This window comes from Anguilla anguilla, chromosome 8 (genome assembly GCF_013347855.1).
Source record: "Anguilla anguilla isolate fAngAng1 chromosome 8, fAngAng1.pri, whole genome shotgun sequence".
Lineage (NCBI taxonomy): Eukaryota > Metazoa > Chordata > Actinopteri > Anguilliformes > Anguillidae > Anguilla > Anguilla anguilla.
In genome coordinates this window covers 8,371,789-8,515,967 of record NC_049208.1, presented here as the reverse complement: position 1 = coordinate 8,515,967, position 144,179 = coordinate 8,371,789, and the positions used below count along the sequence as shown (strand labels likewise).

Below are 144,179 nucleotides of genomic sequence, written 5' to 3'. Positions count from 1 at the left end.
CCCAATTCCAAAATAGCAGCCACAACCTTCTCTGTACACAAACAAATGATGTGCCAATTCTGAGATTTTGACTGTCATTTAGCGCCATGGTCTCGTGTGTGTGTGTGTGTGTGTGTGTGTGTGTGTGTGTGTGTGTGTGTGGATTAACATCATACAGCAACCACTATACAGTAATTCCATGTTGGCACATGAAGCTTATCGGGAAGCTTGCAGTGAACAGCGAAATGTCTGTTTATGTAAGTTTTTCCCCCCTCTTTCACCAAGTTCCCCGCAAAAGGATTCTTGGTAATTCCTTCTGAAATTCACAGATGCAGGCTGTCTCTCTTGCGGGATTTTCTCTTTGTGAATTCCAGTGTGAGCGTAGCGCAGCCTTTTCCAGTGCGCTAATATAAGTACCATTACTGGATTAGAGGGCAAATTCGTGGTCCGTTGGGAAGATGAGATTATCCAAATCAGGGAGCCTGGCACATTGGATGAGTTATTTTCATTAGTGATAGCTGAGAGCTTTTTAATAATATGCTCAATTTCGCCCTCCGTTCAGTCATATTAATATTACCCCCCGCCCCACCCCACCCCACCCCACCCCACATGGAAACCTTCATAGGAGCAGCTCTAAGTGGAGCACACACATCAAGCAGCAAATCAAATCTACAAGCAAAATTACTGCTGATGCTACTGCTGTCTGGTTTAGAATCATGTGAACCGGAATAGCAATCGAACCAAACAAACAAAGACAGGCAGAACAGAGAGAGAGAGAGAGAGAGAGAGTAAGTCATTATCGTGTCAGGCGGACTACATAAATAAAAACAACCCAGGGGTCGGGCTTTGTAGTTCCGGTAGCGTGCATCAATCCCTACCGGCAGTTTTCATACAAAAAAACAAAAAAAAACAAAAACAACAACAACAAAAAAAAAAACCCAAACAGAAACACTAAATCAATCTGAGAGAGTGAAGGCTCGCACCGTATTGAGGGCACCAGAAGCCCAGATTCAATTGCACCTATTATAGGGGGGAGATGCTGGATAGCTCTTCAAACATCCCCAAAGGATTATTGAATTTGCTCCGTATACCCACAAAGGGGATCTGTCAGCTTCCATAAGTCACGACGGCCTTTGGAGTGGACCCCAGGGGAGGCTAATTTCGTTATGCATTTTGCATGGGTAGTTTCTTCACGACCGCATTCATTTCCCATTGATTTCCAATTGTTAAAGAGAGATATCTAGACTAATTTTAATGCGAAGCTACGGCTAGAGGTCCGACAGAGAAAGCCATCAGCTACTGGCAGGCACCAGGAGCAGGAGATTTAGTATCCATCCATATGCCGTACGTGCAGAATACATTATAATATCGGCTCTTTAAATTGATGACAAAAGTAAAATGCTATTGTACCTATTGGGGGGGAAAAAAAGGAAAGGAAAAATTTTTCTTCATTATGATCTTGGCAAGCAGTGTCCCAGTAAGGGAGATAGAAATAATCAGACCAAACTAATTGAAATCTGGCTTAACGCAGTTTCCCTAGGCAGTGCAGGTTTGTTGATGTTGTGCTTTGAAAGCAGCAAATGCACCACCAAATCACTTCAGGTGTGAAGCACAGAGCATGTCCGAGACTTAAGCTGCGTGGCGTTGGAATGAGCAAACAGCTCCGTGTATTCACACAGGGAAAACACGTTTTTTTTTTGCTTTGTGAACCGGTGAGCCAGTTTGTTCGGATTCTGCGGTTAAAATAAAAGATGGCCGAGAAGATGAGACGGCGACCCTGCAGCAGTGCAGCGTGGGATGTGAGGAGCCTGTTGGTCCTGGACCGCGCGTCCACCTGTGCGGCTACACCTGGGCTTCACGCGTGGTGCACGCCTGCCGGTTACCAGGCACCGTTTTGTGTGGGGTGTGTGACAGGGTTACCATGGGAATCAGGCCTTTGCTATGTTCTAAAAGACGTCATGGCAACCGTGAATTAAAACAACATATTTGAGAAGGGGGGGGGGGAATGAATAAATATATTAAATATATTAATAAATAAATAGAAAGGCTGTACGCCGGAAATGAGCTGTTGCCAACGGTTACATCAGAACTGTCTGTGAGATCGCGGGCTGTAAAATCTCCAGCTGTCATATTCCATGAAGGGGGGGGGGGGGATGGGGGGGGGGGGGGGCGAAGGGAAAAGAAAAAGAGCTGGAGGTGAGGAACGGAGGCAGGAACGGAGGACGGAATGCGCGGGCTGTAATGGCGTTTGACGCAGGATATTTAAATCCGTCAGGTGGCCCGTAAACTCAGTGCCGGGGGGGCCGGGGGGGCGGGGGGAGGGGGGGGGGTATGGGGGAGGGGAACATTGCTCTTAATGGCTGAGGGCTGATGAAGCGTGAGGGGCCAGGGAGAGAGGGAGAGAGAGAGAGGGAGGGAGGGAGAGAGAGAGAGAGGGAAAGAGGGAGGGAAGGAGAGAGAGAGAGAGAGAGAGACTGCGCAGCGCCCCAGGTGTTCTCTCTGCACCTCTCCACCGTGTGCTTCATGGGGTGCGATGCGTGACCGTCCGAGGGGCCTACCGTGCCTCCCGCCACACTGCTGCGATCAGACGCGACAGGCTGGGTTTATCAAAATAAATCGATAAAATAAAAAATTACTGGATACAGACTCGCGTACATAAACCCACCACACACACACACTAGTCCACTTGAGCAAAATATTTCTATTTTTAAACATCTAATTGTATTACAGCATCCAAATGTATAGTCTCGTATTAACATTTACCCCTTTTTACCTGTGGGCCGGCTTATAGAACTCCGTCGCTTTCAATTACCGGCAGTGATTGTTACATCAGCGTTAGAATGTTCGGCTAAGAGCATTCTAACATATTCATGATCTTACGCCTAAAAGCGCTAAAGGGCTGGCTAAAGCGCATGAATCTGCCGCTTCAGAATCCCACCAATCACTACAAAGGGAAAATACAATTAGCTACGCCTTTAAGGCCTGAGAATTGGGATTCCGTTGGAACAGCAGTGAGCCGATGAAGCCACACCACAAAAGGGCCCAAGCACTGCAGCGGAGAGCGCTGACTGCTTCACACAGCGCAGACAGGGGACGTGCAAATTATACCGAAAGGAAGTAAGCCCTGCGCGAGAATCCCACATAAAGAACTAACCATGAAAAATCAACACACCGGTCGCACTCTCAATATGAATATTTAACGCTTTTTAAAGCTTTCCAAGCGTCCCTCGCGAGTCTAATCCAATTACTGCATGCGTTTTTCTGTCTTTTCACGTCCAGAGATATCAAACGCCTTCGGAATCCACATTTCCGCGAGGCTCCATTGATTTCAGGTAAATACTCTCCCTGGACGGAATAAACTGATCACAGGAAGAGGCTCTTATTTACCTCTAATGAAAAGCATTTCATTTGGAACCCACTGGATATGAATGTTTTCAAATAATGCACACATGCCATGTAGAAGGCGCATTATCAAAGTAGAACAACGATATGCATAAGATATATTTTTTTAAGCCATGCTAGTGAAAAGGATACGTGAGTCGATTAACGGGACAGCGAACACGGGATTTACAAGCTCAGGTGCGTCCTGTAAACACCGAGGAACCTGTATCTCGCTAATCTTCCGGAATCTACTTTAGATGGCCCGCTTTGCGCAGCGCGGAACCCGTTAGAACCCGTTTCCGTGGGGACCGCTTCCATCCTTTTCCTTATGGGTTCTTCCGAGCGTACGCTGCAGACACACCACACCAAGGAAAGAGGGTGCAAATCACAACTGCAGAAAAGCTCGTGTTTCCAGACTCTCTCACACACGCACATACTGTACACACACACACACACACACACACACACAGACTTCACTCTAAATGGCAAACCTGCTCTAGACAGCCGGATTGTTGACAATAACTGCTCTGCTCTCAGCTGTACAGGTGAATGTCAAACGCAGACTGGCCCAGTGTTTACCTACCCTTCAGTGTGGCAGCCTCCACCCCTCTTATCCCCAGGGCCTGTCCTTGCCCACCCCTCTTATCCCCAGGGCCTGTCCTTGCCCACCCCTCTTACCCCCCAGGGCCTGTCCTTTCCCACCCCTCTTACCCCCAGGGCCTGTCCTCTCCTGCCTGGGCTCTGTGTCATTGTGCCAGGGGCACCTGAAGCCACACCACCCTCTGTTCCCTGCGTGCCTTGTGGTTGGACGTCTTCTGCTCGAAACTGTCTTCTGTTTGAAACTCCCCCCACCCCCACCCCTGACAACATCAAACACACATACCCATCCCACTCTAGCTCAGCTTGCATTTCCCAACAGTGTGAGTCTTACCACGGAACAGTTTGTGTATTTCAAGGGAGCAAAGCGGTGTTTCAAGCCCTTTTAACAGGTGCAACGTCACAAATGTGTGATTAGAATGCTCTTAACTGAACATTCTGACGCTGATGTCACAATCGCTACTGGTAACGAAAAGTAACGGAGCTCTAGAACCCAGACTTGGAAAATTAATCAAATTCTGTAATGTTTTATCTGTGGTGATAATTCAATAAATCTAAAAAAAATAAAATAAATATAATGCAAGCTATAAAAAGATAGTGTATATTAATAGCAGGGTACTGTTCAGACATTTATCAATAAACAACTCAAAATAACAAAGCCGTGGAAGCACAATGTAGTCTAGGTGACACGGTCGTGCCGTTATCACAATGATAGCATGGAACTGCATGTCTGGGAAATCAAGTCATGATTTATTTAAATCAAATAGTATTACGAGTGGGGGATTCAGCGTTCACAGAGTGTGACCGAGGATGCGCCCAGAATCTTAAAAACTGCCACCTTGCGCGGAAGTCTCATCTGTGCCATCACCGGTCACTGAAATCCCACACAAATATGAGTCCGGGTGCATTTTCACCTCGCCTGGCCAAAGAGGCGGTGCACCGTGACTGTGGTCGTGGTCCAATCGCTTTTCTCCACCGCGGGCCAAAGTTTTTCGGCAACCTCGGCGTCCCCCGGTCTGTGGCACAGTCCCCGCATCCCCCCCCCACCCCCCCGCTCCTTAATGCCAGGCCGTTTCTAATCCTGAGTCTCCCACTACCTCATGGGATACAAAAGCGGTCAAGGCGCATTAGGCCTGATTGGCTGCTCGTCCGCCCTCCGACTCGCTGTCCCTACAGTACGCACTAAAGTTCAAGTGTGCTTCCCCAACTTTAATTCTTTTTTTAGCAGGCTCTTTTTACCATTCCAAGTGTAACACAATAAAAAGGACACGCAGCCAAGCGTGGCCGATGCAACCAAACTCAACAACTCAACATGACAGTTCAACGTAACTGGATGCAATCAACATTCGTCCTCGCAATTAAATGCATGTTTTATTTTTTCCCCACTTCTCGAGCACAGTGATTTGCATGAATCATTTCAGCAATTTCCAAAAAAAAAAACAATTATACTTTAAATTTAATTATGAGTAAATTAAAAATATTGATGGAATCCATCCAGGCCAGGGCCATAGTAAAGAATTTCAATTTTTTACATCACCTCCAGTTATATTCAACACCAGGTATGGGCAGCCTACCGTGGTAGGGTATGCACACGGTGTGCATTGTGTATTATTCAGAAAACATCTAAATCGGTCCATATTTTATTGAAATGGTAAGGTAAGCACTCACTGTGGTAAACCACAGACCCTTTTCCTCAGAGAACATTCTAGATTTATTTTCCTACTTCATTGTTGTAGGTTGTGGCAGTATTTCACAAATCCCTGGCACTGAGGTTTGCTGGAATGACAACCCAGCCAACAAGAAAATGTTCCCACAATGTTACTGGAATGTCTTGTCAATGTTATAACATTGCCACTACATGGCCAGAACATTGTGATAACACTGTTAGCTGGGAATTTGTCATCTATTGTATAAAGTCATTGCAGAACATGTCCCGTTCATCCTGAGGTACAACACTATTTTTAAAAAATAACCCAGTCAACATAAACAAGACATTACTGGTGACATTTAAGACACTATGAGTAATCCAAGCACTGAATTGTATTTATCCTTTTGTGGTACACAAAAATGCACAAAAGGAGTCTGTGTATTCGTACACTCAATATCCCTATGTGTTATTCCAAATATCACCATGTCCTCAATCAGGTGCTGAAAACATCTTTTAACAAGACAGCTATTTGGACAATTACCCCATTTTAGTAGAAATGAAGGAAATTCTGTACGAAGCTGTCGACAGTTTTGAGGAAGAACATGGAAAAAGTCACTTTGAGGTGACAGGCTTGTGATAAAAACGCGCCAGAATGTGTAACAGATGTCACATCGTGTATGCCTGAAAGTGGATAGATCTGACATTACCTATGCCTGAATGTGGTTCTATATGAGGCTCTTATTTTCTGTGTGGAAATGACAAGCAGTGGCTGCCCAGGGAAATTGTAAGGTTTGGACAGGTACTGGGTATCATGATAGTCATTTTATGCAGTGATCTCATGATCTTAGCCACAAAGCACGTATTCCAAAAGGGCATTAAAATAATGTCATTATTTCCTTGTTGTTTCTTTAATTTCTTTCAAGAATTTCTTCAAGCGAGCGCCATTTTTCTTTTCTTTTTAAAAAAATGCTTATTTCAACCGCAACACTCACAGCAGTGTATGAAAACAAAAGGGGAACACCTGCTGACAGCCAACGTGAAATTCGAAACATTTGATTTTTGCTTCGAGTAAACACACATGCACAGTGACATCATGGAAAAATATCATCAAGAAGCGCTTTGCAGTTTGTGGTAAGCGACTGGGTCACTCCTCCTGATTAATACAGAGATACTGAAACTGGCCAAAGTTTAGTAAATTGAACACATAGTCCTGGCCATGTCTCTTAATGGGTAGTCAATTGTGCTAACCAGTAGATACCCAGTGAATATTAGTGTGGGGAAAAATGTTTCTTGGGGCAATGCCATCTAGGCATTCACAGGTGAAAACCTGGCTACATTTGGGTGAAAATAAAGTTTTCTAGCTGATTAGGACGTAGCATGGCTAAACACTGGTGAAACCTGAGATACTGTAATATTGGGATTTACCTAGTCTCAGTTTATGTGAAAACATCAACCGAGATTTCCACCCTTATAGATGTCTAAATGTTTGCTCACCGGGTACAATTTACATGCCTTCTGTGTCACCCCCCCCCCTTTCTTCTTCTATTGTACATCCACAAATATTACTCAATTAATTCCATATATTGCCATCTTGGAACATAAATGTGGAACATTTTCATCAAGACTCGAGTGGTTTTATTACACGAGATAACTCTCTGCTTTCAAGCTCCGTGCATGTTTTAATATTTGAGTGCTTTATAAATGCTAATTGCATTATTTGGGGACTGGGTCTTTTCAAGAAGTAATGAAATTATCAATGGGCCTTCTGAGTTTAAAAATAAATTAATTAATAAATTGAAGTGATGCCGTGCATAATTCATGTGATATCCAAGCTTATTAAATTAGAATGACCACTTCATCTTTATGCTTACTTAGTTATAATTTGATGCGTGCTCCTTGTTTCAAAGAAGCTACCATAACACACAGAATGATGTGCTGCTGTATTTTTTTGAACATATTAAAAGTCCAATTAATGTTATGCAAACACCTTTGACAAGAGCTAAACAGTGAATTATTAATCCAACTAATTGTCTAATTACATTAATGACAAGCCAAATAAATAAATTAATAAAATTAATAAATTATACTTTTCAGGGGAAAAAAAAAAATTCTACTGAAATTGAGGAATCGTACTATTGACCGTGTGCAAATGAGCCCGATTTGCATGTTTTCATCAAAAAGATTTTTTGTGCGCGCAGTGTGGAGAGAATCAATTCACTGCATATTAATCTTCTCCAAATTATACATTCAGAAACAGAGCTGCCAATAAATAATGAAATAATGAATAACCGGAAGCCTCAGATATGTGCCATGTGAGGATTTATGTGTGCGTGTATATATATATATATATATACACACATATATATATATATATATACAGGGCCGGCCCGTGGCATAAATGCTATATGCAGTTGTTTAGGGCCACAACCGCTAGGGGGGGCCACACGGTCCAATGTTTATCTAAGGTAAATAACGTTATTTACGTTTTTTTATACTAGCGGTATAATTGAAAATGGAACTGCAACAGAACAGTTCATAACTATGTAATGTAGGAAGGATTGTATCAAGTAAAAATCAAGTATATATATATCAGGTAAACATATGTTATTGCAAAACTGAATCTTTGGGAGTTTTAGGGAAAGCTACGTTATAGTGGGTGAAATGTCAGATTCTGATGGTATTCATGGGAAAAAACTTAGACCACCTGCAGGACTGTCAAAACATTTCCATTATACATAAAGGGGTGTTAGCCGGGTAAGATGACAGACATTATATTGAAAACCTACTTAAATATTCTTATCAAATTCATTGTAGTTCACTATAAGGCGTTATCCAGACATTTCTCTGTGCACCTCCTAATCAATGTGCATACTATTTTGGTGAACTTGATCAGCTAACTGATTTTTTTTTGTTTGTCTAGCTTCAAGAAAATCATTTCAGTTTTTTTTATTTTTTGGGAGTGGGAAAAAAAAGACACTCCTTGCAGACAACAAAGAGTGGTAAGCCTTTTACATCACTCTCTGGAGAGCATTCTCAGCCGTGAAACGTAATAAAGAAATCAATGCATTTTTCATCTAACGGTGAAGATGTGTCCATCACGTCTTCTTTCTGTGTTTTTTCCCCTCCTCCTCCCCCCTTTATTTCCAGTGGGGTCAAGCAGCTGTCAGGAACAACCCATTTGATCTTGTGTAATCGCGGGCCTTTGCTTTGAACACAAATGAGGCCATTACGGATTCTGACCTGTCACCTTCAAACGGTGACATCAAGGGGGGGGGGGGGGGGGGGGGGGGAAGCTGGGGGACGGACGGACGGACGGCGGACGGCGGACGGCTCCGCGTTTTGCTGACGCCGTGATACGCTTTAAAAAAACTTGACTTTCCAGGAGCTAAAGTCAAACTGCAGAAAAAGTTGAAGAGAAGAATCTGGAAGTCATTTTTTTTTCAGAGAGAGAGTCAGTAAGCCTGCATAGGGTTTCGAGTTATTGGAGTGTACTTAGAGGCTTTAAAGGAGTCAACAAAACTGTTGGAGGGGCACTATGGGCTTGGAAATTGCCAAACACAGACATTATGTCCAGCACTTTCACTGCCCATTTTCCCATTGCACTTACTGTGTATGAAGGCATTTCCTACTCTTAAGTTCTTTGTGTGAAAAGATTTAGATTTTTTTAAAAGAAACTTGTCAGCATATTCACAAAAGACAATTTAATATTTAACTATTATAAAGCTAATCCCCCAGGGTTAAGGTAGGCTATAATACATCAATATGTTGTTCTGCCAAAGCAGAACAAAGTAGCTTCGACAATGACTGGACCATCACCTGTTTCCACAGAGGTTGTTCCACTCGTCAAGCTGGAGCCACTGAAACCTAGCATGTAAACACTGTCCACCATAGATCACTGAAGACGATCAGGAGACAACTCTGAACTTATGGGTTCAAGAATTGAAGAAATCTGAAATGCTTGTTCACTACACATTAGTTGATGCCAGAGAGCAGTGAACGATATAACATCTTCCATACAGCATATGCTGGAGACACAGGAAGATGAAACAGGTAAAATTAGCATATCATTTGTATACACTGCATTCATAAATTTTTTTTTTTAGACTGTCAGTGATAATTAGGGGTCCCAGCACAAAGTGCTAGAACCCCATTGTTTTGTTCTGATTTTTATTAGTTTTATTTTTCTCCCCTAAAAGTGTTTGCTCAGCAAAAACTGTAAATCATAGAGCAACAAAATTTGGATGGTAGGTTCCCATTCCGAACCATTACTTGGAAGAAAAATTACCCAGATTGGCCAGGTGGTGGCGCTATTGAAAGTGAATTTTTTTCCCTTTTTTGGACTATAACTTTTGAATCAAATGGTCTGTTGTCAAAATTGTGGTGTCATATTGGCTTTGTGTGCTTGGACCCCATGTATCACTGCTTGCAGCTATATCTCTATTTACAATTTACATCTACATTAAATCAAAACCAAATCAATAAATATTTCTCTAAGCTTCAGGATCCCAATCAAGATATATTTTTTTGGAGCAATGCATATACCATCCAAAACAGGGAATTCTTCAGTACTGCCAGCCAGGGGTAAACAAACCAAATGAAGTTTCAAAAGCAGAAGATGATCCAGCTGGCTGTACCGAATATTGCATGTCCTCAGGGACATAATTAAGTCATAGCTGAGGCAAGCAATGGTGTAGACCTGCGCAAACGATAAACTCCCGAGAAAAGAAAGGTCAAGATTTTGAGTAACAAAATAACTAGTAATTTTCTCCCCACACAGTAACCAAACAAACCTCTCAATATGAGTGTCTTAGAACCGGGCTGGAGGACTCCCTCAGCTTAAGTGAACTCATTAAAATAAAAGAAATAAACAAATCGCAAGTCAAAAGTTTGGCTCTCTAGTGCAGCAAAATTGTGCTTTACCAGCCGATTTTATAAAAATTTGAGCTTATTTTTTGAGCGTATACAGAGTTGCCGCCATATCCCTACTTCTAAAAAAGATATACTTTAGGAATTCTTATATCATATTGTACACTATCTCAATACATCCACAACTGCGTGCCTTGTAGTTTGGTTTCTATATAGACAGCAAACTCACGGGTGAGCACTAACCCACAGGGCCTTCAGGATAAAACTACAACCCATTTTTCCACCTTGCCACAGTTCCCTCTCCTTTATTATGATCACAGTTCCAGTATACAGCTGTATACACTATTCTGGGGCCTTATGTGCTTTTCTTTATTAATTTTTCGTAAATGTATTTTTGTGTCCTTATTTAACAGTATGTGCATTCAAAGGTATGACCCCCCCCCGCCCCAACTTCTCATCACCACATGCAGCCATTCTTAATGATAAGTGACAGTTATCATTTTCGGGTACTGCGTGTGTGTGATGTCTGCCAGGGAACATGAATGATGTGGTACGTCATTGTGATTCATCCGTGCATTGACAGACAATGTTAGAGGTTCACGTGGCCATCAGTGAGTAAGAAAACGCAACAGGGCGGGGTCCGAGGGCAACATACCTCAGCTTGCGAGGACACTTTGGACAGATTTGTAGCCTGGCTCTTGGAGGGTATCGGTGAGATATTAGTTTTATTCATGGCCAGTGCGTATTCCATAAGATTTTTAAAAGAAGCAGCGTTTAAAAAAAAAAAAAAATAAAAAAAAAAAATAGATAATAGATTTTTTCCCCCCTCTTTCACCATGCAATATATACACCTTTCTGTGAAGTGACCTTGCTTTTTCCTCTTGCTCTATATTGGCTGCACTATGTTAACTGTTGGAATGCATTGACAACTGATTTACGAGGTGGAAATTACAAACAGGATGACTCAAGCCAGAGATATTTTCCGCAATAAGCATACTGCTCAACCCTGAAGTAAATGTACCATTACTTTGTTATATCTACGGTGTACATATTCTGAAAATCTTCATTTTTTCCCCCGGAGAATGGTCCCCACTTCTGCTTCTGGATAGATCTGTCCAAATATTTATGGTGACAGGAAAGTCAGACCGTTTGAATCAATGTCAATAAAACCACGCCAGTCGTCCACCGCCCCCCCCCCCCCCCCCCCCCCACACCAGAGCACCTGCCATGCGGTAGCATGGGCCTTCTCTCAAGACGGCACTCGACTTAACGTCACTCCTTCACATTTCAGAGTTCTTCACCTTTGTGTCAAGTGCCACCATAGAAAATTAAAAAGAGGGAAAAAAGATAGTGTTCTACAGTTACACAAGTTTCCTTGTGGCTTTTGTACTACATCCCTTTCCTGAATGGTCTGTGAAACCCTTGAGCACAATTGTCCTTTAAGAATGCTTTTTTTATCAACCCTCAGCATACATGAGAACACATTTTATTGTCAGTATGCCCGCTGTCTGAATGGGGAAATCTAATGTGTAAAAATTGTTAAAAATGAAAATAGTGAATTAGCTACAGTATGTTATTCACCCTGGATAACAGTGCAGAGACTATTAAAATGATTTAAATAAAATGTATCAATGCTGGAGTAGACGGGAGATGAAAACAAATGTCCAACCACACCAGTGCTACGACCCAAGCCAAAGGCCCCACCTGTAGATTGTTTAGTGCTGTTGTTAGCTTTATCTATTAATCACACATAAGGCCCACAACATACCCTACGTAAGTACGAAAAATGCAAATGACAATAGTGGTCATAAGTAGCAACTCAAATCCTTTCGGTCACTATCTGGCTGCAGTTGGAGGGTTGGGGGCTTTTGATATAGGATTTTAACAGATAATACATACATAAAATACATAGGTATTTAAGATCCTCACTGTTAAACATGAGGAGTAGTGTATTATCTAAAAGGCAAATAAAACCCCAGATTCATAAATGACCAGAGGATTCTGAAATGTTTCAGATTGAATGTTTGTCTTTCATGCTTATTATTTCATACGAAAGAATATTTCAGGACCCAGTGAGTTTCATTTGGCTTCATCTACATTCATTCAGGGCTATTGTTACGGTCTGCTTCGATGTAAAATGATTCACACCCTCCCCTCTTGGCACTGTTCTTTCATTCACAAAATTAAAACGTTTTATAGCTGTATCTGATATTTGAAATGGGCTCTGCATTTCAGAAATATCAACTCATTTGAATAATTATTGCCGATGACTCGGCGGCAAATGTGGAAGAATTGCCTTTATACAGAGCAGGTAAAATGAGAACAAGGGGGAAGGTGGTGGGGTTCTTAACAAGAAATCGGACACGGAGGTGTAAAATCGAAAGATAAGCACAATAACTAATATTCTGTAAATGTCAAGTAGATAAACCCGGAGCCGTCTGAAATGGTCAAATGAAGCGGGTGGGGGGTGGGTGGGGGGGGGGGGGGGGTGGGAGGTTTGCAGAGGAAACTCAGTAGTCGCTCAATACTTTAGGTCAAAGGTCAGTTTGAGGGGAAAATGAAGCCGTTGCCTTGCCTGGTGTTCGGCCTGTCTGATAAGGAGAAGAATTTCAGCACGGTTTCTTACCGATTCAGACAGATAAGCCATACAAAAGAATAAATTCCAATTTTATAATCATAACCGTATTATGTTCTTAAAATGGACTCTGGGCGCATATCTGAAAAGGAGTTTCCAATTTCACCATAACAGGCAGAGTCAGCCTGGAGGGTACTGACAAGCAGCTGCTTAGGGCCCTGCAACCACCAGGGGGCCCCCTAATTATTCTAAAATATGTATATTATTTATAATGTTGAGATGAGTTGGGGGTGGGGGGGTTGGTGGGTGGTTGTGGGGCAAGACCAAGAGGGGTTTTCCTTGGAATAATAAACACCTGAAAAATGCAACTCAGGGAAAGTGCTTGGTTGGACGTGCAAAGTAAACAAAGTAAACAAGTAAACGTGATGGTCTGTCCGGGCAGCACACAAACAAACAAGTAAACTTGATGGTCTGTCTGGGCAGCACACAAACAAACAAACAAACAAGCAATCAAGGAAGTGATTTTGTTTCTCAAGCTCACTTGTGTGGAAGTCGCACTGTATAATTTGACCGTTTCCACCGACTACCATTTTTCACCAAAAAAAAAAAAGAAAGAAAAGCCCCACGCACGAGTGCCATAACGCACATTTCACACACCGTTTAGTACGACGATGAATTTCCCCCGTGCTCCACTGGAAAGCCGGGGACCGGGACTGGCATTGGAACGGGTTGTATTTTATGCACATTTTTTTGCCGGGAGCAGCCATTAAAAACCTGCATTGCTCGGGGGGGGGGGATTACAGTGTGGGCTAATCTGTGGCACATGTTGTAAATGGATTACACCAGAACACGTCTCATTGTTTCCCCCCACACCCCCCCACCCCCCACCTATTATGGAAACGTCGTTCCCTGAGACATGAAATTTGCCATGGGCTCACATTACCGTGACAACACCGTGGGTACAGCTTCCTCATGGAAATAGTCACTTAAAGTACATATTATAATGACCTTTTTCCCGGCGGTTGGAATGTAATGCACGGTAACTGGCAATAGATTGCTCCAGCACAGTGAACACAGCAAATATCATCACCCAGCGTCTGCGTCAAGGTGGATTTTTCGCAAATTCTGAAAGTTATCACTTTCTGGTGGACACTTACGAGAAGTTCTTCACGCCTAAAATTGATGTTAGCAGTCTTATCACATTACCTCCCACAAGGGCACAGAAATCTCACCCAATCTTTGAATCTGTGACAGTGACAGTGAAACCAGAACAGCCATTTATATCCAACTATTATTATATTATATTACTAACCATTGTTATATATTTTTTATATAATGGAACCATACATGAACATTCAGTAAGCCATTAGTCTGGTACACTCATGAAAACTAAATGTCCAAAAATGGTCCAGAAGTCCACAGTCCAAAAATAGATTTGCTCCCAGTATTTAAACCTGAAATCCAGATTCAGAGAACCACTACCTTTATCTACAACATCATGTGCTGCCCCCTCATGAACAGACCTGCAGGTACCAGACCGGAGTCAAATCAAGTATGTATTTGTTTTGGATTCAAATACTTTTCTTCGCTTTACTGATCTTGTCTGGTGTACTGGAACCAATGAAGTACTTTAAAAAAGTGCAAACCCCACCTTCTAGTCATATTGGCAAGCTCAATTACACCAGGCAAGATCAATAGAGCACAGAAAAGTATTTGAATACAAAACAAATACGTATTTGACCCAGGTCTGGTAGGTACATTGCCAAATTTATCCACCACTTGCGCCAGATACAAAAGATCGTTCATATACATTACAACACAGCCAGGTAAAGCAGGTGCTCTTATTCAGAGCGACATCCCAATGTCGGCAGCCATTGGAGACGAGAAGGCGAATGTCATGGCTGAGCTTGGGGAGAAGCTGTAGATTGGTTGGAAGCAGTGTTCTGAATGAGCTGCTGAGGTCTGATAGGAGGCAGGGAAACCAATAGGAGAAGCAGGAGGAGGGAGCTGCAATAGTCCAGCTGGAAAAATGACCAATGGCCTGGATTTAGAACTGGGTTGAGGAGGAGTTGGTGTGGAATGTCTTCTGCGAGTTTTGCCAAGTTACATCACATTACATTACATTATAGGCATTTAGCAGACGCTCTTATCCAGAGCGACTTACACAACTTTTACATAGCTTACACAACTTTTACATAGCATTTTACATTGTATCCATTTATACAGCTGGATATATACAGAAGCAATTTCGGTTAAGTACCTTGCTCAAGAGTACAACGGCAGTGTCCTACCCGGGAATCGAACCTGCGACCTTTCGGTTACAAGCCCAGTTCCTTACCCACTGTGCTACACTCCGTCCGAAGTTGGGCTTCAGAGCAATGGTTGATGTGTAGTATAGATCAGTGACACAGGTAAAAAAAAAAAGTAAAGGAAAAGGTAAAAGAAAAAGTTGTTTGTTATCAACAGAGTGATAAGACAGGCCTCGATAAGGGGGAGAGATGGCAAAACCAAGAGATTTAGTATAGAAGGACGAGAAGAGGACCTAGGAGCTGATACTGGAGGACACCTGTAGAGAGGATATGGCGCTTCAGAACTGCACCCCCAACCCCCCCCCCCCCCTCCCCCTGATGCAACCTGGAAGGAGTGACTATCCAGGAGGCCGCAAATCAGCTGAAAGCTGAGCCTTAGATCCCCAAGCAGTGAGGGGAAGTCAGTGGGAGGTTGCGGTCAGCTGTGTCAGACGCTAGGGAGAGGAAGAGGAGGATTATAACTGAACTGAGGAGAAAGAAGCCGCCTCGGCAGAGTGGCAGAGCTCCCCGCTGACACGAGGGAAGGCTCACTGCTCAAACTGAAAATATTAGTTTTATTTCATCATTTGTAAAATGCTGACTCCATGTTACTCTTTTTTTTAAAAATTGGTGTATGTGTTGTTGCGGTTTAAATTAAAAATTAAGCCGTTATGGAAATGATGTGGCAGTTCAATTGAACCGAGAACACTCATTGGGAGCAGAGTTGGTGTTCAACACTCAGTGCAAACTGATGCAAAGAGCAGTCCTGTAGGGCAAATCACATCACCATACAAGGTCACACCACATAGGGGCATACATTTATTTCCATCATAAAATGTTAATTAATTTAAAATCACCAGTCTTACACGCAAGACCCCCTCCACTCCGTAAGAAAGGGTATCATGTAAGCATACATAGCTGCACAGTATAGAATTATAAATAAAGGACACGTTAATTTCGGTTAAATTAAGATATATTCCTGAGTCAGAATCTGCTGTGATCGCCAACAGTCGGTTGCTTCAGCTGTGACTGTAGTCACCTGATTGTGTTATTTATGTAGATTTCATTCTTACATTGTTACAGGCCATTCAAAACACTGCCGTGACACATTAATATTGCTCCTACCATGAGGGTTGTGTTTTACTATCTGCTTTTTCTTTCCAATAAAGGCCAAATTTGTCAACATATTGAATAAGAAGCGATGATTGCTTTAGCTTAATTCACATCCCTGAGGGGAGTCAAAATCACATAAAACTAAATGATCATAATTAAATACTAATTTGTGTATGGCAATATTAGGATCTATAGTACCTTGTACTGTACCATTATTAAAACAAAATAACAATCAACCAGTTGTTTACAGGTGGTTAATTCTTCTAGCTTATTTGGAGATCAGTTGGAATGAGTCTATAGGACAGCGTTCCCGTTTGAGTCATCACAAGCCCACACTGCACTGGTTTGGCCACACGGTGTTTTTCCTACTCTTTCGCTAGGAATTGCTGTGCCTCCCTAACCATTAAATTGGGTGGATTAAACATTAATAGAGCAATTAATCCACACCCTCTGACACCCCAAAACACTTGTGGAGACAGAGAGAGAGAGAGAGAGAGAGAGAGAAACAAACAAAGGGGAAAGATTGCCTTCCCACAACTCAATTTTGCCTCATAATGAGCAGGCCATTTCATCATAACGAGGACGTTTTACTTTGTTGGGGATGAAGGGTCATTTTCTGCCTTTGAGATGACCAGCGTGATGATTAAATGAGGCTGGCAGGGTCCATTTTCTAATGGCCGGATGGTCGGAAATTAATCTACACTTTGAGAGACGCTCTGTCTGCTAATAGCCCAAGTGCGGGGTAATGTTTGTGCAACCCGCTGGAAAATTGCCAAATTTAAAAAGGGAGCTTTCACACTGGAAAAAATAATACTACAATGAACACAGAGTGTTGAGAATATAATTAATATAAATTAAAAAATTCTCATTTCATCTCAAAACATCTTACTTTTTTGGTTATTTGTACAGCATTTTTTTTTAAAAAGGCTGATGCCTTTGTTTAAGTAATTGGAGCAATGCACTCTGGGATTGCCGACTCCAGGCCTAAAGGACTGTTCTCAGTGTCGAGGGGTGTCAGGGGTCAAACAGTGGGAGATTCTGGTAGATTGTGATTATGCCATAGTTGGGATCAATTTAGTAGCACAGCAGTGTCGCCCATTTCCTCCCACCTCCCAAATCAGCTTGGAGTCACAATACTGTTTGGAGTCCAGACTGGACATCAAATTCAGACCCTTTGTTACACTAGGTGTCTTCTCAACTTCATAACCAAAGGTAAGGATGTGTGTATTTCGCAAAGGCAAAAATGGGGTGGGTGCAAAGTAACTATTCTGACTACTTAACATTCTGCCTAAGTGTTCAGTGTGTTCAGTATTTGCACGTGCCATAGTGTTTCATCGAAGCTACGTTTCAATGCATTTTTCTACCAAAACTGCATTATTTTAGCAGGAATGAATTAGTCACTAAATGAAGACTTTTAAACTAATATTTTCCTTTCTTTTTCAAAAGGAGTATCCTTTTTTACTGTCCATGAAATAATACTGACTGGCAAGTCACATTCATATGCAGCTAACAGAATAATTATTCCATGTAACATTTTCTAAAATGTATCAACTGTCACTGAGTGCAACAGAGTTGCACCAACTAAGACACAATTAATAAGTTGCATTCAAAATTCTGTGTAAACCAGGTTGGGCAGAGAGATTCCAAACAGACAGATAAAAAATAACTTTTCTTTTAATATATAATGCAACAGAGGAGCATTTCATCTTGATCCTTGCTCCATTTTACCCTCCCGAGTGACCGCTTTTGTGTAATACCTTTAGATAATCAGAGAAATGTTAAATAGAAAAAAAGTCATAACCACTATATTGAAGGTTAACTGATTTGGTTTCCTAAGTTTTTATCTGCAGTGTATGTTTAGTGGCTATTTGCCTGCACAGCATGGTGTCATCTAAGTGAGGATTGAGAAAAATGTTTTTTAATTTTTTTATTTAATGTTTTGAATCTGGTGGTTTCAGCGACTAAAGCCATTGGCTCTCTGAGTACCGAACACAAGCGCATCAACACTTGAAAATTTTCACTTATACAACATATAAAATATTTGATTAGTTGATAATTATTAATTAGGTAATTACTATTAAAAATATTATCAGTTAAATCTCTAAATTTGTTGATAGGCAACGTAACCTGTTGGATCAAAGTTTATTAGGTTATGATAACGTCAAATCCAAAGATTAAGGTTCAAACTACCTTAAATCCCCCCCCCCCCCCCCCCCAGTAAATTTACATATTAAAGTGGCCTTAGCACTGTGATATTGTCATGAAGATTTGTTGCCTAAACATTAATATGTTAGGAGGTAATGCAGCTCAGATAAAACAAAAACATGCAAGTTTACTTCTGCATCTAACAAACATAGTGAAATCTGTAGACAAATATTTGTTAAATCCCACCAGCTGCAATCTCCACCATCAGACCAAATATTTTCCATGTAACAGAACCAAATAGTATCGCCTTGGTTTCCACTTGGAACTGGAACAGCTCTGAAAAATTTAGATTTCAGTCAGCAGGCATCAAGAACCGCTGTCAAACTTAAAGAGGACATGCTCTTTCGTGCCACCTCTAGCCAGCTACGTCTCTGTGTCCATAGTTTGGGTGTCCTGTGTCTTCCGGAAGGTCATAAAAAACTTTCAGGGGAGAGAAAACTCTCCAGGACATCCCAGGTTTTGTTTACATTGAACAGCATGGCCCTAATTGCCAAATACGTTCCCTTTCTATGCGCTTGTGGGGGGGGGGGGGGGGGGGGGGGGGGGGGGGATGGGGGGGAAGCACACAGAGATAGAACAGACCAAGTTTGCCAGGTGAAATTATATTGTCTATTTCTCAAAGGCGGTAATCTAAAAAAAACTAGATAACCGACAATGGCTCGTGGCATTGCTGCTTGCAGCGTTGGATGCACTCAATATTTCAGATAGACATAGCACAACACAGTACAAAGAAATTTTCTGAAAAGCTACTGCAAAGGCCTTTCACCAGAGAGCTAGATTCAATCTTATGGCAATGGGAATTTATCATTGAGCAGAGCATCTTATACACACACACCATTTTTCATTGATGTGAGAGTCTACGGAAATCATGATATGGTGCACACTGGTAAAATACAGTTAATTCAAGTCATTCATTACTTCACGTTAAGGGCAAAGCGCACAGATTGAATTTGGATCTATTTTACAACATTATAAAAAAATGTAGATGATTTTCCATGCTGCTTAAGTATAGAATTCAGAGCAAATTACTGAACCTTATAAATCCAGTTACTGTACTCTATCATTAAAAAAGAATGTCACTGAAAGCTTCATTTGACAAGCATAAATTCTCAGTAGAGTGTGTTGGTTTTTTGGGGGGGGGATAGAAAATGCTTTCACACTCTATGGTGGCTGCCAGGTTTCCTCAGCAATAAACGCAAGCAGGTTTTATAAGATTTTCCAAGTGATTTGTTATTAGTGCAGCTGGGACCTAAAGCTGAAATGATGCAGGTTCGACCTTTGGCTGCATAAGTTAGTATCTCATTATCGCAGGAGATATACATCAGGGGTGCTCTCTCCTCAACACCCACAAAATCCTTCCTTTCCTTAAAACACATGTTACCCAGATAGATGATTGGTCCCCTGCCATTGTATTCTCATGACTGGACTACAATTTATGCCATTTACGCTGAGATAAATCAGCAAATTAGATACAGAATGCGTCATTGATTCCCAGGGGAAAATTGGGTTGTCTTATTGCAACACAAACAGTACACAAAGACTGTGTTAAGTAAAATAAATTCAGGCTAATAACACATCATTGATAACAATAAGTTGATCAATTTGAGTCTGCTTGATTCCTTAATGTAATCCAACAGAAAATATACAAATGAAATAAAACCAAAAACAGCAGCCTTTCCAAGCCCATTATAAAAGATGCTTCAAATTTGCACACGCAGCACTGCAAAGATTCCAAGGAAGTGTTAGATGTTGCAAATTAATAGATTTCAAATGTCAGCTCATTTAATCTAAGCAGTATGAAAGTGCCTGGGGGAAATCCGAATGCTGTTTCTTATTGTGTTAAGCAGGTAGATTCATTCTAGGGCATGCTTTTTTGTCAACTACCACCTGCTAAGTTTTTTTCTGTTTCAAAGTTGTTTTTGAGTTGTAGTTTTTCAGTTTCCTGCCAAAGTTTAAACTGTCATATTTAAAGTGTCATATTTGCGTAAATCATATAAGGTGAAAATTGTAATTGTTGTATGTCGAGATTCATTTTTTCACTGGTACAGGCTGGAAATAAAAATATTAATTTCTAATGAGGCCTCTGATAATGAACTCAAACTTTTGGTAAGTGAGTTTGAAATTTGGGGGGGGGAACATGTCCCCCCCGTCCACCCCGCTTCCTACGCCTCTGGGTTCCATGTTAAAATCATTTTCAGCTGCATAATTTGTTTTTGTGGGGGGGGGACATGTTCCCCCCGTCCACTCCGCTTCCTACGCCTCTGGGTTCCATGTTAAAATAATTTTTGGCTGCATAATTTGCTTTTGCGAATACATAATTTCAATACCATCATACTTGGTTGGAAAACTGTTCCTTTAGCACCAGACACAGACGTTTGTCATCACAAATACAGGTACTACAAATACATCTTGGATGAGACATAAGAATGAAAGATAACCCTTTATAGTGGTTTTTACAATGCATTGCCCCTGGTTAAGCCATTGAATAATGCAAGCGTGAAGTGGGTTTTGCTTGTCTGATACCTCATGGCAGTAAAAAACAATAAGTCTTGACATGTCAAGCAGATGCATATGCATCCAGAGCACGCACACACACACACACACACGCGCACACACAAGCACACATACATGCGCGCGGACACACACAAGCACGCAAACACACGCACACACACACGCACAAATCCCTCAACCAAAACACACAACCAAGTGCGAGATGAAGTTTTGGCATGTTAATAAAAAATAAAAAAATAGAAAAAACGTGCAGTATGAATATGTAGTATATTTATGCAACACTTTATGGTTGTATTCTTGAAGTTGCTTTAAGTTACAATGGTTTTAAATGCAGTATTAGTTAAGAGGTTAGAGAAACTTACAAAAAGTTTCATGATCTTAGCACTGTGAGTGGTACTGATCATTTCAATTACAGGAGAATACATTTGTAATTTAAATTGCCCTTTGTGCTTTTATTATGATAAAATAATCAATGCTGTTGATCAATTATTTTTTCTAACCTACCTTCCCAAGGGCTACATTTAAAACTTTGTTTGACTACATTTAGCAGTTACAATGATGTACACTGTCCACTGTCCCCAACAAGCAAACAAAATAATTTTGCTTAGGTTACAATTACCAGGGTTTTTTTAAAAGTACATTATGAAGGCATATCAAAATGCATACAGTATAGGATAGGATATAAAAATACATACAGTATAGGATAGGATATCAAAATACATACAGTATAGGATAGGATATCAAAATGCATACAGTATAGGATAGGATATCAAAATACATACAGTATAGGATAGGATATCAAAATACATACAGTATAGGATAGGATATCAAAATGCATACAGTATAGGATAGGATATCAAAATACATACAGTGTAGGATAGGATATCAAAATACATATACTGGTAGGCTGGTGCTGAAATTCCAGGTCATTCCCTTCCCATGGCAGACTCACCTCTGAGAAACTTCGGTTCTGATGGGAAGCTTCTCACTAGCCTTTATTGCTAATCATCTTCTCTAGCACTGGGATTTGAAAGGAAGTGTAGAGAGGAGCCAGAAATGAGCAACTGAATATTTATGTGGGAGGTGACAGACATTTGAAGAAAGGCGGCAGTTTTTTTTTTTTTTTTTTTTTTTAATGTTTGTGTAAAACACCAGTTACTTGGCTAAACTCCCGTGAAGACAATTAGCTTTATTTTTCGGCTTCACGATGGTCTAAATGCGAAATCAGATGGCACACAGGCCAGAAGGAGTGGATATATTTTCACATGAAAGTGGCACACTTTAAAAAAAAAAAAAAAAGAAAGAAAAAAAAAGATTTACAATATAGCCACATGAAAGGCTTTTTGCATTTATTACGGGTGGCTGCGGGGTAGGGACGTGCTACAAATTCGTTTAGAATTAATGACTTCCCAAAGCAATCCTGCTGAATGGGGGAGAGAGAGAGCCGGTGCACCAATGAATGGAGAGGAGAGCTATCCATTTAATCTTCCTTTTCATCAGAAATCGATTAACTGGTCCAATAGAATTAATTATGCACAGACTTTGGTATAATTAACATGATAGCTGTCGCCAAAAATTTGTATTAGATTTTACAGGGACAAAAAGGCAAACGCAAATTAAAAGTGAAATGGAAAGAATTACATATTTCAGCTAAATTGCAAGATTCCTTCCACCCCTCACCCCCCCCTCCCTCCAGCGGTCGACAAAAAAAGAAAAGAAAAAAGAAAAAAAAATCATCCAAGTTCCATCATTATTCCTGGAAAGCATTTGCGCTCTCTCCCCTAAAAAAAAAAAAAAGATTACAGATACTTCTGAAAGTAGAGAAATAAACAAAGAGGGGGCTGCTGCAGGTATAATTTGTTCTTTGCGAAGACGTCAGACAAGCTACATGGGTCTTTTGGCTATTCTGTAATCCCTGGAACCAAAAGTGGAACAAATTACAGTTCACGACATGTCCAGTCATTCAGTTAACAACCGTGGCTCAGGCATCACGTGGATGCTTCACTTTTGTAAATTATTTTCGGAATCTCTTCGCCATTCATTGGAGTTAACTACCGTACCACGCTCCATGCCAACATGCAATATGCCATTGTCATTAACAATGATTCACCACCCATTCCTTGTTGGTATGTTTTTTTCCCTTCTTCTTCCATACGCTATTGGCTTTGGTTCCAGTTGATTAATTTGGAAAACACATACATATGAGATGTTATTCTTCATGTGAAATATCTACAATTACTCAACCTACCCATTCCTGCTCTTGGGAAAACACCTTCCCCATCTTGAGCGTATCTGAGAGTTCTTAATTGGAGCGTCCACGGCACTAAATTCAGCGGCACCTCATGTAACAGTAAAATTAATAGAGGGGAAAAGCCCCACATTAATTAGACGCATCACCACTGCTACAATGTAAACTGAGTTTAGCTAGCAGCAGTGGCATAAAGAAAGTTAATGTACTTAAAACACAACTAACTCACCAGCAGTATATAGACTGAGATGTCTGAAAGTTCATTACATTTCCAAAGGCATGTGGACAGCCCTTTCTAATCAGTGGTTTCTGCTATTCCAGCCAATCCCATTTCTGACAGGTGCGCAAAACCGAGCGTACAGCCGTGCAATCTCCACTGACAAGCGTTGGCTGTAGAATGGGTCTTACTGAAGAGCTCCATGGCTTTCAGTCATGGCCTTTTGCCTTTATATCCTTGTCTCAAATGAGCACTGCTGTACTTGTGCTGTAATTATTTATGGTTCATTCATCCATCTGTGGATTGTTGTCTACTGACTCTTCTCTGACCTACTATTCTTTATATAGTCATGGTCCTTTTCCCAATTACACCTTTTGAATTACTAAACTAGTATTACACAAAAACCAATAAAACCTCTTGTGTAAAAAGATTGCAATCATTTTAGTTGTCATATTTTGGGGTCATCAGCCAGTCTAGATATGATCATGTGTAGTAGCAAGCATAGGACGTGAAGTACACTATATATAGGCTAGCATCAACACTATAAAACTTCCATCGGATAGCAAGTCTACAAGTCTCCATTACAAGGACTGAGGTCTTGCAGTACCAGGTAACAAAAATGTAAATTAACAAGTAAATGAATAAATAAGAGGGAGGCCATTGTCCAATAGCACCCAAGTAATGAAAAACACAAGCTGATTAAGAGACAAGGGGATTGTCAATTTGCCCTGGGGGAGCAGCAGGGCACTCTAGAGAAAACATTTAACGACAAATTGGTCATACCAAATGACTTTTCTTGTTTAGCAAATGTAGCATTTTCACTCATTTTCAGAAGTTACACAGAACTGAAGTTTTTGTACAAAGTTACTTAAATAATTTCCACATAATTCCTTAACCATATACAGTATATGGTCACAGAATCATGCCATAGTAATTATTTCAGTTTTATGACATTTATCATTAACACATGCCGTTTCGATTTACCTTCATTCTTGCACCTTGCAAATGGTTAAAAAAAGTTCACAAATTTACAATGTATTGAACTCTGTGTATATATATATTTAAAAAAAAAACAAAAACAAAAAAAAAAACATACATGCAAATTATAAGCAGTAGTAGAATATGTACAGTATTAACCTGTGTTATTTACTGGCCCGGACATTATATAAAGCTCCCACAGGCATCAATTCCAGTGGTGTGGGGACACAGTGATCCATTCTAACGCTCATCCTGTGACACCTCCCAACCTTTATTTCCTCGATTCATCACACACACACACACACACACACACACACACACAGAAACACACGCGCACACACACACACAGACACACACAGATGCACACACACACACAGACACACACAGACACACACACACTCACACACACACGCGCACACTCACACTCACACACACGCACACGCACACGCACACACACACTCACACACACACACGCACACGTACACGCACAGCCACACACACACACACACACTCTCACACACACACACACACACACAGAGAAACACACACGCGCGCACACACACACACACGCATGCACACACAGAATTAATGAAGCGGAAACACAGAGCCAGAGCCCACTGAGCCTCATACAAAGCAAGATGACAGGAGCGCGCATATTTTCCCCCATCAAATGAAATCACACCATAAAACCCTTCACCTGCTAGTGGACGCTTAGAGTGCAAATTGAGCCTGGCGGTAGGTGTCTATCAAAAAAAACCCCGATAACACATTTGGAGAGTAGCTCGTGTTAAGTAATGCCTTCTGTTTTACGGCCATCCTTGTACTCCCCTTTCTTTGCAATAAACATGTCTGCTGTAATTATAAAATGTTGAAGATATTCCAAAGGTCCTGCCTTTTCGCTATATTAAGAGATTCAAATGAGAAACATGCCATATGGTGGATGTGTCCATATCTGAACAAGAACCATAGTGAGAAATAAACCCACATCGAAATAGAAATTTTTAAATGTAAGCAAATCATGTGTGAAATTAGAAACTCTAGGTGATACACTACCCATAAAAAAAATATCTATTTGCGGTTTTCGAGAGAATTAATGATCAATGTAGATTTTGCACATTATTGTGGAATTTTCTTGCGTGTCTATGAGCATTGCACACGGTTTAATGTTTTTTAGCAGAAATTGACCCCGCACTTTCAATAAACCATGACATTTTGAAAAGTGGAGAGGCATTTCCTCAATAATGCACCACACCTCTGTGGTGGTTACTTATTTATAGACTGAAGGATAGAGGAAATAACTCAATGTAAACAATGCAGGCTCACCTGAGTGGTGTTCAAAACCAAGATGACATCTTGTCAGATCAGGGAGGAAGGGGGAAAAAAAAAAAACAAAAACAGGACGCGTGACAAAATATACCTCCGCTTGTAAGTTTCTAATATCGCGTCTGGAGGAGAGCGGCGCTTGTGGGATTTGTGTGTTATCGGGCCGTTGCAGTAAGTAATGCAACAGTAATACATCACGATGATGTTTCTCTTTACCATACACATGTAGCTGTCAGCTTTGATCAATAGCCAGGGCCTCAAAAGTTGCGGTGCGCGAAAACAGGGTCTTTTTTTTTTCACGCTAAAGCATGCCATTTCAGCCATGGCCCCAGAAACAGAGACATTTAAATGCAAAAGGCCCGTGCCTTCCAGGGTGAGTCGAGCAGGGATTATTGTATTTCGATCCGTGGACCACCCGGAATGGATTCAAAAATATGAAACGTGGGAAAAAAATCAATAGCTGGGCTGGAAAATAAAACAATAGCACATGCAAAATCAGTCCAAAGCTGCATTTAAAAAAAAACAAACAAACAAAAAAACAACAACAACAACAACATGTAAATATGCAACATGTGAAACTGCTTGATATGCAGACAGAGTTCAAAGTCAAAAAAGTTTGACCAAATGAGAAGTGCAGTACGAGATTTGATTTTCAGAACGAGAATGACTGAATACGAAACTGCCATTTCATACTTAAATAGTTAAAGAAAATGTTGTCTTGACAACAGCTTTCTATTTCCATTGGTTCCTGACTGACTATATTAACAGCATCAAGCAGCTTCATTGGGATTAGAGTCAGGATTTCTCCCTGGAATGCATAAAATTAGTGAGGAACTTATTTTCCTCAGGTATATTAGGGCATCCTTATCACAGCATCTTAATACTCAATGAACAACAACAACAACAACATCAACAACAACAACAACAACGCGTATTTTCACTGAGATTAGGCCTATAATACCAGATAGTGAAACTTCTTTACACTGTGAGAAGCCTGGTCCTTGCTGTCATTAACAAATGGAGTCCATGTAGAAAACCAATAGCTCATTCCTCCAATATTATGCCCCAGAGGGAAGACTGGGCTCTTTCTAAAACCAGGAAATAGTACAACCTATGCTCAAAATCCAGGCTCAGATGAGGCAGTACCATTTTATTCGGGGTGCAAAAACACACACGTGTAAATGGCTTTTGGGTCATATATACGGGTTTTAGTTTTACATCTGCTTGACTAGAAGATGGGGAGGATTCTCAAATTCACATTAGAAACAATTCACCGCGCCTCCCGTGAAGCGCAGGCACTTGTTAACGTGACGACGCTTCCCGCGGTCCGGCTAATTCTGAGCGCGGTGGTGCTGCTGGGGCGGGAGTCTCGTGGGGGCCAGTGCCTAATTGGCCTTAGTGTTGGTCAGGAAGGGTTTCACTCAGTAATGACTCCCTCAATTTGCCTGCAGTATCTGCACAGCCCCCCCCCCCCCTCCCCTCCCCTCCCCACCCCCCCAGCACCATTAACTGCTCAACTCAGATGCTGGACTGCAGTGTGAAATGCAATGAGGTAGCACGAGCTTCAGGACTAGTCCACAGTACGTGCTACCGTGAGCCATGTGATTTGGATCGGACTTTCGTTATGAGGGGAAAATTTCCTCTTTAAGACGACCGAAATGTGCCCTCTGTCGGTGACATTTGATGGCTTCATACTGAGAGCAAGTGTGTTTCTTGTATTCTGGAATATCAAAGATTTGAAGACAATGTAATTGTTATTTTTTTAATGTTTTGGTAACAACATGAGGAGATGAGAAATATAATCAAGGGTTATTTATTTATTTATTTATTTATTTATTTATTTATTTATTTATTTATTTATAATTTAAACTTGGTGCACTGGCTGCGGTCTTTGCTCCAAGCTGCTTGTTGCAGTTGGTATTGGTCAGGACAGGTTAGGCACCTGAGGGTGTACATGATGTCTGTTTGGCACACTCCACCAGAGAGTTCCTGCTAGACTCGTTTTGATGTGGAAAGCAGAACTCTGCTCAGTATTCTACATGCACTGCAGGGACGGGGGCAATGCAGCTTCTCATGGGCACATTATTCTGTGTGATGTCCTCTCTGAGTATCCGTTTGCAGTCTCCTGCGCTGCACTTTTACCCTACAGAACTGTAAAAAGAACTTTTTCCTGAAAGACCATTGAGTTGGGGGAAGTTTTAGTTTTGCCTGATTTAAAAAAACAAAACAAAAAACAAACAAAAAGTTTTAAATTTAAAAAAAAAATTTATTTAATTTTTTTTTTCAGTTTACCATTGAATATTAATGCGTGCTATCTGCTGGCATCAATAACAGAATATCCAGAGGAAGATTTTTGATTGATAGATGAAGCACTCAAGCAAGCATTGTGGTCCTCTCCTCTTTGGTGAACTCCTTCAGTGCACGACGGCTAAGAGGACACATCATCGTTGACCTTGAACAGTCAGTTCAAAGCCTCTGCTCAAAATCATTTGATGCGTGATTCAGTAGCAGGGCACCCTGTAGCGCTGACTGGTACAGTATAAACATTAGTCATTTTTCCTCCTGCCCTCAGCAACGGGCTTCTTTGCTGCAATGCCGAGAGGAGTGCAGAAAGAAGAAGAAGAAAAAAAAAACCTTGCATGCGTCAACACAAAATACCAGTTCAGGGCATGCCCTTTACATCTTTGTTAAACTATAAACTATACAATATTCAGATATTCTCCCTCCTCTTAAATGTAAAATAACAATTTCATGTACTGTATGATTTTCTTCTCTGGTCTGTTAATCTGGATTTGATACCAGATTCCCTGTTAATGCAATTTAAAAAATTTTTTAATGTGCCCTTCCATAGGAGGAAAACCTTAATCGAACCTCTTGTGGAATGTGGTAGAACGCCACTTTCATATTTAGTACGTCACTACACCCGGTTGTTCAGTCACTTAGTATCACCCAATCCATGTCAGTAAGTCAGCCTTACCTGTGACATAATATTGCCTAGTTTGTTTAGTGGGGCTGATGTTGTTTTCATATTTCACATTTCATTCTCTTCATTCCACAGCTGTGTGGACCGTACAAATTACTCAGGTGAAGGGGCCCTGCCTAAAAGGTAAAATTAGCATCACCCCCAGGGATTCAAACCCGCTACCTTCTGGGTGGGAACGTCAGTCCATTTACCATCATCCTACAGCAGGCAGTGACACTTCCCTCTGGCCAGCCCTGCCAAAACACCCTTTTGTCTCATCTTCATGCATGTGCGCGGACGTGCGTGTGTTACGCAGCAACATTTGAAGAGAGCTACAAATTGAATTTGACTCCACCTAACCCTCTTCTCCTACCTCTGCGCTACTGTGAGCAGCTCAGTTGCATGCAGTTCTTAGATAACTAGCCTTAGACGCTATCCAGCCTGTAGGTAATCCGAGCACTGGGTACAGTTTAGCTTGGAAAAATGGCGAGCATTGTTGGGTGGAACGGCCAACGGTTTGCATCATTATGTTATGTTGTGTTCTTTATGCCTTCTGGTCACAAACTGAAATATTTCTGCCAAAGATCACTGAAGTCATGTCAGCGTTTTCATCTCAAACTTTAGTTTAATAATAAAAAAATAATAAAAATTCTCAAAGGGGAAATTCATCAAAATAAAAGGGGAAATAATTATTGTATTGTATCATAACCATGGTCTTACAGTACATGCACTAATGTCCTATGAGAGACAGCAAACAGTAACTAATGAATAACACAAGTGGAAAGTATGTTATTGTTAGTTTAAAATGGCAGTATAATTTGTATTAGGTTAGAACCTTATTTTGCTCCAGGATATTCTTTCGATAGCTAACACCAAAATTTTTTTAAAAAGACTGAAGGCAAATGATCCACTAGTTCAGATGCCATCACATTTCTAACCGTTAAATTCAAAAAACGCTTACAGCAGAGTGGATTAAACGGCAGAACCCGTGACCTGTGCCTACAAGTCTAAAGCTATTAAGTAAAACCAAGTTTGATGTTTTTGGATGTTACAACCACAAGGTTATAAAAAATATTTCTAATCATCATGCCCTAAAAACCCTTCTGTTGTTTATACGCGTTTGGGCAGTTAGTCTTAATTAAGTTGAAAATTCTGGCCAAATATTCAAGAAGCAAAAAAAAAACAAAAAACAAACAAACAAAAAAAAAAACACTCCATTAGAGAAGGCTCTGAATTTTTAATTTTGTTTTTTCTGAGAATAGACACTGGGGGGGGGGGGGCAATAAGGATAAGATGAGCAGGGGGGCAAGGAAAACCTGTCCTTCCAGATCCGGCTCCCACTGTTATGACCCCTGACCTTCACAAGTCAGACACCTCTAAAACTAAGAATACTCAACAAGAGAAAAGTGGCACATTCAGTGCGTTCACATGCACAGTTGAAATCGATCTATATTAATAGCTCGATTTGGCCAAAGATGAGATTTAATTGGATTATTGTCGCTGTTCCAATAATAATGACTCGGAAAGAATCGATTTATTGACCGAGGTGTACCTGATGAAGGCTTCTTATAAGATAGATAGATAGATAGATAGAAACTTTATTGATCCCGTAGGGAAGTTCCCTTAGGGAAATTCAGGTTTCCAGTGAGTACAGCACCATAAGTCAAAAAGTTAACAAATTAAACATCACACATCAAATATCAAACATAGAGATAGTAACAATATACATAAAATAAATAAAGAAAATAAATAAAGAATAAAGTAGCAGCGGTTATATAAAATAGCAGCGGTTGTTCCAGTTTAATTAAATAGGTAGTAAACAATAAATAATGAGACTGTTCAGTGTGATGATGATGATGTTCAGGTGATCAGGCCTAACTCTACTTCCTCAGACCTCAGACCTAACCTATCCTCCCCCACCCCCTCCTCTCCCTTCCAACTTTGGAGTTGTGCAGTCTGATGGCACGGGGAACAAAGGAATTTTTCAGTCTGTTCGTGTTGATCCTCGGGAGCAGCAGCCTGTCGCTGAACATACTTCTCTGGTTGCTGATGACAGTGTGCAGGGGATGGCTGGTATTGTCCAGAATTGCCAGCAGTTTTTCTAGAGTCCTCTTTTCCGCCACTGTCACCAGGGAGTCCAGCTTCACGCCGACCACAGAGCCGGCCCGCCTGATCAGCTTGTCCAGCCTGGAGGAGTCCCTCTTTGATGTGCTGCCCCCCCCCCAGCACACTACAGCATAGAACAGGACGCTGGCTATTACCGACTGGTAAAACATCCACAGGAGTTTCCTGCAGATGTTAAACGATCGCAGCCTCCTCAGGAAGTACAGTCTGCTTTGGCCCTTCTTATAGAGATTGTCAGTGTTGTTGGACCAGTCCAACTTGTCATCCAGCACCAGCCCTAGGTACCTGTAGCTGCCCACAGCCTCAACTTCAACCCCCTCAATTTGGACTGGATGGGGGCGTGGTCTGGACTTTCCAAAGTCTATGACCAGTTCTTTTGTTTTTGAGGTGTTGAGCTGCAGGTGATTAGTGTGGCACCAGATGACAAAGTCCCTCACCAGACTCCTATACTCCTCCTCCCGTTCCCCCCTAATACACCCCATGATGGCCGTGTCATCAGCAAACTTCTGAATGTGACACAACTCAGAGTTATAGCTGAAGTCCGAAGTGTATAGGGTGAAGAGTAGAGGAGCCAGCACAGTCCCTTGGGGTGCTCCTGTGCTGCTGACCACAGTGTCAGATGTGATGTCCTTCAACCTGACATACTGTGACCGGTCTGTGAGGTAGTTGGTAATCCATGACACCAAGCGGGGGTCCACTCGTATCCTAGCCAGTTTGTCTTGAAGCAAAAGGGGCTGGATGGTATTGAAGGCACTCGAGAAGTCCAGAAACAAAATCCTGACCGTGCCACTTCCCTTGTCCAGATGCGAGTGGGCCCGATGCAGGAGGTAGAGGATAGCATCCTCCACCCCAACTTCTGTCCGGTATGCAAACTGTAGCGGGTCCTGAGCATGCTGCACCTGAGGCCTGAGGAGGTTGAGGAGGAGCCTCTCCAGTGTTTCCTGTTTCCTCCTTTTTTGAATAGTTCGCCATTCCGGGTTTTTCTTCCATCCACATATTTTACGATATTTAACTCCTTTAGTTGCGATAGCATGAAGTTGGTCTCCTCGTCTGTCCAGAAATGTGTTTTTTTGGCCATGATACTAGGGAGGGCAAAATGAAACTTTAGAATGTCGCCAGCAGTGTATGCGCCTGAGCTCGACAATGCATTTCTCACACAAAAGGTTGTTTGTCACCTTTTTTTTTTTTTTTTTAGTTCATTACAGTGGTGATAGAAGGGACAATTAAGAGGTAATGTGCTGTTAGCCTTTATTGATCGCTGTACAAGGTTAATGTGAAGTAGCTAGCACAATCGGACCGCGCTAACCCATAAAAATGTACTTTGAATGGTACTTGCTCAATCGAATGGTAAATGTGAAAAACATTCGGTTATAGTCAGCGGAACCGAAATTTTCTGTCACACCCTTAATAAACAACAAAAGTCCCAGTAAAAGATTGAATTAAATCTTTTAAAGTTATATATTTTCTGAAACCTTATTGATTCCACTTGGCCACAGTGAGCATATAGTTGCTATGTAAATTACGGAACATGCGCAGAAGGCCTAAGCCAATTTTTGGCCTACTGAAGTGTATGTATACCATAGTAAATCGACACCCAATCGCATTATCTAGGTATGTTAGTCCGCCTCTGAAAAAATCGACTTTGCACGATTTCAGTCGGACTACAACGTTTACATGATTTTTAAAAGTCCAGTTTTAGCTTGACTAAAACAATAAAGCAACCTTTGTAAAGCCACTGATTGACACATTTAAGCATGTTCATGCTCAACTCCAATTATTCAGTCGTAACACATTTATCACCTTTAGGTTCTCATAAGTGGGGTTTCAATCCAACGGTTTTTATGCAAGTTCTGAATTTGAAATAAAACCTGAGTGAAAATACCTGAAAGAAAAAATTTAAAAAAAGCTGAAATATCACAAAGGTTTTTACACTTGGCTGAAGTGGAAACGTTGGTGTATCAATAGAGAAGATGTGATAAAGGGTGATGAAAAAGATTTTTCAAATAAATGACTTGACAGGGACCTACACATGCTTCTGCTCCAGAAATGCAAAAAAAAAAAAATGTCTGATAGATATATAATCATTCTAAAATATTCACCAAAAGCTAATGTGTAAAATGTTTGTGCACAGTCTCTCAGAATTGATTGGTGTGTCAGTGTTACCAGAATTACATGATCCCTGCACTCTCTTCTGAATATTTAGTAGTTGATAGTAGTTTAGTAGTTTAGCTATTGACTAGAACATAGTTTCACAGCAGGTCAACAAAAGTTCTAATTCAAAAGTTCTTGTTACAGATGTGTTGGAAAGCATGATGGTGCATCTGAATCGGAAAATGTATACACCCGGATTTCAATTACTGTATGTCCTTATTCAACACATTCATTTTTTCGTCTTTCATACTAATAGTTATGAAAGATTCATCTTTAAAAACTTTGCATGAGGTCCAGCCAAAAAGAACCAAAAGATGAGGAGCACAGGACCAGCCACGCAATGGGCTGTCGGACCCTGGTACCACCTCCTAAACTTCCCAAGCAAAGAAAAAGAATGCGAACTGACAAACAAAGCTAGGCAACCAAGACTGCAAGACCTCCTGCCATGAAAATAAAGAAAGGTCAAACTGTGACCTCCTGGGCATGTATATAGAGGCTTTCACCTGCACAGCTATGACAAATTTACCAATCAGGCACACCTGCAACAGGTGAGGGAGCTCCACACACCAATCACTCAAGTTAACGTTACTGGTTGGATGCACTATGAACCGATTCAATTCATAAATACTATTTAATTCATTAATTTAATTAATTGACATGCATTCATAGTGCATTCAACTTATTAGGAACTCAATGAGATCTGGAGCTGTTGAATGGGATGTACTTTCTTAGGGTTGGAGTGAAAATCCTGGTAGATCTCCAGGAACAGGATTGGTCAACCCGTAGGGTTGGATGCACTATGACTAAATTAAATAATTTTCGTTTCAACCCTGAATTGGAACACCTGATTCTAATTAGCAGCTTGATGGGATCTCTAGCTGTTGAATGCGGTGTGCCTGAAAACCTACAGGACGGTAGATCTCCAGCAACAGGATTGGGCAGCCCTGCTCTAGCTGTTGAATGAGGTGTCGCTTTGTTAGGTTCGGAGTGAAAACCTACAGGACGGCAGATCTCCAGGAACAGGGTTTTGGCAGCCCTGGAATAAATAAACGGCAGGCTCATAAAAATGTGCATTTCGGGAGTCTGATCCATCCGACTCAATGATTTACCTTTGTTTCTGTGTCCCGAGTGCCCCTATCACTAAAGCAAAGTTCCATGTTACATCATGCGTGTCCTAAAGGCAAATTTATTCCGGCCACAGCAGGAACGCATCAAGTATTGAATCAAATGGAAAACATTAAAAAGGTGGTTCACACTGTAAAAATAAAAAAAATAAAAGTAAGAATAATAAATAAAGAGCTACTCCTAAGTGGCTCAATTGCACTTTCAAGCTTGTGGCTGTTATCTGTTTTACTCTATTAAAATGACTGATGTACATGGAGGGAACGGGTATTGATCATGTGCAAGATTTTGTGAGGGTTTATAAAAGGTGTCGGGAGTCATCAGCATTCCGATTCTGCTCTTTGGCGGTGGTTTGCTTTAGTGTTGGGAAGGGCATTTAACAAGGAGACCTAGCGCACAATCTTGGACCCAAGTGCAATCGATCAAGCCCACGTCATCCGTCCGCTCATAAAAAAACCATTCTACAAGAACAACAAAAAAGCGTTCGAGAAACTTACTCCTAGCGGCGCGCATTTGCATGCAACACCTGGGTTCAACAGTTCATTGCGAATTTAATTAAAGCCCATAATGCACCATTTCTGCGAAAACATCTGTTGGTTATGTTTCTGTAACAGATTTTGCACGCCTGGTTGTTAAATTGCATTTTTTTTTTGAAGCCTCTTCTTCGCCGCGGGACTTGCTGGGGTAGAAAAGAGGCTCGTATGGCGTGGTGGCAAACGGTTTGGCGCAGAATGATAATGATTCATTAATTATTCAGAGGCAGTATAGTACACACGATGCAGACATCAACGCGGCCCGAAAAGGGCTTTCTCAAGCCGAGCTTCCCCGAAGCCCAGAACGGCTGCATGAAGATGATGCACTCCCAGCAGGTCCCCCCCCCCCCCCCCCCCCCCCCCCCCCCCAAAAAAAAAAATACACATTAACATATCTGACTGGGGTAATGTGCCATGATCCCATCTTATTATCATATTATTCCTTTATACAAACTGCCCTCTGGGTTATTGACTGTTCAGCCAAGCAGCTCAAGACAATTAGTTGGAAGGGTGTAAGACGGTTATGTCTTTTGATGGCTTTGACATTCCTTGAATGTCATTTGATGAAAAGTTTGAGATGGAGTTTTAAGCATTCTACAGTAATCAGCAGCGTTGGCATGAGTTGGCATCTCCAGGTTTCTTAAGAACATGACCAATCACTGTGCTTCCGAATTAGTATTTTCATTAAAAAAAATAAAATAAATAAAGTTATTAAATAGATTGTGGAAACTGTCATTCAAAACCGTAGGCTACGCAGTGAGCCAAACCTTGCATCAGTACAATTATAGGTTAGCTCCAGGTACAAGTGTAAAGTACAGCAACGGTATATCAGGACTCTCACACCAAGTAAAAAGGGTTGTTTTCCCAAAGTCCTGCCCCATTATAGTAGGGTCTTTTTCATCACTTAGTCTTGAACTAACTCTGTAGAGATCCTCTGCAGCCTCTTGTTGAAGATCTGCCATCTTGTTTTAAGGATATTGGAGACTTCATTACACCTGCCACGCCCCACCGAGGGACAAGACCGACGGACACAGGAAGATGTAATAACTGAACTATGTATTTTCTTTATATCCTCTTTTTTATTTTTGTTACCAGATACAGAGAGAAAGAGAGAGATAGAGAGAGAGAGAGAGAGAGAGAGAGAGCAAATAAATGATGAAACTGCATCATTCACCCCCTCACAGGAGTCTGGTCATTTGTGGCAACAAAGAAAAAAATTAGTCGAGTCTGTTACCATGGAGAGGAGGACCATCCACTCAGGCGCAGTAAGGTCGTACAGCAAGAACCAATTTAGCCCCGTGGGAGAACGGTTCACAACAATATCTTGAGTGCTGATTCCAGCCAGCCTGTGTTCGCTTTTTAAGAGCTACAGTGTGCCTTTTCTCCCCCGCCAGAATCCATATGAACCAAGCGTGCCAAGCTCAATACCACACGTGTCCCTGGAACATTCTTAGGGGCTTGTTTGTCAACCGCCAGGTACATATGATTAGCCCTTTATGTTTCTGTTGGTCGACACGATTGCAGATTTGAATATCCAAAATACGAATGAACGGGAGTTCTAGAAGGACACAGATTAGGACAGGGAAAGGGTAAAGTCTAGATTAAATTATACATCTCCTTCTGCAGATGATAGTTTTTACACGTTCTATATCATAGCACGGCTTTGTGTTATCTCTGTTTCTGGTTCCTAAACTTTGACTGGTGAATTATTGCAAGGTTTTTTTCTCTTCTCTACATAATCAATTTGTAAAGTAAACATTGTTTAACTGAAAACCGTGGTTATGGAGGAACTGAATCGTGAGTTAAAGTTAAAGACAAATGTTCATTCAATCAAGGCCAATATAAAGTCATTTACTAGGGCATTAGGCCTTTTTAATATCAAATACATGATAGGAAAATGCACCCACACAGTTACAGTACTACTAGAACCCTCCCCTTTTTAGAACATTTCTTATTTTTGTTTATGTGCACTGACATGATGGCGTTTGTGTTAACAGCCTGTCAATTCAATACAAATTTGGGCAAATGAGGTGAACCTTCAACAAGTTGTCAGTAATGCTCTGATTTTAAAAAGTGGTGCTTCTGCGCTTGTTTTGCCAATTACAAAGTCAATTTGTTGGCTCCCTTGCCAAGATGGGAAGATTTCAAACAAGCACTCGTTTGCCAAGGTGCATATTTTTTATAGGGAAAATACGGATGAAACCGTCTCCCTGAAAGCAAAATATTTATCTCACTAAAGGCATCTAAGTCCCCCCTGAGCTTAAGAGCATTTATATATGTGTGCTTTCTGTCTCTGGAAAAAGTCAATACACATTTGAAAATGAAGCCCAGGAAAAAAATTTAATTGGATGGACCGAGAACATACTAAATCAATTGGTTATTTCAGGGCTGATTCATAAGTGAGGCCAAGTCATTGGTTTGTCTATATGTGAATCTACTGCTCCTTGTACCGTTGCTTACACAGAACAGTTACGCAGCTCTGGACAGCATTGCACTCTTCAGGATGTGATGAGTTTTTCTACCACAATATTCATTTCTTTTTTCAAACAAAAGAACAGTAGTCGAGATAAACAAAAGCAGCAACTTGTAAGACTTTTCACAGAAACCAAACAATGTCAACATCGGCTCCAACTTCAAAAAAGGTGAAGGACTGATAATAAACAGGTCATCAAACCAATCATTTGGCTCTATTGAAACCGCACACTTGAAATGTAAGAATAATAAAAAATAAAAAAACGCCATTTTTCTCAAAGAATGCCAGTTGTGGTCACACTATGAGCAAGAGAGGTAAGGTGCGGGCATGCACACCATTGGTAGATAAACAGCAGGTCGCTTTAATTCTATATACTAACAGATCAGTTATATGCACTGTGGAAGGCATATCGAGGACCAGCGCTGGAGAGTTCAGGATTAGCTTTGTGTTTAAAGTTTCCAAGATTTTTTGTGGAAAAAACAAAAAACAAAACAAAACAAAAAAACCCTAAAATGGCAGCTGGCTTTCAATGTCAAATGTCATATTGTGAAATCTGTTATAATTCAATCAGTCTAGTCGAATCAGCTTGACTGACAATCCCAACAAGCTGAAAATTATGTTAATTGCTGCAAAAATAATACAGTTTAAACAACAAAACAGCAGGGCCCCATATGTACAGCAGAGAAATTGTCACACCACTGGAAAACAAGAGGGGTCTCCTCCTTAAAGCTGCAGGGGCGGTTGCAGATGCATTACATTGCATTACATTTATTTGGCAGACGCTTTTATCCAAAGCGACATACAAAAAGTGCATTTCATGGTCATAGGCAACTGCTAAACACAGGTTCAGTAAGGTACAATACTTATTTTGTACAGCTATTTCTAGCTAAGAACACAGTTTAGTTCACACAGTGAACACTATTCAGACCTAACCTCTGCAAAGCCAACTAGGCAGAAGAATAAGCTACAGATGCCCCGATGATGAAGAAAAAAAGCAGTGATTAGACATGCCGTTTTGTTGAAATCAATTTTATTCACACACTTAAAATAGCAAATCAGATAATATCTATGAACTAATCCGTGGACAGAAATAATCTAGAGATGGTTTTTAATAATTAACATCTCTTAAAAATCACGGTGTAACAATCTCACAGTGACAAGCGCCATTTTGAATCACACGAAAAGGAAGCGCCTGAGGGGCAGTAAACGACAAATGGCTCATTGTAAATAAGCCCTTCATGAAATATGTTTAAAATATGCTTTTTAATTTATTTATTTATTTATTTTTAACCTCTACAGATTGACATCACGGTGATTATCATCAGCTTGGGCCAAAATAAATAAATAAAATCCACCATCATCACTCAAAACGTGCCCATACTCCTTCCTTGTTCTTAACAACTATGAATTCATACAGCAAAATACATGCAGAGAGAGAGGGAGAGAGAGGACCAACAGCCTCACTCACAGCTCAATATGTTTCAGCCAGCCGAATCAGATAATATTTGATAGCTAATAAATGTTACGTTATTGTTATTCATTTGTTGTTTATGCTGTTATTGTTGTCCCTGTTTTATTTTTCTATTGGTACTATGATTGATTGTTGTTATCACTACGCTTTGGCAACATGTACTTTGAAATATGTCATGCCAATAAAGCATTTGAACTGAATTGAAATTGAGAGAGAGAGAGATGAATACTCTACTGAGAGCCATATACAACGGTTTTCTGAAGGCAGATTCTGTATCACCACTGACATTTCCTAGAAATTACTTTTTGGCATGACTTTTGAGTGTTGATGCAAAGCTGATGTTTTCCAAACCACTCCATCCATCCATACACTCATTACAGTATCCAACCAGTCACGGTCGTGGGGTGTACTGGAGCCTATTCCAGCATGCGTTGGGTGTGGCAGGAATACACTTTGGACAGATCGCCAGTCCATCACACACACCACTCATACGCTCATGCATGTCTTCATACTGTGGGAGGAAACCAGAGTACCTGGAGGACAGCCACACTGACAAGGGGAGACCTTCCATTGCTAAGACAGTCTGTTGCTACCCACTGCACCACTGTGCCGCCCCAACACTCTCCATAAAAATATTGGGTATTTCTTTCTTCATGCAACATTTAACATTCTATACTATAGTTTGAAATGGAATCCATAGCTGTAATCATACTAAATGATTCATTTTAGCCATCAATAAATACTCAATTGACGGAGTTGGCAACAATTAAAACGAAGTGTATGTAAACACAATCACCCACATCTAATGTATCCATTTTTATACTCCACTAATTTAATACACTTACTTTGGCAATTGACTGCTATGGTCGAGAGAATAACTTGTTTGGCACTTTTACTAATTCAGGGAAAAGTACTACTTATGTTTAAGTTCAAATGACATAGCAATGGGGGAATGTGAGTATTTGGCTACATTAACTCTATTTCATAATCCAATTCAGTTCACTTTATTCAAGTTGAATTTAACGGACCAGCTTCAGAGAAGGGGTCTTTATAACAATCCACATCATATTTAATGAGTAGTGAGTTCTATTAAATGAACAAGAGAGTGTACAGTAGGTGGAAATCAGTAAACAACACTCATTATGCTAAGTATTTAAAAAAAATCAATATTGTTTTATCAAAATGTCTTATATTAGTGTGGTAGGGTGGGCGTGGTTTTGCGTTGGCTGCAGAGAGAGAGGGGGCGGGGCGGCTCTCGGAACTCTGCGCCACGGCTGTTGGGGTTTATTAATCAGCACGGAGGGTTAATTGTGTGATTGATTGACAATGTGCTGATTACCTCGACAGTGAGCCTGGACGTTTAAAACCTGCTCGACAGAGAGAGAAGCGGGTGAACGGGAGAAGGAAGGAGAGCTGACGGGCTGTCAGCAGCGAATTGAGAAACAAACCCTTGGTTATTGTGTATTGTAACCAGAAAGCCGCGTGGCGGCCGAAAATAAAAACAAGACGCAGTCGCGTCCGGAAAGAATTAACGTGTCTGTCTCCTCTCTCAAACGAGCGGTAGCACTCGACTTGCTACAGTGGTGGCCCGTGCGGGGGGTGGCAGAAAGAGAGAGAGAGAGAGAAGGTCAAAATGGACCCAAACCGGAGCGAGGCGGCGCAGCCTCTCGTAGCGCTGGCGCGGATGCTGGAGGGGATGGCCCAAATGCAGGAGAGGCAGGCGGCCGTACACGCAGAGCAGATGGAGGCTCTGCGTGCACAAGCCTCCCTCCAGACCCAGGCGCTGCGACAGCTGGCTGCCGCCGGGGAAACCAGCTCCCGGGACCCGCCGTCCCGATCCCCTCTCCGGATCCACATACCCAAGATGACAGCCGACGATGACATCCAGGCATTTGTGGAGAGTTTTGAGGTGGCAGCGGAGGCGTGCCAGTGGCCCCACGAGGAGTGGGTTGTACACCTCCTGCCCCTTTTAACTGGGGAAGCCCAACAGGCGGCGCATGGTCTGCCGCCCGGAGCCCGGGCGGATTACAAGACGGTGAAGAGGGCGATACTGGACCGACTGGGCTGCAGCCCGGAGGATTATCGGCGCCGGTTCCGGACGGCGAAACTGGGGGCGGAGGACCGTCCCTTCGCATACGCCCAAAGGCTAACCCACATGGCCCGGCGTTGGCTACAACCGGAGATCCGGTCCGCGGGGGGCGTAGTGGAGCAGGTCGTACTGGAACAGTTCCTGGAAGGGTTGCCGGAGGGAACGGCGAATTGGGTGCGCTGCCATCGCCCGACCAACTTAGAGGGGGCGGTTACCCTGGCGGAAGACCACCTCGTGCTATACCCCAGCGTCCAGCAGCAAGCACGGCCGGAACCGGCGCCCAGGAGGAGACCCCCTCCTCGTACTGGCCCCTCCCCTGTCCCCAGGGCTCTGCCCCCTCCCTTTCCTCAAACTAATCCCCCCTTTTTTCCGATTCCCTCTCCAGGTCCAGGCTCAGTGGCGGGGGGCTCCGGCTCGCAGAGGGCGCCTCAGACGCTCGGACCGGGGTGTTGGCGGTGCGGGCAGCTGGGTCACCTGCGCCGCGATTGTCCACTTATGGAAGTGGGGCAGGTGGTCCGGGTGGTCGGGCCGCCCACTTCCGCTCCCGATCAGGAGGGAGCGTACTGCATCCCGGTAAGGGTGCAAGGGAGTGAACACCGGGCGCTGTTGGATTCGGGGGCTATGCAGTCCCTGATCCAGCAAAACCTGGTTCGAACCGAGGCATTGGTAAAGGCACCCTGGGTTTCCATTCGGTGTGTGCATGGAGATGTGCACAAGTATCCGGTAGTACCCGTGGAAATTTGTTACCAGGGAAAAACGCATATTGTGAAGGCTGCGGTTAGCTCCTGGCTTGCGCATCCCCTAATCTTGGGTACTGATTGGGCGGGGTTTAGGGAGATTTCTAGAAACATGCTGGGGTTGCGATCACGACCGATAGGGAAGTGTGACGTGTGTGCTGTTGACGGTGGTGACGCAGGGCCGTCCGACACGGCCGGGGCGGGGAGGGACCCAGGCGAGCCTCTGGTTGAGACTCCCCGGGGTCCTGTATTCCAACCCGCGGAGGATTTCCCACTCGAGCAGTCTCGGGACGACACCTTACGCTTTGCCTATGACCAAGTGATGCGGATTGATGGTCAGCAGGTGCGCCCCGATGCAGTACTCTCTCACCCTTATTTTTCTATTATTAGGGACAGGTTGTATCGAGTGTGTCGTGACGCTCAGACCGGTGAAGAAACGACCCAGTTGTTGGTACCCAGAAACCGCCGGGAAATGGTTTTCCAGGCGGCTCATTACAACCCCATGGCGGGACACTTAGGGTATGATAAGTCACTACACCGAATAATGGCTCGGTTTTACTGGCCGGGCATTTGGGCGGACGTACGTCGGTGGTGTGCGTCCTGTCCCGAATGTCAATTAGTGAACCCCCCGGCCACCCCAAAAGCGCCTTTGCGCCCACTACCCTTAATAGAGGTTCCCTTTGACCGAATTGCTATGGACCTCATCGGGCCATTTGAACGGAGCACCCAGGGATACCGTTTCGTGTTGGTCTTGGTGGATTATGCGACCCGGTATCCCGAAGCAGTGCCGTTGCGCAATATTTCAGCTAAGAGTGTTGCACAAGCTCTGTTTCAAATTATCTCCCGGGTCGGAATCCCGAAAGAGATTCTGACTGATCAGGGCACTTCGTTTATGTCACGTACACTAAATGAGCTATACGGATTACTGGGCGTCCGCTCTATTAGAACCAGTGTATACCATCCCCAAACAGATGGGCTTGTGGAGCGGTTTAATAGAACTCTGAAGTCCATGATTCGAAAGTTCATTCACGACGATAGCCGAAATTGGGATAAGTGGTTAGTCCCTCTATTATTTGCAGTGCGGGAGGTTCCCCAGGCCTCCACGGGATTTTCTCCCTTTGAACTGTTATTCGGTAGAAAACCTCGGGGAATATTGGACCTAGTTAAAGAAAGCTGGGAGGACGGTCCAAGCCCCAGCAAAAATGAGTTACAATACGTTATGGACCTGCGAGCAAAACTCCATACACTGGGTCGGTTGTCACGGGAGAATTTGCTCGAGGCTCAGGAACGTCAGCAGAGGCACTACAATAGAGGGACGAAACTACGACAATTCTCGCCGGGAGATAAAGTCCTGGTATTACTTCCAACCTCCAGTACAAAATTACTCGCCAAGTGGCAAGGGCCCTTCGTGGTCACACGACGAGTTGGGGAGGTTGACTATGAGGTGGAGCGTGCTGATAGAGAGGGAGCGAAACAGATTTATCACCTCAATTTATTAAAAGCCTGGAAAGAGGTGGTGGCTGTTTCTCTGGTAACGGTGGATCAGGAGAGGGACGAGCTGGGGCCAGAGGTAGTAAATTCAATCAATCAGACCCCACCCCTTTCAGATAGCCACCTCTCGCCAAGTCAGAGAGCAGACCTTGCCATGTTGCAAAAACGGTTTGCGGATGTGTTTTCTCCCCTACCAGGACGCACGAACCTCATACACCACCATATCGACACCCCCCCGGGAGTAACGGTACGTTCCCGCCCCTATAGACTGCCGGAGCACAAAAAGAAATTGGTGCAGGCAGAAATAAAGGCCATGCTGGAGTTGGGTGTAATAGAGGAGTCCCACAGTGCCTGGAATAGCCCCATCGTGCTGGTAAGTAAGCCGGATGGCTCTATTCGGTTCTGTGTGGATTATAGGAAAGTGAATGCTGTGTCACATTTTGATGCCTATCCTATGCCTAGGGTCGACGAACTCCTGGATCGGCTGGGCACGGCTCGTTTTTTCTCGACACTGGATCTGACTAAGGGCTATTGGCAGATTCCCTTGTCTGCAAAGTCCAAAGAGAAATCGGCTTTCTCCGCTCCGGACGGTTTGTACCAATTCCGAACACTTCCGTTTGGGTTATTCGGGGCCCCAGCCACCTTCCAGCGCCTGATGGATCGGCTGCTGCGTCCGCATGCTGCGTATGCTGCTGCCTATCTGGATGATGTTATCATCCACAGTAGCAGCTGGGCACAGCATATGCGGCATGTGGGGGCGGTGCTCGAGTCCTTGAGGCAGGCGGGGCTCACGGCTAACCCAAAGAAGTGTGCGATTGGCCGAGCGGAGGTACGGTATTTGGGGTACCACTTGGGAAGTGGACAGGTGCGACCTCTGGTGGATAAAACCGCGGCAATTGCGACCTGTCCACGACCCAAGACGAAAAAAGAGGTAAGGAGGTTCTTGGGGTTGGCCGGCTACTATAGGCGGTTTATTCCGGCGTTTTCACAGCTGACCAGCCCCTTGACTGATTTAACTCGCAAAGGTGCCTCAGATCCGGTCCAGTGGACGGAGCCGTGCCAGCGAGCGTTTGAGAGGGTAAAGGAAGCCCTCTGCGGGGAGCCGCTCTTGTTCACCCCTAATTTCTCTCTTCCTTTTATCCTGCAGACCGACGCATCGGACAGAGGGCTGGGGGCTGTTTTGACCCAGCAGGTGGAGGGAGTCGACCGCCCGGTGCTGTACCTCAGCCGTAAACTATCCCAGCGGGAGGCGAGGTACAGCACGGTAGAAAAGGAGTGCCTCGCCATCCGGTGGGCGGTCGGGTCCCTGCGCTACTACCTGCTGGGTCGCCCATTCACCCTCTGTTCGGACCACGCTCCCCTCCAATGGCTCCACCGCATGAAGGATACCAACCCGCGAATCACCCGGTGGTATCTGGCTCTACAGCCCTTTAATTTTAAGGTGGTTCATAGGCCGGGGGCGCAGATGGTGGTGGCGGACTTCCTCTCTCGCCCCGAAGGGGGTGGGGGGGGGGGGGGTCGGTCATCGGCCGGATGGCTCCCCGGCCTAAGTCGGGCGGTGGGGGTATGTGGTAGGGTGGGCGTGGTTTTGCGTTGGCTGCAGAGAGAGAGGGGGCGGGGCGGCTCTCGGAACTCTGCGCCACGGCTGTTGGGGTTTATTAATCAGCACGGAGGGTTAATTGTGTGATTGATTGACAATGTGCTGATTACCTCGACAGTGAGCCTGGACGTTTAAAACCTGCTCGACAGAGAGAGAAGCGGGTGAACGGGAGAAGGAAGGAGAGCTGACGGGCTGTCAGCAGCGAATTGAGAAACAAACCCTTGGTTATTGTGTATTGTAACCAGAAAGCCGCGTGGCGGCCGAAAATAAAAACAAGACGCAGTCGCGTCCGGAAAGAATTAACGTGTCTGTCTCCTCTCTCAAACGAGCGGTAGCACTCGACTTGCTACAATTAGTTATTAATACACATAATTGTTTACCGAGGCTAGTAGCATAAGCAGTTACCACTATAGCCATATACTGTACCATGCTGGATATAGTAACAGAAGTACTCTGCACATTACGCTGAATGACAATGCCATATCGTCTATACTATTAAAAACGAGTGACTGGAGTGACTAACGCAACCACATTGGCTGACCTGCAACGAATCCTGGTTGAGGAATGGAATTCCATCCCACAGCAACGCATAACCAGGCTGGTGACCAGCATGAGGAGGAGGTGCCAGGCTGTTGTGGCTGCGTATGGTTCTTCCACCCGCTACTGAGGCTCCTGACTGTTTGTTCAATGAATAAAGCGTAAAATTACCAATATGTCTTGTTTGTTCCTTGTTACTGATAGAGAGTCCAATCATCCAATCCCCCAAACAATTCAAAACAATAGAGTCAATACCAACAGGAGAATACACTGTTTGACATTGGCAGGGAAATTTGGCACATTTCAGTTGGGACCCCGCCCACATAATCAACTGTGCTGCTCATCCCACAAATTCATGATCCTTACAAATGGGACATCATTGTAAAGGTAAATAAACAGGCTTTCCAATGATATAACATACAATTCTAATAATACAGTGACGACAGAGATATTATTGACCAAACACAAATTTCCAAACTTTTTTCTGAGGAGTTTATATATATTCAGTAGTAATCCAGTAAGGTGTTAAGGACCTGGTCTCGATCTCGAATGGTGTCGATTCTCCTCAGTCTCTTTCTTGACTCAGATGCGAATGATGGCATCTCGGCCTGGAATCGTACTCGCCTGTGCCCGTCTTAACTAAAGCCCTGGCTGTGTATCATGCGGACGATATGATATACAGTAAAAGAGAACTGTTGCTTTTTTTTTTTTTTTTTGCAGCTGTGTAGTCTGATGGGAAAGGTCAGAGGTGAACTCAGCAGCTCTTTTGCTGTTGGGTGGGTGGGTGGGGGGGGGGGGGGGTATGGGGGGGAGGACACTGTGATGTGATTGATTTCTCCAGCTCCTGACATGTCTCTCCTGTCTGCATGAGGTGGTGAGAACATTGAGGAGATGAGAAGGATCAGGGATGCCTTTGATGACTGAGACGGAAGCATATTCTCTTTGCTCTCTTGAGAAAGTAAACATGGGAAGGATTCCAGGGGCTTGCGATGACCCGCACCGTACTGGCCTGGACCTTCCTCCCAGCGTTTTTTTTTTGGTGGGAGGAGATTCAATCCATCAAGAGAATTCTGGGAGAATCGATCCATCCAAGGGAATGCGCTCGACCGGATATGAACTGTATAGGAGTTAACAGGTTGTCCACAGACCTGAAGCTTACCGAGGCAGGCATGGGAAGCACAGCATCAAACTTCTAACCAACAATTAAGGCCTGAAGTAAAGACTGAAAGTTCTTCTAGGGGCATTCGTTTCACCATTTTCTCACATCGCATAGCTTTTTCTACCGTTCATAATCATGCTCTTCACAGCTCCTGCTTTCGGTAAGTCCCCCGCTTATGGCCTGGTTTAGTTGGCTGAGCTTTTCAAAGGAGGGGGTTCATGTTAGCGTACTTAGCCTGCACTGCCCTCCATTGCTACGCAAGTTTAAATGAGAGAGAAAAGGCAAGCACTGATTTAAGCAATCCTGGAAGGTCTTTTGAAAGACTGTATTTCAAAGCAAAGGCTCCAACACACATATGTTTGTGTGTCTGACTGCTGGGCCTGGCTCATCTTCAGTAGGAGCTATTGCAGGGGTAACCCGTGGAAACCCCTAACCAAGTTCATAAACATACCATACAGCCCACAGCGTGCGTTCAGTAGTATTCTCCCAGTCATACTGGTATAATTAAGATCATTACTGTAGGTTCTTAGCCTGCCCTCATAAAGGTTTCTCACCTGGAAGCATATCAAAGGTGCGTTTACCTTCAGGGATTTTCAAATCGCCTGAACCAATAACAGCTCTGACACTACCAATTTCAGCACAGAAAAACGTTTTGCTTTAATAGTGTACATTCGTGTGAATCAGATCATTTATACCTGCGCTCATTTCTTAAATTATCTTAAAAACCTATCTACCATAGTATGTGATGGAATAATAACACTACCTAAATATTGGCGACAAATATTACCACATGCAATGACAAATCTAATATTTATTAAATGATTTATTGCATATAGATATTACTTTATGGGAATCACTGGCCCATGATTTACATAATGCTTCTATCCCGTTGAAATGGTAATGACAGGGATTGATTAAATAATATTGAAAGAAATATTTCAGCAAAATGATATATTACCACCATCAAAAACATTTATGAAATCTGTATTAACTATATGCATAGATGCAGTCCCAGGTCTGAATGGAAGTCCCATCATTTTTCTCTTCTTACAATCTGATGATGATTTTTTTTTTTTTTTTTCCCCTCATTGAAATAAAAACCATAGAATATAAGACTATAAGGAGATAAGTCACAATGTTCTTGTAGCGCTTATCTGGGAAACGTGTGATGGATGAGCCGTGCGGCGGTTGGCGTCTCAGAAGCAGCGCCTTCGTCTGGCGCTAAACAACTCTCTTAGCGTTGACCCAGTTCTCGTTTCTTTTTTCAATAACTTGTAAAATATTATCATTACGCGCATCAGTATCACCGGCATAAATCATCGCGGTCGGACCCCGCGGCGATTCCAGACGCCCGGGCCCCGCCGCGTGATTTAGTACGCAGCCTCGCCTGGGATTCGTCTCTTTTAAATATAGTTTAGAAAACAAAATACAGATGACCCACATATAAATGCCAGGGGCTACCGGAGTGCCGCTGCCTATAATTGATACGCGGAGAAGGCGATTGTTTAGCGTTAGAGCCGCCGGCCGAGGGGCACGTCGAAACCGCGAGGCCTTGAAGTGGCGCAGATGTTAAGGATCTGGGGCTCACCAGTCAGTAAGGTTACGTGTTAGTAGGTTTTTTCCAGGGATGCGCGCAGTTCCCCCTCAGCAAGATACCTGACCTGATTATGCTGGAAGTAACATCCAGAATATGCATAATACGGCGGATGTAGGCCGCGGTTGATTTTTTTTATATGGGTCTGTAATAAGGGAATAAATAATATCTGCCCGGATCATGGAATGGCGTGATGTGAATGGAACTGATTTCAACTAAATGCTAACAAAATGGTTCAGACACTGTACAAAGTAAATCTATACAGTGTCTTATATATGACAATGAAACATTTCAACAAATCAGTGATGAATAGTTGGCTGCAACTAGCTTACTTACTTACTAACTTATAAATCTCCCAGCAGGTATAGCAGTAGACATCATTGAATGAAATAAGCTCTGCGGGTTATTGTCTGGAACAAAAAAAACAAATTACAAAATTTAATTAATAAAAAAATACTGCTATTAATAATACACACAATTACAGTCAAATTGTAACTGTGTTAAAATTCAGCATGGGAAATTTACATGGAAGGCAGGGAGAGAGGAAGTTATTTCTTATTTGTTTTTTCATTATTTATTTATTTATTTTTATTTTTATTTTTTTATAGCGAGGAAATGGCACAATCGGTGTACTTACCATCGATCTTCCTGCAGATGAACTGAGTCGACCGGCTGGGGGCCAGCATCACCCTCGAGGAAAAGCCACACTTTTGCGTTCAGAGTAGGTGTGGATATCGATCTTACCACAGACCGGGGGGGACGGGGAGGGAGGGGGAGGGGGATGGGGGAGGGGGGGGCAGCTGAGCACTCACAGTTTCAGACCTCTCTATCAACAGACCTGGGATACATTTTAACCAATCGGAAGAAGACCCCATGGCGAGGAGCTCTCGAGGTGACAATACGTTCCCCTCATTATGCTGTAGGTCAACGGGTGCTGCTTCGGTGTCATGGACCACTTTTCTGACCAATCACATGCACCCTCAGTGAAGCTGTACATTTTGATTGGGGTTCCCTTGTTCCCCCCATTATACAGGGAGACATTCTTCACTCTCAATATTTAGCATGTATTTTCTACACAGTAAAACGTTCAGTATTTTATCTACTCTTACACAGTACATATTGTCCCCATTGGATCCATGTGTTTTCTTCAAGAGTTCAATTAGCACAATACATTTTGCTGTGTATGTGCTTTTTTTATCAACAATTTACTTAACACTACCATCCATCTAGAAGTATTTTGATTTGTACAAAACCAAAATATAATTGCAGGTAATTTAAAAATTCCCCACACTTGAGTCGTTTTCTATTTCTCCTCTGTGGACATTATTTACAAGTAGACACCCTTCTGCCCCACATGAGATTCTCCAGATTCTTTTCACACAGGATATAGGTCCTTGTCGTTTTAAATTGGATAAGCTTGTTATGTTCCAAAGTTCAAACAAAGTATACGGGAGAGAAAGTACTTAAAATTGCTCAGTGGGAGGCATCTTTTTGGAAAATGTCATAGTTATTTTTTTTATTTTATTTTTAATGACATTGTACAAAGCACTTGGACTTCTTTGGAGAGACTTTAACAAAGGCGAACTAAAACTAGGTCAAGCTCGTTTGTTGTAATTCATGAAAAAAAAACCAGTGTTGCTCATTCTGAGTCCCTTCTTAATCTATAATAATAATCATCATCATGAGTATTGTAAGGATGCTAAGCATCTTTATAACCATAACAATTATCACCATAATTACAATTATCATCATAGCAACAGATTAACAGTACACTGCATAAACACAAGTATATGCTGTTTAGGCACCAATGTCACATAACGTCTGGAAAGATTTGCAATGGTCTAAATCTCAAAATTTTGCAGACTGAGGAATGTTGCAATGCCATATCGTCTGACAATTTTTCAACATGGAAATCAAACGTTCTCACTTTTTTATCTGACAACATAGGACAGATGTTGTTATGTCTGGGAAATGATAAATTGATCTTTTCTTGCAAGGCATCAAACACTTTTCACCCTTTAAGGTGATGCGATCACAAACATGTGAACATTCTAACGCTGACATAACAGTTACTACTGGTAACTGAAAGCAAGTGAGTTCTAGAGCCCTGAAATTTTGAAAAAAAAAAAAAAAAAACATTCCAAAAAATTAAGGATAAAGTTCAATTTGGTGAAAATGCATGATTGATGCCATGAGGAATAATAACTTCTCAGTTGAGGTCACACGATTGACGACTGAGAATGAGCAATGCTCTGAAATGGATTCCGTAATGGCTTCTATGCAGTATATTGACAGTGACATACAATACTGACATTGCCAGTATTGTATACTGCCTATAGCCAAGTTGTACTGCAGCGACGTGTCTAGCCAGGTCCGTAACATTGTTTTTTTCTCAGTAAATATAGTCCTGCCATTCTGGCTGAGTGGTTCCTGCTACAAATATCACTGGTTTCCCAATGACTCTGTAAATAAGAATGTCAGCCAGTGTAAAGGCTGCTGTGGTAAATTGAAAATAGAGAGCGGAAACCCAGAGGGTCTCCTGTGCGATGCAGGCTCTGTTAATCAGCTGCCCGTTGATCGAATGCAGATCGAATGCATATTTTATGGTCCGTTTTCTAAAGTGTCATCAGTATCTAAAACTGTATAAAAGGCCAGCCAAATGGAACTAAGCACTTAAACCCCTTTAGCAAAAAGAGAGCTGGTAGATGATGGCTTGATCTTTTTTTACTGCAACAGTGGGCTGAACAATATACAGAATACTTTGCAATATGGCAGTAAAAGAAAATTAATAGTTTGCAACAGAACCTTTGACTTTTAAGCATCGTTGAACAGGCCAAACTAAATGTTGTTTGTTAAATCATCGTGTTCTGAGAAAAAAAAAAGAAAAAACTGCTCTCATTACATTACATTACATTACAGGCATTTGGCAGACGCTCTTATCCAGAGCGACGTACAACAAAGTGTATAACCATAACCAGGAACAAGTATGACGAAACCCCTAGAGAGAAGTACCGGTCCAAGTACAGGGAACAACCGCATAGTTCAACCTGGACCCTGGTGGTTAAACTGATTAACACTAACAACGAGAACGGCAACAACGTAATCTATGGAAAAATAAAAATAAATAAAAATACAAGTAGTCGTTAAGACTGGCGCATCAACTAAGTCACCTATTAAACAGCTGCCTAGTTACAACCCTAAGTTTAGTCATTTACAGGGGGGGAAGGGATGGGGAGAGGTGCAGCCTGAAGAGGTGGGTCTTCAGTCGTCGTTTGAAATGGGTCACAGTCTCAGCTGTTCTGACCTCCACAGGGAGGTCATTCCACCATCGTGGGGCCAGAACAGAGAGGAGACGTGTTCTGGAAGTGCAGGTGCGAAGAGGGGGAGGTGCTAGGCGTCCTGAGGTAACAGAACGGAGGGATCTGGCTGGCATGTAGGGTTTGAATATCTTTTGAAGGTATGCTGGGGCTGATCCCTTGACTGCCTGGTATGCTAGAACCAATGTTTTGAATTTGATGCGAGCTATAACAGGCAGCCAGTGGAGGGTAGTGAGCAGGGGAGTTACGTGGGAGTGTCTGGGGAGGTTGAAGACCAGACGAGCCGCAGCATTCTGAATGAGCTGCAGGGGTCTGGTGGCAGATGCCGGTAGTCCAGCCAGAAGAGAGTTGCAGTAGTCCAGGCGGGATAGAACCATTGCTTGGACCAGGAGCTGGGTTGAGTAGGTGGTGAGAAAGGGGCGGATTCTGCGGATGTTGTATAGGAAAAATCTGCATGCCCGGGTTACTGCTGCAATGTTGTTGGAGAGGGACAGCCTGTTGTCCATCATCACTCCGAGATTCTTGGCGCAGGGTGATGATGTCACTACGGTGTCCCCTAAGGAAATGGAAAAGTCGAGGAGGGGAGAGGATAGAGCAGGAATAAAGATTAGCTCCGTCTTTCCCGGGTTGAGCTTCAGGTGGTGATTGTCCATCCAGCTCTGTATGTCCCTCAGGCAAGCGGAGATGCGGGCGGGGACCTGTGTGTCCGATGGGGAGAAGGAGAGAAAGAGTTGCGTGTCGTCGGCATAGGAATGATAGGACAAGCCATGGGCAGATATTACAGGGCCAAGGGATCTGGTGTACATGGAGAAGAGAAGGGGACCAAGGACTGAGCCCTGGGGAACTCCGGTGGTGAGGGGACGGGGTGGTGATACCTTACCCGCCCAGGCAACCTGGAAGGAGCGGTCAGAGAGGTAGGACTCAATCCAGTCAAGGACTGTGCCGCGGATCCCTGTTGCTGCCAGGGAGGACAGGAGGGTAGAGTGGTCCACAGTGTCAAATGCAGCGGAGAGGTCTAGGAGAATCAGGACAGAGGAGAGGGAGGCTGCTCGTGCGGCATGGAGTGACTCACTGACCGAGAGGAGTGCAGTCTCAGTCGAGTGGCCAGGCCTGAAGCCAGACTGGTGGGGATCAAGCAGGTTGTTCTCAGAGAAATAAGCAGAGAGCTGGTTAGATGCAGCACGTTCGAGTGTTTTGGATAACGTTCGAGTGTTTTTGCTCTCAATCTTCTCATTCTCCTCACCTCTATGCTTAATCACAACATATGCATAAACAAGTATCACTCTTTCTATCTCACTCTCAGAGGCTATGTAAAAAATTAACTTTTATTTATTTCATTTTACATTTGGGGCCGACTGTTTTTAAAAAAAAAGCCAGTTGTGTGTAACTGTAATTTGTCTTGCATTGGCAGTTTGCATTTGTATTCCGGTTTGTTGAGGTTTGAAAACTAAAAGCCTCTAAAACTTTTCATAGTATGTGTTGGGCACTCATGGTAATTTTTTTTTTTTCTTTCCTGAAGCCTGACCCAGGTGTTCAATATGGATAAAGTAGATTAAATTTGTGTTTCAAAATAAGAACAATACACTTTCTCATTAACTTTGAGTAATGATGTTTGACGGTGTCTTATGCTACATTATTAGGTGGGCAGGTTGCTTGAAGTGAAGGTAAAAGTGAATTGCAGTTACATTCAAGCTGAGCATGAATTAAACTATTGCACCTTATTCCATTGGGTTGCTATGTTAGTGACACAGCTTAATTTTGTCCACCTTTGCATTGGCCATCTCCTACCACCTTATGTTTGCTATTGTTTCGATTTTTTATTGTTTACTTATTTCATTTGTTACACAGTTCTGACATAACATTCTGACATGTGTTCTCTGTAATGAAATAGCAGTAGCTAGCGCTGTCACATCACAGGAAGGACAGGGCCTTCCTGTGTGGAGTTTGCATGTTCTCCCCGTGCTTGTGTGAGTTGTCTCCAGATATTCCGGTTTCCTCCCACAATCCAAAAACATGCAGGTTAGGCTAATTGGGGGGGAATTAACAGAACATTGCTGCAGAAGAACATCTCTCAAGAGCCTCTCTAGTAGAGAAACAGCAAATAATTTGAAATATAAAAATTGTCAATAAAAACTAATTTAAGTACAGTTTACGAGATGTCAACTGTCAGACGTACAGCTTCAGTATGAATTCAGTATATGTATTCACTGTAACATGAATATAAAAATATGAATATTGATTGATTTTCAAATGGTCACATTGCACTGAATGCTGTTTATATTTCAAAATAGGTGCACTAGGGTTGGATGCAGAGTTGGTAGCAGTATTACTTTTTTTTTGTCCGTTTGGTTATGAGAAGTACACTGGAGAATATCACATTTAATGAAGTAATTTCACACCTCACACTGTGAAAAGTTCTCCCATAGTGGAGAAATCATTTTCTGGTAGCTTGCAGAGACCAACAATTTTTTATTTTTTTTAATACATTTTTTTGCCTGTTATCAAGAACACTTTAAAAGCAGCCATCTTGCAAAGCAGAATTATATCCCCTGAGCTTGGTTGTGAAGTTTCCTGTAACATGCTGATCTTGCATATTGAACATATTTCTTCCTGGGTTCACACTTGGAATAGTAAATTTGTCTCAGAGCATCTGGCCTTTTTTCTGTTGCGTGGAAAAATTCATTGATATTTATTTATATTTATAGTTATATTTACGTTTTGCCAGGTTCATGTTTGTCGTAATGTGTTTATATTGTCTCCCATGCTGAGGCAAGTTTAATACTCAGCAGAATCACCATGCACATATGAATTTTCAGGAGAATGTTTATTAAAAAGAAACATTACTTTTTTAAAACAGAAAAAAATTGTGGGGCTCTTGTTATACTAATAAGAACACTATTATTGGACCTTATCAATATTTTTGATTTTATTTTGTTTTTTATAAGGAATTATCTGGATTTTACCATTGCCTCATTGGCTCTCTCAAATGTGTGACTAACAGTTATTTACAGACACGAGTGCACTCAGCTACAAAACATGTTAGACACCAGAAATGAATTAATAGAAGGACGTTAAATCTTACATTAGCAATAGAAAACGTGACTGAGATACACATTTTGAAAACTCTTAAATGCAGACCAATATGCAGCTAATACCCTATGCTCATATTTTATTTGTAATATAAAAGCATTATCTAGCATTTAGGGCAACAAAATGAAAACGTGGGCAATACTGTTGTTCAAAAGCCTCAAGATGACATTACATCAACTTATTGATTTTTAATTAACAGTTGTGTTGTTATACTGGCCAGATACTGTGTTCTGGTACACCATGGATAAAATGTAACAGACTGACCTGTTTTTTATTATAATTTATTTCTTGCTGCATTCTGTTGACGTTGTATTACTCTGTGCACAGAGATGAAGTCTTTATTTTTTAAAATGATGAATGCATCCTTGAACTGTGAGGACTTTTTCTGAGTTCACAAGGTGAAATTACATGCTCAGTCCTCCAGAACAGCATTTCTAGGGATTTATTTATGTTTTAAATTAACTCCCATTTAACACATAGATGGATTTACCCATTCATGATGAATAGTTTGAGGGTATAGATACATTATAATTCATGACTGAAATAAGCACACTGTAAAGAAGAGATCATATAAACACAGTTTAGACATACGGCTTCTGGTTGTTTGCGTATATGCATTTGTATATATTATCATTATTTCCCTTTTCATCTGGTAAACAAGGCATGAGTTTAAGGCTCATGGCCGTTCGTGACAGATGTTCTACTGAAGGTGTCTGCCGATCTACAGAGCAAGAATAAAACCATATATGCCGCAGTAAGATATCGAACCTGAAAGGTATAAAATCATATATAATCATATATAAATCATATCTTTGCTGTTCAATTACCGAAAATGGCAACATTAAAGCTGTAAGTATGAGACTCTATGGAGCACTGGTGGTGGGTGGGTGGTAAGTGGGAGCTGGGCAGGCCTGTTGTACACATAATCTGGGCGACATGGCTCAGGAAGTAAGAGCGATTGTCTGGCAGTCGGAGGGTTGCCGGTTCAAACCCCGCCCTGGGCGTGTCGAAGTGTCCTTGAGCAAGACACCTAACCCCTAACTGCTCTGGCGAATGAGAGGCATCAATTGTAAAGCACTTTGGATAAAAGCGCTATATAAATCCAGTCCATTTACCATTTACATAATCCATGTGTAAAGAAAAACAACATTTTTATAAAAAAACAAATAAAAAAAAAACATTCGTAATATGTTTTTAGATAATGGACATTAGTAAGTTGGGAGGGAGTTAGGGTGTTAAGGAGTTTTTGTTTGTACAGTAACTAAAAGCTGGTGGGTTCACATTCCACCGGGAACATTTTTTTCCAGGAACTTGAAGGAAGGTGTTTATGGAATAGAAACAATGGACCGTTATCTATGTGTAAGCTATATACGTCATCCTGGATAAAAATAATTGTTTAGCAATTATAGTATGCAGTGTTGATTTAACTGTGGGGTCAGATCAATTCAAGAAGAATATATTTGGATCTGATCTGTTCAGTAAATATATATTTAATGTTTATTTGATAGGGACAGATACATTTAAACATAATTATTGTCAAACGATATCCAATGCAATGTATCACAGCGTTTACAGCATATGCTAATTTCCGATGCTTGTCCAATATATATTATTAATATATATATTGTGGCGTGGATCGGGGCATGCCCCCGCAGTGCCCCTCCCAGCCTTATAGGCATCAGCTCAAACCTGCCACCAGGCCAGCTGTTCAGGACCCAGGACAGCGCCACTCTGTGAAGCCCAGCCACAGGACCCTGGAGAGCGGCAACCTGGAAATTCCCCAACTCCCTCCTTTGCACTCAACGCACCTGAAATCAATGAGGCGACACAGCTGCCGCCACTCCAGGGAAATGGGCTGGGAGCTTAAGAGGAAGCCTTTGTCTCCCTTGAGGGGAGGGGTTTTTGGGCTGCAGCAGAGCGGTTAATATCTGTTTGTAACTTTTTCCTATTTTTCAGAATCCGGTGGAGAAGCAGGATCACTTCCTGCTTTAAAGAGGGATCCCCTCAGCTGTCTCCCGGTCGTCGTTACTACTAATTTCAGTTACTTTACTTTAATTTAATTTAGACAAGAAACTTTAGTTGTTGAGTACGGTTTTGTTTTGTGTGCTAAATTTTTTGTTAAATAAAAGGCCCTGTTCGGCTATTTTTCCCCAAACCTCCGGTCTGTGTATTTCTGTGCCGCTCCGCCTGCACCGTCACGCCCAGTGCGGTGCCACAATATATATATATAAATATATATTAATATGACAGCATGTGTGCGCATAACTGCATGTGTGTGCGTGTGTGCTTGCGTGTGAGTGTGCATGCGTGTGTGTGTGTGTGTGTGTCCGTGTGTGTTTCTGTGTACATTTGTCATCAGTTTCTCATTCAGCTCAGAAACGGGTGAGATTCATTTAAAATGAAAGCGGATGTTGCTACGCAGGACGTGGCTGATTACATCATGGTTTGAGGTCGCTGTCTGCTTTCCACAGCGCTGTCGCTGTCTGCTCTGAGTGGACACTGCCAGAGACTACAGGGCTTGAGAGCTCCGCTCCATCTCTAGTCCTACAGGTGCTTGTAAAAAAATCCCAAAAATTCAGGGAGCTCCAGCTAAAGGTGTACAGAAACAGCAGTGGATTACACTCGCAAGGAATCATGCAATAATGTTTTCCCTGGGTGAAAAAAAATAAAAAAACAAAACTGTTTTTAGGAGTGTTGTCACAGATTAGCCACTGTGTAATGATAAACTGCCATGGCAGTCGAGAGTGCTCTTACGGCACCGTGGAGATGCTGTTGTGGAAACCTATCAGAATGTGAGACAGCGCTGATATATTGTTGGATTTGTTTCACATTGTAAGTTTAATGAAGTGGATGTAAAATGAATAGCTGCTGAAAAGTGCGAAGCTTTAAAAATTCTAGATTATGTGGGTGCGAAATCCATTAAAAGGAAATTCATTATATATATATATATACATATATAATGCATTTAATTTTTCATGAAGTGGCTTACCAGCGCCATATATAGCTCAATGTCTCGGCTCCTCTTCCTCAGAATCCGTCCAGACTTTCGGTCGCCAAACTCGCCCCTCCGCCACGGAGGGCCCATGGTTGTAGAACGGGGGCGAAACGCTTGTTTTTGGGCAGAGTGGCATGCGCCCCCCCCTTATGCTGCTTTTTAATTACACAAGATGGCCGGTGGCTTCCCTTTATTTGAGCTGAGGCGCAAAAAATGTTTCACTTCACTGCAGAAGCCCAATTAAGTCCAGTGTGTTTTGCTGCAGCCAATCATTGGGCCTCTTTCAATGGGATATCTGCTGCACATGACATCACGAGAATCTTGGGGTTGTTATTGGTTTAATTTCTGCAAAGATGCCCTGTACTCAGATTGCAATTAAAATAAATAGCAGATGACAAGTTAATGAAAAGCTTCATAAATGTTCAAGGGCTTAACTGTCTTCAACATAGATTATCCCACAGGACAGAGACAGACAGTTACAGATGGGATTACAAACAATTCCTTAAAATGATATGAAATACAAAACAATTTGTCTGCAAATTAATTAAAATGTGTGCATGTTTTATGTTAAACATGCTGCGTCCGTGGCTCATGTTCTGTAAGCTGTACTCCATACAGCCTGTTAAATAGCTCTGTGTTCATGTCAGTCTGTTGAAACACTGACAGGCCTAACGGCAGACTATGTACAGTAAACATCCTCACGGTATTGGCAAGCTTACCACACTGCAGGGGGAAATTAGAGCATGTTGATCTTGACCTTTCTCCTTTTTTTATAGTTTTCATTATTGAGTGACTGGGTAAGGAACATGTTTATGGAATCAGAATGAAACATGAGCAGTACAGATATCGCTGGGCTGCAATATGTCCAAACAAATTCCAGTCATCTGAGTTTGAGGGAATATACGAGGGACACAGTAAGCAAGTGCTACACCTATGGTTTTCATGTCTATATGTCTGTAGCTCAGCATGTTTAGATATATAAATACGTACAGTGCCCTCTATAATTTTTAGGACAAAGTCGTTTTTTTCTTCTTGATTTGGCACAGTATGCCATAATTTTACATTTGGATTCAAACAATTCACAGGTGGTTATAGTGCAGATTCCCAGCTTTTATTTAGCAAAGACAACGGCAAAAATGACAGTTTTACCGAAAGGATGTGCCATCAGATCTTTAAAGCGCTTCCAAACCAATTGTTCAGGAAAATCGAATAAAAAAACAAAAAATTGCCTGAAGGTGTTTCTCACTGTAAAAAGTAGTGCCGTTCATGGTTAGACTGATTTAAGAGTGTTCCATCTCTACCCCTGTGGTGAGTTTAGGGCACGGGCGGGGAGGTGGGGGAGTTCCCACCCCTCTCTCTATCCAGACCTCGTCTGCCCCCTTTGGTCCAGATGTGGAGCTGCAGCAACAGTCTGTCCTCTCATCTGCTTCACTCACCCCCCCCCGGCCCCCAACCTCGCCCTCCCGACCCCCCTCACTTAGAGGCTTAAGCAATACAGTGAGCTCTCTCCCCTCTGCGGAACAGAGCAAACCGTATGTAGGACCACGTCTGCCTTTCTGCTCATTGTTGATAAAAAGAAAAGCTCTTCTTTTTCTTTTTTTTTCCCCTCAAGTAAACAAGAAAGAAGGCCAGACAGAGGACCTGGTCGATTTTTTGTGAAACTTTATATCATGCTGGAGAACATCCTTCCCTCCAGTCTCTCTTTCATAGTACAAAAACAGCAGGTCCTCAAAAACAGCAGTGAAAGTAGCTTTGGAGCAGGGCTGCACAATCCTGCCCAGTCATTTCAACCCCTAATTTGGAGCATCAGGTGCTATTAATTAGCAGCTCAATGAGATTTCTGGTTGTTGAATGAGGTGCGCTTTGTTTAGGGTTGGAGTGAAAACCTACAGGACAGTAGATTTCCGGGAACAATTTTGGGCAGCCCTGTTTTAGACAGAGTACTGCCAAGCCCTTTTAACTCAGCCTTGTGGTCTTAAAATGACAAAACATGTCTTTACAAATGAAGAAATTTGTTGATTCAATTAGTCATTCTTTTCTAATTAAAGAACACAAATGGCTACAAATTAATCTAGATGTATTTTCTAAATGGAAAACAGTAAAAAAAAATCTATCGGAGAGCTCACCCAAATTTACATCCTTTTATTGTCTGTGAAATGCTTCTAAAAGCTGTAATTTTTTTTCCTGATGATTCATGGTGAGAGTACCTTGTTTTTTGATTTTTAAGTATATGGCTAAGAGATCTTTGTATAAAAGGAAGACCCAATTGCTGGAATTAAAGTGTTATACTTGACAGATCTATTGTAAACAATAGTAAAGCTGTTGGTTTTCAATTCATTTAAATATACACTACTTTTCTGTTGATATTTTTTGATTGTATCATTGGTGAGTGCAGGTATCACACAGTTATAGGAGCAGTTGCTCTTTGTATTATATGAATTTTCATACTACTGCCACAACGCACACACCCTTGAACTGGCACTTGTGTGTCTTCTTCTACTTTTGGGATCCAATGAAAGTAATTGCGAGCTTGTTGAGACACAAATGAATTCGGTTTACGTGCTTCACACTCATAAAAATGCTCTTGTTCAGTGTGATCCTCACAGCTTTTCACTGCGGTTTGACTTTTGTTTTTGTTATACCCCCCCTGCCCCTGCCACCCCCCCCCTCCTTTTTCTTCCTCCCCAACCCCTTGTATATCACTGAGGTATATTTCTTTCTTCTTGGGCTCAGCTATGGGGGAAATAAACTCCGGCAACATCATTACTCCGCGTTGTCCGAATTTCTACATCCACAAGACCGCAACACGGGAAACGGGGGGGATTTATAAAACAGGTGACGGACTACAAATGGGATGACGGTAAGCGCGGAATAAGGTACGTTCAAAAGCGAACGCTGTGTCGACTTTAAAGGTGTTTATGCGCACGTAAGAAAGCTCTCACCGGTTTTTACTTTCATCCCTCTCTCCGTTCGGCTTACAGCGCTTCGCCGCTGTTTCACAGACCAGCGGACACCGTTGAGAGAGCTTCCGGTGAATTCCACAGCAACGGGCAGCACCCCCAGCCTTTAAAAGTCCTCCTCCTCGGAGACGGCGCGAACGAAGACGCCGTTTTTTTTTTTTTTTTTTTTTTTTTTAGCTCTTCGGCGAATTTGAACGCTCGGCAGCACTCCCACAGCTGCGCATCTGATTGGTGCGTCACAGAGGCGTCAGCATCAGTTTCAATGTCAAAACATGAGAATGTAGAAGCTGAGGTCCAGGCCTCGGTTTGTCACGGTGGTTTATTGATATCTGTTGTTGGCTTGTTTTTTTTTTGTTGTTTGTTTTACATCATTTGCTAATGTTGATGCTCATTAACTTCTGATCTTCTACTGTACATCTGTAGAAAGTGAGCGGGAGGGGGGGAGGGGGGTGGGGTTAAGCGATATAAGCGCACCTGATTGGATGTCTCACCAAGACCCCTTTTCACCTCTGCCATAATGCTTCTCTTAGAGAGAGAGAGAGAGAGGGGAAACTGGGGCACTTGGCCGATTGAAATGGCTGATATATTTCAGAAGAAATTACTTGTGTGTACAGTATGTATGCACCTGCTCATGGAGCAGTCTCTGTACTCATTTTGGTTGATGTCAAATATTGGGTTTCTTACCATGTAACTGAACTGTGCTCAGCTCCTTTGGGAATATGAATGTTTTTTTTTTTTTCTTACTCACACCCAAGAGTCAACTTTACTTCCCTTATTAAACTGAGACCGAGGAATCGACTTTCCAAAGAGAAGCTCGCTTCTGACCTCTATGAAAGGAGAGCTGTAGTATTTCTTTTTTTTTTTAAACGGTGAGGGAGGTGAGGCATTAATAACCCGTGGCAAGCATGGTCATGTTTTTGGATATTTTTATGTCGTTTGCCTGGGTAGGTTCAGGGCATTTTAATATTTCATGTCAGCTGTGTAGTTATAGCTGTGAGGAGCTGGGCTTGTGACCAATTGTTCACACTTTAGATTCACAGGTGGTGCACCACCCATACACTCTCGAGGCAGAGAAGACATTAAACCAAGGGTGGGCAATTCCAGTCCTGGTGGGCAGGGGTGTAAGCAGGTTTTTTTTGTTTGTTTCCAACGGCTAAATTACCTAATTGACTGTATACACCGACACTGGTTCACTCGTAGATTAGGTCACCATGAAACAGGTTCTCATGCGCTTATCAAGAAATGTGGCTGAAGTGTCAGATGGTGTAAATGTTGGGGCTATTTAAATAATTAAGGCCAGAAGTTGGCATGAAAACCAGAAAGAGATACGGCTCTCAATGCCCACCTTTGCACTGAACCCAAACTGATCCACAGAATATTTCGCCTTTGAATAATGAATAATGCACAACGCAATGGGAAACTGAGCAGGTAGCACCATGTAAAGACATATACTATGCAAATATAGGCAGTGAACAAACAAAAAAACGGAAACACCAATGTAAGGATTTAGATTTGGTGGTAGGCAGGAGTACAAGTTCATCTGACTCCAACTTCAATATCTGTAAAGCGGATGTTTGTGTGAATGCGGGTTTGCGTATACGTTCACTGAGTGTGATGATACAATAGGCGGCAGGACCCCGGAGAGCAAGACTATCTACTGCCGCCAGGCATTTGTCTAATTGTGCTCTGACCCTAAGACCTTCTATCCTAGCAGGTAAAGGTGCTACTCACCTGGGAATCTTGTAAATAATGTTTCTGTGCCATGAATAAGTGACTTTAACCCTGAAAATATGTTTTGGTCAGGGTATCGAAACTAACAGCTATCCCAGGGGGCCCTATCTAAGGTTACTCCATCTGGTTAGTGAAACTATCTAAATATCCTGGACTATGACCCAATTACTATTTATATGAAATAATACTGAAAGCCATCTGGACAGCAAAGCTAGCATCTGTCAATATCAATATGCCCAGTGAGTAACCCGTTTACGGTGTTACCCCAATGCACTGATTGATTCTTACAGAGATACACACTCCGGTCAACGTGTATGCGAATCACTGACTTTAGATGCACTGAAAAAGGGAAAAGGTGATAACCAAGGATAGGCCTTGGAGGTCCAAGGTGGTGGTTCTTCTATGATCCAGACACGTACTATATGTAGGCATACATATCTACCTATAAATATATTTAACTTTCCCCTTCATACATACTTGTGATCATAAACTCCCTATACCATCTCCTAACACCTCAATGTGCCAGTCTATATGTAAGCCATACAGTATCTGCTAAATTTCAGTTGATATTATTCACAGTCCACCGCATTTGTAGCACAATCCCCAGTCATTTACATAAACATGCATATGATGCTTTCTTTCAGTCCGTAATGTAGGTATTGGTCGTCCAGGTTCCGGTATGCTGACCCAGGGGTGCCTGGGGAGTTCGGGCCATCTGTTTATCCCACGTCTCCAAGCCATGGGGATTGGCAGGGCAAAAAGGTCGCGAGACAGTCCCAACGTTATATAGTCTTTCCAGCTGCCTTGTACAGCCTGCGATATTTACAACTCTGTAGGTACGCGGGCAATAGAATAATCGATCAAAGTACAGAGACAGTCAAAATGCACCTTACGCCAAAAGCAACTAATATTAGTAAGTGTATTAGGGCTCTGGGCCATCGTTTGTGGCCAGTTCAGCCTGTAAGCAGTGCGGCACAGAGTCAACATCTACATTTCTGCTGTAGGATCACAGCACATCTTCCACGAGAATTCAATCAGCTCTCACTTATTCAATAGGAGTGGAAAAAGTCCATCTCGGGTATTGTTCCAGAGAATAGATTAAATCAAAGGTGACACATTTGCTTGTGAGAAAATACACTTGAAACTTTATTACTAAAAGCAAGACATTACCTTCAGCTGTCCTGACCTTCACGAGACAAAAACCAACACAACAGAGTGTCAGGGCCGTGCGTATAACAACACCATGGAATTCAAAAACAATAAGGTGAGAGTAATGACAATGGAAACCGATTCTAGCCAATCAGGGCACAGACATGGAGAGAGAATAAGAACGCAGAGGACGTGCAAACGTAATACGAACATGCGGTTAGGGGAAGAAACCTGCAGTTGGACAATGAGAAGGAAAGAAAAGAGAAACATTCTAGAATGTTCCATTAATGCTCTGTCGGGTTCCGATCTGGCAACCAATCAGATCCCCGCCAACATGAGCCACCAGTGCCCTTCACTGCTGTAATACGGGCCTGTGATAACCTGAAAATATGCAAAGTTAAAAGTGCATGCCCGATTGCTGGTGCCGGCAGCAGTATTACATGTGGCAGGCCTACCTATTATTTTCATGGGTGGGTGGAAACATGTGGAAATGTGACCAAGGCTCGGGGGAGAAACACAAATATCGATCCAATAATCTTTCAGTACCATGTTGAGAATAATGTATTGATTTTAATGCGCGCAAACAAACCCAGGTCTTAATGCAGAGCATTTTCTAAATGTCATGAAAATAAAAATAAGAACACAACATGAATGCTTAAAAGGGTGAAGACAAATACTGCCAACAGAATATTTTGCAAAAGCTTTTCCCTCACGATGTAAAGCATCACTAAATTTTCAATTGAGGTCATTAATTGAATCTTCTTCCTGGATCACATACTAATTCCTAACGACCACACTGGCTGCTGAAGACCGAAGGAAATTATTCATGCAAAACTGCATTAGAAGTTCTAATTTTTATTCAAGAGCATTATGAATTTAACAGTTGCTGCAGATCTGAGGTAAAAATAGATGAAGAGGAAAATGTTGCACCTCAATTTGATGCTCTGCAAACTTGAGCATGTTGCACTTGTAAAGATTTGCACTTGCAGATTGAATAGATACCCCAGTTGACCCTGTGATACAGGCGAGATAGGAATTTCTGAGTTCCTCTTTCTGCAAAATCCACAAAATAAATTTAACAAAAATAGCTTTGAGCTAGATAGTCCGACTCTCTCTGACCATAAAGACTCCCTTATCCTCCAAACTCCTGATCTACCTTGTCTAGAAATGACATTTTAGGCAGGCCCGTGAGATACACAAGCCTTGTTGTGGACAGTGAGCTAATCTTCAGACAAGGCCTCTGATGAAATAGTACCCACGGTGCACCTGTTGAGCTGCACACAAACTGTCTTCCTCAGACTCGTGTTTGTGTGCACGAACCTGAATGGCAGACTACGGTGTGATGAGAAACAATGGCTGACTTCACATCGCACGCTTTGGAAGAGGTCCCACGCTCGCCTGAGCCCTCCCAAACACATCGCAGAGTCCGCAGCAAGGAACGCTGCTGGCGAATACAATTGGGCTTCCCAAAATGTGAGAAAATTGGGAAAAGCATAGAATGGCAAATAGTTACAAGGGACAGATTACAGAGTGAAAATATTGTGAGAACCATAATGCAGAGACGGCTTATGTACCTTTACTTTCAATTACCAGGAGTGATCAGCAATAGAACACTGAGATGTAAATCGTAAGGTGCAGTCTGTGCATATGTCACGAAAACAAAAGATGCAGCTGCACCTAGGAAAATGAAAATGATAGCAGCAAACGAAAAAAAAAAAAAGGAAAAACGTTTCTTGTGTTGATGTTGCCTCCTCAGGGGCTTTCTTGGTGCGAATTGCCAGCTGACAGTTTGTTTTTTCACTGGAGCGAGAATAACCAAACAAAAAAAAAAGATAACCGTAACTGTTTAATTTGCCACTTATCGGGGTAATTGGCAAGAGGCCTTGTGTTGTAATGAGAGATTTGTAAATACAATTGTGTGAAGCAACCGGGGACTTAAATTGTGAATAACTGCAGCTTGCTGTCTGGACGATGAAAACCGGGTAGTATACACGCATTTGCGCCCCTGACACTTACCTCAGTCCTGTGATCTTGAGGGTGCTTAACCCTTTGATTCATAGTTTTTTGGAATTTTTTTTTTTTCTCCAAAATTTGAAGGCAGTGTTCTAGAATTCTATCGCTTTCAATTACCAGGAGTGATTGTGACATCAGCATTAGAATGTGCAGTTAAGAACATTCTAATCACATATTTGTGATCTCACGTCTCAAAGGGTGTGCCAAATTAGGACTGAAATAAAAACCTACAGGATGGAAGACCTCCAGGAACAGGGTTGATTTCCACTGGTCCAAAGCATGCTTTTCACACAGTGAATGAGCAAGTTGATGGCTCGTCAGTATTTCACAGGTTTTCTGATTGGTTAAAAATACTTTCTGAATATTTTCTGAATCTGCACTGATTGTTTTTTTTTTTACACCTCAAAACCTTTTTTTTTCTAAAGACGAATCTGGTATATTTCTCCAAAAAACGTATAGTAAGGGTGCTGAGCTGAGAAACGACCAAAGCATGTTATTCGATTTACTCTAGCTCCTGTAAGTGCGTGAAATAAGTAAGATGCACTACTGCCAGAAAAGCATGTGACAGATAGCAATCGCAGTCACGCATATGTTAACCCCAGCTCACAGAGACAGTGTCTGAGAAGAAGGGCTAATTCAGCTAAAACGTATTAGCATGATTCTCATTGTCTGCTTCATAAATACGTTTTTTTTGAGGACAGACAAGAAGCAAAGTTATCATCCTCTCTGTGCGTCCGAGCCAATATTGGTTCTCTTTCCCATTTCTTACACTTATAAGAAAAGGTGTATCAAATCATATCACCTTTTCACCCACTTTTCCCAGTTTTTTTTATTCCTTGTATATCTCAAAATTGATGACGCACACCTTATATCCCACCTGGGTGGGTCATAGCTGACATATAGGGTAGTCCTTGATGTTGGTCATTGTCTGTTGCATTTTTGTACGACAGGAGAAGAAATTATGAGCATAAATCTGCAGCTGATAGTTAGGTACAACCTCTGTTAACCTCAACCTTTTTCTACATTAAAATGCCGCAGTTGTGTTGTAAAGACTGCATGCCATCCTCCACTAACCGCTAAAACCATGATAATTATTTTTTATTTCAATTAATAGAACTTAATTACCTTACTGTAATTGTATTTTAATTTGAGTGCGACCTGATGAGGAATTACATTTCTCTCTAAAAAAAAAAAAAAAGCCAATTATCAGTTCTCAGCGAAGCGAGCTGGAATTAATCAATAAAGTCAAGCAAGTGTAGCACAGCAAAGACAAACAAATCTCAGAGCTCATATCTCATTAAAGCTTACAGTATCTTTGATTAGCTGCATTGCCAATTAAACTGAGCTAATTGAACTTTCAGGTCACTTCACGTAGTTAAGGAGCAGCAAACAAAGGTGAGAAAGTTAAAGTCTGTGGCTTACTTATGATAGTGACACTGTGATAATTTGTTTTTAACCCTATACAAACCATATTAGGATTTTAATGGTAAAAACATATTTAAAAATAAATAAAGGTCCAGAGAAAATACTACTATGATATGAAGCAGTAATTATAATTATACTGTTCCAAGTTTTTAATTTAAATTTTTAAAAAAATTTATTTAATTTTATTTATCTTACGAGCAAAAAATAAAAATTAAAATCCAAATCAATACCACAAAATTTGTGAAAATAACTGAATCAGCTGTATGTGGAGGTTACAACCAAATACATAATGCTATGTCCTTTTATATGATCTGGTTGTGCATTGAGAAACTTGTAGTTAAAAAAGGCATGTCGCTTACCATTAACAACCATTAACCTGCGACTTCTCTAATTTGATTTGAATGTTAAAAACAACATTTAAAGATTAAGGGCTTTCTACGAAAGTCGAGTTAAAGGACAAACGAAACAAAGACCATAGCGCAGTAGGCATTCATCCCACTGAGTCTCCTACGTCACACTCATTATTAATTCGTTCAACCGATGCTCTTGCACAGCCTGATCTGCACGACTTACACATTTACATGCTATCAGTTTAAAGAGTGGGACGATTTAGCCAATCAGATTCAGGTTCGGCGCAAAGCTAAAGGACGAGCGGCATCCCACTCGGGATTAAAAACTTAAAACCGTCACATGACACGGTAACGAGCCCAATTCCCCGCAATGTTCAGTTCACCCCGCCCGCCTCATTGCTCTTCACCGCCATAAATATCGGAACTGCATATATGAACAGTGCGAACGTTTCACAGTCCCACAGCCCTTCAAGCTAATCCTTATGAATATGCTGCGTTTTATCCTACCCACAAGGAGTTATCTCCAAAAAAAACAAAAAAAAACAAAGGTTAACAATAGATGCCGATAAACGCTCAATCAGTTTAATGTTGGCAATCCTGGGAGAGCCGGCTCTGAGGAAGTCGGCCATATTGAATTAACTGCCACCCTTAGGTAAATTGACAGTGATAATGGGGTGGGGGGGGGGGGGGGGCGGGGGGCGAGCAGGCGGGCACCATAGGCAGGGAACACTGGAGATGGGCCACGACAGGTGATCTGAGGACACTGCGCACCGATTGGACGGAGACCAGCTGTAAAAAGAGAGCAGAGAACACAGAAACCTGGCTCAGATTAAATCAGAGAGAGAGAAAGAGAGAGAGATATGAAAAGAGACAAAGAGCAGGAGAGAGAGAGAGGGAAAGAGACAGAGAGAGAGGGAAAGACAGAGAGAGCGGGAGAGAGAGCTACATAGAGAGGGAGAGAAGGAAAGGGAGAGACCACTTTTAACAACTTATTTTCCTCTCTTTTTCTAAACAGGGTCAATGAGGCCTCTCCATAGTCGCTGCTGCATGCACACAGTAACCATTAGGAGGCTCGCCAATGCGAAGCTTCATGAATTAATAAAACAATAAAGGTGGCTATCAGAGATTGGGGAAGGGTTTAGAACTGATGGGGGCACAGAGGAATCAAATGCGATTAAAAAAAAAGAAAAAAAGCTGACGAGTGTTTTGGTGCAGTCAATCACAAGGCCAGATGTGCAAGTTCGTTTCGGACCTGGAACTTTGCTGTTTTCGTACCCCTAGGACTCAAAACAACCCCTCTGTCATAATGACTGTGCTGCTGACACAATTAGCCAATTGCCATTCAGTTATGGCCCTTTTCGCCCCACCCAAGGAGAATGGGAGGGGGGACTGGGAGGTTGGAGGCAAAATCCAGTCCTTGCGACCTGCAGATATATTTGTAGATGCCTTCAAATTAGAACATTATCAGAATACATTGTGATAATTAAATAATTATCTGAGGCAGACAATATAGCCCTGGTATAGACCGTAGGCTCACGTGAGGGGGTCACTGTTATGGGACATTCCATCCATCATTTTTTGCAGCCCTGTTTCCTGTCAATTGTGGTTTTGCCTGGAAAGGAGTTTTTAAATTTGAAGCCCTCCTAAAACTAGCTACAGTTCTGGGAAAAAAAAATGAAGAAACCACATAAAATGTGCAGTTTCACAATTTATGGGTATGTGTCCATGTAAAATCTATATTTTGATATTCTATTGACCACATTTGATTTTTAATTCCAAAGAAAAATATTTCCATTATTTGCAGAAAATGGCAACTGGCCAACATACTAAAAATACACAGTGTTGTTATGTAATGTGATAATGCAGACGAAACAAGTTTATACCGGTAATGAACGAAAAAAAAAAAAAAAACTATGTCGTTGCTTAGGAAGGGTCCAACAATCAATATTTGGTGAAGTAACCTCGATTCTTCTTCAGAAAAACATGAGGAGGTCTCTTAATTTTTTACCAGAGCTGTATTTTCAGAACCTCCTTTTTATCCACTGCAAAGAGAGATGGGTGGTGTGTGGTGGGCAGAGGTGGGTAACCCGGCTTAAAAAGAGTTAAAAGACTGACCATGCATTTGCTCCACCAACATGCACTAAACCAGCTGATTACAATAATTAGTTCTCCTGTCATGCTGAAGAGTTATGCTAATTAGAATCAGCTGGTTTAGTGCATGGTGGTGCAGCAAGTACGTGGTCAGTCTTTTTACTCTTTGAAGCCGGGTTACCCACCTCTGGTGGTGGGTGGTGGGGGGTGGGGACACAGAAATGAAAGGGCAGGTGAGAGAAGCTTTGAGTAATTGGTTGGGAAAAAAATGTGCTTACATGAAAATGGCAGTGTTACTGCCCATTTACCTTTTAATCACAGAAATGTAAAGTGTTAACGTGTTAATGTCAGACTGATATAACTTAATAGGCAGCTATAAAAATTTAAATAGTCGGAAAAATGGGGTTGGTGTCCTATCCTACTGACTCCACAAATGTATAAAATCTATTTTAGTACTCATAAGCATACACAAGAGATGTAAGAATATTTTCTCTTAAATTGCCCCCTGTGCTTTGACACAACACTTATGTGCTTATCTCAAATTTCTTATACACACAAGCCCGTGTCTGAGGTAGGAGATAATTACCAAACCAAGAAATCTGTCACAGTGTGAGATTCAGTATCCAAGACCAAGCACCACTTAGCCACAATTCTGGACTGAAGAGAGACACTATGAGAGGAGGACTGTCACAGTGGTACTATCTCCAACCGTTAAAATATCTTCATCACGGACACCACAGGTGTCAGACTCCTGAGGGCTGCAGTGTCTGCTGGTGCATTTTTCCGGTGCATTTCGAAAAAGAGTTTGCCTCCCCTCATCTAGATTCTTCAAGGAGGCCTCCTCCAAAGACACCACATTTATCACGAGGTTTCAGGGGAGTAACACTTTGACATGACCTTTTAAAAAAAAATATAATAAAATTAATTTAAAAAAATGGAGACCAGTGAGTGTAAGAATGGCTAAGCAGCGCATTGCAGGGGTCAGATCCTGACTTTCAGCCTTTAGTGAACGGATGATGTCATGGGGATGATGTCATTAACAGTGGACTCGAACCCCGGGCCGAATGCTTGCTGAGCCCACAGAAGCTTTAATTACACATTTTCCTGAGCGTTTCCTTCCTGCGGCCGGCCTGTGCTTTACAAACAGGCCTGCCTTCTCTTTACCCTCTGGCCCACACGCATGACCCAACACTCCTAACCTCCAGTATTACACGCAGTGGCTGGTCTTAATTGCCTTTGGTTCAGAATTCCCCAGGTCAAAGGTCACTGCAATGCTGTTGAGTACCACGAAAGTTCTACAGAGGCCAGCTTTCAGTTTAATGAAATTGAATTAATTAATGATGTTTATTTGAAAAAAATACTGTTAAATTAGATTTAGAGCTAAATAAATGATCGCTTGCACATAATCTCTCTGTAGTACTGAACAGTGCAAGTGATTTATTGGTAAAATGGTTACAATTTCATCAAGGAATATATATATATAAAAGGGTTAGAATGGTGCCATGTGTTAGCCTGACTGGCCATTACCCAGAATCCCCTGGGTGTTTACTTATTTATGCAGCTTTAATGGGGGGCCTTTGGCCGAGCGTAGAGGTACAAGGAGGGACTCAGAAGGCCCAAATCTTTTCCAAAAAGAGCCAGTGTGGATGCAGGCTTTTTTTTTTTCGGCGTGGCACTACGACATAGTTCAATTTTTCAATCAAGACCTTGATAGGTAGAATCAGGCGTCTTAGCGCTGGGCTAGAACTAAAACCTCAGGCTCCTTTCAGGATGGGACTGGGCACCTGGCCACAGGTAATGACAAATGTTTAACAGCACACAGATACTGTCTACGGCATCTGGTCCACAGTTTCCACAGAACCTGTAGGAATGTACTCTGGCGGGGGGGGTGGGGGGGGGGGTGTAATCTTGCCTGTTATGTTATGCTGCTCAGGACCAAGTTCTGTTTGTGTAAACATTGGTCTTCATTAACGTTCTCCGCTCTCAAAAATGACTTTCTGCTGATCGTCACCCGGAATTCCAGAAAGCAGGAGGACTAATTCGCAAGTCAGCTGTTCTCCCCGTGTACATTTGTGATAATGCTTTACGGCGAAATAGTTAGGGACTGGATTTATTTTTTTATTTTTTTATCCTGGAGATGTATATGTTGATGTAATCTGGCACACTCTCAACGTGAGACTTATCTGCCCATCCTGTGGTGTGCTGCAACCTTGGACTTGTTCATGCATTTTTGATTTAGCGGATAGGCCTTCGGCATTTTCCAGGGTACTGTGTGCACGCATATTGAAAACGTTAAATTTTCACTTCCCGTTATCTCATCCATAAATGTATTTCTTCTTTTTTTTAAAAGCTATTTTATTGGGGTAGATATAATCTGCATACTGACAGATTCAAAAGAAAAATGTTTGTATTATTTTTTTTATTATTATCAATCTCCTTTCTACTTTTGTGGAAAAATAGTTGTGACAAAAAAATAATTGACTCGAATGAAGCACAATAAAATTCATTCTTTTGTGTGGTGCCCTGATTTCCTGGATTTTGAAGGAATCTCATTTAGAATGATAGCAAAGTTGTGTAGTGGCTGTCGAGGTGAAGTATCATCATGGGAAAAATGTGTAATGCAGCTTTTGCATTATTTTGATGCTGTCAAAAATAAATATACAGATTTATTTGCAATAAAAAAAAATTGCACACACACACACACAGGGAGATGTTATCTTGCTCTCTGAAATGCAAACGAAATGTTCCGCAGACACAAACAGGGAGATTCAGAAATACACAAGGAAATGAATCAATCTGCAACTTGTGCAAAATGACTTCTGAGCCAGTGCAAGATTTTGAGATTTGTCCCCGCTCTTTAAAGCTGTAATATTGATTAATTTCCAGGATCGGTGGATATCTGTGTACCTTGGGCGCCTCTTTCCAATGGGAGAGAGAGCAGCGCAAATAAATAATTCCACAGATCAAAGGGGCCTACTGTCTCACGGGAAAGGTTCCCCCGGCAACTGTCCCTCAGTAGTGTCCCTATCCCAACAGGCATGCTAATATTTTATACTTTTTCTGGTGTGACACAACCATTTGAAAAAAAAAAAATGTTTTAAGAATGTTTTTTTATAAAAGCGATAGGCCATCAGGGTACAGAGATTGTCTTCTGAGTCACCCAGCTGTTATGATGAAAATAATAATCAACGTGAAACCGTACGTGTCTGTTACAGAAAAAGATAAACTGAACTAGGAAAACAGTTATTCAGCGATTTATTGATGAGTGACAGGTTCTTTCTACATGAAAAATATTGACTTGGGCTTCAAAATTCAATGAAGAGTCTTTATCACAGGAGGTACAGTCATATTTGACCCTGTGGAGATGGGTTTGCTACATAATATGAAGACAACACGAGGAATAAAGAACAGACATGCAGCTGAAGTATCCAGAGTCTCAAAGTGCTGACACAGGAGTTCATTTTTCAGAGGAAAATCATTGTGGAGCAGCATGAACCTGAATGAGCATGGAGCACAGATTTGTTTTGAGCTCCTACCCTATAGAGGTGTTAGGCTGAGCTCAGCCAAGCAGGGCAGGGGTGAACCCTGGACAGGACACCAGCTCACTCCAGACCCACATGGAAACATGCAGAGTAAACACTCACAAGACTCCACCGTCAGAATGCTGCTTCTCTCAGAATATTTCAAAAATAACACAGTTGACGTGTAGACCACCAGACCTAGATGAGGGACTGAAATGCCCAATTCCAACTAACAGTTACAAAACTTCCAAGTTTCCAAAACTGACTAATGAAAGAAAGTTGCATATTTTATCTAGTGAAAGAGAGGAGGAGGGAGGGGGATTGATACTCCCTCTGACACACACACACACACACACACACACATGCAGACCCACCTCCACACACAGAGGCACACATTCACACCTCAAATGACGACCAACCCAGTTCAATCAATCAATCAATCAATCAATGAAATTTCATTACATAGCGCATTTCACAACAATTGTCACAATTCACTTTACAGACAACCCTGGTCTAAACCCCTACAGAAGCAAGCCTAAAGCAACAGTGGCAAGAAAAAACTCCCTGTGGCAGATACTTCGGAAGGAACCAGGCTCAAGGGGGAAACCCATCCTCCTCTGGTCGGCTCAGGGTTCATGCTCTTATCTTAACGCTATGCTGATGTCTGAGATTATTTTGGAAGTAAAACTCATTTTTGCATGTTTATTGTGCGTAAAAATAACTGGGAAAGGCCCAGATAATCTCAATTCACCTATAGCACCACAGCCAAATATGTCCCACCCATAGAATGTTGTCATTTGAAGACATTTCCCACAGCCCAATTAAACTTTTAAACACAACTGGTCAAATCTATGTATAACTGTGAGACTGATGTCTCTGTAGTGCCCATCTGCTTCACACCTGTATGTTCCCCCATCTGACAGAGTGAGATCTGAGAGATGGAGAGACACGTTTCCTGGGGTGGCAGAAATATTCACCCGGTCTTTGTATCGGTCGCCCACTGTATTAGGATACGACCAAAGTGTGATACTGGAAGGACTTGGATTGATAAGCCATCTGGCAGATTTCAGTGTTGGCTGTCCCTCAGTGCAATAGCAAGGCAGGACCACGGAGCCTCTCGTGTACCCAGTGACCTCTTTGGGTGCAGATAGAGAACAGCCTGCAACAGAGAGTGACTTATGAGTCTTCTGTATGGGGATTGATTCATTGAAATTCTTTCTTTTCTTTGAAGATCATTTAAAAATACATGTGGCCACTCTGAGCAGAGGTGCCTTAAATACCAAAAGAATTTGACGGAATAAAACACTATAAAGCCAAGGGCTAATTTCCATTGTGGTCCGTTAAGACCTGGTGGCAGTATAGCACAATGGTCAGGGAAATAGGAATGTATACCATTCTGGACAATAATGTCTCCAAAATGTCATATAAATGTAATATAAACATGTTTGAAAGAAGTACAAATCACCATTTGTTCATTAGGTAGTTGGCACTTTGGGTTTTTAATGAGTTAAAATGCATTTTGTTCACAACTATTTACAATTAGTATAGAAACAGTACTCCTTCCATACTAGATAAATATCTTTATCCAGAACAGATTAAATAGTGTTCATAGATATGAGTTCAAAGTTTAAAAAATGTGCTTCTTTACTCTAAATCAGAAGTTTTTCCATGAATTTCAGGGTTTTGTCATGGAGTTAGGGGCATGAGTTTAACCCCTTTTCGGATTTAAATGCCCGCTGGGGTAAATATATATTTTGTAATATAAATTTGATATTTTGCACTATACTGTTAGGGTTTGGAGTAAGAACCCAAGAGCTGAGAGTCACAAAAACACTGAGCTCAAAAGGAAAGTTTAAACAAAGATTTTACTTTAAAAAAAAAAAGGAAAACAGAACAAACAAAAGTCCACGAGGGGCATTTAACGAAAACTAAGAAAAAAAGGAGGGAACTCGAAAAACTTGAATAACAGAGATACGCAACGAGGCAGAACACAAGCAGAAACAAACAGGAAGTACACAGGCAGATATATGAGCCGAAACACACACACGGGGAGAAACGCATGGGTAGAAACTCAAGGAACCAGCACCCGAGTCAGGGAAGCAAAGAACTTAAATAGACAGAAGGCTAACAAGACACAGGAGGGCACAATTCACAATCACACCAGAGAGGGAAGGGAGATCGAGACACGAGCAAAAACAATGATTGAATAATTGAAAACAATAATACAATTAAACACCAAAGAGAACGAACTGAAACACAAAACTGAAGTGCCGCCATCTGGCGGCCAATAAAAGGAAAAACAGAAACTGAGCAGAATCCTGACATACATTTCCAAAGAAACAATCATTTCAGGTTCAAATCAGTCAAGTACACTGTTTTCAGTCATGCACAGTTTTATGTACAGGCTCTTTAAATGCAGTCACAATCTAATAATTGATACTTACAAGCCCACAAGGGAACACAGTGTATTCTCCCTATATTGAAAACTACACTCAATTTAACACAAGAAAATGAGAGCAGGCTTAGCTGTTGAGAATGATACCCAGAAGACGGTGCATCATTCTCTCTTTACCTCTATGGCACTATAGATAGCACATAGACACACAGCTGTAACTGCAAGCATATAGTTAAGGTTTGAGGGAAGCTCTTTGAAAACATCAATAGGACAGAGAAATTGATCAACTCACCTGAGATCATGTGAATCAGACTGCTGACCAGCCAGACACACACCAGCATGGTTTTCAGTGTCAAATTTCCAACCAAATATTCACACAGAAGATTCAGTTGCACTGATCCAAACTGCCGCTCTATTGAAGTGTGAAGTGTTTGCTTCTACAAAAAACTATCTAAGCTAATGCAATTGTTTTCAATGACACGCAGTATGAGTCACATTCCCTGCCCTTGTGTGAATCCTAAAATGGGAAGTACCTCGAACTGCACACATGAAAAAGCAGAAATAAATAAAATTAAAATAAACAAAAATGTATTATAGTTTTTCAATTAAAAATGTGCACCTTATTTGTGGGGCGGCACGGTGGTGCAGTGGGAAACGCTGTCCCCTCGCAGCAAAAAGGTCCTGGGTACGAATCCCAGCCCCTTTCTGTGTCTGCATGGGTTTCCTCCGGGTACTCCCGTTTCCTCCCGCAATCCAAAGACATGCAGGTAGGCTAATTGGAGACTCTAAATTACCCATAGGTATGAGCGTGTGAGTGAATGGTGTGTGTGCCCTGTGATATGTTGGCTGCCTATCCACAGGTGTAATCCTTCCTCTTACCCAATGCACACTGGGATAGTATGATGTCTGAATCGATTGTAGGGGGAATTATATGCTAGGTACCCAAAATAATTTAGCTACTGTAACAATTATGCCACCTCTGATTTGCTATAACAAACAACATGCTTTTTCGCTGTTATATGTTCACTCAATGCCATCAAAAGAGACAACGAGAGGGTTGGTACCCACGGAGGTCCTGGAGAGAGTTTCAGATTTGGATATTAGGGACACTAGATGGAGCTGAAAACCATCTACTTTGGGATGGCCTTATGGATTTTAAATGGTCTATAATATTTGTTAAAGAAATGAATTGTAGTCATCAACGTGTTTGGCTTTTTAAGTTAGTTAAGGGCTTAATGTTAAATGTGCTCAGCTAATTTTCTTGCTACATTGGCATAGTATCATCTTTGGCACGCTTCAAGTGATTAATGGAAAAGAAACAGCCACCTCACTGGCATTTATTATAAGCACACACCACATTGGTATGTATAGTAGGCTATTTGCTTTGTAAAAGCTTTCCTCATTGATTTAGACATTACCACAACTCACTTAATGGTAAGTTACGAAGCTGCTTGTGTGTCAATGTTTGTGCACTTTTTTCATAAATAAAGCCCCACACTTCATAATCTGAGGATGTGCTGGCCTCACATTATCATAGGAAAACTGTTTCCTTGATTAACCTTAGTATGTGCATTTCTGGAACAATATAGTGAGCTTGTCAGCAAACAATCTCTATCACAAGCTTATTTGCTGGTAGCTTGCTAACCAACTTGGGTAGCCTACTCGTCCAGCTAATAAGCAAACTAGCTAGTATACCTTCTGAAATAAAAATGGAACAAATGCATTGGTATTAGCGATTTTCTGTCTCCACAGATATATTATTTAAACAATTTCATACATTAAATAAGCTAGTTATCCATGCTCATACCATAATTCCATTCCATTGTTGCACATGCAATAATATAAAGAAATACTACAGTATCAATACACATACATTTTTAATACAAAATTTTATCATTACGATTATTAATAATCAGAGACTTTTGCAAGTTAAACTAACATCATGCTGTAATGCAGAGCACATAGAAGTACTGTGATGCAGAATACAAAAAAATATAGAATTTCATCCTGATCCTATATACTTTACATGATTCACAAAATAAATTCACAAACACATTGTTTACAATAATATAAATGATCTCTTTGCTACAAACTTCTCTCTTTGCTACAGATGGTGTGTGTATGTGCATATGTGAATGTGTTTGTGTGTGTGTGTGTGTGTGTTTGTGTGAATGCGTGCGTGTGTGTACGAGGTGTATTTCTATAAATTTGATGACATTCCAAGTTTAAAGGCAACATATTCTGTGGAGTCTTCACTTCGATTTTGGATGTTTGTATTTTTCCACTGTTATACTATAAACAACAGTAGAATATGTCACTGAATCAGCTTTCTCTTCCTCCTCCTGCTCCCCGGTCCCCATCTCTTGTTCTTCTCTGGATTCCACATGTGCATTTTTCCTGGATCTAACTCTGCGGTAACATAACACAGCCCCACACACTGTGACCGCAGCAACAACAGCAGCAATGGTCGCGTACAAGATGGACTTTTTCAGGTCTTCAGAGATCTCCGTTTTGGAGGTTGGCTTGCTTCCATTTGTGGATACGTGCTCGGTTATGGTTGGAGACCGGGTTTTGGCTTCTACAAAATAAAACCTTTGTCAATCTCTGCAGAAGCACAGCAAGGAAATGTTTATTGTTTTTAACAACTGGCCATTATAGCGGTCCTGCGGTATTGCTGGCACACGTTTCAGGTTGTGGGTAAGACCAGGTTCTTAGTGCCAGACTGAGCTGAAATATCACTGTGCAGTGTTTGAAAAAATTAACACCGCAGAAGACCAATCCTGCTGTGGTTCCACACACCCAACGCAAACGTCAAAAAACGAGGATGAAAATAGCAACTTTGGAAAAATATCATTTTATGTACGTTCATGTACACAACATGTGCCATTTACTCCGATTCCATTAGAACTGTTTGCCGACATTTTGCACCATAAAATAAGGCTCTGGTACAGTGCTGGTGCACAGGGTCACCGCCAGGGATTTTGGGGACCCACGATCCCGGGCCACCCTATCACTGTACAGTTACTGCACAGTTTTTTGAGGGCCTCTTTCGGTCAGGGCCCTTGGAATTGTCTTAAACTCCGCCCACACGTAAGGCGCCCCTGGTGGTACACATTGGGTATTTAGGGTTGCTGCTGCCGTAGTTACTGCCAGCAGCACACCAGGTGCAAGCAGGCCTCAGTCTGTCATCAGTGAGCGGTAATGCAGATGATGCAGGTAATGCAGGTGAGCACACTGATAGAGGACATTAGCATCAGCACCAGCACCCTCTATAGGTCAGACTGCAGGCAGTAAAGCATAACTCCATCAGCAGTACTGGTGACTCAAAAGCAGAGAGGGAAAACATATGAAGAAAAGATATCTATAGTATAACAGATCATGGGAGCGTAGTCCAGAGAGCTATCACTGCAGTCACTGTGAGCTTGGACTTTCAGTACAGAGGCACCTCTGTGTCAAGGTGTTTTGAAATTGTGGGAACACTGTGTGTTCCACAGCTGAAATAAACCTTGCTTATATTTCTCTGAGATAATGAAAGAACTTTTCATCTGGTAGCTAAATTTGAGAGAACCATGTTGTTGTTGTCTCCTTAACAGAGCATCTTAAATAATAAAAAACCATCGTCAAATATGTCCCACCCACCCAGTTCACCTGCAGCCAATGGGGCATCAATCTATGAGAGCTTATATAATGTTATCATTTGAATATTTCACACAACTCATTATAGTTTTATAGATAAATGTACCTTTCACTGTGAGACTGATGTCTCTGTAATTCCCATCTGCTTCACACCTGTAATCTCCCTCATCTGACAGAGTGAGATCTGAGAGACGGAGAGACAGGTTTCCAGGAGAAATGGAGTCCAACACCTGCACTCTGTGTTTGTAGCGATCATTGACACTCGGAGGAAATATAACAGTCCTTTGGCCTCCTGGATGTGCAGTCCATTTGACCTGTTTGGGTTTCCTCTGCACATCAATACAGGCACAGGGCAGGACGACTGAGTCTCCTGTGAACCCAGTGATGTGTATAGGTTCAGAATCAGACAGAACACAGCCTTCTGTGAGAGAGAGAGAAAGAGAGGGAGGGGAAGATGGGGGTGGGATTAGGAAATATAAGCACACCTGATTGGATGTCTCACTTAGTCCCTCCCACACCTCTGCTACTGCCTCTTTTACAGTGAGACTGATGTCTTTGTTTTGTCTGTCTTCTCCACACCTGTACTTTCTGACACAGTGATATGACAGTGGAAAGACAGGTTTCCAAGGGAGACGAAGTTCAACACCTGCACTCTGCCTGTTGCAGTAATCTGCAAATATGGACTTGTTTGAACAAAATATGAACATCTGAACATGGATGCCAGGCATTAGAAAATGATATGAAATCATCTCTAACATAATATCAACATATTTTATTTGTTATTATTTCAAATACAGTTCAATGGATTTAGGTTATATGGTTCACAACTTACAAGGCTGTATGGGCAATCATTATAATGAGAATAATTACGCTGGTAATGATTAGAATTTGAGGGATATGAGTAATGAATTCCAGTTACAACACATTGGTTAGTTGTTGCTAAAGACAACCCTTTAAAACAAGACATGAAGGAATAAACATTGCAGAAGGGATGTTGTACTTGATTCTGTCCTATTATCAATAAATGCTGCATGAAATTAATGTATCAAAATAATCTATTGAAAAACTGAAAATTGATATTTAAGTTTTAAAAAGGTATCTCTTATCAAAACTCACTGTGCAAACTTGAGATTAAACTTCCGTTCAACTTTGGTGCAGAAGTAATGTGACTCATAACATAATGGTGATTTCTATTGTGCATGTTAGTGCAATGAAACAAATTCATTTACTGTAAAGTTACATAAAACTCATAGAGCCCTTGTGTCACCCCGTCCTTGACATGCTGTGGGCAAATGCGGTCAAATGTACCTTTCACTGTTAGTTTGATGTCCCTGTAATTCCCATCTGCTTCACACCTGTATGGTCCCCCATCTGACAGAGTGAGATCTGAGAGACGGAGAGACAGGTTTCCGGGGGAAACTGAGTCCAACACCTGCACTCTGTCGTTGTAGCGATCCTTGACACTGGGAGGAAATATAACAGTGCTTTGGCCTCCTGTGTGTGCAGTCCATCTGACCCGTTCAGGTTTGCTCTGCACATCAGTACAGGCACAGGGCAGGACGACTGAGCCTCCTGTGAACCCAGTGATGTGTATGGGTTCAGAATCAGACAGAACACAGCCTGCAGAGAGAGGTGAGATTAGGGGGTGGGATTAGGAGATATAAACACGCCTGAACTCAATTTTGGCCCAGAAGTACTGCAATGTACTTCATTCCAGAACTGTGATTTGTACATCCACATTTTAGTGGAATGAAACAAATACCTTTACTGGATGGTTACACACAACTCATAGAACCCTTACAGTTGCACTCCATTCTTGACATGTTATTGGCAAATATTGTCAAATTTACCTTTCACTGTGAGAGTGATGTCTTTAAAACTATCTGGAGATACTTTGCACCTGTATGTACCCCCATCTTGCAGAGTGAGATCTGAAAGACGGAGAGACAAGTTTCCAGGGGTGGCAGAAATAAACACCCGGTCTTTGTATCGGTTGTTCACTGTATTAGGATACGACCAAAGTATGATACTGGAATGACTTAGATTAAAAATCCATCTGCCAGTGTTCGGTGTTGGCTGTCCCTCAGTGCAGTAGCAAGGCAAGACCACGGAGCCTCTTGTGTATCCAGTGACCTCTTTGGGTGCAGATAGAGAACAGCCTGCAACAGAGAGTGACTTATTATGAGTGTCCTGTATGGTGATTGATTGAGTGATTGATTCATTAAAATGATTTGTTAGATCAGTTAAAAAACATGTGGCTGCTCTGACCAGAAATGCCTCAAATACCAAAAATCACCAGAAGGAATAAAACACTATAAAGCCAAGGGCTTATTTCCATTGTGGTCCATTAAGACCTGGTGGAAGTATAGCACAATGGTCAGGGAAATAGGCATGCACGCCAATCTGCACAATAGTGTCTCCAAAATGTTATATAAATGTAATATGAATATGTTTGAAATAAGTATAAATCATAATTCATTCATTAGGTAGTTGGAGCTTGTAAAGAGACACATTTTTGAAACATTAAAATTTCCTTTTCCAAAGAACCAAGCACTTCAGGTTCAAATCAGTGAAGTGCACCTTCATAATTCATGCACAGTTTATGTACAGGCTCTTGAATCAAAATTGCTATCACAATCTAATAATTTATACTTACAAGCACACAAAGGACTTAGGACACATTGCTTTATCTCTATATTAAACACTACACTTATTTTACACAAGAAAATGACAGCAGGCTTAGCTGTTGAGAATGATACCTAGAAGTCTGTGCATTGTTCTGTCTTTACTTCTATAGGACTAAAGATAGCACATAGACACACAGCTGTAACTGCAAGCATATATTTAAGGTTTGAGTGAAGCTCTTTGAAAGCATCAATAGGACAGAGAAAATGATCAACTCACCTGAGATCATGTGAATCAAACTGCTGACTAGCCAGACACAGACCAGCATGGTTTTCATTATTTTAAACTCCACAAAATGAATTCACAGATGATTCTGTTACACTGATGCAAACTGCCTGTGTGGAAGTGTGAAGTATTTGCTCCTTTTTCAGCGAACACTATTTTTTTTCAACGGTGTACTGCATGAGTAACATTTCCTGCCATGGTGTGAATACTAAAATTAGAATTACCTGAAACAGTACATATTCAAAAAGCATAAATAGATTTCAAAAGAAAATTGGTAAAGGCCACCTTGTGTTGTCCTCTGAAAATAAATAGAAATGTATAATGTTTTTTTAGCTGCGACCGCAGCTCTATAGCTCTGTATGTTGGTCGTTTGGTTGGTTAGTCGGTTGGTCCACAAAAGTGTCCCACCCCGTAGCGGTCACAGTTGTCGCCCCAGGAGGCTGAAATTTGGCATGGAGCTCGGTCATGACTGAAGGTATAGCTGAGTAACTTTCAGGCCGATTGACCAGGAGGGGGCATGGCGATGGGCGTGGCCTATCACAAAAAGGTGCATAACTCCCGAATGGATTCACAGGTTTGCACAAGATTTTGTGGAATGGTTGGTCATGAGCCAAAGAAGAGTGTTTGTGTGAGGATGTGTGCATGGATGCATGCTCACATAGATGCATGTGCGTGTGCGTCGCAGCTATTGCGGATTCGCGCTTGTTATTTAAATATGTGTCCCAAATCTGTGGTTGCAATACATGAAACATTCTCTGAGAAACGTCTATGTAAATAAGCCTCAGGAGAAGATTTGGATATGTCACAATTGGATATGTCATTTACACATGACTGTTCAACAAGTCAGGGTTACTTTTCTCATAGAAGTCAATAAAGAAGCCCTTTAATCTAATGAAAGCAATGTATTCACAGCTACAGCACGTCCAGTAGCCACAACCAGTTTAGTTTCCTTTGACATCAAATCGGACAAAATACCAAATACCCAAATCTCCCATATCTGTCCCCCTTCACAAAAAAGTTTAATTATTTCAAAAAGACCAGTGTGACTACTCAATTGACCCTGTGTCTCCAGTTGGAGTAATGCAGGGCCCCCCAAAATTATTCACACCCATGATAAAGATTACCTGTATAAAATAAACACGACAGGTAATGGGTTGTAGAAGCAGGGAAATGACATTATTTTGTGCAATATGATCCAAAGGGGGAAAAAATACTTCTAACTAAAAATATACACTTTCATAATTATTTACGCCCATAATTATTCTTCTAAAATCCAACAAAGATTAATGTGTATTGACTTTTTGTGTATTGAGTCTTCTACTTATTCCAAGTTCATGTTAATCTTAGGAGACTGTTTCATGGCCTTTCATTGCTATCTGTTTCACTGTGGTGAAACAGGAAGTCATGGTTCACTTAATGCTATTCATGCATCACAGAGTCAAATTACATTACATTACATTACATTTATTTAGCAGACGCTTTTATCAAAAGCGACGTACAAAAGTGCATGTCGTGGTAGTTGGACAACTACAAAAAACAGGTTCAGTAAGGTACAATACTCATTTTGTACAGCTATTGCTAGCCAAATTAGTGTATCCACTGGTTAATGTCTCCCAGTGTTCCTTTCTCTATTTTTCACTGAGACATGCGCAATCTGTCCCACCTCAGACTGACAGTCTGGCCCAGATATGCCCCAAAGTGTTCACTGGGGAAAGTAGGATTCCTGCTCTTTGGAAGGGTATCTCTTTTTGAGTTTTTAAAGCAGGATTTTAGCTGATAGCTAATCAGGTCTGGGCCTGTTATATGGTGGTAGTTCTCAACTGTGTTTCCTGCCTGAACACATATAAATAGATGTTGGTTTGGCATCCTGTTTCATTGCACTTGTGTGTGGTTATTACAGAACATATATCAAATACAATGGTATACAAGTCTATCCCGTAACTTGGAAAAAACATTAATTGTGTGTATAAAATGTTTGTGAAAGAAATGACACTGTGGAGAAAAAAAAACTGAAGAGAAACAAGAAAGCATTTAATTTGTTCTTTCGACCATGGCCCTTAGAAGAATACATTGGCAAGGGTTGCAATACAGGCAAATCTTTTTCTTTATAATCATATTTGTAGGAAGCACCTAATGCAAGCCATTTGGAACACTATGTGAAGGATGGTTGACTTATTTTATAGAATGCAAGTGCTAACTACCTCAATGATGTATTGTGCTTGAATTCAACATTTAAAAGGGTGTGCTTTGACCTATTCAATGAACTCTCAGTTCAATCAACAATATTCTTCTCAAATGTTCCAATATTTGAACATTAATCTTACTGTAAATATTACAAATTTAATTTATTGCTGTTGACCATCGAGGATACCATTTGCATAAGTATGATGTGTGTTTGTTTAACCACATGTGTTTGTTTACTTATGGGTGGGAGACTGTTTGGGAGGGGTTGACAAATTCACCAACTATCTATTCAAAGTAATGTCGATAACTAATAACACTTGTTTCAAATCAGGCATAAAATCCATATTGAAAAAAAACCTCAGGATTGTCTGGGCCATTTCCAAGACTCTGAGTCTCCACCGTACCACAGTGAGAGCCATTATATCCAAATGAATATACTTGGAACAGTGGTAAATCTTTCCAGGAGTGTCCAGCCTGCTGACATTTCTCCAAGCGTGCAGCGACAGCTCATCCAGGACGTCAAAAACAATCCCAGAAGAACATCCAAAGAATTTAGATGATTCGCAAACCTTTTTTGTATAATATTCTATGGACAGATGAGTCAAAAGTAGAACTTTTTGGACACCACTGGGCCCATTATGTCTGGCGTGAAGCAAATACAGCATTTCATATTAAGAACATCATAGGAACAGTCAAACATGGTGGTGGTAGTATGATGGTGTGGGGACCAGGACAACTTGACATTATGGAAGGAACCATGCATTCTGCTCTTTAACAGACAATTCTGAATTAGAATGTCTGGTCATCTGTCCATGAGCTGAAGCTGAAGCATAATTGGGTTTTGAAGTCAATGATCCAAAACACTCAAGCAAATCCACATCGAAATTGCTGAAAAAAAAAAAAAGTTATGGAGTGGCCTAGTCAGTCCTGACTTGAATCCAACAGAGATGCTGGGGTTGTATCAGAAACGATAAGTTCATGATCAAAACCACAAATTTGTCTGAATTAAATCCTAGGACTCAAAATGGTTTTGGGCCATTTTTCACTATCTTCATTTTCTTTAATTTTATTTATTTATTTATTTTTTACAATTTTTTACATAATAATTACGAAGAAGCCTCAAGTATTGTATATATATATATATATATATATGTGTAACTAATGCCCAAGAACTATGTAGACACATATTCCAATCCATTGCTGGGCTTAGTAGAGAAAACACATTGCAGAGCGCCTCAGAGACAGATAGAATAATAATACATATTTCAAATAATAAATACGACATTGAAAAAAAAAAAAAAACGAAATATCAACTTGCCATCCCTGCTACCTGCTTGCAGAGTATTGTATTATTTATTTAGATATTGGCAGACTACAGTATAAATTGCGTCTTTGCTTTATATTCAATATTGGTAATTGCAGCGAGATACTGAAGTTGTAGACACAAGAAAGTTTGTCACATTATGGTAGCAATGGAACTATGCGGACTATATATATATTTACCGTCATTGGGCCTCATTCACTAATATCTTCCTCAGTTCTTTCTTAAATTTGTTCTTGAGAAAATTCCTAAGAAATTTCTACGTCAGATTCACGATGTATTCTTAAACCGCAGAGTTGTTCGCACGTGTTCTTAAAATGATGAATCCCATTGTCCTCGTAAGTGTAAAGCGCGTGCCTAATTAGCATAGGTAAACGCCCCGCCAATCCCCATAAAGGGGCATGAGACTGCAGACACAAAAATTGAAAAGGAAAGTTGAGAGAGAATGAAGTCAATAATGCCCAAACGAAAATCTAAAGACGGTGGAGCATCGGACTCTAAACGTAAGAAAAACTTCAATAGATCTGAAGTGGAGGTTTTGCTGCAGGAAGTGAACAGCCAACGACCTGTCATATTTAGTAGCGTCAGTAATGGATATAAAATAACACAAAAAAAGATGCATGGGATGATATTACTCATTCAGTGAACGCTGTATCCGGAGAATGGTGCACAACTGATAGAGTAAAATCATGGTTTGATGTTGTCAAAAATTTTGCGTCATGGTAAATGGTAAATGGACTGCATTTATATAGCGCTTTTATCCAAAGCGCTTTACAATTGATGCCTCTCATTCGCCAGAGCAGTTAGGGGTTAGGGGTTAGGTGTCTTGCTCAAGGACACTTCGACATGCCCAGGGCGGGATATGAACCGGCAACCCTCCAACTGCCAGACAATCGGTCTTACCTCCTGAGCTATGTCGCCCCATCGCGTCATCCGGGTCCATGCAGGTAAGTTACAACAAATATTCATGTATAATCAAAAGACAAGGTTAAACTACCTTAAAACAATTAACAAAGGTTCCAGACATGGAGAGTCAGACAAGAAATGAATGAAAGAAGACACCAATCCACAGTTTATTTGTTACAAAGTAATCCAAGCTGGGCCAAGCCAAAAATTCAAAAACCAAAAGACAGCAGAATATTTCAAAAATAACACAGTTGAAGTGTAGACCACCAGACCTAGATGAGGGACTGAAATGCCCAATTCCAACTAACAGTTACAAAACTTCCAACTTTCCAAAACTGACTACTAAAAGAAAGCTGCATATTTTATCTAGTGAAAGAGAGGAGGAGGGAGGGGGATTGATACTCACTCTGACACACACACAAGCACACACACACACACACATAGACCTACGTACACACACGCAGACCCACACTCACTCACAGAGGCACACGTTCACTCCTCAAATGGCGACCAACCCAGTTCAATCAATCAATCAATCCATCAATCAATTAAATTTCATTACATAGCGCATTTCACAACAATTGTCACAATTCACTTCACAGACACGCCTGGCTTAACCCCCACAGGAGCAAGCCTAAAGCAACAGTGGCAAGAAAAATCTCGCTGTGGCAGATACCTCGGAAGGAACCAGGCTCAAAGGGGAAACCCATCCTCCTCTGGTCGGCTCAGGGTTCATGCTCTTATCTCCACGCTATGCTGGTGTCTAAGATTATTTTGGAAGTAAAACTCATTTTTGCATGTTTATTGTGGGTAAATAATCAATAGAAAATGTGTATATGTTGCTGTTCTATTCAATACTCTTGTAAAATATAACTGGGAAAGGCCCAGAAAATCTCAATTCACCTACAGCACCACAGCCAAATATGTCCCACCCATAGAATGTTGTCATTTGAAGAGTTCCCACAGCCCATTTAAACCTTTAAACACAACTGGTCAAATCTATGTATAACTGTGAGACTGATGTTTCTGTAATTCCCATTTGCATCACACCTGTATGTACCCCCATCTCGCAGAGTGAGATCTGAGAGACGGAGAGACACGTTTCCAGGGGAAATGGAGTCCAACACCTGCACTCTGTCTTTGTAGTGACCGCCATTAGCAGGAAGTTGTGGAAATACAACAATGGTTTGACCTCCTTTGTGTGTAGTCCATCTGAACCAATCAGGTTTCCTCTGCACATCAATACAGGCACAGGGCAGGATGACTGATTCTCCTGTGAGCCCGGTGATGTGTATAGGTTCAGAATCAGACAGAACACAGCCTTCTGTGAGAGTAAGAGAAAGAGAGGGAGGGGAAGATGGGGGTGGGATTAGGAGATATAAGCACACCTGATTGGGTGTCTCACTTAGTCCCTCCCACACCTCTGCTAATGCCTCTTTTAAAATGAGACTGTTGTCTTTGTTTTGTCTGTCTTCTCCACACCTGTACTTTCTGACACGGTGATATGAGAGAGGAGAGACAGGTTTCCAAGGGAGACAAAGTTCAACACCTGCACTCTGCCTGTTGCAGTAATCCACAAATATGGAATTTTTTGAAGAAAATATGAACATCTGAACATGGATGCCAGGCATTAGAATATGATATGAAATTATCTCTAAAATAAAATCAACATATTTTATTTGTTATTTTTTCAAATACATTTCAATGGTTTTAGGTTATATGGTTCACAACTTACAAGGCTGTATGAGCAATCATTATAATGACAATAATTACGCTGGTAATGATTAGAATTTGAGGGATATCAGTAATGAATTCCAGTTACAACACATTGGTTAGTTGTTGCTAAAGACACCCCTGTGAAGCAAGATATGAAGGAATAAACATTGCAGAAGGGATGTTGTACTTGATTCTGTCCTAATATCAATAAATGCTGCATGGAATTAATGTATCAAAATAATCAAATGAAAAACTGAAAAATGAAATCAAAGTTTTAAAAAAGTATCTCTTATCAAAACTCACTGTGCAAACTTGAGATTAAACTTCCGCTCAATTTTGGTGCCGAAGTAATGTGACTCATTCGATAATGGTGATTTCTATTGTGCATGTTAGTGCAATGAAACAAATACACCTACTGTAAAATTACATGAAACTCATAGAGCCCTTGTGTCATCCAGTGTCACCCCATCCTTGACATGCTATGGGCAAATGTGGTCAAAGGTACCTTTCACTGTTAATCTGAAGTCTCTGTAATTCCCATCTGCTTCACACCTGTATGGTCCCCCATCTGACAGAGTGAGATCTGAGAGACGGAGAGACAGGTTTCCAGGAGAAATGGAGTCCAACACCTGCACTCTGTGTTTGTAGCGATCGTTGACACTGGGAGGATTTTGTGAAAATATAATTGTGTGTTGGCCTCCTGGATCTGCAGTCCATTTGATCTTTTCCTGTTTCTTCTGCACATCAGTACAGACACAGGGCAGGACGACTGAGTCTCCTGTGAACCCAGTGATGTCTATGGGTTCAGAACCAGACAGAACACAGCCTGCAGAGAGAGAGTGAGAGAGGGAGGGGAAGATGGGGGTGGTATTAAGAGATATAAGCATGCCTGATTGGATGTCTCATATAGGCCCTCTGACACCTCTGCTACTTCCTCTTTTACAGTGAGACTGATGTCTTTGTTTTGTCTGTCTTCTCCACACCTGTACTTTCTGACACAGTGATATGAGAGAGGCGAGACAGGTTTCCAAGGGAGTCGAAGTTCAACACCTGCTCCCTGTCTGTTGCAGTTATCCACAAATGTAGACTTTTTTTTAACAAAATATGAACATCTGAACATGGATGCCAGGTATTAGAAAATGATATGAAATCATCTCTAACATAATATCAACCTATTTTATGTGTTATTTTTTCAAATGCAGTTCAATGGTTTTAGGTTATAGGGTTCACAACTTACAAGGCTGTGAGGGCAAAAATTATAATGACAATAATTACTCCGGTAATGATTAGAATTTGAGGGATATAAGTAATTATTCCCAGTTGCAACATGTTAGTTAGTTGTTGCTAAACACACCCCTGTGAAGCAAGCCATGAAGGAATAAACATTGTAGAAGGGATGTTGTACTTGATTCTGTCCTAATATCAAAAAATGCTGCATGAAATGAATGTATCAAAATAATCTATTGAAAAACAAAATTGAAATCAAAGGTTTAAAAAAGTATCTCTTATCAAAACTCACTCTGCAAACTTGAGATTAAACTTCCGCTCAACTTTGGTGCCGAAGTAATGTGACTCATTCGATAATGGTGATTTCTATTGTGCATGCTAGTGCAATGAAACAAATTCATCTACTGTAAAATTACATGAAACTCATAGAGCCCTTGTGTCATCCAGTGTCACCCCATCCTTGACATGCTATGGGCAAATGTGGTCAAATGTACCTTTCACTATTAATCTGAAGTCTCTGTAATTCCCATCTGCTTCACACCTGTATTGTCCCCCATCTGACAGAGTGAGATCTGAGAGACGGAGAGACAGGTTTCCAGGAGAAATGGAGTCCAACACCTGCACTCTCTGTTTGTAGCGATCGTTGACACTGGCAGGACTTTGTGGAAATATAACAGTGCTTTGGTCTCCAGGATGTGCAGTCCATTTGACCCGTTCAGGTTTCCTCTGCACATCAGTACAGGCACAGGGCAGAACGACTGAGTCTCCTGTGAGCCGAGTGATGTCTATGGGTCTAGAATCAGACAGAACACATCCTGCAGAGAGAGAGAGAGAGAGAGAGAGAGAGAGAGAGCGAGAGTGAGAGAGGGAGGGGAAGATGAGGGTGGTATTAGGAGATATAAGCACACCTGATTGGATGTCTCATATAGCCCCTCTCACACCTCTGCTACTGCCTCTTTTACAGTGAGACTGAGGTCTTTGTTTTGTCTGTCTTCTCCACACCTGTACTTTCTGACACAGTGATATGAGAGAGGAGAGACAGGTTTCCAAGGGAGACGAAGTTCAACACCTGCACTCTGTCTGTTGCAGTAATCCACAAATATGGACTTTTTTAAACAAAATATGAACATCTGAACATGGATGCCAGACAATCGAAAATTATATGAAGGTTTTTCATGAAATTATCTCTCGCATAATATCAACATGTTTTATTTGACATTATTCAAATACTTTATTTTGATTATTTTAGGTGGTTCACAATTTACAAGGTGCTAAAAATTATTAATATGTATTATATATTTATAATGACAGTAATTACAGTGAAAAACTATTTGAGTTTGCGGGAAATGAGCAACGAATTCCAGTTACAACACGTTGGTTATTTGTTCCTAAAGACACCCCTGTGAAGCAAGCCATGAAGTACTCAAACATTGCAGAAGGGATGTTGTACTTGATTCTGCCATAATATCATTAAATGCTGCATGCAGTTTAACAATATATCACAATAATCTAATGAGAATCAAATCTGGCTATGCAAACTCGGCTGTAAGTTCAACTCAACTTCAACTCAGAAGTACTGGAATGTACTTCATTCCAGAATGGTGATTTGTACTTCTACATTTTAGTGGAATGAAATACATACATTTACTGGATGGTTACACATTACTCATAGAACCCTTCTAGTAGCACCCAAGTCTTGACACACTATGGGCAAATGTGGTAAAATTTACCTTTCACTGTGAGAGTGATGTCTTTGTATCTATCTGGAGATGCTTCACACCTGTATCTGTTTGTGTATCTGTCCGCAGCAAATCTCGCATACTACTGGGCCGATCAGCCTAATAATTGTTGTGCATACTGGCAGCAGGCCAAGGACCTAATTTCTCAAATATTTTGCAAATTGGTCAACGACAAGTATTTTATTTGCATTAATTTCCATCATTGTTATAGAGGGTATGCATTGACGTCACTTTCCCACCGGAATACGCCCCCTCAGTCGGGACTGAGTGGCAAAACATGCCGCCACATGGCTGCCTTTAGTATAGGAAACTGCAAAACCGGGAGTAAAACAAACGATTATCTGCTTAAATTAAAGGCAGTTGGACTCGACAGTGATCCTTGCAACTTACCAAAGAACCAGTGGTCCATGGACATTCAACAAGAAATCGGAGATATCTTTTTACAGACTGCCGAAAGCTAAGAAAGAAAAGAGAAGCGATGCATCGCTGCGATTCGCAGATACAACTCGAATCCAGTCACCGAAATGTGGATTTGCGGTTGTTATTTTGTGTCAGGTATGTTGGATTTCTGGGTAAAATCATACCTTAATAATGTATATGCTTGTCTAGCTAATACTATCTAACCATCCCCGCTTTGTTTGTAGAACAGAAGGCTCATCATCATGGATGTTTTTTAATAAATGCTGACAAAAACTTTACAGTTACACAGAATATAAATGAAAGATGCTAGATATTTAATTGATGAGTAGTCAATACTGTAGCCTACATAACTTAAGGTATGATTTTACCCAAAAATCCAACATACCTGACCCAAAATTACAACCGCAAATCCACGTTTCGGTGCCTGGATTCCAGTTGTTTCTGCAAATTTCAGGGATCCATTTGATTCACTTTTCTTTAGCTTTCGGCAGTCTGTAAAAAAGGTAGTGTAAGAGGGAAGTCAAACTGGGACCCAGAAAAGGCTGGCATTTGAACAAGCTGGCACGCTGGGACTCATCCTGTACTTCAAAGGACCCGAGAGCCTTGTGATAAAACAATAGGTTACTCGGACTTCCTCTGGATGAGCAGGCCATTTGGCTCTCTGGACTGTTACCCTCTGGACAAGACTGAGATAAGGGGAACTGGTCTCTTTGTCTAGGGTTGTGGGTGGGTGTGTGTGTGTTGGGACCATCAAGGGTGAAAAGGTCATCAGGCCTCTGGCCAAATGGTGGGGCAACTGCGCGGGACAGTACCACAGTGCCCTTATGTGGGCCCCTCTGCCATTACACTTTTTATTCTCTGTGATTTCGTGTGTAGCTAAACAGGCTGGGTAAGAACTTTTTACTCTGTATTTATGTTTTTAAACCTTATTATTGATTGTGAATTTGAAGCTAATGACCTACCTGCCTGTTAAATAAATTCTTATTTTTAACTTGCGTGGTCTTCATGACTCCAATCCATTTTATCTTCTTTTCAGCCGAAATTCCGATTAAATACTCAGGGGGACAATTATGACTAGGACCTACTGATCAGGGGTCTAGTACAGCGAACGTCTTTAGTGAGGTCTTCAAGTTAGATAGGTGACCACGATCTGCCCACTAACGGGATTGGTGGTATTGGTTCTGGTGTTTTGGCTTAAGAGGACCCATGGGCGTTATACACCGGTTCTTGTCAAATTCGCCTTAAGGAGCCCGATAGATACACACTGTCCTGGGCTCATAACTATCTATGCACAAAGGAAGGCATGTATTATGGTGGTCAGCCTCCTACCCTTTGGGTCCTTCACCAAACTGAGATTTAACAATAGTGTTAAACCCGGGAGCATATATTGAGGAATGGTGGCACAAGATAGAGTCAAGTGTAACCACTCCCAAGTCCCACGTATAGTTAAACCCAAATTTTAAATTCTAATTTCATTTGGCGTCAGATTATCACGAGAGTAAAACCTAGTAACTGTTACGCTTACTTGCTGTGGTCATGGATATATTTGATGTGTGTTGTTCCGCGCATTTGTGAATATTCTGATGCTCCCATTGGAATATTGACAGTCCGGCGACAGATCAGATATATCTCTGATGACAGCATAGCCCCGTTTGCGAACGGAGAGTAACCAGAATGCTACTGGTCCGTTTCAGGCCAGTCTGACCCGCAGCGACGGAACCAGTGCATTCTTAAGTGTAATTGTGCCCAGTTCTTACGAACAGAGGAAAAATAACTAACATCTCCGGTTTTGAATCACACCAGCCAAGAGAAAACATGCGGTGCCTTCCCCTCCAGCTACAAACCCTCATTGGTCTAGCTGTGAGGTGTTTACAGTAGCTCCGATTTCTTGTTGAATCTATTTGTACAGTCAGTCACACAACAGCTCTTTCCCATTTTAGATGTGTTCTTTGTGTTTTCACGGCATTCAAGCTGAACGCTAACACTATCACTCAGTAGTCTTTCTGCCACTCAGTGGGTGTGACCGCAGTGACTTCCACCTACTGTGATGTCATGTGCATACCCTCTATTGTCCATTGAAATACATTGAGTTCTAACTCCTCACTCTTCCTAACCGGCCGGTAGGGGCCGCAAGTGATCAACAACTGCTTCCGTTTGGAATGAAAGACCAGCGATGTAAAATGTCTGTTTCAATGTTAAAATGCCAACAAAATAATCCACCAACTAACAGGGTATGTTAATGTTTGAATCTGTGGCAATAATTTTTTGGCATTTTCACCTTGAAATTGATATTTTACATCGCTGGCCTTTTGGGATTGTTCCCGTCCAGATTGTTCCTGTCCACATTTGAAAGGAAAGTGCCAGACTATGACGTCAACCTTAGCTCTGTCTAACACACCGTGGCTGATATGAATGAAATAGCCTTACTTCACTGAATCGGCGTTTTTGGGATTTTCAGTGGCACATGGTAAAAACTTGTAATATTGTATTTGTCTGATTGCATTGATTGTGTAGCCTCTATTGCTGCATCAGCAAAGCTAACGTGCCTGGCGGAGATCTGCACTCTACTGAGTGCACTCTTCTAGTTTCCATTGTGGTCCGTTAAGACCTGGTGGCAGTACAGCACAATGGTCAGGGAAATAGGCATGTATGCCACTCTGGACAATAGTGTCTTCAAAATGTCTTATAAATGTAATATAAATATGTTTGAAATAAGTATAAATCATCATTCATAAACACTACACTTATTTTACACAAGAAAATGACAACAGGCTTAACTGTTGAGAATGATACCCAGAAGTATGTGCATCATTCTCTCTTTACTTCTATAGGACTAAAGATAGCACATAGACACACAGCTGTAACTGCGAGCATATATTTAAGGTTTGAGTGAAGCTCTTTGAAAGCATCAGTAGTACAGAGAAAATGATTAACTCACCTGAGATCATGTGATTCAGACTGCTGACCAGCCAGACACAGACCAGCATGGTTTTCATTGTTTTAACCTACCGTAAAATGAATTCACAGATGATTCTGTTACACTGATGCAAACTGCCTGTGTGGAAGTGTGAAGTATTTGCTCCTTTTTCAGCTAACACTTTTTTTTCAACGGTGTACTGCATGAGTGACATTTCCTGCCACTGTGTGAATCCTAAAATCAAGAGTTTTTTTGCGCCCTGGGCAAGATCACATTTTGACACCCCCCCCGTTTCCATAGAACCCAAAATATATGACTCACTAAACAATACCGATAGTGACCTAGCTAACGTTGGCTATATATAGGCCTACAGCATTATGACGGATCTTTTAAGTTAATCACTCAAACACACATATGCTGTCAAATTAACTTCCTTGATGCCGTTGAAAGTGAAAGCAGTATTAACAGTTCTGTATACTATTGCAGAAATACAACCATCCATAGGCTTTATTACACAACCTGGGTTACTTCATTTCTATGTTACAAGCAAGTTACAAGCAAAAGAGCCAAAGAGCAGACATTACTATGAAAACGTTATGAGACGTTGCATTAATCACTCAATCATACAGCTATATATGCTGCTGGACAGACGAGGTAGGAGCAGAAGTGAAAGAGAACGCCATAGCTGTTTACTGTTAGCCACAAATATGATCCAAAGGGGAAAAAAATACTTCTAACTAAAAATATACACTTTCATAATTATTTACGCCCATAATTATTCTTATAAAATCTTATAAAATTCTTATAAAAAGATTAATGTGTATTGACTTTTGAGTCTTCTACTTATTCCAAGTTCATGTTAATCTTAGGGGACTGTTTCGTGGCCTTTCATTGCTATCTGTTTCACTGTGGTGAAACAGGAAGTCACGGTTCACTTAATGCTATTCATGCATCACAGAGTCAAATTACATTACATTACATTACATTTATTTAGCAGACGCTTTTATCAAAAGCGACGTACAAAAGTGCATGTCGTGGTAGTTGGACAACTACAAAAAACAGGTTCAGTAAGGTACGATGCTCATTTCGTACAGCTATTGCTAGCCAAATTAGTGTAGCCACTGGTTAATGTCTCCCTGTGTTCCTTTCTCTATTTTTCACTGAGACATGCGCAATCTGTCCCACCTCAGACTAACAGTCTGGCCCAGATATGCCCCAAAGTGTTCACTGGGGAAAGTAGGATTCCTGCTCTTTGGAAGGGTATCTCTTTTCGAGTTTTTAAAGCAGGATTTTAGCGGATAGCTAATCAGGTCTGACCTGTTATATGGCAGTAGTTCTCAACTGTGTTTCCTGCATGAACACATATAAATAGATGTTGGTTTGGCATCCAGTTTCATTGCACTTGTGTGTGGTTATTACGGAACATATATCAAATACAATGGTATACAATTCTATCCAGTAACTTGGCAAAAACATAATTGTGTATATAAAATGTTTGTGAAAGAAATGACACTGTGGAGAAAAAAGAAAAACTGAAGAGAAACAAGAAAGCATTTCATTTGTTCTTTCGACCATGGCTCTTAGAAGAATACATGGGCAAGGGTTGCAATACAGGCAAATCTTTTTCTTTATAATTATATCTGTAGGAAGCACCTAATTCAAGCCCTTTGCAACACTATGTGAGGGATGGCTGACTTATTTGATAGAATGCAAGTGCTAACTACCTTACTGATGTATTGTCCTTGAATTCAACATTTAAAGGGGTGTGCTTTGACCTATTCAATGAACTCTCAGTTCAATCAACAATATTCTTCTCAAATATTCCAATATTTGAACATTAATCTTACTGTAAATATTACAAATTTCATTTAGTGCTGTTGATCATCGAGGATACCATTTACATAAGTATGATGTGTGTTTGTTTAACCACATGTGTTTGTTTAGTTATGGGTGGGAGACTTTTTGGGAGGGGTTGACAAATTCACCAGCTATCTATTCAAAGTAATGTCGATAACTGTAATAACACTTGTTTCAAATCAGGCATAAAATCCATATTGAAAAAAACCTCAGGATTGTATGGGCCATTTCCAAGACTCGGAGTCTCCACCGTACCACAGTGAGAGCCATTATATCCAAATGGAGAATACTTGGAACAGTGGTAAATCTTTCCAGGAGTGTCCAGCCTGCTGACATTTCTCCAAGCGTGCAGCGACAGCTCATCCAGGAAGTCAAAAACAATCCCAGAAGAACATCCAAAGAATTTAGATGATTCGCAAACCTTTTTTGTATAATGTTCTATGGACAGATGAGTCAAAAGTAGAACTTCTTGGACACCATTGGGCCCATTATGTCTGGCGTGAAGCAAATACAGCATTTCACATTAAGAACATCATAGGAACAGTCAAACTTGGTGGTGGTAGTATGATGGTGTGGGGACCAGGACAACTTGACATTATGGAAGGAACCATGCATTCTGCACTTTAACAGAAAATTCTGAATTAGAATGTCTGGTCATCTGTCCATGAGCTGAAGCTGAAGCATAATTGGGTTTTGAAGCAAGTCAATGATCCAAAACACTCAAGCAAATCCACATCGAAATTGCCGGAAAAAAAAAAACGTTTTGGAGTGGCCTAGTCAGTCCTGACTTGAATCCAACAGAGATGCTGGGGCTGTATCAGAAACGATAAGTTCATGATCAAAACCACAAATTTGTTATATTAATTTGTTAAATTAAATCCTAGGACTCAAAATGGCTTTTGGCCGTTTTTCACTATCTTCTTTTTTAAAATTTTATTGATTTATTTATTTTTTCTTTACATTTTTTTTTACATAATAATTACGAAGAAGCCCCAAGTATTATATATATATATATATATATATATATATATATGTGTGTAACTAATGCCCAAGAACTATGTACTATAAATATAAATAAATAAAACTTAAATGAACTTAATGAGGGGTGGGGGGCAGGGGTGGAGGCGGGGCAGTGCATTGATGTGCTGATAGCAGTTCCTTGAGAAAAAAAAGGGTCAGACACATATTCCAATCCATTGCTGGGCTTAGTAGAGAAAGCACATTTCAGAGCACCTCAGAGACAGATAGAATAATAATACATATTTCAAATAATAAATACGACATTGAAAAAAAAAACAGAAAACGAAATATCAACTTGCCATCCCTGCTACCTGCGTGCTGCGTGCAGAGTACCATATTATTTATTTAGATATTGGCAGACTACAGTATAAATTGCGTCTTTGCTTTATATTCAATATTAGTAATTGCAGCGAGAAACTGCAGTTGTAGACACAAGAAAATTTGTTACATTATGGTAGCAATGGAACTATGCGGACTATATATATATTTACCGTCATTGGGCCTCATTCACCAACATCTTCCTAAGTTCTTTCTTAAATTGTTCTTGAGAAAATTCCTAAGAAAAGTCTACGTCAGATTCACGACGTGTTCTTAAACCGCAGAATTGTTCTCACGTGTTCTTAAAATGATGAATCCCATTGTCCTCATAAGTGTAAAGCGCGTGCCAGTTGTTCCTAATTAGCATAGGTAAATGCCCCGCCAATCCCCATAAAGGGGCATGAGATTGCAGGGCCGTGTGCACACACAGAAATCGAAAAGGAAAGTTGAGAGCGAACAAGTCAATAATGCCCAAACGAAAACCTAAAGACGGTGGAGCATTGGACTCCAAACGTAAGAAAAACTTCAGTAGTTCTGAAGTGGAGGTTTTGCTGCAGGAAGTGAACAGCAAACGACCTGTCATATTTAGTAGCGTCAGTAGTGGATATAAAATAACACAAAAAAAGATGCATGGGATGATATTACTCGTTCAGTGAACGCTGTATCCGGAGAAGGGCGCACAACTGATGGAGTAAAAAAATGGTTTGATGATGTCAAAAAAAAAAAAAAAAAATACTGGGGGGAGTGGGCGCAAGGAATTGCGTGTTATGCATTCAAATGACAAAGCGCTTCTCGTCACATTAATTTTGCTAATTAAATCAACTGGCAGTAACTGCATCGGAGTAAACCAGTCGCTGCACAAAACACTGCACAAAAAAATGTATTGCCAGTCATTATGGTGTCACCCTAGTGACGTTCTCTTCTTCAACATGTCCATGTGTTTAAAAAGTGTTACTTAAGTGCTTAGTTTGTATTCAAAATTTAAACATTTGCTTTTGCAGTATAGACCAAACACTGCATAATTGAAACCCCCAAAAATAAAAGGTCACTACAATGGTTGGATTTTAATCATTTACTCCCGCTGAGGCAACCACCCTCTGAGGCGGAACCTGGCACCTTAATGCTTTGTAAAATAATGAAAATAATTATTAAAAAATATTATAAATGATAAAAAATATTATTGTACTTTAAATCCTATAAATATTATACAACTGTAGAATTGAAGAAACCGCAATAACCAATTATTTTGCACAAACATGTCAGCACTCAAATATGCATTCAAAGCCTAAACAAACTCACCCAATATTGCCTTCAAATGGATCCATGCCAAAAAAAAGTAATTATTCATCCTCTCAAAAAGGTTTTACTAACAAACTTTCAGTAGCACTGTCGTCCATTACTTCCCCGACGTGAAAATTTGGACGTGTTTTGTTGACATAGTTAAAGCACCATAAATTGCACCCGAATGGCTAAAAATACATGCCACTCAAAGTTCAGATCCTCCCCCCATTAATAAAAAAAAAGAAAACCAAGTAAGGTTCGTTGACAACGAATTGTAGTGATTTATGACGCCAAAAAGCGTCATCCGGGTCCATGCAGTTAAGTTACAACAAATATTCATGTTTAATCAAATGACAAGGTTAAACTCCCTTAAAACAATTAACAAAGGTTCCAGACATGGAGAGTCAGACAAGAAATGAATGAAAGAAGACACCAATCCACAGTTTATTGTAATCCAAGCTGGGCCAAGCCAAAAATTCAAAAACCAAAAGACAGCAGAATATTTCAAAAATAACACAGTTGAAGTGTAGACCACCAGACCTAGATGAGGGACTGAAATGCCCAATTCCAACTAACAGTTACAAAACTTCCAACTTTCCAAAACTGACTACTAAAAGAAAGCTGCATATTTTATCTAGTGAAAGAGAGGAGGAGGGAGGGGGATTGATACTCACTCTGACACACACACGCACACACACACACACACACACACACACAGACCTACACGCACACACACGCAGACCCACACTCACAACAGAGACACACATTCACACCTCAAATGGTGACCAATCCAGTTCAATCAATCAATCAATGAAATTTCATTACATAGCGCATTTCATAACAATTGTCACAATTCACTTCACAGACAACCCTGGCCTAAACCCCTACAGGAGCAAGCCTAAAGCAACAGTGGCAAGAAAAATCTCGCTGTGGCAGATACCTCGGAAGGAACCAGGCTCAAGGGGGAAACCCATCCTCCTCTGGCCGGCTCATGCTCTTATCTCCACGCTACGCTGGTGTCTAAGATTATTTTGGAAGTAAAACTCATTTTTGCATGTTTATTGTGGGTAAAAATTCAATAAAAATGTGTATATGTTGCTCTTATATTCAATACTCTTGTACAATATAACTGGGAAATGCCCAGAAAATCAATTCACCTAGAGCACAACAGCCAAATATGTCCCACCCATAGAATGTTGTCATTTGAAGAGTTCCCACAGCCCATTTAAACCTTTAAACACAACTGGTCAAATCTATGTATAACTGTGAGACTGATGTTTCTGTAATTCCCATCTGCACCACACCTGTATGTACCCCCGTCTGACAGAGTGAGATCTGAGAGACGGAGAGACACGTTGCCAGGGGAAATGGAGTCCAACACCTGCACTCTGTGTTTGTAGCGATCGTTGACACTGGGAGGATTTTGTGAAAATATAACAGTGCTTTGGCCTCCTGTGTGTGCAATCCATTTGACCAGTTCAGGTTTCCTCTGCACATCAGTACAGGCACAGGGCAGGACGACTGAGTCTCCTGTGCGCCCAGTGATGTGTATGGGTTCAGAATCAGACAGAACACAGCCTGCTGAAAAAGAGAGAGAGAGAGAGAGAGAGAGAGAGAGAGAGAGAGAGAGTAATATACAAACATGGACTTATCTAAACAATAACAGAACAACTGAACATGGATGCCTGGCATTATAAAATGATATGAAATAATCTCTAACATAATATCAACAAATTTTATTTGTTATTTTTTCAAATAAAGTTTGATGGTTAAAATGTGGTGAAATTTACCTTTCACAGTGAGACTGATGTTTCGGTAATTCCCATCTGCTTCACACCTGTATGATCCCCCATCTGACAGAGTGAGATCTGAGAGACGGAGAGACAGGTTTCCAGGGGATACAGAATCCAAAACCTGCACTCTGTGTTTGTAGCGATCGTTGACACCGGGAGGACTTTGTGGAAATATAACAGTGCTTTGGCCTCCTGGATGTGCAGTCCATTTGACCCGTTCAGGTTTCCTCTGCACATCAGTACAGGTACAGGGCAGGACGACTGAGTTTCCTGTGAGCCCGGTGATATGTATGGGTTCAGAATCAGACAGAACACAGCCTTCTGTGAGAGAGAGAGAGAGAGAGAGAGAGAGGGAGGGGAAGATGGGGGAGGGATTAAGAAATATAAGCACACCTGATTGGATGTCTCACTTAGTCCCTCCCACACCTCTACTACTGCCTCTATTACAATGAGACCGATGTCTTTGTTTTGTCTGTCTTCTCCACACCTGTACTTTCTGACACAGTGATATGGGAGAGGAGAGACAGGTTTCCAAGGGAGACAAAGTTCAACACCTGCACTCTGCCTGTTGCAGTAATCCACAAATCTGGACTTTTTTGATGAAAATATGAACATCTGAGCATGGGTGCCAGGCATTAGAAACTGATATGAAATCATCTCTAACATAATATCAAGCTATTTTATTTGTTATTTTTTCAAATACAGTCCAATGGTTTTAGGTTATATGGTTCACAACTTACAAGGCTGTATGGGCAATCATTATGATGACAATAATTACGCTGGTAACGATTAGAATTTGAGGGATATGAGTAATGAATTCCTGTTACAACACATTGGTTAGTTGTTGCTAAAGACACCCCTGTGAAGCAAGACATGAAGGAATAAACATTGCAGAAAAGATGTTGTACTTGATTCTGTCCTAATATCAATAAATGCTGCATGAAATTAATGTATCAAAATAATCTATTGAAAAACTGAAAAATGAAATTTAAGGTTTAAAAAGGTGTCCTTTATCAAAACTTACAGTGCAAACTTGAGATTGAACTTCCGCTCAACTTTGGTGCAGAAGTAATGTGACTCATTACATAATGGTGATTTTTATTGTGCATGTTAGTGCATTGAAAAAAAACATTTAATGTAAAGTTACATTAAACTCATAGAGCCCTTGTGTCATCCAGTGTCACCCCGTCCTTGACATGCTGTGGGCAATTGTGGTCAAATTTACCTTCCACTGTGAGACTGATGTCTCTGTAGTGCCCATCTGCTTCACACCTGTAATCTCCCTCATCTGACAGAGTGAGATCTGAGAGACGGAGAGACAGGTTTCCAGGGGAAATGGAGTCCAACACCTGCACTCTGTGTTTGTAGTGATCGTTGACACTGGCAGGACTTTGTGGAAATATAACAGTGTTTTGGTCTCCAGGATGTGCAGTCCATCTGAACCGTTCAGGTTTCCTCTGCACATCAGTACAGGCACAGGGCAGGACGACTGAGCCTCCTGTGAACCCAGTGATGTCTATGGGTTTAGAACCAGACAGAACACACCCTGCAGAGAGAGGTGAGATTAGGGGGTGGGATTAGGAGATATTAACACGCCTGATCAACTCAACTTTGGCCCAGAAGTACTGCAATGTACTTCATTCCAGAACGGTGATTTGTACTTCCACATTTTAGTGGAATGAAACAAATACCTTTACTGGATGGTTACACACAACTCATAGAACCGTTCCAGTAGCACTCCATTCTTGACATGTTATTGGCAAAAATTGTCAAATTTACCTTTCACTGTGAGAAAGATGACTTTGAAACTATCTGGAGATGCTTCACACCTGTATGTACCCCCATCTCGCAGAGTGAGATCTGAGAGACGGAGAGACAAATTTCCTGGGGTGGCAGAAATAAACACCCGGTCTTTGTATCGGTTGTCCACATTATTAGGATACAACCAAAGTATGATACTGGAAGGACTTGGATTAATAAGCCATCTGGCAGTGTTCGGTATTGGCTGTCCCTCAGTGCAGTAGCAAGGCAAGACCACGGAGCCTCCTGTGTACCCAGTGACCTCTTTGGGTGCAGATAGAGAACAGCCTGCAACAGAGAGTGACTTATTATGAGTCTTCTGTATAGTGATTGATTGAGTGATTGATTAATTAAAATGATTTGTTAGATCAGTTAAAAAAAACATGTGGCCACTCTGAGCAGAGATGCCTCAAATACCAAAAATCACCAGAAGGAATAAAACACTATAAAGCCAAGGGCTTATTTCCACTGTGGTCCATTAAGACCTGGTGGAAGTATAGCACAATGGTCAGGGAAATAGGCATGCATGCCAATCTGCACAATAGTGTCTCCAAAATGTTATATAAATGTAATATGAATATGTTTGAAATAAGTATAAATCATCATTTATTCATTAGGTAGTTGGAGCTTTTGGCAAGTGTTTCTGGGTAGCAACTATAACTACTAACTCCACTACAAAACCCTGAAATGCATGAAAAAAAACATCTGGTTTTCGAGTGAAGAGACACATTTTTGAAACATTAAAATTTCCTTTTCCAAAGAACCAAGCACTTCAGGTTCAAATCAGTGAAGTGCACCTTCATCATTCATGCACAGTTTATCTACAGGCTCTTGAATCAAAATTGCTATCACAACCTAATAATTTATACTTACAAGCTCACAAAAGGACTTAAAGCAATGTGTCCTATCTCTATATTAAACACTACACTTATTTTACACAAGAAAATGACAGCAGGCTTAGCTGTTGAGAACGATACCTAGAAGTCTGTGCATCGTTCTGTCTTTACTTCTATAGGACTAAAGATAGCGCATAGACACACAGCTGTAACTGCGAGCATATATTTAAGGTTTGAGTGAAGCTCTTTGAAAGCATCAATAGGACAGAGAAAATGATCAACTCACCTGAGATCATGTGAATCAAACTGCTGACTAGCCAGACACACACCAGCATGGTTTTCATTGTTTTAAACTCCACAAAATGAATTCACAGATGATTCTGTTACACTGATGCAAACTGCCTGTGTGGAAGTGTGAAGTATTTGCTCCTTTCTCAGCTAACACTATTTTTTTTCAATGGTTACTGCATGAGTAACATTTCCTGCCACTGTGTGAATCCTAAAATTAGAATTACCTGAAACAGTACATATTCAAAAAGCATAAATAGATTTCAAAAGAAAATTGGTAAAGGCCACCTTGTGTTGTCCTCTGAAAATAAATAGAAATGTATAATGTTTTTTAGCTGCGACCGCAGCTCTATAGCTCTGTATGTTGGTCGTTTGGTTGGTTAGTCGGTTGGTCCACAAAAGTGTCCCACCCCGTAGTGGTCACAGTTGTCGCCCCAGGAGGCTGAAATTTGGCATGGAGCTCGGTCATGACTGAAGGTATAGCTGAGTAACTTTCAGGCCGATTGACCAGGAGGGGGCATGGCGATGGGCGTGGCCTATCACAAAAAGGTGCATAACTCCCGAATGGATTCACAGGTTTGCACAAGATTTTGTGGAATGGTTGGTCATGAGCCAAAGAAGAGTGTTTGTGTGAGGATGTGTGCATGGATGCATGCACACATAGATTCATGTGCGTGTGCGTCGCAGCTATTGCGGATTTGCGCTTGTTATTTAAATATGTGTCCCAAATCTGTGGTTGCAATACATGAAACATTTTCTGAGAAACGACAATGTAAATAAGCCTCAGGAGAAGATTTGGATATGTCATAATTGGATATGACATTTACACATGACTGTTCAACAAGTCAGGTTTACTTTTCTTATAGAAGTCAATAAAGAAGCCATTTAATCCAATGAAAGCAATGTGTTCACAGCTACAGCACGTCTAGTAGCCACAACCAGTTTAGTTTCCTTTGACATCAAATCGGACAAAATACCAAATACCCAAATCTCCTATATCTGTCCCCCTTCACAAAAAAGTTTAATTATTTCAAAAAGACCAGTGTGACTACTCAATTGACCCTGTGTCTCCAGTTGGAGCAATGCAGGGCCCCCCAAAATTATTCACACCCATGATAAAGATTACCTGTATAAAATAAACACGACAGGTAATGGGTTGTAGAAGCAGGGAAATGACATTATTTTGTGCAATATGATCCAAAGGGGGAAAAAATACTTCTAACTAAAAATATACAGTTTCATAATTATTTACGCCCATAATTATTCTTCTAAAATCCAACAAAGATTAATGTGTATTGACTTTTGAGTCTTCTACTTATTCCAAGTTCATGTTCATGTTAATCTTAGGGGACTGTTTCGTGGCCTTTCATTGCTATCTGTTTCACTGTGGTGAAACAGGAAGTCACGGTTCACTTAATGCTATTCATGCATCACAGAGTCAAATTACATTACATTACATTACATTTATTTAGCAGACGCTTTTATCAAAAGCGACGTACAAAAGTGCATGTCTTGGTAGTAGGACAACTACAAAAAACAGGTTCAGTAAGGTACAATACTCATTTTGTACAGCTATTGCTAGCCAAATTAGTGTATCCACTGGTTAATGTCTCCCAGTGTTCCTTTCTCTATTTTTCACTGAGACATGCGCAATCTGTCCCACCTCAGACTGACAGTCTGGCCCAGATATGCCCCAAAGTGTTCACTGGGGAAAGTAGGATTCTTGCTCTTTGGAAGGGTATCTCTTTTTGAGTTTTTAAAGCAGGATTTTAGCTGATAGCTAATCAGGTCTGGGCCTGTTATATGGTGGTATTTCTCAACTGTGTTTCCTGCCTGAACACGTATAAATAGATGTTGGTTTGGCATCCTGTTTCATTGCACTTGTGTGTGGTTATTACAGAACATATATCAAATACAATGGTATACAAGTCTATCCCGTAACTTGGAAAAAACATTAATTGTGTGTATAAAATGTTTGTGAAAGAAATGACACTGTGGAGAAAAAAAAACTGAAGAGAAACAAGAAAGCATTTAATTTGTTCTTTCGACCATGGCCCTTAGAAGAATACATTGGCAAGGGTTGCAATACAGGCAAATCTTTTTCTTTATAATCATATCTGTAGGAAGCACCTAATTCAAGCCCTTTGCAACACTATGTGAAGGATGGTTGACTTATTTGATAGAATGCAAGTGCTAACTAACTCAATGATGTATTGTGCTTGAATTCAACATTTAACAGGGTGTGCTTTGACCTATTCAATGAACTCTCAGTTCAATCAACAATATTCTTCTCAAATGTTCCAATATTTGAACATTAATCTTACTGTAAATATTACAAATTTAATGTATTGCTGTTGACCATCGAGGATACCATTTGCATAAGTATGATGTGTGTTTGTTTAACCACATGTGTTTGTTTACTTATGGGTGGGAGACTGTTTGGGAGGGGTTGACAAATTCACCAGCTATCTATTCAAAGTAATGTCGATAACTAATAACACTTGTTTCAAATCAGACATAAAATCCATATTGAAAAAAAACCTCAGGATTGTCTAGGCCATTTCCAAGACTCTGAGTCTCCACCCTACCACAGTGAGAGCCATTATATCCAAATGGAGAATACTTGGAACAGTGGTAAATCTTTCCAGGAGTGTCCAGCCTGCTGACATTTCTCCAAGCGTGCAGCGACAGCTCATCCAGGACGTCAAAAACAATCCCAGAAGAACATCCAAAGAATTTAGATGATTCGCAAACCTTTTTTGTATAATGTTCTATGGACAGATGAGTCAAAAGTAGAACTTTTTGGACACCACTGGGCCCATTATGTCTGGCGTGAAGCAAATACAGCATTTCATATTAATAACATCATAGGAACAGTCAAACATGGTGGTGGTAGTATGATGGTGTGGGGACCAGGACAACTTGACATTATGGAAGGAACCATGCATTCTGCTCTTTAACAGACAATTCTGAATTAGAATGTCTGGTCATCTGTCCATGAGCTGAAAATGAAGCATAATTGGGTTTTGAAGCAAGTCAATGATCCAAAACACTCAAGCAAATCCACATCGAAATTGCTGAAAAAAAAAAAAAGTTTTGGAGTGGCCTAGTCAGTCCTGACTTGAATCCAACAGAGATGCTGGGGTTGTATCAGAAACGATAAGTTCATGATCAAAACCACAAATTTGTCTGAATTAAATCCTAGGACTCAAAATGATTTTCGGCCGTTTTTCACTATCTTCTTTTTTTAATTCTATTTATTTATTTTTTTTCTTTCCAATTTTTTTTCATAATAATTACGAAGAAGCCCCAAGTATTATATGTATATATATATATATATATATGTTGTAACTTAACTGCATGGACCCGGATGACACGCAATTCCTTGCGCCCACTCCCCCCAGTATTTTTTTTAATTTTTTGACAACATCAAACCATGTTTTTACTCCATCAGTTGTGCGCCCTTCTCTGGATATAGCGTTCACTGAACAAGTAATATCATCCCATGCATCTTTTTTTGTGTTATTTTATATCCATTACTGACGCTACTAAATATGACAGGTCGTTGGCTGTTCACTTCCTGCAGCAAAACCTCCACTTCAGAACTATTGAAGTTTTTCTTACGTTTAGAGTCCAATGCTCCACCGTCTTTAGATTTTCGTTTGGGCATTGTTGACTATACAACATATTTATATAGCGATATACCATAAATAAAAATTATGTTTTATTTATTTATATTTATAGTACATAGTTCTTGGGCATTAGTTACATATATATATATATATATATATATATATGTAACTAATGCCCAAGAACTATGTACTATAAATATAAATAAATAAAACATAATTTTTATTTATGGTATAAAAAAATATTCTTTGTTTTTGAACAATAGTAAACTACTAAGAAAACAAAAATATTACTTCATTATTACTATATTATTTGAACTGCTGTTGGAGTTACGGGGGAGGGGTGGGGGGCAGGGGGAGTTGGTGGCAAAGCTGAGGAGATTGGAGGCGGGGCAGTGCATTGATGTGCTGATGGCAGTTCCTTGAGAAAAAAAAAGGGTCAGACACATATTCCAATCCATTGCTGGGCTTAGTAGAGAAAGCACATTTCAGAGCACCTCAGAGACAGATAGAATAATAATACATATTTCAAATAATAAATACGACATTGAAAAAAAAAAACAGAAAACGAAATATCAACTTGCCATCCCTGCTACCTGCGTGCTGCGTGCAGAGTACCGTATTATTTATTTAGATATTGGCAGACTACAGTATAAATCGCGTATTTGCTTTATATTCAATATTAGTAATTGCAGCGAGAAACTGCAGTTGTAGACACAAGAAAGTTTGTTACATTATGGTAGCAATGGAACTATGCGGACTATATATAAATTTACCGTCATTGGGCCTCATTCACCAATATCTTCCTAAGTTCTTTCTTAAATTTGTTCTTGAGAAAATTCCTAAGAAAAGTCTACGTCAGATTCACGACGTGTTCTTAAACCGCAGAGTTGTTCGCACGTGTTCTTAAAATGATGAATCCCATTGTCCACATAAGTGTAAAGCGCGTACCAGTTGTCCCTAATTAGCATAGGTAAACGCCCCGCCAATCCCCATAAAGGGGCATGAGACTGCAGACACAAAAATCGAAAAGTTGAGAGCGAACGAAGTCAACAATGCCCAAACGAAAATCTAAAGACGGTGGAGCATTGGACTCTAAACGTAAGAAAAACTTCAATAGTTCTGAAGTGGAGGTTTTGCTGCAGGAAGTGAACAGCCAACGACCTGTCATATTTAGTAGCGTCAGTAATGGATATAAAATAACACAAAAAAAGATGCATGGGATGATATTACTTGTTCAGTGAACGCTATATCCAGAGAAGGGCGCACAACTGATGGAGTAAAAACATGGTTTGATGTTGTCAAAAAATTAAAAAAAATACTGGGGGGAGTGGGCGCAAGGAATTGCGTGTCATCCGGGTCCATGCAGTTAAGTTACAACACATATTCATGTATAATCAAAATACAAGGTTAAACTACCTTAAAACAATTAACAAAGGTTCTAGACATGGAGAGTCAGACAAGAAATTAATGAAAGACGACACTAAACTACAGTTTATTTGTTACAAAGTAATCCAAGCTGGGCCAAGCCAAAACTTCAAAAACCAAAAGACAGCAGAATATTTAAAAAATAACACAGTTGAAGTGTAGAGCACCAGACCTAGATGAGGGACTCAAATGCCCAATTCCAACTAACAGTTACAAAACTTCCAACTTTCCAAAACTAACTACTAAAAGAAAGCTGCATATTTTATCTAGTGAAAGAGAGGAGGAGGGAGGGGGATTGATACTCCCTCTGACACACACACACAGACCTACGCGCACACACACGCAGACCCACACTCACTCACAGAGGCACACATTCACTCCTCAAATGGCGACCAACCCAGTTCAATCAATCAATCAATCAATGAAATTTCATTACATAGCGCATTTCACAACAATTGTCACAATTCACTTCACAGACATGCCTGGCTTAACCCCCACAGGAGCAAGCCTAAAGCAACAGTGGTAAGGAAAATCTCCCTGTGCCAGATACCTCGGAAGGAACCAGGCTCAAGGGGGAAACCCATCCTCCTCTGGTCGGCTCAGGGTTCATGCTCTTATCTCCACGCTATGCTGGTGTCTAAGATTATTTTGGAAGTAAAACTCATTTTTGCATGTTTATTGTGGGTAAAAAATCAATAGAAAATGTGTATATGTTGCTCTTCTATTCAATACTCTTGTACAATATAACTGGGAAAGGCCCAGAAAATCTCAATTCACCTACAGCACCATAGCCAAATATGTCCCACCCATAGAATGTTGTCATTTGAAGAGTTCCCACAGCCCATTTAAACCTTTAAACACAACTGGTCAAATCTATGTATAACTGTGAGACTGATGTTTCTGTAATTTCCATTTGCATCACATCTGTATGTACCCCCATCTGACAGAGTGAGATCTGAGAGACGGAGAGACACGTTTCCAGGGGAAATGGAGTCTAACACCTGCACTCTGTCTTTGTAGTGACCGCCATTAGCAGGAAGTTGTGGAAATACAACAATGGTTTGACCTCCTTTGTGTGTAGTCCATCTGAACCAATCAGGTTTCCTCTGCACATCAATACAGGCACAGGGCAGGATGACTGATTCTCCTGTGAGCCCAGTGATGTGTATAGGTTCAGAATCAGACAGAACACAGCCTTCTGTGAGAGTAAGAGAAAGAGAGGGAGGGGAAGATGGGGGTGGGATTAGGAGATATAAGCACACCTGATTGGGTGTCTCACTTAGTCCCTCCCACACCTCTGCTACCGCCTCTTTTATAATGAGACTGATGTCTTTGTTTTGTCTGTCTTCTCCACACCTGTACTTTCTGACACAGTGATATGAGAGAGGAGAGACAGGTTTCCAAGGGAGACGAAGTTCAACACCTGCACTCTGACTGTTGCAGTAATCCACAAATATGGAATTTTTTGAGCAATATATGAACATCTGAATGTGGATGCCAGGCATTAGAATATGATATGATATGATCTCTAACATAATAAACATATTTTATTTGTTATTTTTTCAAATACAGTTCAATGGTTTTAAGTTATATGGTTCTCACAACTTACAAGGCTGTATGGGCAATAATTATAATGACAATAATTATGCTGGTAATGATTAGAATTTAAGGGATATGAGTAATGAATTCCTGTTACAACACATTGGTTAGTTGTTGCTAAAGACACCCCTATGAAGCAAGATATGAAGCAATAAACATTGCAGAAGGGATGTTGTACTTGATTCTGTCGTAATATCAATAAATGCTGCATGAATTAAATGTATCAAAATAATCTATTGAAAAACTGAAAAATGAAATTTAAGGTCTTTTATCAAAACTCATTGTGCAAACTTGAGATTAAATTTCCGCTAAACTTTGGCGCAGAAGTAACGTGACTCATTCTATAATGATTTTTATTCTGCATGTTTGTGCAATGAAACAAATACATTTACTGTAAGGTTACATAAAACTCATAGAGCGCTTGTGTCACCCAGTGTCACCCCGTCCTTGACACGCTGTGGGCAAATGTGGTCAAATTTACCTTTCACTGTGAGACTGATGTCTCTGAAGTGCCTGTCTGTTTCACACCTGTATAATCCCTCATCTGACAGAGTGAGATCTGAGAGACGGAGAGTCAGGTTTCCAGGGGCAGCAGAAATAGTCACCCGGTCTTTGTAGCGGTTGTTCACTGTATTAGGATATGACCAAAGTGTGGTGTCGGAAGGACCTGGATTAAAAAACCATCTGGCAGGGTTCAATGTTGGCTGTCCCTCAGTGCAGTAGCAAGACAGGACCACGGAGCCTCCTGTGTACCCAGTGACCTCTTTGGGTGCAGATAGAGAACAGCCTGCAACAGAGAGTGACTTATTATGAGTGTCCTGTACGGTGATTGATTGAGTGATAGATTGAAATTCTTTAGTTAGATCAGTTAAAAATACATGTGGCCCCTCTGACCAGATATGCTCCAAATACCAAAGATCATCAGAAGGAATAAAACACTATGAAGCCAAGGGCTTATTTCCATTGTGGTCTGTTAAGACCTGGTGGCAGTATAGCACAATGGTCAGGGAAATAGGCATGTATGCCACTCTGGACAATAGTGTCTCCAAAATGTCATATAAATGAAATATAAATATGTTTGAAATAAGTACAAATCACCATTCGTTCATTAGGTAGTTGGAGCTTTCATTAAATGTATCTTGGTAGCAACTATTAGCAATTAGTAGCTGAAGTAACAGTACTCCTTCCATATTGGATAAACACCTTTTTCCAGAGCAGATTAATGTTCTTAGATATGAGTTCAAAGCATAGTGCAAAAGATCACATTTATTTTACAAAATATTTATTTAACCCTGGAGAAAATTTTAATCAGGAAGGGGGTTAAACTCATGCTCTTAACTCCACTCATTTTGGGGTTTTGTCATGGAGTTGGAACTTTTGATTTTAGAGTAAAGAAACACATTTCAATTTCCTTTTCCAACAAAAAACGAAATAACTTTTATTGTTCACTTTCGATTTTTTATCGTTTTATATACAAGCTCTTGAAACACAATCACAATCTAATCGTTGATACTCACAAGCTCACAAAGGACTTAGGACACAGTGTTTTCTCCCTAGATTAAACATGGCGCTCAATTTAACACAAGAAAATGAGAGCAGGCTTAGCTGTTGAGAATGATACCCAGAAGTCTGTGCATTTTCTCTTTACTTCTATGGGACTATAGATAGCACATAGACACACAGCTGTAACTGCAAGCATATATTTAAGGTTTGAGTGAAGCTCTTTGAAAACATCAATAGGGCAGAGAAATTGATCAACTCACCTGAGATCATGTGAATCAGTCTGCTGATCAGCCAGAAACACACCAGCATGGTTTTCAGTGTCCACTTTCCAATCAAATATACAAACAGAAGATTCAGCTGCACTGAGCCAAACTGCCTCTCTCTGGAAGTGTGAAGTGTTTGCTTCTACAAAAAACTATCTAAGCTAATGCAATTGTTTTCAATGACACACAGTATGAGTCACATTTCCTGCCCTTGTGTGAATCCTAAAATGGGAAGTACCTCGAACTGCACATATGAAAAAGCAGAAATAAATAAAATAAAAATAAACAAAAATGTATTATAGTTTTTACAATTAAAAATGTGCACCTTATTTGTGTGGCGGCACGGTGGTGCAGTGGGAAACACTGTCCCCTCGCAGCAAAAAGGTCCTGGGTACGAATCCCAGCCCCTTTCTGTGTCTGCATGGGTTTCCTCCGGGTACTCCGGTTTCCTCCCGCAACCCAAAGACATGCATGTAGGCTAATTGGAGACTCTAAATTGCCCATAGGTATGAGCGTGTGAGTGAATGGTGTGTGTGCCCTGTGATAGGTTGGCTGCCTATCCACAGGTGTAATCCTGCCTCTTACCCAGTGCACACTGGGATAGTATGATTTCTGAATCAATTGTAGGGGGAATTATATGCTAGGTGCCCAAAATAATTTAGCTACTGTAACAATTATGCCACCTCTGATTTGCTATAACAAACAACATGCTTTTTCGCTGTTATATGTTTCCTCAATTCCCTCAAAAGAGACAACGAGAGGGTTGGTACCCACGGAGGTCATGGAGAGAGTTTCAGATTTGGAGATTAGGGACACTAGATGGAGTTGAAAACCATCTACTTTGGGATGGCCTTATGGATTTTAAATGGTCTATAATATTTGTTAAAGAAATTAATTGTAGTCATCAACGTGTTTGGCTTTTTAAGTTAGGTAAGGGCTTAATATTAAATGTGCTCAGCTAATTTTCTTGCTGCATTGGCATAGTATCATCTTTTGCACGCTTCAAGTGATTAATGGAAAAGAAACAGCCACCTCACTGGCATTTATTATAAGCACACACCACATTGGTATGTATAGTAGGCTATTTGCTTTGTAAAAGCTTTCCTCATTGATTTGGACATTACCACAACTCACTTAATGGTAAGTTACGAAGCTGCTTTTGTGTCAATGTTTGCACACTTTTTTCATAAATAAAGCCCCACGCTTCATAATCTGAGGATGTGGCTGGTCTCACATTATCATAGGAAAACTGTTTCCTTGATTAACCTTAGTATGTGCATTTCTGGAACAATATTACATTACATTACATTACATTACAGGCATTTAGCAGACGCTCTTATCCAGAGCGACGTACACAACTTTTTACATAGCACTTTACATTGTATCCATTTATACAGCTGGATATATACTGAAGCAATGCAGGTTAAGTACCTTGCTCAAGGGTACAACGGCAGTGTCCTTACCCGGGAATCGAACCTGCGACCTTTCGGTTACAAGCGCAGTTCCTTACCCACTGTGCCACACTCCGTCCATATAGTGATATAGTGAGCTTGTCAGCAAACAATCTCTATCACAAGCTTATTTGCTGGTAGCTTGCTAACCAACTTGGGTAGCCTACTCGTCCAGCTAATAAGCAAACTAGCCAATATACCTTCTGAAATAAAAATGGAACAAATGCATTGGTATTAGCGATTTTCTGTCTCCACAGATATATTATTTAAACAATTTCATACATTAAATAAGCTAGTTATTCATGCTCATACCATAATTCCATTCCATTGTTGCACATGCAATAATATAAAGAAATACTACAGTATCAATACACATACATTTTTAATACAAAATTTTATCATTACGATTATTAAAAATCAGAGATTTTTGCAAGTTAAACTAACATCATGCTGTAATGCAGAGCACATTGAAGTACTGAGATGCAAAATACAAAATAATATAGAATTTCAATATAGAAATTCACAAACACATTGTTTACATTAATATAAATGATCTCTTTGCTACAAACTGCTCTCTTTGCTACAGATGGTGTGTGTGTATGTGCATATGTGAATGCGTTTGTGTGTGTGTGTGTGTGTGTGTGTACGAGGTGTATTTCTATAAATTTGATGACATTCCAAGTTTAATGGCAGCATATTCTGTGGAGTCTTCGCTTTGATTTTGGATGTTTGTATTTTTCACTGTTTTACTGTGAACAACAGTAGAATATGTCACTGAATCAGCATTCTCCTCCTCCTCCTGCTCCCCGGTCCCCATCTCTTGTTCTTCTCTGGATTCCACATGTGCATTTTTCCTGCATCTAACTCTGCAGTAAAATAACACAGCCCCACACACTGCGACCGCGGCAACAACAGCAGCAATGGTCGCGTACAAGATGGACTTTTTCAGGTCTTCAGAGATCTCCGTTTTGGAGGTTGGCTTGCTTCCATGTGTGGATACGTGCTCGGTTATGGTTGGAGACCGGGTTGTGGCTTCTACAAAATAAAACCTTTGTCAATCTCTGCAGAAGCACAGCAAGGAAATGTTTATTTTTTTAACAACTGGCCGTTATAGAGGTCCTGTGGTATTGCTGGCACACGTTTCAGGTGGTGGGTAAAACCAGGTTCTTAGCGCCAGACTGTGCTGAAATATCACTGTGCAGTGTTTGAAAAAATTAACACCGCAAAAGACCAATCCTGCTGTGGTTTCACACACGCAACGCAAACGTCAAAAAACGAGGATGAAAATAGCAACTTTGGAAAAATATCATTTTATGTACGTTCATGTATACAACATGTGCCATTTACTCCGATTCCATTAGAACTGTTTGCCGACATTTTGCACCATTAAAATAAGGCTCTGGTACAGTGCTGGTGCACAGGGTCACCACCAGGGATTTTGGGGCCCCATGATCCCGGGCCACCCTATCACTGCACAGTTACGGCACAGGTTTTTGAGGGCCTTTTTCGGTCAGGGCCCTTGGAATTGTATTAAACTCCGCCCAGACGTAAGGCCCCCTGGTGGTACACATTGGGTATTTTGGGTTGCTGCTGCCGTAGTTACTGCCAGCAGCACACCAGGTGCAAGCAGGCCTCAGTCTGTCATCAGTGAGCGGTAATGCAGATGATGCAGGTAATGCAGGTGAGTACACTGATAGAGGACATTAGCATCAGCACCAGTACTCTCGATAGGTCAGACTGCAGGCAGTAAAGCATAACTCCATCAGCAGTACTGGTGACTCAAATGCAGAGAGGGAAAACATATGAAGAAAAGATATCTATAGTATAACAGATCATGGGAGCGTAGTCCAGAGAGCTGTCACTGCAGTCACTGTGAGCTTGGACTTTCAGTACAGAGGCACCTCTGTGTCAAGGTGTTTTATAATTGTGGGAAAACTGTGTGTTCCACAGCTGAAATAAACCTTGCTTATATTTCTCAGAGATAATAAAAGAACTTTTCATCTGGTAGCTAAATTTGAGAGGACCATGTTGTTATTGTCTCCTTAACAGAGCATCTTAAATAATAAAAAATCATGCCATGGTCAAATATGTCCCACCCACACAGTTCATCTGCAGCCAATGGGGCATCAATCTATGAGAGCTTATATAATGTTGTCATTTGAAGATTTCACACAACTCATTATAGATTTAAAGATAAGTAGCAGAGGCCCTCTCACACCTCTGCTACTGCCTCTTTTACAGTGAGGCTGATGTCTTTGTTTTGTCTGTCTTCTCCACACCTGTACTTTCTGACACAGTGGTATGAGAGAGGAGAGACAGGTTTCCAAGAGAGACGAAGTTCAACACCTGCTCCCTGTCTGTTGCAGTAATCCACAAATATGGACTTTTTTAAACAAAATATGAACATCTGAACATGGATACCAGGCATTAGAAAATGATATGAAATGATCTCTAACATAATATCAACCTATTTTATTTGTTATTTTTTCAAATACAGTTCAATGGTTTTAGGTTATATGGTTCACAACTTACAAGGCTGTAAGGGCAATAATTATAATGACAATAATTACAGTGGTAATGATTTGAGTTTGAGAGATTGAGTACAGAATTCCAGTTACAACACGATCATTTGTTTTTGTTGAAGACACCCCTGTGATGCAAGCCTTGAAGGAATAAACATTGCAGAAGGGATGTTGTACTTGATTCTAAATGCCACATGCAATTTAAAATATCATAACAATCTAATGAGAAACAGATTAAGGGAATTTCAGATTTAAAAAAGACATTTCTTATCAAAACTGGCTGTGCAAATTTGAGTTGTAACTTCAACTCAACTTTGGTGCAGAAGTACTGCAATGTATTTCATTACATAATTGTCACTTGTTCTTCCACATTTTAGTGAAATTAAATAACTACATTTACTGTAAGGTTGCCCATAATTCATAGAACCCTTCTAGTAGCACCAATTTCTTTACATGCTATGGACAAATGTGGTCAAATGTACCTTTCACAGTGAGTTTGATGTCTCTGTAGTTCCCATTTGCATCACACCTGTATGTACCCCCATCTGACAGAGTGAGATCTGAGAGACGGAGAGACAGGTTTCCGGGGGATCCGGAGTCCAACACCTGCACTCTGTGTTTGTAGCGATCGTTGACACTGGGAGGAAATATAACAGTGTTTTGGCCTCCTGGGTGTGCAGTCCATTTGACCCGTTCAGGTTTGCTCTGCACATCAGCACAGGCACAGGGCAGGACGACTGAGCCTCCTGTGAACCCAGTGATGTGTATGGGTTCAGAATCAGACAGAACACAGCCTGCAGAGAGAGGTGAGATTAGGGGGTGGGATTAGGAGATATAAACACGCCTGATCAACTCAATTTTGGCCCAGAAGTACTGCAATGTACTTCATTCCAGAACGGTGATTTGTACATCCACATTTTAGTGGAATGAAACAAATACCTTTACTGGATGGTTACACACAACTCATAGAACCCTTACAGTTGCACTCCATTCTTGACATGTTATTGGCAAATATTGTCAAATTTACCTTTCACTGTGAGAGTGATGTCTTTAAAACTATCTGGAGATGCTTCGCACCTGTATTTATTCCCATCTTGCAGAGTGAGATCTGAAAGACGGAGAGACAAGTTTCCAGGGGTGGCAGAAATAGTCACCCGGTCTTTGTATCGGTCGTCCACATTATTAGGAAACGACCAAAGTATGATACTGGAATGACTTGGATTAATAAGCCATCTGGCAGTGTTCAGTGTTGGCTGTCCCTCAGTGCAGTAGCAAGGCAAGACCACGGAGCCTCTTGTGTATCCAGTGACCTCTTTGGGTGCAGATAGAGAACAGCCTGCAACAGAGAGTGACTTATTATGAGTGTCCTGTATGGTGATTGATTGAGTGATTGATTCATTAAAATGATTTGTTAGATAAGTTAAAAAACATGTGGCTGCTCTGACCAGAAATGCCTCAAATACCAAAAATCACCAGAAGGAATAAAACACTATAAAGCCAAGGGCTTATTTCCATTGTGGTCCATTAAGACCTGGTGGAAGTATAGCACAATGGTCAGGGAAATAGGCATGCATGCCAATCTGCACAATAGTGTCTCCAAAATGTTATATAAATGTAATATGAATATGTTTGAAATAAGTATAAATCATAATTCATTCATTAGGTAGTTGGAGCTTGTAAAGAGACACATTTTTGAAACATTAAAATTTCCTTTTCCAAAGAACCAAGCACTTCAGGTTCAACTCAGTGAAGTGCACCTTCATCATTCATGCACAGTTTATGTACAGGCTCTTGAATCAAAATTGCTATCACAATCTAATAATTTATACTTACAAGCTCACAAAGGACTTAGGACACATTGCTTTATCTCTATATTAAACACTACACTTATTTTACACAAGGAAATGACAGCAGGCTTAGCTGTTGAGAATGATACCTAGAAGTCTGTGCATCGTTCTGTCTTTACTTCTGTAGGACTAAAGATAGCACATAGACACACAGCTGTAACTGCAAGCATATATTTAAGGTTTGAGTGAAGCTCTTTGAAAGCATCAATAGGACAGAGAAAATGATCAACTCACCTGACATCATGTGAATCAAACTGCTGACTAGCCAGACACAGACCAGCATGGTTTTCATTGTTTTAAACTCCACAAAATGAATTCACAGATGATTCTGTTACACTGATGCAAACTGCCTGTGTGGAAGTGTGAAGTATTTGCTCCTTTTTCAGCTAACACTTTTTTTTCAATGGTGTACTGCATGAGTGACATTTCCTGCCACTGTGTGAATCCTAAAATCAAGAGTTTTTTTGCGCCCTGGGCAAGATGACATTTTGACACCCCCACCCTCCGTCCCCCCGCCCCCCCCCCGTTTCCATAGAACCCAAAATATATGACTCACTAAACAATACCAATAGTGACCTAGCTAACGTTGGCTATATATAGGCCTACAGCATTATGACGGATCTTTTAAGTTAATCACTCAAACACACATATGCTGTCAAATTAACTTCCTTGATGCCGTTGAAAGTGAAAGCAGTATTAATAGTTCTGTATACTATTGCAGAAATACAACCATCCATAGGCTTTATTACACAACCTGGGTTACTTCATTTCTATGTTACAAGCAAGTTACAAGCACAAGAGCCAAAGAGCAGACATTACTATGAAAACATTATGAGACGTTGCATTAATCACTCAATCATACAGCTATATATGCTGCTGGACAGACGAGGTAGGAGCAAAAGTGAAAGAGAACGCCATAGCTGTTTACTGTTAGCCACAAATATGATCCAAAGGGGAAAAAAATACTTCTAACTAAAAATATACACTTTCATAATTATTTACGCCCATAATTATTCTTATAAAATCTTATAAAATTCTTATAAAAAGATTAATGTGTATTGACTTTTGAATCTTCTACTTATTCCAAGTTCATGTTAATCTTAGGGGACTGTTTCGTGGCCTTTCATTGCTATCTGTTTCACTGTGGTGAAACAGGAAGTCACGGTTCACTTAATGCTATTCATGCATCACAGAGTCAAATTACATTACATTACATTTATTTAGCAGACGCTTTTATCAAAAGCGACGTACAAAAGTGCATGTCGTGGTAGTTGGACAACTACAAAAAACAGGTTCAGTAAGGTACGATGCTCATTTCGTACAGCTATTGCTAGCCAAATTAGTGTAGCCACTGGTTAATGTCTCCCTGTGTTCCTTTCTCTGTTTTTCACTGAGACATGCGCAATCTGTCCCACCTCAGACTGACAGTCTGGCCCAGATATGCCCCAAAGTGTTCACTGGGGAAAGTAGGATTCCTGCTCTTTGGAAGGGTATCTCTTTTCGAGTTTTTAAAGCAGGATTTTAGCGGATAGCTAATCAGGTCTGACCTGTTATATGGCAGTAGCTCTCAACTGTGTTTCCTGCATGAACACATATAAATAGATTATGGTTTGGCATCCAGTTTCATTTCACTTGTGTGTGGTTATTACGGAACATATATCAAATACAATGGTATACAATTCTATCCAGTAACTTGGCAAAAACATAATTGTGTATATAAAATGTTTGTGAAAGAAATGACACTGTGGAGAAAAAAAAAAAAAAAAAACTGAAGAAAAACAAGAAAGCATTTCATTTGTTCTTTCGACCATGGCTCTTAGAAGAATACATTGGCAAGGGTTATATCTGTAGGAAGCACCTAATTCAAGCCCTTTGCAACACTATGTGAGGGATGGTTGACTTATTTGATAGAATGCAAGTGCTAACTACCTTACTGATGTATTGTCCTTGAATTCAACATTTAAAGGGGTGTGCTTTGACCTATTCAATGAACTCTCAGTTCAATCAACAATATTCTTCTCAAATGTTCCAATATTTGAACATTAATCTTACTGTAAATATTACAAATTTCATTTAGTACTGTTGACCATTGAGGATACCATTTGCATAAGTATGATGTGTGTTTGTTTAACCACATGTGTTTGTTTACTTATGGGTGGGAGACTGTTTGGGAGGGGTTGACAAATTCACCAGCTATCTATTCAAAGTAATGTTGATAACTGTAATAACACTTGTTTCAAATCAGGCATAAAATCCATATTGAAAAAAACCTCAAGATTGTATGGGCCATTTCCAAGACTCTGAGTCTCCACCGTACCACAGTGAGAGCCATTATATCCAAATGGAGAATACTTGGAACAGTAGTAAATCTTTCCAGGAGTGTCCAGCCTGCTGACATTTCTCCAAGCGTGCAGCGACAGCTCATCCAGGAAGTCAAAAACAATCCCAGAAGAACATCCAAAGAATTTAGATGATTCGCAAACCTTTTTTGTATAATGTTCTATGGACAGATGAGTCAAAAGTAGAACTTCTTGGACACCACTGGGCCCATTATGTCTGGCGTGAAGCAAATACAGCATTTCATATTAAGAACATCATAGGAACAGTCAAACATGGTGGTGGTAGTATGATGGTGTGGGGACCAGGACAACTTGACATTATGGAAGGAACCATGCATTCTGCTCTTTAACAGACAATTCTGAATTAGAATGTCTGGTCATCTGTCCATGAGCTGAAGCTGAAGCATAATTGGGTTTTGAAGCAAGTCAATGATCCAAAACACTCAAGCAAATCCACATCGAAATTGCTGAAAAAAACAAAAGTTTTGGAGTGGCCTAGTCAGTCCTGACTTGAATCCAACAGAGATGCTGGGGTTGTATCAGAAACGATAAGTTCATGATCAAAACCACAAATTTGTCTGAATTAAATCCTAGGACTCAAAATGTTTTTTGGCCGTTTTTCACTATCTTCTTTTTTTAATTTTATTTATTTATTTATTTTTTCTTTCCAATTTTTTTACATAATAATTACGAAGAAGCCCCAAGTATTATATATATATATGTAACTAATGCCCAAGAACTATGTACTATAAATATAAATAAATAAAACTTAATTTTTATTTATGGTATAAAAAAATATTCTTTGTTTTTTAACAATAGTAAACTACTAAGAAAACAAAAATATTACTTCATTATTACTATATTATTTGAACTGCTGTTGGAGTTATGGGGGAGGGGTGGGGGGCAGGGGGAGTTGGTGGCAAAGCTGAGGAGATTGGAGGCGGGGCAGTGCATTGATGTGCTGATGGCAGTTCCTTGAGAAAGAAAAAAGGGTCAGACACATATTCCAATCCATTGCTGGGCTTAGTAGAGGGGGGCGGAGTGTAGCACAGTGGGTAAGGAACTGGGCTTGTAACCGAAAGGTGGCAGGTTCGATTCCCGGGTAAGGACACTGCCGTTGTACCCTTGAGCAAGGTACTTAACCTGCATTGCTTCAGCATATATCCAGCTGTATAAATGGATACAATGTAAAATGCTGTGTAAAAAGTTGTGTAAGTCGCTCTGGATAAGAGCGTCTGCTAAATGCCTGTAATGTAATGTAATGTAGTAGAGAAAGCACATTTCAGAGCACCTCAGAGATAGATAGAATAATAATACATATTTCAAATAATAAATAAGACATTGAAAAAAAACAGAAAATGAAATATCAACTTGCCATCCCTGCTACCTGCGTGCTGCGTGCAGAGTACCGTATTATTTATTTAGATATTGGCAGACTACAGTATAAATTGCGCCTTTGCTTTATATTCAATATTAGTAATTGCAGCGAGAAACTGCAGTTGTAGACACAAGAAAGGTTGTTACATTATGGTAGCAATGGAACTATGCAGACTATATATATATTTACCGTCATTGGGCCTCATTCACCAATATCTTCCTAAGTTCTTTCTTAAATTTGTTCTTGAGAAAATTCCTAAGAAAAGTCTACGACAAAGTGCTTCTCGTCACATTAATTTTGCTAATTAAATCAACTGGCAGTAACTGCATCGGAGTAAAACAGTCGCTGCACAAAACACTGCACAAAAAATGTATTGCCAGTCATTATGGTGTCACCCTAGTGACGTTCTCTTCTTCAACATGTCCATGTGTTTAAAAAGTGTTACTTAAGTGCTTAGTTTGTATTCAAAATTTAAACATTTGCTTTTGCAGTATAGACCAAACACTGCATAATTGAAACCCCCAAAAATAAAAGGTCACTACAATGGTTGGATTTTAATCATTTACTCCCGCTGAGGCAACCACCCTCTGAGGCGGAACCTGGCACCTTAATGCTTTGTAAAATAATGAAAATAGTTATTAAAAAAATATTATAAATGATAAAAAATATTATTGTACTTTAAATCCTATAAATATTATACAACTGTAGAATTGAAGAAACCGCAATAACCAATTATTTTGCACAAACATGTCAGCACTCAAATATGCATTCAAAGCCTAAACAAACTCACCCAATATTGCCTTCAAATGGATCCATGCCAAAGAAAAGTAATTATTCATCCTCTCAAAAAGGTTTTACTAACAAACTTTCAGTAGCACTGTCGTCCATTGCTTCGCCGACGCGAAAATTTGGACATGTTTTGTTGACATAGTTAAAGCACCATAAATTGCACCCGAATGGCTAAAAATACATGCCACTCAAAGTTCAGATCCTCCCCCCCATTAATAAAAAAAAGAAAACCAAGTAAGGTTCGTTGACAACGAATTGTAGTGTTTTATGACGCCAAAAAGCGTCATCCGGGTCCATGCAGTTAAGTTACAACAAATATTCATGTTTAATCAAATGACAAGGTTAAACTACCTTAAAACAATTAACAAAGGTTCCAGACACGGAGAGTCAGACAAGAAATGAATGAAAGAAGACACCAATCCACAGTTTATTTGTTACAAAGTAATCCAAGCTGGGCCAAGCCAAAAATTCCAAAACCGAAAGACAGCAGAATATTTCAAAAATAACACAGTTGAAGTGTAGACCACCAGACCTAGATGAGGGACTGAAATGCCCAATTCCAACTAACAGTTACAAAACTTCCAACTTTCCAAAACTGACTACTAAAAGAAAGCTGCATATTTTATCTAGTGAAAGAGAGGAGGACGGAGGGGGATTGATACTCACTCTGACACACACACGCACACACACGCACACACACACACACAAACACATACACAGACCTACGCGCACACACACGCAGACCCACACTCACAACAGAGGCACACATTCACACCTCAAATGGTGACCAATCCAGTTCAATCAATCAATCAATCAATGAAATTTCATTACATAGCGCATTTCATAACAATTGTCACAATTCACTTCACAGACAACCCTGGCCTAAACCCCTACAGGAGCAAGCCTAAAGCAACAGTGGCAAGAAAAATCTCGCTGTGGCAGATACCTCGGAAGGAACCAGGCTCAAAGGGGAAACCCATCCTCCTCTGGCCGGCTCATGCTCTTATATCCACACTACGCTGGTGTCTAAGATTATTTTGGAAGTAAATGTTTATGTTTATTGTGGGTAAAAATTCAATAAAAATGTGTATATGTTGCTCTTATATTCAATACTCTTGTAGAATATAACTGGGAAATGCCTAGAAAATCAATTCACCTAGAGCACAACAGCCAAATATGTCCAACCCATAGAATGTTGTCATTTGAAGAGTTCCCACAGCCCATTTAAACCTTTAAACACAACTGGTCAAATCTATGTATAACTGTGAGACTGATGTTTCTGTAATTCGCATCTGCATCACATGTGTATGTACCCCCATCTGACAGAGTGAGATCTGAGAGATGGAGAGACACGTTGCCAGGGGAAATGGAGTCCAACACCTGCACTCTGTGTTTGTAGCGATCGTTGACACTGGGAGGATTTTGTGAAAATATAACAGTGCTTTGGCCTCCTGTGTGTGCAGTCCATTTGACCAGTTCAGGTTTCCTCTGCACATCAGTACAGGCACAGGGCAGGACGACTGAGTCTCCTGTGCGCCCAGTGATGTGTATGGGTTCAGAATCAGACAGAACACAGCCTGCTGTGAGAGAGAGAGAGAGAGAGAGAGAGAGAGAGGGGGAGGGAAAGATGGGGGTGGGATTAGGAGATATAAGCACACCTGATTGAATGTCTCACTTAGTCCATCCCACACTTATACTACTGCCTCTTTTACAGTGAGACTGATGTCTTTGTTTTGTCTGTCTGCTCCACACCTTTACTTTCTGACACAGTGATATGAGAGAGGAGTGATAGGTATCCATGGGAGACGAGGTTCAACACCTGCACTCTGCCTGTTGCAGTAGTCCATAAAGATGGACTTTTTTGAAAAAAATATGACCATCTGAACATGGATGCCAGGCATTAGAAAATGATATGAAATCATCTCTAACATAATATCAACATATTTTATTTGTTATTATTTCAAATACAGTTCAATGGTTTTAAGTCATATGGTTCACAACTTACAAGGCTGTATGGGTAATCATTATAATGACAATAATTACGCTGGTAATGATTAGAATTTGAGGGATATGAGTAATGAATTCCAGTTACAACACATTGGTTAGTTGTTGCTAAAGACACCCCTGTGAAGAAAGACATGAAGGAATAAACATTGCAGAAGGGATGTTGTACTTGATTCCGTCCTAATATCAATAAATGCTGCATGAATTAAATGTATAAAAATAATCTACTGAAAAACTGAAAATTGAAATCAAAGGTTTAAAAATGTATCTCTTATCAAAACTCACTGTTCAAACTTGAGATTAAATTTCCGCTCAACTTTGGTGCAGAAGTAATGTGACTCATTCGATAATGGTGATTTCTATTGTGCATGTTAATGCAATGAAACAAATACATTTACTGTAAAGTTCCATAAAACTCATAGAGCCCTTGTGTCACCCAGTGTCACCCCGTCCTTGACATCCTATGGGCAAATGTGGTCAAATTTACCTTTCACTGTGAGTCTGATGTCTCTGTAGTGCCCATCTGCTTCACAACTGTATCTTCCCCCATCTGACAGAGTGAGATCTGAGAGACGGAGAGACAGGTTTCCAGGGGAAACGGAGTCCAACACCTGCACTCTGTGTTTGTAGCTATCGTTGACACTCGGAGGAAATATAACAGTGCTTTGGCCTCCTGGATTTGCAGTCCATTCAAACCGTTCAGGTTTCCTCTGCAGATCAGTACAGACACAGGGCAGGACGACTGAGTCTCCTGTGCGCCCAGTGATGTGTATGGGTTCAGAATCAGACAGAACACAGCCTGCTGTGAGAGAGAGAGAGAGAGAGAGAGAGAGAGAGAGGGAGGGAAAGATGGGGGTGGGATTAGGAGATATAAGCACACTTGATTGAATGTCTCACTTAGTCCATCCCACACTTATACTACTGCCTCTTTTACAGTGAGACTGATGTCTTTGTTTTGTCTGTCTGCTCCACACCTTTACTTTCTGACACAGTGATATGAGAGAGGAGTGATAGGTATCCATGGGAGACGAGGTTCAACACCTGCACTCTGCCTGTTGCAGTAGTCCATAAAGATGGACTTTTTTGAAAAAAATATGACCATCTGAACATGGATGCCAGGCATTAGAAAATGATATGAAATCATCTCTAACATAATATCAACATATTTTATTTGTTATTATTTCAAATACAGTTCAATGGTTTTAAGTCATATGGTTCACAACTTACAAGGCTGTATGGGTAATCATTATAATGACAATAATTACGCTGGTAATGATTAGAATTTGAGGGATATGAGTAATGAATTCCAGTTACAACACATTGGTTAGTTGTTGCTAAAGACACCCCTGTGAAGCAAGACATGAAGGAATAAACATTGCAGAAGGGATGTTGTACTTGATTCTGTCCTAATATCAAAAAATGCTGCATGAAATTAATGTATCAAAATAATCTATTGAGAAACTGTGCATGTTAGTGCAATTAAACAAATACATTTACTGTAAAGTTAAATAAAACTCAAAGAGCCCTTGTGTCACCCTGCATCACCCCATCCATGACATGCTGTGGGCAAATGTGGTCAAATTTACCTTTCACAGTGAGACTGATGTCTAGGTAATTCCCATCTGCTTCACACCTGTATGTACCCCCATCTGACAGAGTGAGATCTGAGAGACGGAGAGACAGGTTTCCAGGGGAAACGGAGTCCAACACCTGTACTCTGTCTTTGTAGCTATCGTTGACACTCGGAGGAAATATGACAGTGCTTTGGCCTCCTGGGCGTACAATCCATTTGATCTCTTCCGGTTTCTTCTGCACATCAGTACAGGCACAGGTCAGGACGACTGAGTCTCCTGTGAGCCCAATGATGTCTATGGGTGTAGAACCAGACAGAACACAGCCTGCAGAGAGAGAGCGAGAGTGAGAGAGGGAGTGGAAGATGGGGGTGGTATTAGGAGATATAAGCACACCTGATTGGATGTCTCACTTAGTCCCTCCCACACCTCTGCTACCGCCTCTTTTATAATGAGACTGATGTCTTTGTTTTGTCTGTCTTCTCCACACCTGTACTTTCTGACACAGTGATATGAGAGAAGAGAGACAGATTTCCAAGGGAGACAAAATTCAACACCTGCACTCTGCCTGTTGCAGTAATCCACATATATGGACTTTTTTGAACAAAATATGAACATCTGAACATGGATGCCAGGCATTAGAAAATGATATAAAATCATCTCTAACATAATATCAACATATTTTATTTGTTATTATTTCAAATACAGTTCAATGGTTTTAAGTCATATGGTTCACAACTTACAAGGCTGTATGGGCAAAAATTATAATGACAATAACTATGCTGGTAATGATTAGAATTTGAGGGATATGAGTAATGAATTCCAGTTACAACACATTGGTTAGTTGTTGCTAAAGACACCCCTGTGAAGAAAGACATGAAGGAATAAACATTGCAGAAGGGATGTTGTACTTGATTCCGTCCTAATATCAATAAATGCTGCATGAATTAAATGTATAAAAATAATCTACTGAAAAACTGAAAATTGAAATCAAAGGTTTAAAAATGTATCTCTTATCAAAACTCACTGTTCAAACTTGAGATTAAATTTCCGCTCAACTTTGGTGCAGAAGTAATGTGACTCATTCGATAATGGTGATTTCTATTGTGCATGTTAATGCAATGAAACAAATACATTTACTGTAAAGTTCCATAAAACTCATAGAGCCCTTGTGTCACCCAGTGTCACCCCGTCCTTGACATCCTATGGGCAAATGTGGTCAAATTTACCTTTCACTGTGAGTCTGATGTCTCTGTGTTGACCATCTGCTTCACACCTGTATGTACCCTCATCTGACAGAGTGAGATCTGAGAGACGGAGAGACAGGTTTCCAAGGGAAATGGAGTCCAACACCTGCACTCTGTGTTTGTAGCGATCGTTGACACTGGGAGGATTTTGTGAAAATATAACAGTGCTTTGACCTCCTGGGCGTACAATCCATTGGATCTTTTCCGGTTTCCTCTGCACATCAGTACAGGCACAGGGCAGGACGACTGAGTCTCCTGTGAACCCAGTGATGTCTATGGGTTTAGAATCAGACAGAACACAGCCTGCAGAGAGAGAGAGAGAGCGAGAGTGAGGGGAAGATGGGGGAGGGATTAGGAGATATAAGCACACCTGATTGGATGTCTCACTTAGTCCCTCCCACACTTCTACTATTGCCTCTTTTACAGTGAGACTGATGTCTTTGTTTTGTCTGTCTTCTCCACACCTGTACTTTCTGACACAGTGATAAGAGAGTGGAGAGACATGTTTCCAAGGGAGACAAAATTCAACACCTGCACTCTGCCTGTTTGCAGTAATCCACAAATATGGAATTTTTTGAAGAAAATATGAACATCTGAACATCGATGCCAGGCATTAGAAAATGATATGAAATCACCTCTAACATAATATCAACCTATTTTATGTGTTATTTTTTCAAATACAGTTCAATGGTTTTAGGTTATATGGTTCACAACTTACAAGGCTGTAAGGGCAAAAATTATAATGACAATAATTACTCCGGTAATGATTAGAATTTGAGGGATATGAGTAATGAATTCCAGTTACAACACACTGGTTAGTTGTTGCTAAAGACCCCCCTGTGAAGCAAGACATGAAGGAATAAACATTGCAGAATGGATGTTGTACTTGATTCTGTCCTAATATAATAATAAAAAAATGCTGCATGAAATGAATGTATCAAAATAATCAATTGAAAAACTGTGCATGTTAGTGCAATGAAACAAATACATTTACTGTAAAGTTACATTAAAATCATAGAGCCCTTGTGTCACCCAGTGTCACCCTGTCCTTGACACGCTATGGGCAAATGTGGTCAAATTTACCTTTCACTGTGAGACTGATGTCTCTCTGTTGTCCATCTGCTTCACACCTGTATGTACCCTCATCTGACAGAGTGAGATCTGAGAGATGGACAGACAGGTTTCCAGGGGAAATGGAGTCCAACACCTGCACTCTGTGTTTGTAGCGATCGTTGACACTGGCAGGACTTTGTGGAAATATAACAGTGCTTTGGCCTCCTGGATGTGCAGTCCATTTGACCCGTTCAGGTTTCCGCTGCACATCAGTACAGGCACAGGGCAGGACGACTGAGTCTCCTGGAAGCCCAGTGATGTGTATGGGTTCAGAATCAGACAGAACACAGCCTGCTGTGAGAGAGAGAGAGAGAGAGAGGGAGGGGAAGATGGGTGTGGGATTAGGAGATATAAGCACACCTGATTGGATGTCTCACTTAGTCCCTCCCACACTTATACTACTGCCTCTTTTACAATGAGACTGATGTCTTTGTTTTGTCTGTCTTCTCCACACCTGTACTTTCTGACACAGTGATATGGGAGAGGAGAGACAGGTTTCCAAGGAGGATGAAGTTCAACACCTGCACTCTGACTGTTGCAGTAATCCACAAATATGGAATTTTTTGAACAGAATATGAACATCTGAACATGGATGCCAGGCATTAGAATATGTTATGAAATGAAGTCTAACATAATATCAACATATTTCATTTGTTATTTTTTCAAATACATTTCAATGGTTTTAAGTCATATGGTTCACAATTTACAAGGCTGTATGGGCAATAATTATAATGACAATAATTACGCTGGTAATGATTAGAATTTGAGGGATATGAGTAATGAATTCCAGTTACAACACATTGGTTAGTTGTTGCTAAAGACACCCCTGTGAAGCAAGACATGAAGGAATAAACATTGCAGAAGGGATGTTGTACTTGATTCTGTCCTAATATCAATAAATGCTGCCTGAAATTAATGTATCAAAATAATCTATTGGAAAACAAAATTGAAATCAAAGGTTTAAAAAAGTATCTCTTATCAAAACTCACTGTGCAAACTTGAGATTAAACTTCCGCTCAACTTTGGTGCAGAAGTAATGTGACTCATTCTATAATGATGATTTTTATTCTGCATGTTTGTGCAATGAACCAAATACATTTACTGTAAAGTTCCATAAAACTCATAGAGCCTTTGTGTCACCCAGTGTCACCCCATCCTTGACATCCTATGGGCAAATGTGGTCAAATTTACCTTTCACTGTGAGTCTGATGTCTCTGTGTTGTCCATCTGCTTCACACCTGTATGTACCCTCATCTGACAGAGTGAGATCTGAGAGACGGAGAGACAGGTTTCCAAGGGAAATGGAGTCCAACACCTGCACTCTGTGTTTGTAGCTATCGTTGACACTCGGAGGAAATATAACAGTGCTTTGGCCTCCTTTGTGTGCAGTCCATTTGACCTGTTCCGGTTTCTTCTGCACATCAGTACAGGCACAGGGCAGGACGACTGAGTCTCCTGGAAGCCCAGTGATGTGTATGGGTTCAGAATCAGACAGAACACAGCCTTCTGTGAAAGAGAGAGAGAAAGAGGGAGGGGAAGATGGGGGAGGGATTAGGAGATATAAGCACACCTGATTGGATGTCTCACTTAGTCCCTCCCACACTTCTACTACTGCCTCTTTTACAGTGAGACTGATGTCTTTGTTTTATCTGTCTTCTCCACACCTGTACTTTCTGACACAGTGATATGAGAGAAGAGAGACAGATTTCCAAGGGAGACAAAATTCAACACCTGCACTCTGCCTGTTGCAGTAATCCACATATATGGACTTTTTTTAACAAAATTTGAACATCTGAACATGGATGCCAGGCATTAGAAAATTATATGAAATGATCTTTAACATAATATCAACATATTTTATTTGTTATTATTTCAAATACAGTTCAATGGTTTTAAGTCATATGGTTCACAACTTACAAGGCTGTATGGGCAATCATTATAATGACAATAATTATGCTGGAAATGATTAGAATTTGAGGGATATGAGTAATGAATTCCAGTTACAACACATTGGTTAGTTGTTGCTAAAGACACCCCTGTGAAGCAAGACATGAAGGAATAAACATTGCAGAATGGATGTTGTACTTGATTCTGTCCTAATATAATAAAAAAAAAATGCTGCATGAAATGAATGTATCAAAATAATCAATTGAAAAACTGTGCATGTTAGTGCAACGAAACAAATACATTTACTGTAAAGTTACATTAAACTCATAGAGCCCTTGTGTCACCCAGTGTCACCCTGTCCTTGACACACTATGGGCAAATGTGGTCAAATTTACCTTTCACTGTGAGACTGATGTCTCTCTGTTGTCCATCTGCTTCACACCTGTATGTACCCTCATCTGACAGAGTGAGATCTGAGAGATGGAGAGACAGGTTTCCAAGGGAAATGGAGTGCAACACCTGCACTCTGTGTTTGTAGCGATCGTTGACACTGGGAGGACTTTGTGGAAATATAACAGTGCTTTGGCCTCCAGGATGTGCAGTCCATTTGACCCGTTCAGGTTTCCTCTGCACATCAGTACAGGTACAGGGCAGGACGACTGAGTCTCCTGTGAACCCAGTGATGTGTATGGGTTCAGAATCAGACAGAACACAGCCTTCTGTGAGAGAGAGAGAGAGAGAGAGAGAGAGAGAGGGGAAGATGGGGGTGGGATTAGGAGATATAAGCACACCTGATTGAATGTCTGACGTAGTCCCTCTCACACTTCTACTACTGCCTCTTTTACAATGAGACTAATGTCTTTGTTTTGTCTGTCTTCTCCACACCTGTACTTTCTGACACAGTGATATGAGAGAGGAGAGACAGGTTTCCAAGGGAGACGAAGTTCAACACCTGCTCCCTGTCTGTTGCAGTAATCCATAAATATGGACTTTTTTGAACAAAATATGAACATCTGAAAGTGGATGCCAGGCATTAGAAAATGTTATGAAATGAAGTCTAACATAATATCAACATATTTTATTTGTTATTTTTTCAAATACATTTTAATGGTTTTAAGTGATATGGTTCACAACTTACAAGGCTGTATGAGCAATCATTATAATGACAATAATTACGCTGGTAATGATTAGAATTTCAGGGATATGAGTAATGAATTCCAGTTACAACACATTGGTTAGTTGTTGCTAAAGACACCCCTGTGAAGCAAGACATGAAGGAATAAACATTGCAGAAGGGATGTTGTACTTGATTCTGTCCTAACATCAAAAAATGCTGCATGAAATGAATGTATCAAAATAATCAAATGAAAAACTGAAAAATGAAATTTAAGGGTTAAAAAGGTATCTCTTATCAAAACTCACTGTGCAAATTTGAGATTAAGCTTCCGCTCAACTTTGGGGCAGAAGTAATGTGACTCATTGCATAATGGTAATTTCTATTGTGCATGTTAGTGCAATGAAACAAGTGCATTTACTGTAAAGTTACATAAAACTCATAGAGCCCTTGTGTCACCCAGTGTCACCCCATCCTTGACATCCTATGGGCAAATGTGGTCAAATGTACCTTTCACTGTGAGTCTGATGTCTCTGTGTTGTCCATCTGCTTCACACCTGTATGTACCCTCATCTGACAGAGTGAGATCTGAGAGACGGAGAGACAGGTTTCCAGGGGATCCGGAGTCCAACACCTGCACTCTGTGTTTGTAGCGATCGTTGACACTGGGAGGACTTTGTGGAAATATAACAGTGCTTTGGCCTCCAGGATGTGCAGTCCATTTGACCCGTTCAGGTTTCCTCTGCACATCAGTACAGGTACAGGGCAGGACGAATGAGTCTCCTGGGAGCCCAGTGATGTGTATGGGTTCAGAATCAGACAGAACACAGCCTTCTGTGAGAGAGAGAGAGAGAGAGAGAGAGGGGAAGATGGGGGTGGGATTAGGAGATATAAGCACACCTGATTGAATGTCTGACGTAGTCCCTCTCACACTTCTACTACTGCCTCTTTTACAATGAGACTAATGTCTTTGTTTTGTCTGTCTTCTCCACACCTGTACTTTCTGACACAGTGATATGAGAGAGGAGAGACAGGTTTCCAAGGGAGACGAAGTTCAACACCTGCTCCCTGTCTGTTGCAGTAATCCATAAATATGGACTTTTTTGAACAAAATATGAACATCTGAAAGTGGATGCCAGGCATTAGAAAATGTTATGAAATGAAGTCTAACATAATATCAACATATTTTATTTGTTATTTTTTCAAATACATTTTAATGGTTTTAAGTGATATGGTTCACAACTTACAAGGCTGTATGGGCAATCATTATAATGACAATAATTACGCTGGTAATGATTAGAATTTCAGGGATATGAGTAATGAATTCCAGTTACAACACATTGGTTAGTTGTTGCTAAAGACACCCCTGTGAAGCAAGACATGAAGGAATAAACATTGCAGAAGGGATGTTGTACTTGATTCTGTCCTAACATCAAAAAATGCTGCATGAAATGAATGTATCAAAATAATCAAATGAAAAACTGAAAAATGAAATTTAAGGGTTAAAAAGGTATCTCTTATCAAAACTCACTGTGCAAATTTGAGATTAAGCTTCCGCTCAACTTTGGGGCAGAAGTAATGTGACTCATTGCATAATGGTAATTTCTATTGTGCATGTTAGTGCAATGAAACAAGTGCATTTACTGTAAAGTTACATAAAACTCATAGAGCCCTTGTGTCACCCAGTGTCACCCCATCCTTGACATCCTATGGGCAAATGTGGTCAAATGTACCTTTCACTGTGAGTCTGATGTCTCTGTGTTGTCCATCTGCTTCACACCTGTATGTACCCTCATCTGACAGAGTGAGATCTGAGAGACGGAGAGACAGGTTTCCAGGGGATCCGGAGTCCAACACCTGCACTCTGTGTTTGTAGCGATCGTTGACACTGGGAGGACTTTGTGGAAATATAACAGTGCTTTGGCCTCCAGGATGTGCAGTCCATTTGACCCGTTCAGGTTTCCTCTGCACATCAGTACAGGCACAGGGCAGGACGACTGAGTCTCCTGTGAGTCCGGTGATATGTATGGGTTCAGAATCAGGCAGAACAGCGCCTGCTGTGAGAGAGAAAGAGAGATAGAGAAAGAGAGGAAGGGGAAGATGGGGGTGGGATTTGGAGATATAAGCACACCTGATTGGATGTCTCACTTAGTCCCTCCCACACTTATACTAATGCCTTTTTTACAGTGAGACTGATGTCTTTGTTTTGTCTGTCTTCTCCACACCTGTACTTTCTGACACAGTGATATGAGAGAGGAGAGACAGGTTTCCAAGGGAGACGAAGTTCAACACCTGCTCCCTGTCTGTTGCAGTAGTTCACAAATATGGAATATTTTGAAGAAAATATGAACATCTGAACATGGATGCCAGGCATTAGAATATGTTATGAAATGAAGTCTAACATAATATCAACATATTTCATTTGTTATTTTTTCAAATACATTTCAATGGTTTTAAGTCATATGGTTCACAACTTACAAGGCTGTATGGGCAATAATTATAATGACAATAATTATTCTGGTAATGATTAGAATTTGAGGGATATGAGTAATGAATTCCAGTTACAACACATTGGTTAGTTGTTCCTAAAGACACCCCTGTGAAACAAGACATGAAGGAATAAACATTGTAGAAAAGATGTTGTACTTGATTCTGTCCTGATATCAATAAATTCTGCATGAAATTAATGCATCAAAATAATCTATTGAAAAACTGAAAATTGATATTTAAGTTTTAAAAAGGTATCTCTTATCAAAACTCACTGTGCAAACTTGAGATTAAACTTCCGCTCAACTTTGGTGCAGAAGTAATGTGACTCATTCGATAATGGTGATTTCTATTGTGCATGTTAGTGCAATGAAACAAATACATTTACTGTAAAGTTACATAAAACTCATAGAGCCCTTGTGTCACCCCGTTCTTGACATGCTGTGGGCAATTGTGGTCAAATTTACCTTTCACTGTGAGTCTGATGTCTCTGTAGTGCCCATCTGCTTCACACCTGTAATCTCCCTCATCTGACAGAGTGAGATCTGAGAGACGTAGAGACAGGTTTCCAGGAGAAATGGAGTCCAACACCTGCACTCTGTGTTTGTAGCGATCGTTGACACTGGGAGGATTTTGTGAAAATATAACAGTGCTTTGACCTCCTGGGCGTACAATCCATTGGATCTTTTCCGGTTTCCTCTGCACATCAGTACAGGCACAGGGCAGGACGACTGAGTCTCCTGTGAACCCAGTGATGTCTATGGGTTTAGAATCAGACAGAACACAGCCTGCAGAGAGAGAGAGAGAGCGAGAGTGAGGGGAAGATGGGGGAGGGATTAGGAGATATAAGCACACCTGATTGGATGTCTCACTTAGTCCCTCCCACACTTCTACTATTGCCTCTTTTACAGTGAGACTGATGTCTTTGTTTTGTCTGTCTTCTCCACACCTGTACTTTCTGACACAGTGATAAGAGAGTGGAGAGACATGTTTCCAAGGGAGACAAAATTCAACACCTGCACTCTGCCTGTTTGCAGTAATCCACAAATATGGAATTTTTTGAAGAAAATATGAACATCTGAACATCGATGCCAGGCATTAGAAAATGATATGAAATCACCTCTAACATAATATCAACCTATTTTATGTGTTATTTTTTCAAATACAGTTCAATGGTTTTAGGTTATATGGTTCACAACTTACAAGGCTGTAAGGGCAAAAATTATAATGACAATAATTACTCCGGTAATGATTAGAATTTGAGGGATATGAGTAATGAATTCCAGTTACAACACATTACATTACATTACATTACATTATAGGCATTTAGCAGACGCTCTTATCCAGAGCGACGTACAACAAGTGCATAGGTTTCATGATGTAGAGGCGCAAAAAATTGGTTAGTTGGTTAACTAACATTGGTTAGTTGTTGCTAAAGACACCCCTGTGAAACAAGCCATGAAGTATTAAACATTGCAGAAGGGATGTTGTACTTGATTCTGTCCTAATATCAATAAATTCTGCATGAATTAAATGTATCAAAATAATCTACTGAAAAACTGAAAATTTGAAATCAAAGGTTTAAAAAAGTATCTCTTATCAAAACTCACTGTGCAAACTTGAGATTAAACTTCCGCTCAACCTTGGTGCAGAAGTAATGTGACTCATTCGATAATGGTGATTTCTATTGTGCATGTTAATGCAATGAAACAAATACATTTACTGTAAAGTTATATAAAACTCATAGAGCCTTTGTGTCACCCAGTGTCACCCCGTCCTTGACATGCTATGGGAAAATGTGGTCAAATGTACCTTTCACTGTGAGTCTGATGTTTCTGTAATTCCCATCTGCTTCACACCTGTATGGTCCCCCATCTGACAGAGTGAGATCTGAGAGACGGAGAGACAGGTTTCCAGGAGAAATGGAGTCCAAAACCTGCACTCTGTGTTTGTAGCGATCGTTGACACTGGGAGGATTTTGTGAAAATATAATAGTGTCTTGGCCTCCTGGATCTGCAGTCCATTGGATCTTTTCCGGTTTCTTCTGCACATCAGTACAGGCACAGGGCAGGACGACTGAGTCTCCTGTGAACCCAGTGATGTCTATGGGTTCAGAATCAGACAGAACACAGCCTGCAGAGAGAGAGCGAGAGTGAGAGAGGGAGCGGAAGATGGGGGTGGTATTAGGAGATATAAGCATGCCTGATTGGATGTCTCATATAGGCCCTCTCACACCTCTGCTACTGCCTCTTTTAAAATGAGACTGTTGTCTTTGTTTTGTCTGTCTTCTCCACACCTGTACTTTCTGACACAGTGATAAGAGAGTGGAGCGACAGGTTTCCAAGGGAGACAAAATTCAACACCTGCACTCTGCCTGTTGCAGTAATCCACAAATGTAGACTTTTTTTAACAAAATATGAACATCTGAACATGGATGCCAGGCATTAGAAAATGATATGAAATCATCTCTAACATAATATCAACCTATTTTATGTGTTATTTTTTCAAATACAGTTCAAATGGTTTTAGGTTGTATGGTTCAGAACTTACAAGGCTGTAAGGGCAAAAATTATAATGACAATAATTACTCCGGTAATGATTAGAATTTGAGGGATATAAGTAATTATTCCCAGTTACAACATGTTAGTTAGTTGTTGCTAAAGACACCCCTGTGAAGCAAGCCATGAAGGAATAAACATTGCAGAAGGGATGTTGTACTTGATTCTGTCTTAATATTAAAAAATGCTGTATGAAATGAATGTATCAAAATAATCTATTGAAAAACTGAAAATTGAAATCAAAGTTTTAAAAAAGTATCTCTTATCAAAACTCACTGTGCAAACTTGAGATTAAACTTCCGCTCAACTTTGGTGCAGAAGTAATGTGACTCATTCGATAATGGTGATTTCTATTGTGCATGTTAATGCAATGAAACAAATACATTTACTGTAAAGTTACATAAAACTCATAGAGCCCTTGTGTCACCCAGTGTTACCCCGTCCTTGACATGCTGTGGGCAAATGTGATCAAATTTACCTTTCACTGTGAGTATGATGTTTCTGTCATTCCCATCTGCTTCACACCTGTATGGTCCCCCATCTGACAGAGTGAGATCTGAGAGACGGAGAGACAGGTTTCCAGGGGAAACGGAGTCCAAAACCTGCACTCTGTGTTTGTAGTGATCGTTGACACTGGGAGGACTTTGTGAAAATTTAACAATGCTTTGGCCTCCTGGATATGCAGTCCATTCGAACTGTTCAGGTTTCCTCTGCACATCAGTACAGACACAGGGCAGGACGACTGAGTCTCCTGTGAACCCAGTGATGTCTATGGGTTGAGAACCAGACAGAACACAGCCTGCAGATAGAGAGTGAGAGTGAGAGAGGGAGGGGAAGATGGGGGTGGTATTAGGAGATATAAGCATGCCTGATTGGATGTCTCATATAGGCCCTCTCACACCTCTGCTACTGCCTCTTTTACAGTGAGGCTGATGTCTTTGTTTTGTCTGTCTTCTTCACACCTGTACTTTCTGACACAGTGATATGAGAGAGGAGAGACAGGTTTCCAAGAGAGATGAAGTTCAACACCTGCTCCCTGTCTGTTGCAGTAATCCACAAATATGGACTTTTTTAACAAAATATGAACATCTGAACATGGATGCCAGGCATTGGAAAATGATATGAAATCATATCTAACATAATATCAACCTATTTTATGTGTTATTTTTTCAAATACAGTTCAATGGTTTTAGGTTATATGGTTCACAACTTACAAGGCTGTAAGGGCAAAAATTATAATGACAATAATTACTCCGGTAATGATTAGAATTTGAGGGATATAAGTAATTATTCCCAGTTACAACACATTGGTTAGTTGTTGCTAAAGACACCCCTGTGAAGCAAGACATGAAGGAATAAACATTGCAGAAGGGATGTTGTACTTGATTCTGTCCTAATATCAATAAATTCTGCATGAATTAAATGTATCAAAATAATCTACTGAAAAACTGAAAATTTGAAATCAAAGGATTAAAAAAAGTATCTCTTATCAAAACTCACTGTGCAAATTTGAGATTAAACTTCCGCTCAACTTTGGTGCAGAAGTAATGAGACTCATTCGATAATGGTGATTTCTATTGTGCATGTTAGTGCAATGAAACAAATACATTTACTGTAAAGTTAAATAAAACTGATAGAGCCCTTGTGTCACCCAGTGTCACCCCGTCCTTGACATGCTATGGGCAAATGTGGTCAAATGTACCTTTCACTTTGAGTCTGATGTTTCTGTAATTCCCATCTGCTTCACACCTGTATGGTCCCCCATCTGACAGAGTGAGATCTGAGAGACGGAGAGACAGGTTTCCAGGAGAAATGGAGTCCAAAACCTGCACTCTGTGTTTGTAGCGATCGTTGACACTGGGAGGATTTTGTGAAAATATAATAGTGTCTTGGCCTCCTGGATCTGCAGTCCATTTGATCTTTTCCGGTTTCTTCTGCACATCAGTACAGGCACAGGGCAGGACGACTGAGTCTCCTGTGAACCCAGTGATGTCTATGGGTTCAGAATCAGACAGAACACAGCCTGCAGAGAGAGAGCGAGAGTGAGAGAGGGAGGCGAAGATGGGGGTGGTATTAGGAGATATAAGCATGCCTGATTGGATGTCTCACATAGGCCCTCTCACACCTCTGCTACTGCCTCTTTTACAGTGAGACTGAGGTCTTTGTTTTGTCTGTCTTCTCCACACCTGACACAGTGATATGAGAGTGGAGAGACAGGTTTCCAAGGGAGACGGAGTACAACACCTGCACTCTGTCTGTTGCAGTAATCCACAAATATGGACGTTTTTGAACACAATATGAACATCTGAAAATGGATGCCAGGCAATCGAAAATTATATGATGGTTTTTCATGAAATTATCTTTCGCATAATATCAACATGTTTTATTTGCCATTATTCAAATACTTTATTTTGATTATTTTAGGTGGTTCACAATTTACAAGGTGCTAATAATTATTAATATGTATTATATATTTATAATGACAGTAATTACAGTGAAAAACTATTTGAGTTTGCGGGAAATGAGCAACGAATTCCAGTTACAACACGTTGGTTATTTGTTCCTAAAGACACCCCTGTGAAGCAAGCCATGAAGTACTCAAACATTGCAGAAGGGATGTTGTACTTGATTCTGCCATAATATCATTAAATGCTGCATGCAGTTTAACAATATATCACAATAATCTAATGAGAATAAAATCTGGCTATGCAAACTCGGTTGTAAGTTCAACTCAACTTCAACTCAGAAGTACTGGAATGTACTTCATTCCAGAATGGTGATTTGTACTTCTACATTTTAGTGGAATGAAATACATACATTTACTGGATGGTTACACATTACTCATAGAACCCTTCTAGTAGCACCCAAGTCTTGACACGCTATGGGAAAATGTGGTAAAATTTACCTTTCACTGTGAGAGTGATGTCTTTGTATCTATCTGGAGATGCTTCACACCTGTATCTGTTTGTGTATCTGTCCGCAGCAAATCTTGCATACTACTGGGCCGATCAACCTAATAATTGTTGTGCATACTGGCAGCAGGCCAAGGACCTCATTTCTCAAATATTTTGCAAATCGGTCAACAACAAGTATTTTATTTGCATTAATTTCCATCATTGTTATAGAGGGTCACTTTCCCACCGGAATACGCCCCCTCAGTCGGGACTGAGTGGCAAAACATGCCGCCACATGGCTGCCTTTAGTATAGGAAACTGCAAAACCGGGAGTAAAACAAACGATTATCTGCTTAAATTAAAGGCAGTTGGACTCGACAGTGATCCTTACAACTTACCAAAGAACCAGTGGTCCATGGACATTCAACAAGAAATCGGAGCTATCTTTTTACGGACTGCCGAAAGCTAAGAAAGAAAAGAGAAGCGATGCATCGCTGCAATTCGCAGATATAACTCGAATCCAGGCACAGAAATGTGGATTTGCGGTTGTTATTTTGTGTCAGGTATGTTGGATTTTTGGGTAAAATCATACCTTAATAATGTATATGCTTGTCTAGCTAATACTATCTAACCATCCCCCCTTTGTTTGTAGAACAGAAGGCTCATCATCATGGATGTTTTTTAATAAATGCTGACAAAAACTTTACAGTTACACAGAATATAAATGAAAGATGCTAAATATTTAATTGATGAGTAGTCAATACTGTAGCCTACATAACTTAAGGTATGATTTTACCCAAAAATCCAACATACCTGACACAAAATGACAACCGCAAATCCACGTTTCGGTGCCTGGATTCCAGTTGTTTCTGCAAATTTCAGGGATCCATTTGATTCACTTTTCTTTAACTTTCGGCAGTCTGTAAAAAAGACAAAAAAGTGTAAGAGGGAAGTCAAACTGGGACCCAGAAAAGGCTGGCATTTGAACGAGCCGGCACGCTGGGACTCATCCTGTACTTCAAAGGACCCGAGAGCCTTGTGGTAAAACAATAAGTTACTCAGACTTCCTCTGGATGAGCAGGCCATTTGGCTCTCTGGACTGTTACGCTCTGGCCAAGACTGAGATAAGGGGAACTGGACTGGTTATTTATGGTTGTGTGAGCAAGCCGTTGGCTCTCTGGAATGTTGCCATCTGGACACAACTAAGATAAGGGGAACTAGTCTCTTTGTCTAGGGTTGTGGGTGTGTGTGTGTTGGGACCATCAAGGGTGAAAAGATCATCAGGCCTCTGGCCAAATGGTGGGGCAACTGTGCGGGACAGTACCACAGTGCCCCTCTGCCATTACACTTTTTATTTCTTTTCTGGATCTGGACTCTAAACCGTCTGTTTATCATATTCAAAAACCCCGTAAAACCTTACAAACCATGCACATGTTTTCATTATATTACTGTATTACGCCTTATGTAGTAATAACATGGATTGCATGTAAAATGGTTCAACAAAAGGGTATTTTCATGACAACTGCACCATAATATTACATCCCCTGGACATGTTTGGTATGGCGTTATTCAGGGAAATTAAAGAAATTGAATGAAATATGTTTCATACCAAATAACATTTAATTAAACATAGTTTCAGAAACTCAGGGATAAACTATCACAATGGAATGTCCTCTCTGGTAATCATCTCCTTTTCCTAATTTCCCCACTAATTGTTTTAACAGCAGCCTCCAAATGGTGGGGGCCGAAATTCCAGATTTTATCATTCGTCCAGGTTAATTTATGGCAATGCCGCCTGGATCAAACGCGGGATTTGGCTTAAAGGAAGGGAGACAAAGCAATCTAGGAAGATCGTAATCGACTTCCCACATTACACATACTCTGTGCTCTGTGTGTAGATGGACAAGGAAGATCGTAATCGACTTCCCACATTGCACATACTCTGTGCTATGTGTGTAGCTAGACAAGGAAGATCGTAACCGACTTCCCACACTGCACTGTGTTCTGTGCGTAGCTGAACAGGGAAGATCGCAATCGACTTCCCACACTGCGCAGACTCTGTGATTTTGTGTATAGCTTTTTACTCTGTATTTATGTTTTTAAACATTATAATTGATTGTGAATTTGAAGCTAATGACATACCTGCCTGTTAAATAAATTCTTCTTATTTTTAACTTGCGTGGTCTTCATGACTCTAATCCATTTTTATCTTCTTTTCAGCCGAAATTCCGATTAAATACTCAGGGGGACAATTATGACTAAGACCTACTGATCAGGGGTCTAGTACAGCGAACGTCTTTAGTGAGGTCTTCAAGTTAGATAGGCGACCACGATCTGCCTGCTAACAGGATTGGTGGTATTGGTTCTGGTGTTTTGGCTTAAGAGGACCCATGTGCGTTATACGCCGGTTCTTGTCAAATTTGCCTTAAGGAGCCCGATAGATACACACAGTCCTGGGCTCATAACTATCTATGCACAAAGGAAGGCATGTATTATGGTGGTCAGCCTCCTACCTTCTGGGTCCTTCACCGAACTGAGATTTAACAATAGTGCTAAACCCGGGAGCATATATTGAGGAATGATGGCACAAGATAGAGTCGAGTGTAACCACTCCCAAGTCCCACGTATAGTTAAACCCAAATTTTAAATTCTAATTTCATTTGGAGTCAGATTATCACGAGAGTAAAACCTAGTAACTATTACGCTTACTTGCTGTGGTCATGGATATATTTGATGTGTGTTGTTCCGCGCATTTGTGAATATTCTGATGCTCCCATTGGAATATTGACAGCCCGGCGACAGATCAGATATATCCCTGATGACAGCATAGCCCCGTTTACGAACGGAGAGTAACCAGAATGCTACTGGTCCGTTTCAGGCCAGTCTTAAGCAGGATATGAAGCAGTGTATTCATATCTGACCTGCGGCGACGGAACCAGTGCATTATTAAGTGTAATTGTGCCCTGTTCTTACGAACAGAGGAAAAATATCTAACATCTCCTGTTTTGAATCACACCAGCCAAGGGAAAACACGCGGTGCCTTCCCCTCCAGCTACAAACCCTCATTGGTCTAGCTGTGAGGTGTTTACAATAGCTCCGATTTCTTGTTGAATCTATTTGTACAGTCAGTCACACAACAGCTCTTTCCCATTTTAGATGTGTTCTTTGTGTTTTCACGGCATTCAAGCTGAACGCTAACGCTATCACTCAGTAGTCTTTCTGCCACTCAGTGGGTGTAACCGCAGTGACTTCCACCTACTGTGATGTCATGTGCATACCCTCTATTGTCCATTGAAATACATTGAGTTCTAACTCCTCACTCCTCCTAACCGGCCGGTAGGGGCCGCAAGTGATCAACAACTGCTTCCGTTTGGAATGAAAGACCAGCAATGTAAAATGTCTGTTTCAATGTTAAAATGCCAACAAAATAATCCACCAACTAACAGGGTATGTTAATGTTTGAATCTGTGGCAATAATTTTGTTGGCATTTTCACCTTGAAATTGATATTTTACATCGCTGGCCTTTTGGGATTGTTCCCGTCCAGATTGTTCCTGTCCACATTTGAAAGGAAAGTGCTAGACTATAACGTCAACCTTAGCTCTGTCTAACACACCGTGGCTGATATGAATGAAATAGCGTTACTTCACTGAATCTGCGTTTTTGGGATTTTCAGTGGCACATGGTAAAAACTTGTAATATTGTATTTGTCTGATTGCATTGATTGTGTAGCCTCTATTGCTGCATCAGCAAAGCTAACACGCCTGGCGGAGATCTGCACTCTACTGAGTGCACTCTTATAGTTTCCATTGTGGTCCGTTAAGACCTGGTGGCAGTACAGCACAATGGTCAGGGAAATAGGCATGTATGCCACTCTGGACAATAGTGTCTTCAAAATGTCTTATAAATGTAATATAAATATGTTTGAAATAAGTATAAATCATCATTCATTCATTAGATAGTTGGAGCTGTATCTGGGTAGCAACTATTATCTGGGTAGCAACCATTATCAATTAGTAGCTGAAGTAACAGTACTTCTTCCATGTTGTATAAATACCTTTCTCCAGAGCAGATTAAGCAATGTTCTTAGATATGAGTTCAAAGCATAGTGCAAAAGATCACATTTATTTTACAAAATATTTATTTAACCCTGGAGAAAATTTTAATCAGGAAGGGGGTTGAACTCATGCTCCTAACTCCACTACAAAACCCAGAAATGCATGGAAAAAAAACTTCTGATTTTAGAGTAAAGAAACACATTTTTTAAACATTAAAATTTCCTTTTCCAAAGAACCAAGCACTTCAAGTCAGTGAAGTGCACCTTCATCGTTCATGCAAAGTTTATGTACAGGCTCTTGAATCACAATTGCAATCACAATCTAATAATTTATACTTAAAAGCTCACAACGGACGTAGGACACATTGCTTTATCTCTGTATTAAACACTACACTTATTTTACACAAGAAAATGACAACAGGCTTAGCTGTTGAGAATGATACTCAGAAGTCTGTGCATCATTCTCTCTTTACTTCTATAGGACTAAAGATAGCACATAGACACACAGCTGTAACTGCGAGTATATATTTAAGGTTTGAGTGAAGCTCTTTGAAAGCATCAGTAGTACAGAGAAAATGATTAACTCACCTGAGATCATGTGATTCAGACTGCTGACCAGCCAGACACAGACCAGCATGGTTTTCATTGTTTTAACCTACCGTAAAATTAATTCACAGATGATTCTGTTACACTGATGCAAACTGCCTGTGTGGAAGTGTGACGTATTTGCTCCTTTTTCAGCTAACACTATTTTTTTTCAACGGTGTACTGCATGAGTGACATTTCCTGCCACTGTGTGAATCCTAAAATCAGGCCCAGTTCTAGTTCTTTGCGCTCTGGGCAAGATTACATTTTGACACCCCCACCCTCCTCCCCCCCCTACCCCCCCGGTTTCATTGACCCAAAATACATGACTCTCTAAACAATACCGATAGTGACCTAGCTAACGTTGGCTATATATATATGCCTACAGCAAACTGAACGTGCTAGCTAGCTCTATGACAGATCTTTTAAGTTAATCACTCAAACATACACATACGCTGTCAAATTAACTTCCTTGATGCCGTTGAAAGTGAAAGCAGTATTAACAGTTCTGTATACTATGCATTTGCAGAAATACAACCATCCATGGGCTTTATTACACAACCTGGGTTACTTCATTTCTATGTTACAAGCAAGTTACAATCACAAGATTGTAGACTGACCAAGAGGGAGCGTGGCGATGGGCCAGGCCTATCACAAGAAGGCGCATAACTCCCGAATGGATTCAGAGATTTGCACATGATTTTGTGGAAAGGTTGGTCATGAGCCAAAGAAGAGGT

General features: G+C 40.9%; 2 protein-coding genes and 1 long non-coding RNA gene across 3 annotated transcripts; 1 reads left to right on the top strand and 2 right to left on the bottom strand.

Annotated features, from left to right (window-relative positions):
• Positions 1–40,398: 40,398 nt before the first annotated feature.
• On the top strand, positions 40,399–46,143 carry LOC118233567. Its single transcript, XM_035429326.1, has 3 exons — positions 40,399–41,427; positions 44,230–44,572; positions 46,091–46,143. The coding sequence occupies exons 1-3, from the start codon at positions 40,399–40,401 to the stop codon at positions 46,141–46,143; spliced, it is 1,425 nt and encodes a 474-aa protein (XP_035285217.1).
• Positions 46,144–73,174: 27,031 nt separating this feature from the next.
• On the bottom strand, positions 73,175–143,507 carry LOC118233915 (hemicentin-1-like). Its single transcript, XM_035430030.1, has 10 exons — positions 143,446–143,507; positions 133,817–134,137; positions 132,596–132,919; positions 131,373–131,696; positions 130,144–130,467; positions 129,053–129,367; positions 101,480–101,800; positions 79,954–80,265; positions 78,960–79,066; positions 73,175–73,278 (listed from the first exon to the last, which is right to left on the bottom strand). Exons 1-10 carry the CDS (start codon positions 143,501–143,503, stop codon positions 73,267–73,269), a joined length of 2,418 nt encoding a protein of 805 aa, XP_035285921.1. The 5' UTR covers positions 143,504–143,507; the 3' UTR covers positions 73,175–73,266.
• Positions 102,260–103,283, bottom strand: LOC118233923. The gene is made up of 2 exons (XR_004766589.1): positions 103,177–103,283; positions 102,260–102,342 (listed from the first exon to the last, which is right to left on the bottom strand). It is a non-coding gene; the product is annotated as an uncharacterized LOC118233923 (long non-coding RNA).
• Positions 143,508–144,179: the final 672 nt, after the last annotated feature.

Excerpts from the sequence above, each read along its gene's own strand:
- LOC118233567 (XM_035429326.1), top strand. The coding sequence starts at position 40,399 with ATGGACCCAAACCGGAGCGAGGCGGCGCAGCCTCTCGTAGCGCTGGCG. Across the intron at positions 41,428-44,229 it reads AGGGAGCGTACTGCATCCCG|ACCGACGCATCGGACAGAGG; the intron begins GTAAGGGTGCAA and ends TTTATCCTGCAG. Across the intron at positions 44,573-46,090 it reads GGTGGCGGACTTCCTCTCTC|GTGGTGAGAACATTGAGGAG; the intron begins GCCCCGAAGGGG and ends TGTCTGCATGAG.
- LOC118233915 (XM_035430030.1), bottom strand. The coding sequence starts at position 143,503 with ATGAAAACCATGCTGGTCTGTGTCTGGCTGGTCAGCAGTCTGAATCAC. Across the intron at positions 132,920-133,816 it reads CATCAGACTCACAGTGAAAG|CAGGCGCTGTTCTGCCTGAT; the intron begins GTAAATTTGACC and ends TCTCTCTCACAG. Across the intron at positions 130,468-131,372 it reads CATCAGACTCACAGTGAAAG|AAGGCTGTGTTCTGTCTGAT; the intron begins GTACATTTGACC and ends TCTCTCTCACAG.